General features: G+C 38.2%; 1 protein-coding gene across 1 annotated transcript; it reads left to right on the plus strand.

Annotated features, from left to right (window-relative positions):
• Positions 1-20,346: 20,346 nt before the first annotated feature.
• Positions 20,347-110,180, plus strand: RSPO3 (R-spondin 3). The gene is made up of 5 exons (XM_059399148.1): positions 20,347-20,952; positions 54,421-54,612; positions 56,144-56,290; positions 61,900-62,097; positions 108,178-110,180. Exons 1-5 carry the CDS (start codon positions 20,856-20,858, stop codon positions 108,369-108,371), a joined length of 828 nt encoding a protein of 275 aa, XP_059255131.1. The 5' UTR covers positions 20,347-20,855; the 3' UTR covers positions 108,372-110,180.
• Positions 110,181-144,179: the final 33,999 nt, after the last annotated feature.

Consider the following 144,179-nt stretch of genomic DNA (forward strand, 5'->3'; position numbering starts at 1 on the left):
AAAATTTTTGTTTTCTGTCCCATCAGGAGCTTAATTTCATATGGAAACATCTTCATTCTACAATGAAGATTTAGAAATTAAGCTGGGAAATTTTTTCAAATTGTCTACAGTCTATGTTTCTGTTAGATTTCACATTCCATACTACTCAGTTCAATGCAACTCAAAAAAAAAGCCGTTGAATGGAACATGGATCCAAGGGACAGAGCTAAAATCCAGGCTGCCATAAACTCCTTCCAGAGCTCATCTTTGCAATGACATCTATTCCCTCTCTAACACTGTATTTCTCTTTGACCTTTAACATCAATCTGTTTGACACTTCTCACTCTGTGACTGGTCAATGACCCTACTTTGCTATGCAACCTCTAACAATAAGATTCTATTTTCAGGTATATATTTTGGATAAGGATAAAGACATCTTAGCCCAATCACAGCAGTCCAGAAAGGCATGAAGGGTTAAGGGAAGGAAAAATGAAGCAACCTGGCAAGAGCTCTGTCCCCAGGCCTGAGCTGAGCTGAGAGGTAAGGAAGCCACAACTAAACCAAAAAGATTCAACATCACTGGAAGGAAGAACTCTCTGCCCACACCTGCTGGTAAAACCATATATGTTCATGGCATGATGATATGAAAGACATGATGATGCACAAGGAGTTTCGGCTCAAAAATCTCAACCCTGCTCCTCGGCATTGTATCATCAGGGATTTATGCCTTTGCAATTACCCAAGCTAACACCCAAAAGTACTAGAATGCCAGCCACTTGAAAAAGAAATACAGAAAAGCTAAATATAGTATGAAAAGTTGGCAATAAAAAAGGCCACAGAGAGTGTAAGTAACTGTAAGTAAAAAAAAAAAAAAAAAAACCAAGACAGGGGCACCTGGTTAGCTCAGTCAGATGACTGAGTGTCTGCCTTCAGCTCAAGGGCCCTGGGATTGAGCCCCACATTGGGCTCCCTGCTCAGTGAAAAGCCTACTTCTCCCTCTCCCTCTGCTTCTTCTCATGCTTTCTCTGTCAAACAAACCAATTAAAAAAAAAAAAAGACAACTATTTCACATATGTCACTTTTTTCCCTGAATTTTCGGTACTTGGTTAGGAAAAAGGAGCAGTGAGAGTCAAAGGAAACAAAGTATGCATTGGGTACCTCGTCTGCAAATGCCTTGTTGTAGCTGTGAGCTACAAGGAAGAAACAAAATGTAGAAATGCAAGTAGGAAGATAGAAAAAAGGAATAAAAACAAAAATCAAAGTTACTACAATAACTAAGAAAGCATGAGCAAAATCCTAAAACACATCTTGGACTAAATATAAGAATTTTTAATTTCATGTTGACTCTATTTGGAAATTTGATCCTAATGAAATATAGAAATAAATTTGTACCTGATGAGAAAAATGCTGGCTATTACTCATCTCCAAGGGTTATACCTACAGAAGATGATTTGTATAAAAATGTTATGCAAATCTTAAAGACATTCACTCAAAATCTGCTTTGAGTAAATACCAGCTTATCATTGCCACAGACCAGAATCTGAAGTTGTATGATTTCTTAAAATATGTAAAGTACTAAAAATATATATATATATAATATTTTTTCCTCCCTCAATTCCTAAAGAGCAAATGTCCTAAAACTAATTTCCTCATAAACACAGGAGCTGTCTCACCGTTCAAGTATGAAGCAGTTAGTGGCACTAAAATAGAGTCCATGTCTCCTTCAATTAGTTTTTCTTTTATTATTTCTAGTTATTCTTTTCCAATAGCTTTCTTTTATATATTCTGTCAGCACATTTTTGTTGAGCATCTCCTATGGGCAAGCCATATTGCTTAAAATAAAAAATGTAAAGCTTAGAGCACTTGATCCCTACACTTAAGGATCTTGAAGATTTGCTGAAGAGGTAAGATGCATCCAGAAAAACAACTATAATGCAAAACAGAAGATATCAGAAGAAAAATTAAATATTAAGGCAAAATCCACGGATAGTTTAGAGGAACACAGAAAACATTTGCACAGTGTTGGGAGAGGCAAGGTGTTTTTCATGGAGCACACACCAGCAGAGCAGAGCCCTGAAGAACATGGAGGATTTCTAGAATTATAGCTAAAAACTGAAGAAATTCCAAATGAAATAATGCAATACTAGGAGCAAACACGAGAAAGCCCAAAATTTGGGGGAAGAGCATGTAGTCTAGCTATGTATGTTTAGTGTATATGTTCAGTATATTAAGAACAAAATGCTAGAATTCCATGATTTTAGGAGCTACTGGCTCATACTCAGATTTACAAGGCATGCTTGTATACAAACCATAAGCTATCTTCTGTTGGAATAATGCCATTACATTTACATCTGATACCTTCTAGATCAACCCTTCATTTTAACTGAATTTTAATTGAATTGAAAACTGAATTTCAAAGAGGATAAATGGTATTTGCAAGTTCACACAGCTAATTAATGGTGGCTTGTAGTGTGGAGTTTATCATTCTGGTCCAGAAGGAAGGATTTATCCCAGGCCATAAATGTTCTTTTGCTCCACACCCTATCTCCCACTCTCTCCTTATTCTTGCCAAAATATGCGTTGGTTCACAGGCTTACCCATGCAGTTTATGACCAGGGGAGAGAATATTTTCTCTGTAAGATACTAACTGGTTCATATAGTGAGTCCATCTCCCCCTTGGCCTTGTTAGCTCCCAGGTTCTAACTAACTCCTAGACTACACCTTAACCAAGAAGGTCAAGACAACATTGTCACCAAGAAAATTTCTGAAAGAACCAATAGCAGTTGAAATGCATTAAACATAACTTTCTTAGATTTGACTCCCTCTAGAGTATGTTGGAGGAAAAGACTTGATCCAGTGAATTCTTTTTCAATACACATTTTAAAACATGGAAAGTTCTTGATGCAATACTCCCTCCTCTCCTATGAAATCTATAAGTTTTCTTTAAAATAAAAAAAAAATAGGAGAAACAATTCAGTTTTTCTTAATAGATTGAGCTAAAATGCTTCTGCTGAATAAACTACTGATTTATATCTCTAACTCATTCACTTACTGGCACCAGGACCAGAGATCTCTAAAGTACATCATTAAATACTGGCTCTGTGATTTAAAGTATTAAAATTCCAAATTCACCGTAATACCTTTAGTATGGGGCAGGTTGTGTTCTTTTTAATGAGGTAGAATTTAATAACTGCTTATCAAATCAAATAAACTTATTGTGAAAACTTTTTTCTTCCTACAATTTCAACAGAAGTTCATTAACCCAATTCAGTGAGATTAGCTTTTTCACATATATAAAAAACACATATTCATTTGTAAATGTGAAAATGTCATAAGTTCTTTTATGGCATGGCAGGATATGAATGTATTAGTTTCATATTGCAAAAAAGAAACTCAAGAACTTGCTTAATTCTCCTAAAATCTTAATCCTTGAATACATTTAAGAGACTTCTTTCACATGTTTTGCATTCTCTGTTTGAGGTAAACTTATTCAACATAAAAATTTTCTCAATGTCACTGAAGCATTAAGTATGATACATCAATAATAATGGAAGTATTTATGAAATCCTTCGCAGGGATAACAGTCAAATTACCTCCAGTCTTTCTTGTCCTTTCCCATTCTAGCAAGAAACATACATAAAGCATATACATATACATGCATATACTTTATACATATATATATATATATATATATATATATACACAGATGCAGTAGTTATGGACATATATGTATATTAGTGAGCTGCTGCTAGCCTATGTTGGTAGACCCAATTACAGTGTTGTTTTACTACCTACCACCTCCAAATTTAAATAGTGTACTTAGAAACTTGAATATAACATGAAGAGACCATAAAATCTTCATTTGCAAATACCTTAACATTCATCTGAATTTGTGCAGCAATTCCACTCTGCTGGAAAACACATTCCATTTTAGGCAGCGCTCATGGTCCAAAATTACCCCTTATGTCATTCTTTCACAGTAATGTTCCCTCCAATACAGAAAGCTCTCATTAGGCCTTGGGTCCCCAGCTATTAGTTGATTAGTAAAGTGCTTTTGCTTGTCTACTAATATTAATTATTAACTTGATTGATTAATATACATTAAAGAGGCAGAGGAAAGTCATGCTGGTGGGAACCTGTAACAGATTGGTTATTTATTTGGACACTATGGGGCATTAAGTGTTCATTATGACTTCCTTAAATACTGCAAAGCAGATAACTGCTCACTTTCTGTAGGACTGAGAAAAAAATTCCAGTTTTTCACAAGTTGCAAAATGTAGTGACTAATCCTTATTATGTTGTTTTACACAGTTGTATGATGACTTCTGATGTCAATAGACCATTTCCCATCCCACAGACTAGACTCACTTGACTTTCTGTTTATTTAAGTGACACTCTTGTTTGAAATTCTGGGGGCTTCTTATCCCTTTGAGTCACACACTGTGTCTGGGAGCCTCTGCTCTGGCACTTTTAGCACCTCATTAATTACTAACTGTAGCAAAGTCCTGCTGTTTTGCAACTCCTCTGCCTTTGTTGGGAAATCACAACGGCTTGCTAGAATGAGAAGGCCGGACAATAGTTATCTGCCAAATGTCCAGTTGTAAGCATATTACAAAGGCTAATTATCTTAGGGTCTTGTAATTTCCCTAGATATTCAAACTCGATAAGATAACTCAAAGTGTCCCTGAAGTACCTTTAAGTTTAGCACCAGGGGAAATCCAGGAAGCATTTGCATTCAGCTAACTAACATTCAGAGATTTTAAATAATTGTTACAGTTGTAAGTGAGGATAGGTGATGAAACAGAATATAGTCTCCTAGTTAACATGGGCATCTTAGAGGGAGAGTCCAAGGCACAATACCCACAGGCAAGCCAAAAGCCCTCTCAACTTCTTTTGCACAGATGATCTGAATCTCGCATTTGACTTTCAGTCTGTGCTCTGCTACACTGTTGTTTTTTGAGCATACTAGTTCTGACACCAATCCCCACTACCCACGCCAGTAAATTTTAAGTCCTTCAGAGGCAAGGGCTATCTCCTAATGTTTTTTTTAAAGATTGATTTATTTGACAGAGAGCAAGAGAGACAGTGAGAGAAGGAATACAAGCCAGGGGGAGTGGGAGAGGGAGAAGCAGACTTCCCGCCAAGCAGGGAAACTGACGTGGGACTCGATCCCAGGACTCTGGGATCGTGACCTGAGTGGAAGGCAGCCACTTAACGACTGAGCCACCCAGGGGCCCCTCTTCTAATATATTTCATCTGTAACACCTAGAAGAATGCTCTACACATTTCTCTATATAGATACTTAAAATACAGGGTATTTTCCTATTGGAAAATATAACAAGTAAAAATATAAATAATTCTATAAATCAATGAAAGATCTTGGATGACAACTGACAATTTTTCTGCAGAAGAAACCCATCAAACCAACCTGGTGTTTTACGTCAAGATGGCAGATATACTGAATATAAGCGTTGTCCACGCCAGTATTAGAAATGGTGTCTTTCCCTTTGTGTCACATTGATCAAAATCACATTGATCTTGAAGTCAGTATTCTTCCACCTGGGGTGTAAATAAGAGTGAAAGGAATCCAAAGGATAGCTTTTCAGTACTGAAGAGTCCTTACCCCTTCCCTTTAGAGTGAATGAATGCTACAACTCAGAGTCAGTTTAACCATTCTGATTTGCTCTCCCTCTTCCGGTAGAAACTGTGGTTATCTTGTCTGCAATGTTCCCAGACAAAGAGACTTAGAGGTGTTGAGAATCGTTTACTAACGAGAGCAAAGGCTCTTGATAAGGATAAAGGATGCCTCATTTGAGTCCTACCTGCACCTCTGTTCCCGCCCTATCAGATATTCTGGAATCTCATCCCACATTCTCTCCTTTAAATGCTGATGTCCCCACTTTGTGAGTCCATTCCCTCTTGTCACCTAGAACAAGGATAGAGGGCCTCTGAGACAAAAATTATCTCGCCCAAGGCTACCAGATAAAAGGAATGGAACGTCTTAAGATTACCAATGTTTTCCAGGCCTTCTTGTTAATGTCGCCTGGGTTGCTTATTCAATACACTGAAAATAGACTCTAGACTCTATTTTGTTAACAGGGTCTCTAGGTGATTCCTATCTTTAGGCATATTTGGGAAAGAGAAGGGAATGTATTTTACCCTGTTAGCATGCTAACATGGTAAAGTATTCAAATTATACAGATGCCCCAATCACCAGAGATTGTAATTTAATTGTGTTGAAACAGAGCCCATTCATCGGTATATCTAAAAATACTACAGTATTTCTAAAAATCCCAAATGATTATCTCATGAAGCACTTCTCAAGCTTCAATGTGCATATAAATCACCTGGGAAATGGTTAAAATGATTCAGTAGATTGTTACTCAACACATCTAGGATGGGCCCTAAGAGTCTGGGTTTCTAACAAGGTGATGTCTGTGTCACTGGTCTGTGGACCACATGTGAGTAGCCAGGACTATTCATGGCGATCTTTGGGACTGGAGCCAGAGCTAGAGCGGGTGCTTGCTCACTCACCATCCCTTTCCCTCTCCCTCTCCCACACACATTATTCCTACTTACTTACTTATATTAACATATAATGTATTATTTGCTTCTGGGGTACAGGTCAGTGAATCATCAGTCTTAAAAAAATTCACAGCACTCACCACAGCACATACTTTGCCCAGTGTCCATAACCCAGCCACCCTATCCCTCCCCTCCACTCCCAGGAACCCTCAGTTTGTTTCCTGAGATTGAGTCTCTTTCCAGTAGTGAGTGAAGTGAATGTCATGGAAGAAAAGATTGAGAGTAACCCACCACTCTGCCTCCAGGGGAGAATTAGGTGAATGAATGTGACAACATGCCCTAGAACCTGACGTAGGGCCTGGAATGGGAGCTCTCAGAAATGGCCTCTGAATAGGAATCTGAAGATTGTGAGGGGGCATATGCACAGAGTGGATCATTCAACTGGTCTCAAGAAAGAGGGAGAAATTTTGAGCCTTAATCTTTCCTTTGAACAGTAATAACTTTAACATCTAAACTTCCCTTTCCCTAGAACCCCCTCAGATTTGCTTCAAAATATGGCTCTCACTCAAGTCTTCAAAGTCTGGTATCCTGACCGAACTGTTCATTTATCTGTAAGCTACAGAGTAATCTTTTTCTGGGGATAATAAAGATACACAACATAAAATCTTCATTTTTAATTTATTTCTCTGTATCTTCTCTTGACTAAATTATGAGCTCCTGGAGACCTATGCCCTTCATTTCTTCAGTGTTACTCTCACAACATTTAATAAATTTGCACTTATTGCCCACACAGTAGACACTCAACACTTTCACTAACTAGCAGTGTGGAAGTGGAGTTCAGGTGATTTTGCACATTGCAGTAACCTGAAAATAAATGAATAAATGTCAACACTGTAAATTAGTTTAATACATGGAATAAACACAGCGCCTTATTTATTTGAGCAGGTTATAACTTTTTCTTCCTTAAATAGGACTGAAAAAATAAAAAACAGGAACACTCGTACAGCAAATTCATGTTGGAGTGCTCTATTGTAAAAACAAATATGGGGGGCGCCTGGGTGGCTCAGTGGGTTAAGCCGCTGCCTTCGGCTCAGGTCATGATCTCAGGGTCCTGGGATCGAGTCCCGCATCGGGCTCTCTGCTCAGCAGGGAGCCTGCTTCCCTCTCTCTCTCTCTGCCTGCCTCTCCGACTACTTGTGATTTCTCTCTGTCAAATAAATAAATAAAATCTTTAAAAAAAAAATATGGGTTTCAGTTCCAAAAGTAAATGCAGAAATATTAGAACTTCCTTGTATTATATCCAGAATTCACCTGACCCTAGACCTTACAAATACAAGTATATCGATATCAATGAAGAATTATTAAAAGAAGAAAAACTAAAGAGTTTAACCCAAGGATATGAATCAATTCATAATTATTTTAAACTCTGTGAAGAATTCTTCATTTGAAAATGGTAGTGATGGACCAGGTCAATGCCCAGAGACAGTACAAAAGGAATACTGAGTAAATGTGAGGGCGCAAATGAATGAACTAGGGAATGAATGAGCTGTTCTGAAACTCCATTGATATGAAACAAAAGGATATGAATTTTTGAAATAGCATAGCATGAGTGATGAAATGGCATTCAGAATCCTGGTGTGGGCAAAAGTATCCTCCTAATGAAAAGGAGAGGGTTTTGGTCTCAGCTCAGCCAGGATGGCCTTGGGCAAGCCACTTAAGTTTTCAGGCCTCAGTTTCCTCATATACAAAATAAAATAATATATACTAGACGATCTCGAAGAGTCCTTACAGTTCTATAATTTGATGAAGTTCACAAGCCAAGTTAAACTGAAACTTCCATTAACAATCGAAGTTTTACCAGCTTCCAGGCAAAGATTCTAGTTTGATTTTGAAATTTCAATTCAGGGGGTGCCTGGTTGGCTCGGCTGAGTGTCAGACTGAGACTTCAGCCCCTCTCAGGGTCATGAGATGAGCCCCTCCTCAGCCTCCAGGCTCAGCAGTCGACTTGAGATTTTTGCCTCTCTCCCTCTGACCCTACCCCCAACTCTGGTGCATACACTCACTCTCTCTCTCTCTCTCTCTCTCTCTCAAATATAAATCTTTTTAAAAAGAGAAATTTCAATTCAGTACAGAAACTTTATGCTGGCATAGCTTGTATTAGTGGGAAATAAAATTTGTTCTGGAACTTTAAAAGCCTGGAAAGAACATTGAAAATTCCCTCCCCCGAGGTCTTTAAAAACAGTAGACAATTTCCTCTCTCAAAGATGTTTAAACTTCTGCTACCTCAAGTTTAAGTAGCAAACAGGTTTATAAAGGATCCTAAAGCCCCTTAGCCCTTTGTGATTCAGAGTACCGTGATCACATCAATGTTGTGCCCTTCACAGGGAAGGTTCATGGTACCAGAATAAAACATTTGCCAAGCAGGAATGATTAAATTAACTCCCAAATCCTTTGAATTCTCTAAAATACATGTATTTCAACTTAGTACTAAAGGTAATCATTCTTCAACAATGTACATAAAACAAAAGAAGCCATTCTTGTATTTAACTTTTAAATACCAATTAATTCAACAACAGAAAATATATTTTATTCCAGGGGATTCGGATGTTCCATCTTTCAGTCAATCTTGTCCATTATCAGTACAGACTTACTGACTCTTACCCTGTAAATTATCCATTACTTCCCTCTTTGTTACCTTAATGCAAATTGTCTACTTTAATTCCCTCATTTACTCACCTTCTGCCTACTCATTTGGTTTACTTACTCTAGTCACATGCGGATGGAAAGAATCAGAATCTGACTTAAGGGTAACCTCAGAAGCCCAATAGCTACAAAGTGTGTTTCTCATTCATGAAATATATCCAGCATAGTCAGGAGGGGCTAGTGAGTGAAAGGGCTGTACACCATAGTTCCACAGTGACCTAATCTGATGAAAACTTAATTTTCTCAGTGCTTCCAGGATTGTCACAGCATTAAAAAGAGAATGTGGTAAACCTGACCCTGACTCTTAAAACTTTTTTTTAAAGCATTTATGTATTTATTTATTTATTTATAGGAAGCCTGGGATCATGAACTGAGCTGAAAACAGATGCTTAACCCACTAAGCCACTCAGGCATCCCTGACTCTTAAAAACTTTTCTTCAAGTGACTTAGGATCACTTCTGCTCTCATTCTTTCCATGTATACATTCTAAACCTAACTTTGCTGAATGGCCCCCATGGCTACCACACTAGACTATGTTAGGACCAGCATTATAGAAAAGCTCTTTTGGTCACTTTTCACCGATACTTGAATGCTGTATGAAATGTCTTTGGCTCCCATGTAAACCTGTTCTTGAACTATTATACTAGGTCCCACCAGCACGGAGAGGAATTTTGTTCCTGCTCTGACCTTTGATTATAAGTTCCTTATGGACATTGTGCACAAGATCCTAGGTATCCACAATAGTTCTGCCCCTACTATACGAAAAGGAACATGAATGATTGTGTCAGAGACTGGACTGTGATTTCTTTGTCCTACTCTCCCTTCCTCTCTCCTTCAGTTCCAGAAAGGTTCTACACGTCCACTTCCTTCTGATAAGGAAACCTTTAAAGTACTGACTTCTTACTATGAATTTCAGTGAAACTCTATATTTAGACCTCCATACAAAGTTATTACAATATTATTGGCTATATTCCCTATGCTATACTTTTCATTTCTGTGACTTACTTATTTTATAACTGAAAGTTTGTACCTCTTCATCCCCTTGGCCTCTTTCACCCATCCCTCCCCCACCTCCCCTTTAGTGACCACCAGTTTGTTCTCTCTATTTAAGAGTATGGCTTTTTGTCTGTTCATTTGTTTTGTTTTTTAGATTTCACATATAAATGAAATCGTGCAGTATTTATCTTTCTTTGTATGATTTATTTCAATTAACATAATACCCTCTAGGTCGACCCATGTTTTCACAAACATTAAGATTTCATTCTTTTCTTATGGTTGTGTATCTATTTTATATATATGTAACATATATAAATATCTCATAATCTTCTTTATCCATTCAACTATCAATGGACATATTTGTGTTGCTCCTATATCTTGGCTATTGTAAATAATACTGCAGTAAACATAAGGGTACATATATATTTTTAAATTAGTATTTTCATTTCCTTTGGTTAAATACCCAGAAGTAGAATTATTGGATCATAGGGTATTTTAATTTTTAACTTTTTGAGGAACCTTCTATTTTTCATAGTACACTAATTTACATTCCCACTAAAGTACACAAGGGTTCTCTCTTCGCCATATCCTTGCAAACACTTGTTACTGATCCTAGTCATTCTGACTGTTGCGAGGTGATAATTCATTATGGTTCTGATGTGCATCCGTACTCACCTACTTCTAGATCTGCACTACTTTAGTATACATTCTGGATAACCTTCCTGTGTCCCTGGATATCCCTACGCAGGTGAATCTGCATCAGGGAATTTAAATTTTTTTTTATAGAAGTGCATTTTATATACTAACAGAATCTCCTCCTACATTAAGGAGACTGCAGTGAAGTGTCTAATCCAAATTTTTATTAATGCTTTACTGGGCCATTCATAGAAAAAACAAGTTCATACTTGAACTCCACCTCCCTTCTACTGTAGCTTTTTCTTGCAGTTTCTGCACTCACTTTTCACCTCCCATAATCATTAAGCATCCTTATTAGATACAAATCTCCCAAATACTCACATTTCATAATGCCCTGCACAGATTGAACCTTCTCCCCTTACCAAATGTTAGAGATCTGTTACAAGGAAAACAATCTAATTAAAATAATTCACTAGTTCTGAACTTCCTTGAGAATATTTGTACTTAAAATAAATTTCTAATTGTGATAACTGCAAGTAGTATACATAAGGATGTGCATATTTTTATCAATGAGAACCAATAGATGAATAAAAGATATACACATTCATATACACAGAGGAAAGCAAGCAATATGTATAAGTATCATTATTTGGGGGAACTATCCTCAAGCTCTTACTTACCTATTAGAAGTTAGGCTATGCATTCTTAACAAAAATGTGAAAGACCATATTTCATGTAATTTATAATATTACTCAAAAAAGCAATGATTCTTATGATTACAAATAGGAAAATTCACCTTAGAGTCATGCAAAATCAATGTATCATTCCTAAGAAAGTTAGAGAATTAAATAGCAGTGAAGGAGTAAATCCATTAACTTACTTGCCTCTTTTCCTAAACCCTGAAGGTTTATCTATTTTGTAGTGCGCCTATTTCTTTGTATCTAAGAATTATGGAATGTAATGATAGTAACTTCATGTTCATATGCACGAAAATGGTAAGTCTTTCAGTCAATTTTAGTAGACAAAAGAAAGGCCTCCCAGCAAGAAAGCATTTACACAGTGGCTCTTTTTAATGAGTAGACTTCTATGTTGTATTCACAAATCTTAAGTAATGCTATCTTAGCTCTTGAGACAAGAGAGAAAGGAAGGAAAATAAAAGGATAAAGTTACCACTACATGAAGGAAGCCCTTATGACTTCCCCTACTATCAGAATGCCCCAGTATTTTTTTTTCCTCTGAGTTCCAAATCATAACAGCTTTCTATTAATGGACTCAAGGCCAAAATTTTATCATGAAAGTAGTCTCAAACTTTGTACTAACTTGATAGTCTGAGGTCTCCAGGCTAGAATTTAAACTTAATCCAGAGAAAGAACTAATCTAGAACCAGAACAATCTTTACAGATAGAATATATGGTAAACTTCATTTTGTTTTATTTCAATTCAGTGTCCGTTTTCTGACCTGCCAATGGGGTTTGAAAGCTTGGCTTTATACAAAGATCAGTAACCTATTCACTAGCTCTTTGATGGGTTAAAAACAAGCCAATAATTCTCATATTAAAGAGGGAGTCTATTGGGTAAACTGTGGAATCTTGGCTAGCCCTGTAACTTGCTTTAACCAACAAAATATATTGGAAATGAGAGTGGAGGACTTTCAAAGGGCCTTGCAGCTTCCCCTTTTTATCCATCTAGAATCCAAAGGGCTCCATGCGCAGAGGATGAAAAAACCACGGGAGGAGAGCTACCTACCTTCCCAAGCATCTCAGATGAGCCCATGTTCAGTGACCAACAGTTAAATTCAGCACAGAAATGGAAGTGTCTGAGCATAGGTAGGGAGACCAGCAGGAAAACCAATCAACTAACAAAATTGTGAGAAGCAATGAATAGTCAATAATTTCAGGCACTAAGTTTTAGGGATCATTACAGCAATATGTAACAGAATACAATCTGCCTGGGAGGAAAGTCCTTTGTTTTCCCTCATTTTCTGGCAGAATACTTCTCACTGAGATAATTGGAAAGCATGGCAAGCCAGTTAGCATGCAAATGTCAGAAGCACCACCCAATGACAACCCTTTCTATTCCACATAATGGTTATAACTCCCTCCCTACATCTGTGTCATATCCCCAGGTCAAGGTGAAATCAAAGTATGTTTCTAGAAAGAAAGAATTATATGGAAGAGAAGAAGAAAGAGAGGAGGGCAGAGCTAGGCCAACCCTTTATCAGTACTACGTGAGTTAAGGCTAAGTTTCAGAGCTGGGATCTCCTAATATGCAGAGGGCTAGAGACCCAAATGGATGAGTCTTCCCGGTAAGGTTGGGGCCATAAAGAACTGGGGAGAACAAGTTGCAAAGGAATTGTAGAATGTGCGGCGGGGGTGGGGGGGTGGGGGTAATGGTGATGCATAAGGCTGGGGTTGGAGAACAAAAGCACCTAGAAGACTGACCCTCATTTCTTTGTTACTCTAAATACATTCAAACACTTATAGGAAATAGGAGAAATGTCATTTTTCTCACATGAGAAGAATCTACCCACAGAGTATCTACAAATAAACTAGTCAAATCATTAACCTACATAGACCCCCGCACAGGTATCAGCCATTAACAGCACTCCCACATGGTCAATACTGAGCCACATTGAATTGCTGGGGGAGGAGGAGGCTTGATACCACTCCAGGAGCATGGTTGCCTCCCTAGCAAGCAGGCAGCCAACTGTGACCACTGACCTCCAGAAAACAAGACAGAAGAAGAGCTTCTACCTCCACCTCTGAATCAGTAGCACCCTAGAGCAGAGGAAGGAATCCTTCCTTATCCACATTAAGACTTACCATCAAGTCCTTCAAATGCTGTACAACTTAGATACAGAGTTTATCTCCACCCCACCCCACCCCCGCCCCACCTTTGTTTCTCTTTCCTCTTCCCACAAATACCCACACATCCTTTATTGCGCAGCATTTATTTTATCTAAGTGTCAGTGGTTTCTGTGCCTGCCTCCCTCCCTGAGAGTATTTTGCTTGAGGGCAAGGCCCTGGTCTTCATGGCTTTGTATCTCTAGAAGTCAGCATGGTGCTTGCCACATGGTCAGTGAATTTTGAAGGAAGAGTAATCAGCTGACAAAAGTGGCAACTCATGTAGCTGTTACTATGTCAGTAGTAACACATATAAACCATAAATGATAGGTAGTTATGTGGATGGAAAAAAGCATTTTATTTTTTAATATAGATGCTTTAAAGAGATATTTCCTAAATATAAAAAGCCTGTTCTTGAGCATACCCATGATGCCTCTACATGTCATTTTATTTGTCATAGACTGTAACACTGCTTTTCACCAGAACACCAACACAAATGATCACGCCATCTCTTCAATATTCTTAAGTACCATAAATAGTACTCTGCTTCTTTGTCTAGCCTGGAGTCCCCCACAGCTGGCAGCATCAACAAACATTTGTGGGATGAATGCACAACTGACTTACCTTAGCCGCTACCCTTTACTATGTCCTTTCCAATAAGGTACCCTGTGGATTGCTCAAGACTGGTTTTAGATTTAACAGGAATAAATAAATAAATAAATAAATAAGAATGACTGTCGCGGCCAGTGCAATAAATCAACCAGGAAATGTGAGGGTAAGAGGATGGTGAAAAGAAATTAAGAAACAAAGAGATGGAGGCAGGAGGAGCACTGAGGATGATGTCCAACAGTGCCGATTTTATTCCACATCTTACAAGCATTTATAAGGCAGACCACAATAGGAGTAATACATCAGTACCTAGTCAGATAACCGCAAGTTTCTGTAACAAGTTTACATTAACTACAAGCAAACCTCGTGATGCCAGGTAGTCTTGGCTAATGCCATTAGCAAGACAATCAACCAAGCAGTGGGTCATGGGAAGTACAGGAACAACAAGGACCAACTAAGAATTCATGACCCCGACCACATTGTTCCCTTCTGTAGGGAGAGCGTGTGGAAGTCACGTAGGCGAGCGCACGACACGTAGCACAGACCCTTTCTCAGTGTTACTCAACTTTCCTGTCCTTGACTCCTTATCAAGATGTCGGGACTTGAAACACAAGTTACACAAGTCAGGACCTGGTTTGATCCACGACTCCAACCATGCCGTAGCCTCCAACAAGTGACTTAGTCAAAACAGCCTTACAATTAATGTCATGCATCTTTTATTGATACTGTGTCCTGCCTTACTCCTTCTTTTTCCTGTTTCTCACCTTATTTCTAATGCCTGGTTACAATTTTGAACATGAACTTTGCTCATTGCCATTCTGATTCTAGTTACTCATTCTGGTTTAGGGCATGACCTTAATCTGGTGGCTGTTGTATGCCATCTTCCTTACTTGAAAAGCATTCCTGGCTTGTAACCTTCCAGCCTCCCCTGATCATCCTTCCCTTCACCCAACTCAGTTTTAATCGCAGTGCATTCTCTGGAAAGGCCAGAGAAACATGGCCTAAATCACTGGCTTTAAACCAGACAACCCGGTTGCAAGCCCCAGCTCTGATATTTATGTGTCACTTAAAGACCCAGCAAAAAGTCCTGGAAGGTACTTTTATAAAAGGACTACTTACAATAGTGCGGAGTTAAGGGTTCTAACAGGAGATGCTGAGGAACCCAAGGACTAGGAATAGTGGGAAACCATTTGTACTCCTAGGCCTAAAGAGGTAGGGCGGGTAGATGGTGTTATTGAAAACTGGTTAAGAGCTAGAGCCAGGGAATAGGGCTTGTCAAAGCTACAGTCACCCTGAGTGATACATCAGTCTCCAGAATGATGCCAAAGCAGGGAGCAGAACCTCTCTTCCTTGCATGCTCCCACTGCTGTCCCCATTGACTGAACCTAACCAGAAAGCAGGACAAAATCTCTGATGACTGGTCCACAGAAGTCAACATCCTAGGGTCAGGGAGGACAGAGAAAACAGATGTTGAGGTAATATAAAATAACAAGAATAGCTTCTATATAAGTTTAGGTTAAGTGACTTTACCTTGCTGGCTTGTCTCCTCTGTGAAACAAGTGTTTTGAGGCTCTACTGAGATAACATGGGCAAAAACAACTATAAAAAAAAAATGCTCATTAAAACTATCCCTCACCTAGCCTTGCACACCCAATCTTCCAGTACTTTATATCTTTGATAGTAACCCCTCAACCTAAAGCTGAGGCCTGGATATAAACCCTCAACCCAAAGATGTGGATAGAAAAAAGAATGGAATAACACAAAAGAAAAGGGAAAGTCCTATTCAATGAAATGCTTATTCCTTCCTCACCTAGAATTCCTGAAAACAGGAAATGAGACTGAGTGGGATCTGTAGGAGGTTCAAAAGTCTTTTTCCCTATCCACTCCACGCATCTGCCGGCAATCTGAGGTTTAAAATCTGTTCTTCCTTGTCCCAAAGTCTAGAGACATCTAGAGAGATTAAATCAGCTCTGGACATACTGTACTAGGCCAGAGTCATCTAGGATTTTAATGGATTAGGCATTTCCAGAAAATCAACAAGTTTGTGAGAAGATTTCTAAATCTGGGCCTATTCAATTAATCACAATCCTGTAAGTGAAAGCTGTTGTTGTCACATAACTAGAAATAGCATTGACATTTGCAATTACAAGTCTGCCTTTCTTTCTTGGATATGTTGCCATTATTTTCAGAGCTAAAAGGCACTTTGGAGATCATTCAGTTGAATTTTCTCATTTTTCAGACGAAGGAATCTAAAACACAATGATAAATACAGATCAAGAACTTAACCTTGATCCCTAGATTGCCAGTCAATCTTCTTACCACAACACATAGCCTCTTAATACTAAAGCTCTATAATCAAAAATTTCTGAGGTATTAAATTCTTTACATTAAATACTAGCAGAAACTCAGTTTTAAATGAGCCCAGAAATTAGCTTATTTGTGAAAAAAAGAAGTTTTTAAAAACAGGCACACCAGACAGTGCTCACCACAATTTTCTAAGTGTCCCATAACTTCATCTGGGAGGAAGAACATTCCTTCTTGTTGACAGAAAGTAATCCATCATGGGTCTTGACTTTCTCATTTTCTTAATGCTATATAACCATTTTTTCAATTGCTGTAATAATTCTATCTCCTATATTTCTCACTCTAAAAATAGTAGCTGTCCTTCATCTGCTAATTTCAATGGCTTTTAAATACTGCTGTCTGCTCTATGTTTCAAGGATGACTTCTAGCTGCGTCAGTTGCACAGACCCAGCCAGCAATACCCTGTTTGACTTACTCAGATGCCTCCACATCTGAGTAACTAGAGAGTTGAGCATTTTCAGGATCTGCATGTTAGCTCTGTGGTATAATGACTGATGTCAGCCTGAACTTTGCCAAAGATCTCTCATCACTGCTAGTTATATCCCATTCCAAACGACTGGGCTTGCTCTCTCTTTCTGGAGCACACCCCCTTTCACATATTTGAGTATGGATTCAACAATATGACAATCATTTTCTTTCCTTAAAGTGCCAGTCCTGCAATGGACAAAAATAACTTGTTGTCACTGCCTGCTGGGGGAGGCGGTAAAGGGGAGATGAGAAGTTGTAGTAACTAGTCTGGATGTGTTTAAGCCCCCATCTTTATCCAAAAGTATTCTATTCTCCAGGCCTGACTTTAAGTTCCTGGTTATTCAAACTCCCTGGGATTTTCACGTTTTCTGGGGAAAAACAACAAGCAAATGTTGACTTCTATGCTGAGCCTATGGTTTTTAACTTGCTTTAGGCTTGGGCCCCGTAATCCTCTGGCAGGCACAGGCTTCTATAAGTGTTGTTTTATTGATTAAAAATTTAAAAAGGTCCTATGTTGCACAAAAGTAGGCCATGGCATGCTTTTCTTAAGCTGCTAGAACAGTTGAGGGGATGGGCAATTCAGCCAAGCAAGTAAACACACATTTAATAGTATGGTTACATGGATCAGGAAAAAGTTATTCTAAAGCATAGCGTTAAGAGAGAAAGAATACACTCTTCATTTGTTTAATGTTTTCCTTATGTTTCCTCAGAACCGTGCTTATTCCTTGACAAGCTTTTCCTGCATATTGCATCTAGTACTTCTTTCCTGGGGTGGATCAAGACCTGCAGCTTCTGGCTCTGCTTGTTTATTTATTTACACTGTCATTTCTATTCTCATCCAAACTTACGTATGTCTGCACAATACAGAGTGAAAAGTAAATGTCTTTCTTCATGTTTATTTCCCTGAAGTTGTTCACTAAATTGCTTTTTTTTTTACATCCCTTTTGCAATCTCATCCCATCCGGCTCAAGTATCCTGGATTAGAAAGGCAGTCTCTGGAGTCCTTTTCAAAGGGAGCCTCCCACAGCCTTTAAATCCCCCACATTTTATGGTGCAGATATTCAGGATCTGAGGTATTAAGTAAGAAGGAAAGCAAAGCTGACTGGGACAGACACAGAAAAATAGAGTAGCTTCTTTTTTGGGTAATCATTATTGGAATTGTCCTGTTATCTGAAATTTTTCTGGTTCAAAGTGCTAAACTCAGTCATTTGCAACTGGACATTATGCAACAGATAAAGACGGGGAGTGTGTTTATGTGTGTGTGTTGTGTGTATGTGCACGTGTGTGCGCGCGTGTCTGTGCCTGCAACGTACAGAAAATACCATTCTACCACAGAAAAATAATTGCAAATAAAAATTATTAAAAATAAGCCAAAAAATCATATCCTTGATGGGATTGTTGTCTTTCCCATAATATAAACTCTAAGGAAAACTACTCCTACCTTCAAAATTCCAACACAGGTATGCAAAGTAATTAATAATATTTAATTAAAGAATTAGCATGGAAAGGCCAGGTTCTCAGATTCTAATTTTTAGCACTTTAACAAGAAGGTGTATTCATCTTCCTTTTCTTTTGCTTCCAGGCCATTTCATCTCCTCAGTCCTCTCTTCTGGACTGTATAACCACACCACTGAAGACTTCAGAGAAATACAATCTGAAGCATTGCAAGTTTGCAAAATGGGATGGGTAGGAGCGGTGACCTTCTTATTCCAGTTATTAATAAAAATAAATAGAAGTTTAGGGATTATAAATGGAGGAGAAAGAGAGAAATACAATCTTACTTGCTTTCCAGCAGGGCTTTGGCTGTCTTCTAAACCTAAATTATTTGAGCATAAGAATTAGCAAGGTGTTTATGAATCAGGGACTTTTTCAAAGTGACTTCTCAGGGGCTGTGTAAAACTGTAATGCTATAAAGTATAGTCCTTCGGATATTGTTAAATACAGCTACCTATTAGTTCATATTAAAATCACTTCGGGGGCTTGTGACTTTCAAATAATACTTTTTCAGTAACGTCTGGAAGCTCATCGACTTCTGCTACTGGAGAAAATTGGTGGGAAGCCTACCACTGCCTAGTCACAGCCAGAGTGTACACCACTCAGAAATGCCGGCCCTCCGTTCTCCCATCCCTGGGTGGACCAGAGGCCTTTATTTCCCACTGCCATGGGGCCCTTACCTGCGCTGGGAACAGAGGAAGTAGTGGACCTCCCCCATCTCCCCTTAGACTGGGAAAAATCTTTCCGAGTATCATTCTCTGCTCCCTAGACGACAAACGAAATTGCACAACAGATCTTTTCAAGACTGGGAGACAGCGGGTGAGAGGGAACGCGCGCGCCGAGCGAGGGCAGTCAGTCTAGGGAGAGCATTGCCTTCGGAGTGGAGGGATCTTCCAGAGCCGCACGCAGCAAAGGCTCAGTTTGGACGAAAGCCGCAGCACAACCGAATTTCCAAAGGGATGGTCCTGAACGCACACACGGCGGGGTCCTTCCCACTCGGGGCAGGTAACCCGCCCGCGAAGTGACCGTCAGCGCCCACTGAGCTCCTCCGGATCAGTCGCCCGGGAACCAACTGCAGCTACCTTTATTGAAAGGAAGAAAGCAAAGGAGTGGGTGCTCAAGAAAACCGGAAAGAAGCCCGCACACAGAAACCCTCCAGCAATCTGCCTAGGTGGCGAGGGGCGAGCTGCCCTGGGGCCGGCCAGTCGTGGCGCGCCGGTGCTGGGGGTGGAGGCGCGAGGTAGCAGGGGCGCTCCGTGGGGAGAGCCTGGTGCGCCCAGCCTGAGGCGGTGGAGACCAGCCGGGCTCAGAAGTGGGGGGCGGGCGTCTCGCGCCCGCGGGACCTTCGGCCTCAACACTCCTGGCACTAGGGCGCCCACCTCTCCCCGCGAAAGCTGCCTTCTGAGGGGCTCTTCTCGCCACGCTCTGCCTCCCCCGCTCCCCCCCGCTCGCGTTCTCCGCCTTCTTTGCAGTGTCCAGAGATGCTCCGTCGCAGACCCGGGACCCCTTAGGCGCCTCTTCCCGTCCGTCTGCCAAATCGCAACGCCTGTACTTTTCCAGCTCCCTCTTTCCCTCTTGAAATTGAAAGTTATTGAGGTCGCTCAGGGTTGTTGCTCCAGCAGTTTCCTTCCCCGCCCCCCGGCCCCCCCCCCCCCCCGCCGCCCTCCCCCCCCCTTCCCCCTCCCTCGTCCCGTCCTTCCCTCCCTCCCTCCCTCCTTCCACCACTGGAGCGGCTCCTGCTCGCGAACAGCAGAAGCAGCTCGGGGTCTCTCCGCCAACCCCTTGGCCATGGCCGCGGTGCCGACGGCGCCCGCTCCCCTACGATCCCCGGGCCCCCGCCGTGGTCGCCGAAGCCGCCGCAACCTCTGAATCCCAGGGGCCGCCGCCGCCAGTACCCGCCCGCCCGGATCCCGCCCGCCGCCGCCCCTCACCATGCTACCTGCGGCCGCCCCTGCGAGGCCGCTCGCTGCTCGTGGAACCCTCGCTCGCGGTGTTGACAGCCACCCCTGCGGAACGGCCGCGCTTGAGGGCAATTTGAAAATACAGTAGTTGGTTTCCCTGCACCCGACCCGCTTCTTCGTTTGCCATCCCGGCACGCCTATCGGATCTGAGTGGAGAAGTTGTCCGCTGCTTGGGGTCTCCCTCTCTATACGCCTAACACTTACCTATATTTCTAGAACATTTAATATAATTAACAAAAGAAAAGGAAGAAAGGAAAGGAAACATTACTGGGTTACTATGCACTTGCGACTGATTTCTTGGTTTTTTATCATTCTGAACTTTATGGAATACATCGGCAGCCAAAACGCCTCCAGGGGAAGGCGCCAGCGAAGAAGTAAGTGCAGGGTTTTTTCTACACGTTTGCTCCCTCCCGCCGCGTTCACCTGTAGGGTCTCTCTGCCGGTCCTGCGTCGGCTCCCGGCGTCAGCGGTCCTCCCTCCCTGCACCCCACGCCTCCGAGATCCAACGCGTCTTTCACGCCTGCCTCTGCGCGCCCTTCTCTTCCTCCGCATCCTCGCGGGTGCCAAAGCGGGCGGACCGGCCGTTAACGTGGCTCCCGCCCCCTCGTTACTTAAGGTTCGAGAAAGCGTTCCGGTTTTCGTTAGACTAGCTCTAGCTATTTGTGCTTTCCTTCCGTGACTGGGACGGGAGGCTGGAGCCCCTGGCATCCTAGACACCCGGCCCGCGAGATGTCCCCGAGCGCTGAGGAAGAGCCGGGGGGAGGAGCGGCCGCGGCGCCGGTTCACCTCGCGTGGCTGCCTCGCTCAGGAACACCTCGCTCGGGTTGCGAACTGCCCCCGGGCCGGCCGGGGAACCAGCGAGCGAGCGCCTGCGCGGCTGCTACTCGCAACCACGCACGGATGGAGCAGGAGGGCACGCAGGGCGCTCAGGGTTCGCGTGTCTACGCGCTTGCAGAGCCGCTCGCGATCCCACTGCGGGGAGGGTCAAAGGACGGCCGAACCCTCCACTGGGAGCCGGAGATGCCCGGTTTCCAGTTAACGATCTTGCCTGTCACGCGTGAGCGCTTGCACCGTCTCAGGCTCTTTCAAGGGTCTCCTGGGGCAGACACAGAGTGAGGGTGGGGTTCCCCCGTAAGCGCTCAGGCTCGCCTCCTCACTGCTTCGTGTCTCCTGTTACTTGGAAGGTTGGCTTGCGAAGTCGCCCTGAAAACAGTGCCCTAGCTGGGATTAAATGGGTGGGTACCCCAGGGCACCCTCAACCCCGGGTTGGTCTCTCTGAAAGGTGGTGTCCTCTAGAGATTCGGAGACAGACGGGACGAGAATGGCACCTTTCCCTGCTCCCGGGGTGCCTGGCGCGCTGGGGTCTGTGCCAGCGTGGGCAGCCTTGTTCGCCAGTAGCAGGGCTGGGGGCGACCCTGGCTCCGATTCGGGGGGCGCTGGTGGGGTCAGGGAGGGAGAACTCTTCCCGGAGTTTGCGGGGCACAGAGAACGAGGCTACTCCCATAGCCCCCCAGACCTCCGCCGCGGGGAAGCCAGTGACGCTTGGAAGCCACGGGTCCCGCGCGCGAACCCAGTCTTGGAGCGCCGGCGGGCTAAGCCCCTCCGGGCTGGCGCGGGTGCAGCTGCGGGGACACAGCCCAGGCTTGAGTGAGATGGAGATTTAGCAATCGCTTCTCCGCCGCTGTTTGTCTCTGCCCTGTCCCTGGACGTGAGGGTCTCCGAAAGCTCCCCTTGTGTCATTAGCCTCTGGCACACAAAGTCTGGTTCACCTGAAAACTGCCTTTAAAAAAACGTAGCTGGGCCCAAGTGCCAGGGGCTCCTGCTGGGTCTCACCACCCCTGGGACCGCGTAGCAGGGGGCAGGAGGGCCCAGGCTAAACATGTCAGGGCATCCGATTTATTATTCTTGGCTTCTGAATGGTTTGTGTTCTTCGTAACTCCTCCATCCACCCTTTCACTCAAGGCGAGAGGCCGCCTCACCGAAGGGGCGGCCTGGGGCTTAAGCCTTGCCCTTGCGCCTTGGTGGTCCCTGCCTCCTCACCTCGCGGGCCCGCGGACACTTCATCTCACGTCGGTGGGGAGAAGGATGCCGAGTGAGTCCAAGGGCAATCTCCTGCTTTGCATTGCTCTGACACACTACTTCTTCACCCCACTGAGGACCCCAGGGCCAGTAGCTACAGAATTCAGGGGAGGGGGGCAGGATCCTGAGCAACAGTGTAGAGGTGCCCCCCGATTGTAGTTGGGGGCCCCTGTTTTTGAAGGAAGACACGCGAAAGAAACCTGGCCATCCCTTCGTTCCCACCAGCCCCAGCTGCCCGGTGATGCTGCCCCAAGGCTGCGGGGACCAGCGGGATGGCCCACCTCTAGTTTCATACTCCAGAGAAATCGCAGTCAAAAGGCGAACTGCTTTTCCACCTGTCTCAAGGCCAAGACAGAGGCGCCCTCTGATTGTATAGTGGGGGTGAGGGAGGGAGTGCGTGGCGCTGGGTTGAAATTCCAATTATTCTGTGGGAGTGGGGCTGGGAGAGAGCTCCCTTAGCAAGGGATGGACGCTCCTTGCTGCTTCGCCCTTGAGTCGCCTTTGCGGCTGGGTTTGCTGGTACAATCCTGGGAGAGGGGCGACCCCTTGCGTCCTTCGAGGAGACAGACTAGGCTCTTGGCAGGTGCAGTTTGGTTTTTGGAGAATGGGAAAGAGAGATCTTTGTTAAATGTCCAGAAACTCAAGGCCAAATTGCATGTGCACATACTTGTCTTTTGGAAATTTCTGAAAGAAACGTATAAGAACTTTGTCCTCCAATGAGGTCTAGGAAAAAAAAATTAATGAAAGGTAAAGTAGTAGTCAAGGTATTTCAGAAAATAGTTGTCTTTACTTTTTCCTAAAAGAGACAACTAAAGTGAACATTTAAGAGTACCTCCCTTTGGCCTGTAGTTAAATAGCTTCACTTTCCTAAACTTCTAAAATACAAGAGGTAGAAAATTAAGGTGTAAGAACTGTTTTTTCAAAATTTTTTAAAGTGGTCTCTTGAATGTTTTAGTAGAAATGTTTCTTGCAAAAAAAAAAAAAAGTAATTTGTTTGTGGTGTTCAGTATTGTCAAGTCTAGGGAATCATGGCTAATCCTCAGATGTGGCAAAAGCCACATTACTATTGTCCTGTTTTCCTGAAACAACTTCTATACCATTTGTCTATACTTTGTGAAAACTAGTGATCTTAGAGCATTTTAAAGATTATTTATTTATTTATTTGACAGATAGAGATCACAAGTAGGCAGAGAGGCAGGTAGAGAGAGAGGAGGAAGCAGACTCCCTGCTGAGCAGAGAGCCCGATGCGGGGCTCGATCCCAGAACCCTGAGATCATGACCTGAGCCGAAGGCAGAGGTTTAACCAACTGAGCCACCAAGGTGCCCCTCTTAGAGCATTTTAAACATAAATGTTGCACCTTAAAAATTATCTGTGGAGTTATGGGTGAGTAAATACACAATAACTTTTTACCTATTTGGATTCAAATACAGCTCCTAGAAATGACTAATTTGAACTTATTTAAGATAAAAATGAAATGCAACCCTTATTCAAAATTCCCCAACCAGCAGTATTTTCAGAAGCAAAGTTTGGCTTTAAGTACAGTGTTGAATCAAGAACCCCCAAATCCAGTTTTTAACTCTCTTCCAGGTCAGTCTTTGCAACTTAGTAGTCAGGTTCTGAATTCCAGGCTATCTGCTAATAAAAGTAAATGTCATACTTGCCATAATGATAATAACCACAGTACCTTACCATTGCACTGAATTTCCCTTGAGTTATACCTTCAGACCCCTAAATAGTAACTTGAAGAGCGGGTATTTATATTCCCATTTTGCAGAGGAAGAATCCGAATAACAGAGGCTAAGTAACTTAATTAAAGCCATACAGCTAGTAGGTAGAACTTGTCTCCTGCTGCTTACACTACCTGCTGATCCATCAGAGAGAAGATGTCGGGAATGTTAAATAATAATAATAAGTCTGATGTCTTCAGACCATCATTTATCCACTTTGTTTGAAAAATAAGCTGTTGTGGTTGACTGGAAATTTTTGAAGTGATACTTATATTATTATATATTAGTGACCAATGTCAAAAAATTAAATATCTGGTAATAACAGCAATAATGAATAGTAATAGTGCAGCTTGCTAAATATAATGATATTATTCAGTTATTCTGAAGACATTGTAGGATCATATTATTCCAGAAGATTATTGTTAGAAACATCAGATGTCTTTGTAGTATCCTTTTTATCTGATGCCATCTATTAATTGGGTTTTAATTATCTGGGTTCTAGATACATGCAAGTTTTAAAAAGCCATTGTGTGCATTGCAATTACAAAGCTGTCATTGCACAATCTGTGAAACTTCTAAAAATCCTTCATAAAAATGACTGAAATAAAGGAGTAAGAAAATAAGGGAAATAATTTTAATGGTAATAAAATAAAACCATCCTTTTGGAATATATTGTCATTGCTGGACATTGTTTCAGACATTGAGCCATTCTTTGAGGTTCTGATACACTCTTGGTAATTGCACTGCCAATTATGGTAAATATCAAGTTAACTATAGGATAAAAAATCTTTCGTTCTCCTTCACATTTTGTAATATTTAATTTTGAATGGAAGTATGGTTTGGAAATTGGCTACAGTGCATTTTCTCACCTGTCTACTTCAGTTACCAGTGTATTTTGTTTTTGAAAGAAACATTAATAGATAGAAGATAGGAGTAAAATTTGCTGGAAAAAGAATATTCTGCAACATATCATGTGATGTTTGTATGAATCACATATCATGTAATGTTTGTACTGCATTTACACTCTTAGGCAGTAATGGCAATATCTAAATATAAACAATTGTAAATTCTAATATATTTACTATTACACCTCAATTTTTTTTAACATATCCTGTTATACTATTTTAATTCCTTATTACTTCAATAGAAAGATTTTACTTAGAACATTAAGGATGATAATTTTTAAATATTGTCTTTTTAATCCTCAATTACTCTACGTAAAGTAACTAAGAATATAAGAATGAGTGTGAAACTGACTTAATGTCATCATTTCATTGTTCCTCTAAACATGAAAAATGAACAGTATTTCAACTTACAGGTAGATAGCTTTTGATAAAATCACTCCTTCATTAAATATTTACCCAGAATTTAATATTCCACAAATTAGGTCCCCAGAAAGCAATGACTAGAAATTACATGTAGTTAGATTTGATTTTCAAGTTATGGGGAAACCATACATACCACCATACTACAAAACAAATTTATTAGTCGCTGGATCATTTTAAAATATTTAAATCTGGACAGAGATCTCTGGATTACTATTAAATATCTAAAGAATATTTTCCAATTACATGGTTAATCTTTTTTTTTTTTTTAATGCAGTTGTTCTTTTAAAGTCTATGTAATGTTGGTGGAATATCGTGTGGGATTGTCAGAACCATAAATAGAGTTAAGACCAAATGGTCTTCCTGCAATTTTAAGAATGAGGTATCAAAAAATAAGACTGTTTTACGTATAGTGATTTCTTAAATCATCTTTCCCCGCTTTATCTAAATGTTTCATTCTCGATGTTGTCCTAACCCTTTTTCCTACTTCCCCGCTATCCACTCATCCCACCCCCCAAAAATCCTTTTCCAAGTAGTGAATTCTTGAAATGCCATCAGAGTGGGTATTATATTTCATGAAATGTAAGAAGCAACTTTGGTTACCATTAGGAAAACATCATTCAGTTCTGAGAGCATGGAAAGGATCATGCAAGACAGTGTGTTGAAATTACGTGTTTTACTTGGTTAGAACTATTTCTTCTCTGAACAGTGCATGGTACATTGGCATGCTTTGGAGAATGAGCATTTGAGAAGTGTTGCATCATAAATTATATAGGTTTCTTTTTTCACCTTCCTTTTAATTTTGAGGAAAAATGTGGGTTACTTTCTTAATTGTGAATGTTTTCTTCAGGTTTAAAATGATTGGATTATCTTAAATTTACCATCTGTTGGATAACCTAGTAAGTTTGAAATGCTTTGCAGTTACACCTTAACAAAATATGTAAAGCATAAAATACACATCTGCAAGAATTTACTGACCATTTTTTTTCTATTTAATCCTGTCCACCAGATCTTTCCATTCAGGAGTATTACTAGCATTCTGCTTAAAGTACTTATCCAGCAATACTGAAAAGAGTGGAATGTTCCATTCTCAAGGATTGTGGGGGTGCTGAGGATGCTTACTGTCTAAATGCCATTGAATGCTATGAAATCCCATTTTCTGCTCTAGAGAGTTTTCAACAAGATGAAATTTTAAGCAAATTACCTACTTTTTTTTCACATTTGAATAATTTCAAAAATTCATTTTTAAAAATATGGTTACAGGTGCCTCTTATCTGATAAAAGCTTTTCTGCCTTATTTGTAATCTTGGCGAGGGACCTAGTTACCATCTGCTGCCACTAAAATTCTTCTGGAAGTTTTATAGAGAAAATTCAATGGTACTAAAGAATATGATTGCCCAATTACATATATATTTAATAGCTTTTAACTGTTGTCATACCTCATGCAAGAATCTAATCCAGTCTTCAAAACACTACCTTATTTTAGGGCTTCATCTGACCTTTAAGAATTTGATGAGTATCAAAAGTTCATGGTAGAAACTGAGACTTAAGGTGCCATTGAGGGAGAATCCCCAGTGTCTGTTGGGAAAAAGTAGATTCCTGTCTCTTCAACTTACCGTCTTTTGATCTGAGAACATATGTCACAACTGTGACTTAGTCATAGTTAAACAGTTCTTCTAAATTTAATTTTCTTTTTCAACTAAGTTTAGTGGATAAAGATTGAGAATGCAAGAAAATACAAATATTCCTTTATTATAAGGAAATATATATAAAGATTAATTAATAAGAGCTTTATCAAAGTAAAGATGGAATTAATTATGATATTTCTCATTTTTCACAATATCTAGTGCCCCAAAACCATAGCCATTGCACAATGAGCATACTCAGTCTTTAAGCAGGTGCATCTTGTCCTTGGGCTTGGAGTCTCAGGAAGCTGGTTTGGAATCCAGCTAGAGAGAAGCTGTAAGACCCCTCCACATACACCTGACAGGCTGTCAGAAGTGGCCTGTACTAGGGTGGAAGCAGCAACTGTGATGACCCAGGTTTAAGATAATAAGGACCTGTGTGATAATAACAGAGATTGATTGAGCAAGGGAGTATATAGAGCAAGTGATTTATATGGATTCAAGTATTTATATGGATCAAGTGTCTAGGTCTTGGCAACTAATTGGATATGAAGGGAAAAGAGACGGAGTCATATTTAGCACCTGATTTTTTAGTGTAAGGACTCAGATCTGGGTGAATGCAAAAACAATGGAAATAAAAAGATGGGAAGTTAGGGAAGCAGACTTGGTAGAAACTTATTTTTCTTTTGAGCTATCTTTACTTTGAGGGCCAGCATCTAGTAAGTCAGATTCAAAATCTCATAGTATCGGGGCTGAAGATAAGTATTTAGGAGTCATATAAGGGAGATAGTTGAATGCATGAGATAAAATCTAGTGGTGCCATATTTATTATTATTAAAAGTGTTTTCATAGCTGACATTGAGACTCTTACTGGTAGTACCAAAATAAGATTAATTACATTAAGTTACTTTGTCTATTTTAAAGAGTCTAATGTACCAATCTCAACTGAAGCCTCTCATTTTTGTAGTACTCTTTGTATTATATGAGACTGGCCCCTAATCATTCCATTTGGATCTAGCATGTACTCATAACAGTGGCATTCTCCTTTCAAGCAGATTTCTCTACAAAGTGTGCTCTCTTACAATGAGAGGTTCTGAGGATGGGATGGCACTTGAAGGAATCCAGTCCATCTGTACAGTGTATATATTCTGTACAGTGTATATACTGTACAGAGGTAATCCGTATTACCTCTGCAACATCCCCACTGAGTAATTATCCAGCCCTAGTAACACCGAGGCCCCACGTCCTCTTTCTTCTCCAATTCAATTTTGGCCTTCCTCATCAGAAGCAGGTAATATTTTCTAGTGTGTTTATCCTCCTAGTTGTCTTCTGAGCACTTTGCACTGGCATGGGATTAGATTCAGTTACCTTAAAACATCTTTCTAGGATGAATGCACAATAATCCAGTACACTATATTCATTCCTAAAATCTGGCCTCAGAAAACTAGCTAGTAAGCATATTTATAATTATACCCCAATACAAAGCACATTCCTGAGAGTAAGTGGTAAAGCAGCCCCCATTTTATAACCACATAATACAAACCACCACCACACAATATAAAATAACAGAATTTGTGAGATGCTTATTTTAGAACACTGTTTTTTTAACATATGCTTGATAAGTTGGTAAGAAAAAAGAAAGAACGTAGTTTCTCATCATTATGTTCTTTTTTCTATACAAAGGGACCGCACAGGTATGAACATAGTAATCATGACAAAGGGTGTCATAAAAGGAAAGGCAGTAGAAGTCACAGGGTGGGATTATGGACATTGGGGAGGGTATGTGCTTTGGTGAGTGCTGTGAAGTGTGTAAACCTGGTGATTCACAGACCTGTACCCCTGGGGATAAAAATATATGTTTACAAAAAATAAAAAATTTTAAAAAAAGAATATAACAAAATTTATATTCATGATTTCAAAAAACAGAAAAAAAAAAAAAGAAGTCACATTTCACTGATAAGAAAGAGAAAAAACTTCTATGCCAAAGTGTGTGTAAGTGCCTCCCGGCAAACTGTAGTTTCATGGTTCTCAGAGCCACTGTTATATTCATATATATGTTATTTTACTCCTCATTTATATTTATTTGTCAAAGTGAATGTTGAGATACTGGTTATTATTTAAATAGCTGCCATGTTTTAAATCACCTGTGAGGGCTAGATCCTGTACTTGATGTTTTCGCAGAAGTTTATCTCATCTAGTCCTCAGACTTACCCTGTAAGGATGGTGTCAGTAGCCCCATGTTAGTCACCTGAGGTCACTCAACAAAGACGTGCTGGGCCTGGGATTTCAGCCCAGGTTAGGCTTCCAAGCCTGTGTCCTTCTCTGATTTCTTCACATCTCCTCAACTACTGGGATTAGTACTTAGGGCAGTCGTAAGTTCATTTTCTCAAACCCCACCTCACCTTTTCTTTCCCTTACTCTCTCTTTGCTCATTCTTTCTTCCTCCTCATTTAATCAACCACAAGTGTTTCCCAAACATTTACTACAGAGGTTACTTCTGGTATTCTAGTACATTCTCCCATTTCTCTTTCTTTTTTTTCTACCCCTTTGCTCTCTTTCCTTAAACTTACCCTATTGATGGTTTTTAAACATAAGAAGTTGCTGATTTTCTTCCTTAGGAGCAATAGAATAGCACATTTTATATGAAATACTGCAAGACTATTCTTCTCATCTGCCTTGTGCATATCCAAGAGAAGATTAACTTAGGCATGAGGATGTGGCAAAGTCTATAATTTCACAGTTAAATATCAAAATCCTTCTATGTAATTTACAACCACAATAGATATTTCACTGGCTAGTTTTTTGTTTTCCAGAAAAGTCATCTTTATGGTGCTTCATAGAATCTGCTATTTATATTACTTTTACCATGAGTATTAAAAGTAACCTCCACTCCAAATTCTTTATTTATAGGCCTTGGTACAGTAATTTTCAAACCTGATTTCAAATTAGAATCACCTGGGGATCTTTAAAACAAAAAATATAAACACACACACACACACACACACCAACCAAAAAGACAGACTCCACCCTTGACCAAATGAAACAATCTCTGGGGATGTGGCCTGCACATTTGTGTTTTCCTAGGCAGTCCTGATGATTTTGCACCCAAGACTGAGAACTACTATTGGACCCTTAATTCAAGAATAACTATTACAGCTGGGCAACTGTTAAAAACAATTCCAGTTTCATGGGGGTTAGACAAACAAAATGGACTTGTGTGGGGTGTGGTAAGAGATGAGATATAACATCATCTGAGCAGATAGTGGTTTAAAATATAAAGTAGTCTGATAACCTCCTATTGTTTATCAGTAGAGTATTGTTAAACTTGTGGCACTGACCAGTGCAGACAAGATTGTCTGATAGGGAATTGTCTCAGCCAGAGAGTCTAAGAAAAGAGAGCAAACAAAGTGCACACAGTAAGACATGATACTGAGTTTAACAGACACTGACTTCCTAGGACAAGAACAGTGCGACTGGGCGAGGGGCAACCAGAGGGGGATGTGCTTGCTGCTGAATCCTCCCGTGGCTGAGTGAGGCACTAAATGGATAAAAGATGGGGTATCAGCCATACCAAAATTTTTTTCAAAGCTACTTAATGATAAACAACTGTTCTCAGGTCTTACCAGATGATTGGTAATGTGCCCCAGAGTACTCTTTGTCTTCAGAAAACACGTCATGGTTAGAAAACTGCCTAACAAGAAATAAACATTCTTTTCTTTTATAGTTTCTACGATTCCTGACTAACTCCAGATTGACTACTGTTGATCGGTAAAACTACTATAAATAACGTAGTTTTAACTCCATCTCAGTGGGTTAAGTTTTGTGGTGGGTTGTTTATTTGTGAACTTACTGCTTTTACTCCTCTCCTAATATGCTCTCCTTTGGGTGGTTATCTTCATCACGTCTCATTTATTATTCTTTCCTAGTCCATGAAGGATTTCCAAACCTTGTCATAAACCAGGGAAGTCTCCATGTAAAAGCAAAGTGGAAGTCTGGGCTTCCTGTCAGACTTAATTCTGCTTGTTAAGGGGGCTCCTTGGGAGAATTCGGGTTCTAGTGAGTCACTAGGCCAAATCCCAATAACCACAATTGCCAAAAGTAATTAGACTGAGGAAAGCCAGGCTCCTGGGGAGGAGGGTCATCACAGCACACTTGAGCCACTGCCCCGTGGTCAGACCTAGTTACTTGTCCCTAAGGATTGGGAGCAATCATGAGTTATGGAGAGCAGGAAATCCACCAGAAAACAATGCTTTTCCACCAATTTTTTTCTTCAATAGATTATTCACCTTAAGCAGGCAAGAGATCAAAATATGCCCCTATACATGCACAGATCATGTCACCATCATCTTAACAACCACTTTGTCTGCCTGCAGGGGGGCAAATGCACACGTGCAAAATTCCTGCTGTCTCCAGTTGCAAGTTCTCTCCTCCCTCCCTCAGTAGATAAAAAGAACCTCAGGAGTTTAGTCTAAGGCTTTGTAAAAGAAGTGTCTGATTAGGATGGGAAGGGAAGAGATCCCCTGTAAACATCCTAAAGTCAGTTCAGATGAAGTAACATTTGGAAATAAGAAAATTGTAGTACATTTCCAGGACAGGGGTTCTAAAACCTCCAGAGCTCAGAAAGGGCCAAGAGTGCACTTAGGATTTCTTGTACTGAAAAGAATACCATTTAGAAACATGATGCTGTAAGTAGCTAAGGAGAAGTTATCAGTAAGTGGTGCTCTAATTTTAAACTTTGAATATGTTAGAAATTAGAAGATTGTTAAACCTTTTTATAGGAATATATTCATACAGCACAAATGCCATCTGTGCTTAATAACCTAAGTGCAAGTCCGCCTTGGAAACTACTGGCATTGCCTCAGACATCCAGAAAAGATACGCTGTCTACCTCATGTGATGGATCCCACTGTTCACTGCCCTTAAATGTGGTAGGTTAACATTCCTTTATAATGCAGAATAATTTCAGTATATTTCAATATTCCTATGACTTTGGGTCAGTGGCTCTTTTTGTTTAAACATATGGCTGGGTGATATTGTTTATCTTAAGTCCACAGAGAGGCAGGCAGGCAGGTTTTTTTTTTCTGACCAGCCTTCTGGGGCAACTAGCAATCTCCAGGTAACATTTGGCTAACAAACCCTGACCTCCTGCGCTGTGCACACTGAAGAGTTACAATGACCAGCAGTCGATATGGTATCACCAGTTTAGTGGCACTATATTTTTGATTTTCTTTGGTCTTGAATTTGACCATGAGACAGACTAAGAAAAGAAGATTCTATTTTTTAAAGACTTAGCAGCAAGACTATAACCTTTAGGGGTGCCTGGGTGGCTCCGTCAGTTAAGCAATTAAGCATCTGCTGCGCGGGTCAGGATTGGAATCAATCTGTACTCATTGTACTCACTGCTCAGTGGGGAGCCTACTTCTCCCTCTGCCCCTGCCCCCTGCTCATGCTCTCTCTCTCTCTCTCTCTCAAATAAATAAGTAAAATCTTAAAAAAAAAAAAAAAAGACTGTAGCCTATATTTACTTGTGTCACTACTTTTTGGTGGCATGTCGTTTCTGCCAGGAAATACAAAAGATACAGACAAATGCTGCTTGGCCACAAACTATGTGAGCACATACTGAGCTGCTGAAGATTTGTTTCTTACAGAATTCAGTCATGCTTTTCCAATTTATGACATATTTGTTGATCTAAGTCCAAATGGACCTTCATTACTGTTTGGTAACAAGAGAAAAAGCCCACAGGTGGCATCTCCAGCTCCTCTGCCCTTCATTTACCCGGTCACTTCATGTCATCCTCATAACTCTTAAGCCCCTTCTACAAAGAAAGGGCAATCTCTCTTTCCTATAGCACATTTCCAAGACATCCACCCAGCTTTCCAGTTCTGTTCAGAGCTTGATGCAGATCCAAGCTGTAAACATAAATCAATGGGATTCCCTTGGAAGCCATTTACACTTGCAGGATCATGTCGATGCATACTTGACCCTAGTATCAATAATCAGTAGCATGTGCCATTCCACCCAGCATGCGCTTCCCGGACCCAGCCCTGATTCATGTGTGTTTTCAGACTTGTGAGCATTCTGTGTGCATACCTCAAAGTTTAATTTCTCATAGACTAAAGGAGAGTTCTAGAAGAAGGAGCTCCCAGCCATTTCAGGCTACCACGGCCATTTTCAGCACCCATGTGGACATCTCACTGACATTTCAGAAATTCATTAAAACTGCCTCCGACTTTAATATATTGCCCATACTATAATGGAGAGCTTTTTAATCCCAGAAAGCTTTATGTAATAGTTTTTAACCAAACCTCTTAACAGGCTGAGGGGCACAAGTGCTACCGTTCATCAGGTAAGAACACGTTTCAGATGATACTTGCCAAGATTTTCCAGTGCAGGATGTTTTCTCTACCCTTCCTAGCCCCAAATCACTTCTTCAAATACTCTCCAAATTCCAAACCAATACGAAGATGAGTTGAACAGTCTTAATTTTAGAATCTTCCAAAGAAAAAAATAAATAGACAGCTGAGTTAATTTATAAAACTGCAGCATTTATCTTGGCAGATTTCAGTTCTCTCTTGTCTAAGTCTTGCATGTTAACTCTTACTCAGCAGCTCATGGGAGCAACAAGTCATTTCTATATATTAAGCACCTTGGGAGCCATTGAACAAAACAACTTTGGTGTTTCTTCACACTTCGTGTACACATTTCTTTTCTCATATACAATTTATTTGCTGGGTCGCTGAAACCTAAATAATCCCTTTAAATCTGAAGCAAATGGAGAGTCATTTTTACAAGAAGAATAAACAACAGTGGCTGTTGAAATACTTGAATTGAGCTACACACTGAAGTACCTTTTTGTTAATACAAACCCTTCATATTCTATCAGTGGCTCCCTGAAATTCTAGGACTGCTTAAAATTATAGGACCAGGGACCAGGAATCTCCCTTCCCCCGTGCCAGTTCCCTGCTCCTGGGAGTATGCCAGCAAGTTTGCAGGATTCATTCTGACAACTGTTCTGGTGTAAATATTTAGAGAAATCCTTTCCATTAGAAACTAAACAAAGTGTAAGTAGCTGCTCCTAAATGATAGATCTTATTAATGTTTGCAACAGCAGGCTTTATGCTGTCTGATGTACAGATTCCAATATACTGGAAAAGACTAAGGGTAAAAGAATCAAGACAGGAATTACATTAACTGTACCAAATGTGAATTGCAAAATTTTATTTTAACTTATCACTATAGAGATGTGGTTTCATTTGCACAGAATATAGGGGAAATGAGTTAATTTAAGCTAAAAATAATAAGAATTTGCTACTGGTATTCTCATGGTTTAAAAAGATGGGGGATCAGTGATTACAGCTCTCTTTATCAACATGTTCAAAAGCTGTTCTTACCTATTTCTCCATGTCCCCTCCCAAATAAAGTAATACATCTGAGATCCTGTCTTATATACGCTCTAGTTTCTCTATTATTATTTAAAGACTATGAAGAGGAGTAATGGCTAGGCTCTGGTGCTTACATCAAATATCACTTGTTAAAATAGGTTGCTACCCTAGGCTCAAGGGGTCAGAGCCCCCCCCCCCCCCCGCCTCATGTTCCACTCTGCCCTTTCCTGTTTGCATAGTATTTTCAGGTATTTCTATGTACTAGGGGATAACATAGCTAAGTAATTGAAAGCTTCAGAGGCTTCATTGACTGAATTTTACGTTATTTATATACTATTAATGAATACTATGATACTGACTAGAAAAGGTGCATATTCTTTTGACTAGTTATTATTTCTCCCTACTTTTGATGATTTAGAGCCTACACTAAAATCTAAAAAGCTTTGAATTTTAATTCACTTCCTTTATTTATTGTTGTCACTATCTCAGATTTCTCATTAGTATATGCTGTTTCCTTTCTTCATAGAAATAGGATTTTTTTTTTTTACATGGGATTTTTCCCCCCTGTGGAAAAGCACTCTAGAAAAAAGATGCTATGTAAATAATGCTACTAAAATATCTACAATGAGATTTTACTTTTCCTGTTTTGCTTCAAATGTGTAATGACAATCACTCACTGCTGAGTCTTCACCTGAATCCCATTTGAATCCCAAATTTATCCACAATTTAGCAAAGAAAATAATGAAAGAAATTAATGGGAGAAGAAATGGAAATTTCATAAACTTAATTGCAGAAGAATAACATCTTTCTGATTGCCTTTTTCGGATCCAGATCTTCTGAAGTTTGGACTATAGTTCAAAAAATCACATCTTAGGGGGCAGATGGTTTGATTTCTAATAACATTCTGCTGTATATTTCTAATAACATTCTGCTGTGTACTAAATAAATACCATTTATTTAGTCTATGATTGCATTGCTCCCACTATAAAATGAGAGTCCTGATCTTTTACTTATCCGAAACCAAGAGACTGATCTCAGAGTCACCCCCAGCCCCCCCACCCCCCGCCACCAGGAAAATCAAAGAGCTCTTCCTTTTCCTTCTTGTAGCATGCTGTATCCTTAGATAGTTGTCAGTCAGAACTTCAAGAATGTGGAGTTAGGGCTTCAATTCAGAAGTGTGAGTTTTTCTTTATACTTTCAGGGAGTTTTTTACATGATTATTTTTTTAAAGCCAACAAGTGAAAACAAAATTCTTTTGGGAGAAAAATATGAGGAAAAATTGAAATTAAACTTGGTCCTAATTAAAACAGCATAAATTCATTCAGCAGTGATTTACTGAACATTTAGTATGTGCTAAGATTAAGTCAGCACAACACACATCAAACCTACCTTTGTGGCATGTCACAATGCTTAAAGAAAGAGAATTAAACATTAATTTAAAGAAAAATTTAAAATTTAAAGAAAGAATTAAACATTATTCGGCTGAAGATTAATCAGAGCTGTTAGATATTCTTTCTAAGTTGTATAACATTTCTTTTTAAGGCTTGTTTAAACAGAATTGGAAATTAATGAGAAGGTTTACAAATGAGCCAATGCACACCCAGATTTTTCTCTGGAAAACAAGGATACCAGACAGCACGTGAGGATGAGGCAGGAAGGTGGAAGGAAGATCAACAGAAAACACTGGAATTTATTGGGCCTCCCAGTATTATCTTGTCTGAAAATTTATGACCAATGGATAAGAGTCATCGTTCAGCATGACGTCTGTGACAATCATAGGAAGTATGCTATGCATACTATAAACGTAGTTGGCATTGTTAGGTAAAGCTTGTAAGGGAATGACATAGTTTGGCTGAGCAAATTTCCCTTTTCAGCACATTGACTAATTTCTATAGTTGAACTTTCCATGCTAGTTCATTAACTGGAATTACTTTTACCAAACAAATACTAAAATATTGTGTGTTTAAAAATAGTGCATTTTTGTCCATCTCACGGAGGCATTTTTCAAACCTCTCATGGTCACCCCTTGACATAGGACATGGGACATAGCTTCCAGACTGCTTAAGGCACCACTTTGGCCAACACATATCAACATGTTTTTGGATTTCTTATGTAAGTTTGTTGATGACCTTTCCTAACATCAACTGATAGCTTTAAAGAGGTCAGTTGCCAGAATTCAGAGCCTTGGAAATAGCACGTTCTAGTTCTTTTCTGTATGTTAGTACTAACTTGTGAAAGCCAGGTGCTTTTATGGGTATTATCTCTTGTAAACCTCACAACATATTTTAACTGTTTTAAAAATGAAGAAACTGAGGCCCCAAACCATTAAGCAACTGACCAAAGTGGCAGCAGCCAGCAATGGTAGACATAAGAGTATACCCAGATCTTCTGACTCAAAGGACAGCTTTCTCATTAAGCTCTGCTTTTCATCAAGAAGACAGTGCGGGAGGATTAAATGAGGGGGAGTTCTCTCTGCACCTGAGAGGGTACTACAAATGGCTCCTTAGACAAGAAATGAGGTTGAGAGAGAGTAAACTGAGCTGGCAGAAGTGGTTACTTGGGAAGAGCAGTGAGAAGCCTTTAAGCCATTTTTAAAGCAGGGGCCTGATAAAATCTTAACGATTGTTCCTAAAAGATCGCTCTAATTGCTAAACGGTAGCAGTAGTCCTGGTGGGAAGTGGAAAGATGGGAGCTCTCTGAGCTAAAGATGTAGACTCCATAGGGAGGAGTGGTTGGAGTTGAGGGTGAGTGGGGCTTCTAGAATCTTAGCTTTGGGAATGGTTTGATGCCATTTGTGTCAATAGAAAATATTAGAGAAAGAGCACGTGTTTAGTAGGTAAGTAAAACAACATGTTTTAGTAGGTAGGAAGATTTTGGTGAGTAGTGTATGCAGCATAATCCCCTCAAATTACTTAAGGAAAAAAGAGTCCAGGGAAGTAGGTAGCTGACTGTAGTCTTTTTGTAGTGGACCCGAGAGTAGAAACAACTCCCTTGGCCATTCTGTAACACCAAAGGCCACAGAGCAGATAGGTTCGCAGGATGGCCTTCCAGAGATGCGTTCTGTGGCTCTTCTGGCAATCTGATTCTTATTTGTTTAATTAATGGTCATTTCAAAGAGAATTATCTGCTCACTGGATCAACACTTACTTCACAGACTCCTTATTTCCTTACTCCATGAGATCCAAATCTAAAAAGTTAACTACAACCTGTTACCCTAGTCTAACATGACTCATATCAGGGCACAGTTTAAAACAACAAACCAGTTACACATATTCTCGTCAAATACACTTGTCAGTTTTCTCATCAAATGTATTCCTAGTCTGTTCTTGGGAATGATTAGATTCCAGTCTGGCCCTAGTTGGTCAAGTATCACTTACGCCCACTGTTAACTATAACATATCAATATAATTTTGCACAGTTTATGAACATTGTCTCATTTGAGTTTTTCAATACCCCCCTGAAATGGGTGAGCAGGTTTTACCATTCTCGTTTTATAGGTCAAGCTTAAAGATGTTAAGTGATTTGTATAGTGTCACAAAGCTAGTAAATTTGAGCAGAACTCAATCTCAAATTTCTGAAAGGGGCATATTTGTTCTGTTTTACTACAGTCCATGGCCTTTCCTTTGTGACCACGATCCCTATTTATCTCCTGTGAAGTTCCTCCTATTAGTATAATTTCCTTGGTGTGTGACAATAAAAGCATGTAAATTAGGGAAATCTCTATTATGGATTTCAGTATTCTTACTGGCTGATAAGGTGAATTGGTGGATCATTAAGGTCCTTTCCTTTAAATATCCATGTGTGAGCCCATCCACGGGAAAATAGATGCTGAGGGAAAAGGCTGCTAAATTAGCCATTTTAAAGACTGAACAAAAATGCTATCAAATCTAAAAATAAAATCTAAGCTCATGGCTCCTCTAATGGTCCTTATAAACTAAAAGAAACTAAAAATAGAGACTTGTAGTAATATACATTTGTCCCTCCTTATCTTCAGGGAACACATTCCAAAACCCCCCAAGTGGATGCCTGAAACCAGGGATGGTACCAAACCCTATATGTACTGTTTTTTTTTCTACACATACCTACCTATGTTAAAATTTGTAAATTAGGCACAGTAAGAAGTTGAACAGCAATAACTAATAATAAAATAGAACAATTATAACGACATACTGTAATAAAAGTAATGTAAATGTGCTCTCCCTCAAAATATTTTATTTTACTCTATGCTCCTGCCTTCTTCTCGTGATGATGTAAGATGACAAAATGTCTACATGATGAGATAAAGTGAGGCGAATAACATAAACATTAGGCTACAATAGACCTTCTGTCACTATGTTAGGAGGCTCGTTTGCTCCCAAAATATGGTTTCCACAGATAACTGAAACTGAAAAGCAAAACTTTGGAGAAGGGAGAGGACTGCCAAAACATTCTGTTAAATGATTTTAAAAAGACCATTCCTATTTTGCTATTTCACCATCTATAATTAGTATTTTTGTTAGATATAGAATAATGAGGGGCACCTGGATGGTTCAGTGGGTTAAAGCCTCTGCCTTCGGCTCGGGTCATGATCTCAGGGTCCAGGGATAGAGCCCCACATCGGGCTCTCTGTTCTGTGGGGAGCCTGCTTCATTTTCTCTCTCTGCCTACTTGTAATCTCTCTCTCTCTCTCTCTCTCTCTCTCTCTCTCTGTTAAATAAATAAATAAAGTCTTTAAAAAAAAAAAAAAGAATAACGAATTAGGTTCCTGAAATCAGCTCCCTAATAAAAATTGATCAGTGCACTTTCTGGTGGTACGGTGTCCAAACCAGCATGCCTGTCGGGGATATGAAGCAAAATGAGCTATGTTGTGTCTCTTTTGTAACAAAAGGTTTTGGTTCTGTAGTCTCAATGTAGAGTGATTGTTTTTATTTAAGAATTTATTTGAGAAAGAGAGAGAGAGAGAGCATGATATGGGAGAGATCAGAGGAAGAAGCAGCCTCCCGGTGATCAGGGAGCCCAATGTGGGACTGAATCCAGGGGCTCCAGAATCATGACCTAAGCCAAAGGCAGTTTCAGTTGCTTAACCAACTGAGCCACCCAGGCATCTCAAGAGTGATTATTTATAATGGACCATAGGAAAATATGTTTTATCTAGTGAGGTAGGCAGAAAGCCAGAGGAATATTTGGCAGGTGTCTTTGCTCCTACCCTGGGCAGTTTTCCTGACTGACTTCACAGGTCCTGTCTCCCCAGTGACTGTCACCAGAATTGAACATCAGGGATCTCAAACTCTGGAAAATGTAATTGGATATTGATGCCGTAAGAAACTAAGCTTAGCTCCAGCATTTGGCTCTCTGGCTTTGGAAAGCACTCAGATTCCACACCTAAATTCATGCATACTCAGGTGCGATGGCTGAAATGCTGGGTTAGAAGAATCCCCCCAACTTTGTTTTCTGAATTCCTATAATGTATGAACATTCCCTAAAATTCCATCTTTCAAAACCGTAATGTTTCCTTGTTATCTTCACAGTAAACTCCATAGCCTACTATTCATGATCCTGATGTTTGGTCTTAACTTTTGCTCCCCTTTATTTCTGTCCATAAATTTTATGTTTTAGTGAAATCAAAAAACCTCTGAAGAGTGCCACCAAGGCTAGGTGATCCTTTCTTGTGAGGGCACCAAATTTCTATAAGTCTCAGTTCTTGATTTTGGATGGGTTTATTTTTTATAAAACTAAGGGATTTATTTGTTCTATATGATTTATTATGAACGCATCAATATGCATAGTCCTGGGCTATCTCTTTGGGATAAAAAAGGAGAAAAGACAAGTCCAGCCCTTAGGACCTCAATATAGTCATTTTTACCTGCTTTTTTTCCCTCCTTCAGGCCCCTGCCCTTCTAATTGGATATTTCTGAATCCCTGTATCTCAGTCAATTACATCATTTTGTTCCTCATCTCCCCACTTAGAAACACAGTCAACATTTGTTATTCCTTTGTTTATCCATTTATTAGTTTTCTTTTCATTTGTCTGTTTAAAATTGATTGTCAAATCCTGTCAACCTTGCCCATTCTTCTTTGGAGATAACTTTAAAATCCATCCCCTCTTCTCACATTACTCCCATTAGTGCTGTTCTAATTCAGCCAACAGCAGTGCCAGTTATCAAACATAACATAACATCCCATTAACTTTTTTTTAAATTTATTTTTTATTTATTTTCAGCATAACAGTATTCATTATTTTTGCACTACACCCAGTGCTCCATGCAATCTGTGCCCTCTCTAATACCCACCACCTGATACTGCAACCTCCCACCCGCCCCCCGCCAATTCAAACCCCTCAGATTGTTTTTCAGAGTCCATAGTCTCTCATGGGTCACTCCCCCTCCAATTTCCCCCAACTCCCTTCTCATTTCCATCTCCCCTTGTCCTCAATGCTATTTGTTATGCTCCACAAATAAGTGAAACCATATGATAATTGACTCACTCTGCTTGAATTATTTCACTCAGCATCATCTCTTCCAGTCCCATCCATGTTGCTACAAAAGTTGGGTATTCATCCTTTCTGATGGAGGCATAAATCTCCATAATGTATATGGACCACATCTTCCTTATCCATTCATCCATTGAAGGGCATCTTGGTTCTTTCCACAGTTTGGCGACCGTGGCCATTGCTGCTATAAACATTGGGGTACAGATAGCCCTTCTTTTCACTACATCTGTATCTTTGGGGTAAATACCCAGTAGTGCAATTGCAGGGTCATAGGGAAGTTCTATTTTTAATTTCTTGCGGAATCTCCACACTGTTCTCCAAAGAGGCTGCAGCAACTTGCATTCCCACCAACAGTGTAAGAGCGTTCCCCTTTCTCCACATCCCTTCCAACACATGTTTCCTGTCTTGCTAATTTTGGCCATTCTAACTGGTGTAAGGTGATATCTCAATATGGTTTTAATTTGAATCTCCCTGATGGCTAGTGACGATGAACATTTTTTCATATGTCTGATATCCATTTGTATGTCTTCATTGGAGAAGTGTCCGTTCATATCTTCTGCCCTTTTTTTGATATGATTGTCTGTTTTGTGTGTGTTGAGTTTGAGTTTTCCCCTCCCCAGAAATTCTTCTATTTGTCATCAGAGTATTTGCTTAACACCAAATTAAGTCGTGTTGCTGATTTGTCTATAAACAGTTCCTTCAAGTTCTATGAAAGATTAAATTCAAGCCCCCATCCAGTGTCCCCATATTTCTCAAAATCCAGCTCAAACGTCAGGATTCCCATGTAGGTGGTTCCAGATGGTTAGTTGTCTCCTTTCTGCTGAGGCCTTGTATGTAATATTTGCCACCCTGGCTTTACTCTGTTTATGGTCTCTCACCATACTTCAGACTCAGGTTTTATCCACCTTTCCATCCAAAGCACCAAGCACTATTTAACAAACTCTCTTAAAGAAAAAGGAGAAAATGTATTGGGTGTGCTCTATGGTACTAGAACTTCCTGAAAGACAGGCAGGTTTATGTTCAAAATAGGGAGATGTTTTAAGATGTTCAGTATATAGAGATGCTATAAAATAATTATACTGGATGCCCCCAAAACACAAGATTTGTTTTACTAGACATGATTAAATGGACTCTTCTGGGGAGGCTGTTTGAACTAAATCCCTCTAAACTTCCAAAGTTTTACTATTCTATCACTAGAAGCTAATAAACTATGTGGTCCACAGTGTTCTCATCTGAAACTAGAAAAGGAAGAGATCTAAAATCCTTTTAAATTCCACAGTTATATTCACCGTTCTCCCAAATCTTCTTTATGTATCCATGCATAACACTCTTGCTCCTAACACTCTCTTCTTCCCTTTCTATTTGTCAAAGTTCTTTTCCTTCAAGTCCCATCACTGTTCCTGACTGCTGCCTGGCATCTTCACATACCTTAGCCATCCGCAACTGCCCGTGCCTTGGAATTTCTGCTGTGCTACAATTTCTAGTCTATATATTGATGGGCCTTAAAAAATAAAAAAGACTGTTTTACCAACTGTATTGTAGGCTTCTTGGAGACTATGTTTTGTTTCTGAGTCCCTGTAAGAGTTATCGCTGAATAAATACTTATTCATGAAAATGGCAAGGATGTGATAACTAAAAGTAAGGTATCTGTATCACCTGTGTCACATTCACATGAAGAGCTTCTTATAGGTGCCCCTGGGCCCACCACTTCACTCCTGAATCAGAATTTTTTAGAATGAAACCTATGCATTCACATTAATAAAACGTACTCTGGCTCAGTTTTACACACAGTAAAATTTTAAAACCTCACTGGCAAAGACTGTCAGGTTCTTTATACCATTCTGGTATCATTTCCATGGCACACTGTACCTCTTTCGGTATGTTTGAGCACGTCCTTGTCTTCAGTGGGTTGCTAGAGTCCCAGAGGACTTCTTGCCCAGAATGTGGGGTGAGAGCACCATATCTGATACTCACTAAAAGCTGCATCTGTGATCCTTAAAAAGTAGTCTCTTATTATGACTGTTAGTGAGTCCTTGGCTCTCCAAATTTCCCCAAATCTGTGTTAGAAGCAGCATCAACATCTGCCCTCTCTCCAGTCTCCTTGCTTGAAGGTTTTTGAGTCCTTATTGACTGAAGCTTCACAGCTGCCTTGAAGAAGAGTGGAACTAGTACAAGGTTATACTTAGTACTTCCTGGGTAAAACAAAATGCCTTGCGCATACTGACTTGTTACAAGTGCTTGCAAGAGTGCTAGGTGCTTACATGTGATCCCATTTAATCCCTCCAGTACCTATCAAGTAGATATTCCCACATTACAGATAAGAAAGCTTAGGTTCAAAAAGCTACTTGTGTCTAACCAGACTGTGAACTTCTTGATACAGATGATTGGTTTTATTCCTGTTCAGGTGTTCATTCACTGTGTGTGGATGTTGGAGAGTTTAATTGTCTAAATGAGTAGCTGAATAAAGAGATAAATTTTGGCTATTCAGCTAGTAAATCTCAAAACTCTGTTTGAGTCCAAAGCCAGCCCACCACCTCCCAGTCCCTGTGCTCCTCTGGGAAGTGTGTAGGACTCATGAAGTACAAAAATGAATCAAATTCACAAAGGTGTGTATCAGCACCTTCTGCTCTGTCAGCAATTTTGTGACTCTAGGAGAAACATCCACTTATTTTTCCTGCTCAGGATTTTAGATGGGTCGCATAAAGCTGGATTTATTTAATGGTATACCCACTATTTTCACATCTCCTTGTGCCTGTTAAAATACCGCAGGTCTTTCGCCTGCTGTCTGCTTATGCTAAGACCTCAGCCATCAATATGCTACTTCAGCATGCTATGTGGCAAGAATATCCAAGTTGATTCATCATATAACAAAGTCGAGTTTGTTTTTAGCACAAACTGAAGTTTGTTTTGTTCAAGAATACAAACTTAGTAGTTATGGAATAACACGCATGCAGGTTCATTACCATTAAACTATCACATTTTCTGTTTATGTTGATTTCTAATTAATTCTCTCCTTTAAAAAAAAAAAAAAAAGGTGGGGGGGAATGGCTCACTCAGCCAGACCAGAGCACATAATGATTCCCACTGTTGGATGAACACTGTTGGATCTGTCTCCTGAAAAATGCTGTTATTACCACCCACTAACTCATCAACAGGTCCTGGCTCTCTATGGAATCTGGGTCTTCATTACCCCTATCCACTCCCTCTTGTCCTCTCTTCACCTCCACTTGGGAACATGGCCACTTGGAAAAAGGGAAGCTTTCCCTCCCTTAGCTACAGCTGGAGATGCTGATTTAGTACCTTACATTTTACACCCATAGCAAGGGTGCATTAACCTTGTGATAAATTTCGACTTGTGGTTAGGAAAAAAAAAAACACTATTTTTTGGTTGTACAAAATGCTTTCTGTTGCAGTGTCAACAGCAGAATCAACTATAGCTATCTGGTAGGTCACAGGAAAACTAATATGGTTTTCACTACTTTTGAAGAATCAGCTTTGGAATTAGCCCACAAGCTATTAATCTATTTAATGGAAAAAAGAAATAACATAGACATTTTAAAAGGAAGATTAGAAATAAAAACAGTAATGCTGTTCCTCTCAATTACCTAGACTTTGTCAATGTTCATCACTAATGGCAAGAATTCAGGAAAATACAGAAACGATTATATGTAAGATTGCAAAATGTTTTATTTTTATTCTCCTTATTTGTTCTTATAACCTCTTATATATTTCATAATTTTCCTGTGTGTCTTTTCCACCACCACTATCCCCCCCCACACACACACTCCAGGAAAAGAGAACAAAAATGTAAAACTCCGAAGCAAACTAAAATTACTGCTTGAGAAAGGAGAAATGAACTATTTCCAAGAGCAAAGAACATGTAGATTGATGCACAGTCTCCTCAAAGATTAGAATCTGACTATAAATCTCTATGTTGTCAGGCCAGTCAGAACATTCTCCTCTAATATAAAATTTGATAAAACAACATGTTTTCAAGGAATACAAGATGCTATTTCCATTTCACGATCCATAAAATTAACAAAAATCAAAGTGAATGATTATGTTGGGCAAAATGTGTTCTTTCCTTTCGTTCTGATATTCACTTAGCAATGCAGAATCTATACAGAGTTGGCACGCAATCCCAGCTATTTACCTAGGTCCGCAAGGTTCTGCAGGACCTGGCTCTACCCTCCTTCTCTAAACTCATCTCTTACCATTCACAGTGCTGCAGCTTCATGGGTTCCCCTAGTGCTGTTGCTTTTGCCTGGTTCTTTCCCAAAGGCTTTAAATCCTTTCCCTTGCTGATGCTCCACCTGGAATACTCTCCCTCCCTTAGCTTTTCATAGCTGACTCCTCCTCATTTTCCCAATCTCAGCTAAAGGGTGACATTCTAAAAGGTGCCTTCCCTGACCACTGTATTTAAACTAGCTCCCCACAGTTCTTCCCTGTCTTATTCACCTGTTTATTTCGCTCAATATCCATCACAATCTTTAAGCATTTAAATATTTACTTGCTTATTACTGATTGACATCATGAGATCAGGAACTAGATGTCTTATTCACTCCTACATTTACTACATCTTGTGTAGGGTTAGGGTACATGGTGAGTTACTAGAAATTTTTGCTGAAAACCTTAATCATGGTTTTCACAATGTGTATACGGTGCAGCCCACTTTCATCTGTCTTTCATTTCTAGTCCTACTTCTGTAGCCTGTGGAGAGACAGAACACAGCCCTTGGCCACCAAGCTGGCATCTAGCTACCAAATATTCATCATAGCTTAGATTTCAGGAATTCTATATCTGCCATCATTTGCTAGCCATTTTTATAATATTTTGAGCTGGCTTGATTTTAGTGGAAAGTCTAACTAATTGCTATTTAATGTTAGGTCTGTTTTATTGCTGTGGTTTTATTTTAAAATATTTATAGAATATAAATATTAGACTCCCTTCAGGAAATTATTATTCAGTAAGAGAAAGAGAAAGATTTTCCAAGTTCTCAAAGAAATAGTTTCCATTAAAAACAGTATGTTTCCCCACATAATAATGGTGGAGCCCTAACGGGGCTGTATTCAGCAGCTGGTGAATACATTCCTCTCTGAGACTTTAGGAATTTGGTGAAGCCATTGGTGTGGGCAAAAACTTGCAGAATATTCAAGGTTGATTCAGTGGGACAAAAGATGTGGCAGATGCTATTATCCTAATGCTTCAGGTCAGTTAATGTCTGTGCTACTAACTTTGATAAAAGACCAAGTAGAGTGTGTGTATCATGTGTCTAGTTATGTATGTGGGCATTTTGTGTACACCCACATGTACAATAAACATGTACACACCATCAGATGCTACACTGCAAAAATAGCAAAATCTGTGTATGTTTGTTTATATAAACATGGCTCTCTCAACAAATTACTAGTCAGAAATAATAGTGAAGGACTATGATAGGCCTCTATTCATCCAGCTATCATCATTTGAGAATGTAAAGGGGCATTGCATGCCAATAGGTAATTATATTCATTCAAACAGCTTTTGATAATTTGCTGTCTGTGCCTAACAAATGGTTGTGGAGATCTGGCCACTGTTTGATCTGCCTTGGCTGCTTTAACTTATAAATAAATAAGAAACAGTGACTCTCAATACTTTCTGGGGTTGACCCAATAGAATTTGAAAGAGATTGCCAAGTAATTCAAATTTTTAACATTAGGTTTTTCTTAAAGTGAATAATTCCAGACACTCCAGAGGACCCATGAAACATCTCTTTCCATGACCATAACACTATATTAAACTTAAAAATTATTCTCTAACAATCAAGACCCAAGGTATGATAGAAATATGTTGTCCTTTCTTAGGCAGTGATAAGTCCACATTTCCTTTAGGTTAACAAAGAACTGTAGTAGATGGTACCTAGAAAAACTTCTTTTTTAAATTTCAAATTATTTATTTCATAATTAAGCATCTCACTGTGTATATGATTTGAAACTTTATTCCTTTGCCAGATATTTATAGGAACGGCCAACTTAAAAATCAGTTATGCTTTCTATTAAGTATTTACCTATCTGGCATCTTTATTACTTTTAATACCCCTGGGGATAAAAATATATGTTTATAAAAAATAAAAAATTAAAAAAAAAACAAATAAGTAGCTTATCTTTCATATTTAGTGCCTTCTGTTCAATAATCAAAACTCTTCATTGATAACCCATTTAATCCGTAGCTGCCCTATGTAGAAGCTGGGAATTATCAAGAAGATTATGAAGACATTATCAAGACCAACTTTCAAGAAGCTTCCAATCAATGTGAACATCCTCATAAAAGGAGGACATGGAAGAAAGGACAGATGCAGAACTAGCTCTGATTACAGAATTCCACTGGCCTCTTATCCCTGCCCTATCACTTACGGTCACTACAGGGAGAAGAGCAGGAAGTTAATGTTGTGAAGACAAGTACGCATTAGGAAGAATCTGGTCTTTAAAATAATATTATTTAAAAAAAAACTTTTATCAAATGTGTCAATTTATCTTTTATTCTTTGAATTATAAAATCACTACATTACTTTGATGTATTTATCACTTACTAGAAACTTAAGTTAAACCTTTTATAAACCTAAAGCATACCAAATTTTGTACTTCTGGGAACTCTCTAGCCACAAATAAATGACCACCAGAGGTAATTGGCAACATGCAATATTGGATTTCTTCCACACAGCAATTTACAGTAGATGTGAGTACATTTGCAGTTGGGTTTTAGAAGAGAATTAAACTAAGGCAAATCCTTGAAGCCTACACTAAAATTGTTAACAGGAACGGAGTTTAGATGTCAGTGCTGCAGTTGGTTCAGTATATCATAAGCATTGAAGGGCATAGACAAAGATTGTGTATTTACCAAATGCTCTACCATTTAAAACTCTATGTTCTGGATGTTTTATCAAAGAAGTTAGTTGAGGGGCACCTAAGTAGCTCAGTCGGTTAATTGTCCAACTTTTGATTTTTTTTTTTAAAGATTTTATTTATTTGACAGACAAAGACCACAAGTAGGCAGAGAGGCAGGCAGAGAGAGAGAGGAGGAGGAAGCAGGCTCCCCACCGAGCAGAGAGCCCAAGGGGCTCGATCCCAGGACCCTGGGATCATGACCTAAGCCAAAAGCAGAGGCTTTAACCCACTGCCCAGGCAACCCCCAACTCTTGATTTTGGCTCAGGTCATAATCTCAGGGTCATGAGATCAAGCCCCGAGTGGAGCAAGGCCGAACCCTCTTCCCCCTTTAGCTCTGAACTCAGCAGGGAGTGTCCTTGAGGTTCTCTCTCTCCCCCTCTCTTCGCTGTCCCTTCCCCTGACACTGCTCTTTCTCTCTCTATACTAAATAAATAAATATTTTTTAAAAATGGATCCACTCTTATGACTATAGCCTTTATGTTGCATCAGTTATGCATTACAAGATTATCAAATAGAGAAATAGTAGGAAGGCTCAACAGCTAGAGAAATTGAAGTCACTCAGGGAGTATCGACAGTTCTGACACTGAAAATTGGTTTAAATTATGCATTAATATATACTCTTTTCATACTTAACCTTTGTATACTAGTTAGGAAAAGATGCTTTCCTATTTCCCAATTTTAGGGAAAGGTACACTAATTTTACCATGTATTTGACACATTTGTAGAAAAGAAAGTCCTAACTTAACGTTTCCAAGAATTTTGCTCATTGTTCCACTCATATTTATCCTTGTTACACATCTAAAGTTTGCTTATGTCTAAAGAAATTGTTACCCGATAACAAAGATCTAGATTCTAACCTTTGATGTAAACTTACTATTTGCCTTAAAGTTCTAGCATTTTTTTGAGTCCTAGTTTCAGGTTTTGAAATAAATAATTGTGATGGCTTCTATGTTTACTAACAATAGTTACTATAGTTAATTTAGCTTCTTGTGAGATGTATGCTTTGAAAGCAAAAGTAGTGTAGAAATAGAAAGTATTGTTAAAAATCAGCTGAAAATATGTCTTTTTCTCTGACCAAATGTCCCTTATTTTGGACTATGTTTCCTTCTTCTGGCATTCTTCATGTCCTCTTTCAAGGTGTCTTCTCTAATTAAGTAGCTATAGCCAGAGACTTTCATTTACATCTCTGGCAACCATTATAATATTAAGTTCTATATATTAAGCATCACTTCCGGATATTTAATAAAATCTGTAAAAGCAGTGATCCCAAGCCATGTTTATATTTTTAGACTTTTTTATTCTACGCACTGGCCCTACCACTCTAACCATAGGCTTTCACTCCCCCGCTGTCCCTCACCTTTTCTGTTCACTGACAGGAGCTCAAAACACACCTTCTCAAATCCACTTTCTTGTTCAGTCCACATTTTGTTACTCACCATTTTGATTGAGTCTACCTCCTAAATGTCCTTGGGAGTGTTCATAACTTCCGCAACACATTACACTACCTTTACTATATTTTAAGCTATCATTGGTCTTTTACCTTGATCGCTACATGATTCTTCCAGTTTCTGTGCCTTTCATGCTGCCAGAGAAACTACCATTCTAATACAAATGTGATCACGTCACTCACCAGATTGAAATCCCCCATATGAACAGAATAATTTCCTTGGCACAGCCCACAAAGTGTTCCGTAATCTAAATCTGTCCTGCGCCTCCGATCTTTTTATAGTCCTCATTTTTCCATTCACCACTATTTAGGCATCAGTTGCACTGAACTCATGCCAGTGTCCTTCCTGATGTGGATAATTGGTGTGTCCCCTCCTCTAGCCCCACCATGGCCACTTACATACTGATAACTTCAACTCATTTTCTTATTTTTATTTAAATTCAGTTAGCCAACATATCGTTCATCGTTAGTTTCAGACGTAGAGTTCAGCAGTTCATCATTTGCATATAACACCCAGGGCTCATCACATCACCTGCCCTCCTTAATGCCCATCACCCAGTTACCCCATCCCGTCTACCCCTCCCCTCCAGCAACCCTCAGTATGTTTCCTATAGTTAAGAGTACCTTGTGGTTTCTCTCACTCTCTGATGACCTTCCATTCAGTTTCCCTCTCTTCCCCCTATGGTCCTGTGTACTGTCTCTTACATTCCACATATGTGTGAAACCAAATGATAATTGTCTTTCTCTGATCGACTTATTTCACTTAGCACAAACCCTCCAGTTCCATCCATGTCAATGTAAATGGTAAGTATAGCTGAGTAATATTCCATTGTATATATACACACCACATCCTCTTTATCCATTCATCTCTCTATGGACATCTCAGCGCTTTCCACACTTTGGCTATTGTGGACATTGCTGCCATAAATATTAGGGGTGCAGGTGCCCTTTCAGATCAATACATTTGTATCCTTGGAGTAAATACCTAGTAATGCAATTGCTGGGTCACAGGGCAGCTCTAGTTTTAACTTCTTGAGGAATCTCCATACTGTTTTCCAGAGCAACTGTACCAGGTCGCATTTCCACCAATAGTGTAAGGGGGTTCCCCTTTCTCCACATCCTTGCCAACATTTGTTGTTTCCTGAGTTGTTTGTTTTAGCCATTTTGACTGGTGTGAGGTGGTGTCTCATTATGGTTTTGATTTGTAGTTCCCTGATGCCAAGTGATGCGGAGCATTTTTTTCATGTGTCTGTTGGCCATCTGGATGTCTGGAGAAATATCTGTTCAAGTCTTCTGCCCATTTCTTGACTGGATTATTTGTTTTGGGGGTGTTAAGTTTGATAAGTTCTTTTTTTTTTTTTAAGGATTTTATTTATTTATTTGACAGATCACAAGTAGGCAGAAAGGTGGGGGGGTTGCGGGGGAAGCAGGCTCCTTGCTGAGCAGAGAGCCAGATGTGAAGCTCAATCCCAGGACCCTGGGATCATGACCTGAGCGGAAGGCAGAGGCTTTAAGCCACTGAGCCACCCAGGCGCCCCTAATAAGTTCTTTATAGATCTTGGATACTAGCCCCTTATCTGATAGATCACTTGCAAATATCTTCTCCCAGTCTGTAGGTTGCCTTTTAGTTTTGTTCAACTTGTTTTCTAAGATTGGGTTTAAACCTTAAGTATTCTATGAAACCTCATCACTACTAACACCTCCATTGCTCATATGAAATAATAGTCCAAATGCTGTTTGAAAAAAAGGTGATTCAGAAATACAAAATGAAGTTATTATTAGAATGGAAAAGAAGAAGTATGAAAAAAACAGAATTTAAGGGGCACCTGGGTGTCTCAGTCAGTTAAGCATCTGCCTCTGGCTCAGGTCCTGCATCGGGCTCCTTGCTCAGTGGGGAGTCGGCTTCTCTCTCTGCCCCTGCCCCTGCTCCCCACCACCAAATAAATAAATAAAATCTTTTAAAAAAAATAGAATTTAACTAAGTTTAGAATCACAAGATTTTAAGGCTGAAAGAGTTACAGTCAATCCAGACCAAAGTTTTCTGTGGTTTCCATATAAAAAGTAAAAACTTTCCTTAAGATGAAGTTTGGGAAATTTGTACCTAGTTGTGTAATACTGACTGTATAATTTGAGTGACCCTTATACAGCATTCAAGAAATAGTTACTACTCAACTGTAAAAAAAAAAAAAAACCTAGAATCATAGAATCTGAGCTTCACAGTCTCAATTTTTCCCACTTCACACAGCATAACACTGAAACTTTCCTGAAGAAATAAAGTTTGCCATTATTTGTGCCTGCCCATAACTGGAACTCCCTGATTACACACAAATAGAAATTTTCTTTGCCAATTAGGGCAATTATGTCTTCCTTACTTTTTCAAAAATCGACTTTGCCAAACACTTTTTTCTAAAAAGGCAAAAATTGAAAAAAACAAGCAACAGCCCAACATTATGAGTTGATTATTAGATTTCTTCGGTGAAAGTTTTAAAGAATTGAGCAAAGTACCTTGGCATATCTCATAATTTTGGTGGGAACTGTTACTAACTATGGGTCCTTTTATGGGGCTTTTTCCTGGAGAAGTTTCCAAACACCCAAAACCCCAAATTTATAATGAAATGCATTTTAAGGTACATCCTTTTTGAGGCTTTGCACCTCTAAATCATGTTTCTTTTTGTAACTGATTTAAAGTTATATCATAATTGACAGAAGTTTCGAGGTGCTTGAAATTATAATTTTGTTTCCTTTGCTGCATTTCAGAGTTAAAGATAGGTTGTTGTGGACCAGTCAAACCCATCTGCATTCAAACTCAGAGTCACTGACTGCCCTGGGATTGAAGTGATTTTCTTTCAAAGGGAGGTCCACTTCTCCATAGACAGTTCTTATGAGGTTTTACCTGTATCTCTGGTGTCTTAAAATGGGCCAAACCAGCTTCTGAGCACAGGATGCTTTCTTCATCCCTTTTCTTTTTTAGGGTCTTTCCCTACTTAAAATGTATGTACATTTTCTGTAAGTCTCCAATGCTGACTTACTGGCATGAAAAATGATCCTGTTACTTGGAAAACAGTTTTCACTTACAAGTCCCCCAGGTCCTATAATGTCTAAACCTCCTGTGCCATTTTATATGTCCGTCCCACCCCATAGAGGAGCATGTACAGGAAAAGCAAACTTCCCTTCCCCCACATATTTCCTCAGTCTATTTACAAAACGTCTTGGAATGAGAATGAGCTGCTTGTGGTTCCTGTGGCTGATTCAGGGATGGTTTCCTCTAGGCAGAGGATGCTGGTCAACCAAATGACCTCTCTGCAGCTAACCCTTGCACTCCTGTGGTAAGGCTGATTGGGCTTATGGGTACCCCCTTCTAACTAAGCCTGGTGGGATTTGTTTTTGTGGTAAAGAACTTAGCAAGAACCAAACATCACTCTGAAGTCAGACCTGATAATGGCAAGGCCCATCAGAGCCCAATCCCACTACCAACAACAAAAGAAACCAGAATACATTGGGATACATTTACACTCCTGTGCATCAACCTTTGTTTCTCAGAAAGGTCACAATTTTTCCCTTCCAGATTCCTGGAAGGACAGTGAAGCTACGTAATTGTATTTGAACACAGAGTACATGAGAAGAAAACATCCCAAACACCAGATATGTGAGAGATGTACTTCAGTCAGCCCTTTTCCCACAGCTCATATGTATGTGCTGATGGCCAGTTAATAGTCATAAGAAGGTTTAAAGTTGTGAAGATCTTTAAACATGAATCTTGCACATGTTTGTTTAAATCTGTTCAGACTTGCTAATGAATAATCTCACCGCCACAGGTGTATGTGTAGCTCTAGTCTTTAGTGTCATGTCCTCACTAAATACATATTTCACTTGAGTAGATGGAAGATTAAGACAAAAGAACTATAAGAATTCTCTCCCCTGGGGGTGCCTGGGTGGCTCCGTCATTAAACATCTGCCCCCTGCGTTGGGCTCCCTGCTCAGCAGGGAACCTGCTACTCGCTCTCTCACTCCCTCTGCTTGTGTTCCCTCTCTCGCTGCCTCTCTCTCTGTCAAACAAACAAAATCTTTAAAAAAAAAAAAAAAAGAATTCTCTTCCCAAAGATAAAATGAACATTATAAATGCTATGAATTATAATTAGTAATATAAATAACCACATATGATCATATGGAAATACTGGTAAGATAAATATCACATTTTCTTCATTGTATCAATGTGAACTGATACATGTAAAACTCCTGTGAAAGGAAATTATTTTGAGAAAGCATGGGAGAATGGATTCCAAGGAACTATGTTAGTTTCACAATCAATTTACACGGGAACAAAGGGTAAAACTGTGTTCGCTAACAGACCACAGTTGAAAAAAGATATCCTAAAAGGAAGTATCCTTGCTCAAGTTAAACCTTCATCTATGTTGTCATCCTTGCTTGAAGAGATTAGATGCATGCTTTTCATCCACCACATAAATGACAAGCAAACTAATGTGCATTGCTTTCAGTGCAAAATTACCCAGTCTCCAATCTTCCAGGATCCTGGTTCAATGAGAATATTTTCATTACGTGTGCGTGTGCATGTGTGTGTGTGTGTGTGTGAGAGAGAGAGAGAGAGAGATCTATAAATAGTTTGAGGCAGTATATTCTTAGTTTCCAAATTCCCAAATTCTAAGAACTTTTAATTAAAAACTATGTATGTATTAAAGGGAAATAGTAGATCATAGAAAAGGGAAACAAAAATTCCAACTCATTCACCCATTACCACCAATTGAAACCTAATGAAAAGTGTACCATCTGCCTAGAGAATGTCATCGAACTTCTGTATTTATAATTTAACATTTGTTTTTATCTTTCTGCATTTGTCCTTTCAGCGCATTCTAACGTCAGTCAAGGCTGCCAAGGAGGCTGTGCAACGTGTTCAGATTACAATGGATGTTTGTCATGTAAGCCCAGACTATTTTTTGTTCTGGAAAGAATTGGCATGAAGCAGATTGGAGTGTGTCTCTCTTCATGCCCAAGTGGATATTATGGAACTCGATATCCAGATATAAATAAGTGTACAAGTAAGTGCTACATGGCATTATGTTTTTATCTCATCCTTGGGGACTTCCCAGATTTATTGGCCTCTAGAGTATTTGTGATATTCAGTGTTCAGGAAATAATGATATTTACCTGATAATTAGGCTAAACCATACTTGGACTTAGCCCTCAGAGCAGGAAAATTTTCACCTCTTGCAAAAAGCACTCAAGTTTTGTGTTATTGTTGTTTTACATTATAAAAGCAAAAACTGAGAACCTGATTATTACTCATGGAACGTATAGAAAAGTACAGTAACCGTTAATGCCATCTGAGTTCCCATTATGATCATAACATCCAAGTATTTAATGACTTAAAGAATAAATTCAGCTGTTTTTGCTTCAAGAAGGATTCCAGTATAGCCAGTGAAACACTTATCTATCTGTTGGAAATGAACGCTGAAAACACTGTTATCCCCTCTCCTCTGGACACTGAAAGTCTGCAGACCCACTGCAGACCCAGTAACTTTTTAGAATCTAAATTCAGAAGTATCATTCCTCTGTCATACACCACACGTAGCCCTGCCTTCCTCTCCTACTCCTCTCCTGTGAATGCATCTCAGCCATTTTCCACTGACATCACTGGTCTTCTTGCAAGATCTTGCCACCTCAAGGCTTTGCAGTTACTGTTCTGACAATTTGGAAAGCTCTTTACCTACCTACATCTTTGCTTGGTTGGCTCTCTTCTCTCATTCAAGATTCTGCTCGTATGTCACCTTCTCAGGGAAGCATTCCATGACCTGCTTACTCACAATAATCTCCTTATTGGTCATTTGCCATAGTTCTTGTTTCCAGAGCACTTAATCACTCTGGAACCACTTTGTTCTGTGGTCCTGGGTTAGTTACATAATCTTTCTGAGCCTTGGTTTCCTTATCTATAAAATGGAAATTATAATAGGAGCTGTCTCACTAGATTATTGTCCTCATAATAACTTCCACAACTTAAACCTCTTAAGTGACTTAATATTATAACATACTCGCAGCGATATCTGACTTATAGTAATCACTATATAAGGGTCAGATGTTGTTATTATTTATTGTATCTCCCCTCCTAAAATGTAAACTCTGTGAAGTCTTTATCTCTCTTGTATGCTCTGCTGTCAAGCAATATCTAGAATAGTGCTAGGCACATAGTGGACAATCAAATATTTGTTGAACGAATGAATAGACTGCCAAAACAGCCCAAAAGCAGTATATTTTGTTAAAGCTCTGATCAAACACTTTTTACTGTCATTTAATATAAGTAAATACTTGGTCTTATAAACATTTTTGGCAATAGACACATTGCCAAAAACTTTTCATAGGGCTATCGATACAATAATTTCAAAATCAATGGCTGATGTATATCAACTGAATGACTGTGGAAGAATTCATAATCCAGTCTGGCAAATTAATTTTGAATCCTAAGCGTGTTTGGCACAAGTCTCCTGTGCGTATAATGTAAGCATACAGACCTGGACCAGCAATAGATAAGTGAAGATAATGAAAGCATATTTCTTTCCTTTTTTTCTATTTCAGAATGCAAAGCTGACTGTGATACCTGTTTCAACAAAAATTTCTGCACAAAGTGTAAAAGTGGATTTTACTTACACCTTGGAAAGTGCCTTGATAATTGCCCAGAAGGGTTGGAAGCCAACAACCATACCATGGAGTGCGTCAATATTGGTGAGAAGGAACTCTAAGGTTTATAGGGGAGGAGAAACACCTCAAATGATAATGTCAGTCTCCATGGAAGTGCTGCTTAAAGTCTTATTTCACAACTACCTGAGAGACTATTTCCAAGAGGCTTTCTCATCCTTCCTTACAAAGATACCATCTTAATGTATCTTTGTAAGGTGTCACAGTTGTGACATGTATCACATGCATGTATCACAATATAATTTAACACCCCATGGGTGCCCCATTATTTCTGAGAGACTGTTGGCAACTGTTTCAGCTATTCTGATCATTACATATTTATTTTATATCATTATGATACAGTGAAGTTCTACTTAATTTATTATAGACATACTTGCATATGTCATAATATAATACACACACACACACACACACACATATATTTGGTCTTAAACTAAATTTCCACATTAGGATAAGAGTTTCACAAAACAGGTCTGATGTGAAGCATGAGTAATGTTGTTTTCCAAGAGGGGAAATCACTCTCTGGGTATGGCCTGTTGACACTCAGTAGATGAGCCAAAGATCTACAGAACTGGAGTTGATATAGTTGAAAATATGACTTTTTTCTCTTGCACTGCTTTGCTGAAATGCCCTACTTGCACAGAAACAAGGAGAGGACTTGGGACTCACTCAAACTGACAGGAGGACACAAGTCACAGGGTCTGATTAAATGCATGCTGAATTTCCTGGGAGGGACGTCCCTCAGACCAGTTGTTTGTCTAAATAAATGGATCACTGTCAGGCTCTATTTTCCCTCTTTTGAGTGTTGCACAGCTACTACAGCTATGAGTTTGATGAACAGTTGGGGAACAGATGCTAAGTCAAAAGGGAAAACAGCATACTAAATCTCAAAATCCCCTGGGCAAGAGCTACAAGAACCTTTGATGCTGCAATGATATTGGCGTACGCACGCAAATATTCTCCTGATTCAGTACAAGATAGTCTCCAGGACTCCCCTGCGGTCTGCACAGATAGATCTATTTGAATCAAAAGTGTAGAATAGTAACTCTTAATGTGGTGGTTCACCTGTTTCAGGTCCACAAGAAACACTTAGTTCTAAACAAACTTCGTAGAAGAATGAAATGAATAGATGATATTTTAAAGATAATTTCAGAAGCATCTGGAAAACAGCAAGCATGAAACAGTTCATGGCTCATTTTGGTTTAGTCTCCCCCCCCCCCTAGTCAGTAAAGACACAGAGAAACAACTTCGAAATAGGGTAAAACATACATGAGAAAGCACTTCAAGCCCATCTCTTTGTAAGTCCTGAGGACTGATGATTAAAGGTAATAAGTTCCAAACTGTGGAAGAAATAGGAAACAGTTCTGTGGAGTACTCAAGGGCAGAAATTCAGGATGAGTTGCAGAAATTTTGTGGTCTTTCTCAACCCAGAAAAAAGAGCACATGTTTAGATTCTCTTAGCTGTTGAAAGTGTAGCATTCAGTCCTTGAAAGCCTGTTTATCATAAATGTATTAATGTTTTTCTATCATAAAGAGCATTTAGCACCTGGCATTGTTGGATTAACTAGTAAAGGTGACTGGTAATTTCTCCTACTATTTAGACAAAAACTCTCTCTTTTTTTTCTTTTTCTTTTCTTTTTTTTTTTTTCAAAAACAATCTCTTAACACAGTTAAATTTAAGTAATTTATATGTTTAAGAATAGGAGTTAGCAATCTAAAAGCCATTTCGTGAATCTGGCTCATCGAACAGTTAGGTGTAAATGACCTAGACACGGTAATAGTGCAAATCCATGGCTTTTGTTCAGGGCTCTCTCTTGTCACTTGCCGTAAGGGATGCCTCCTGTCATTTGCTCTCTAACCAACAAGCAGTAGGTGAGCCATGACTGAGCTTGCCCTGGAATTTCATGAAAAATGATGACCTGCTTGCTTGGCACAAAAGAAACATTAAAGCTTATTCCTTTAACAGAGATGCAACTATGACCGAGAGCGAGAAATAATGGTTCCAAGGACACATTGTGAGTTATTGTCAGTTATTAGTATCTTGACTCTAGCTCTCTGGTGCTCACCAAAGATACTGAAGAAGGTGTCCCTCCCTTTGCTGAAATCGATATTGTGTCACTTGTTTCTTACCCAGATTATTATTTAGAGGAAAGGTCATATATGGAGAAAATGCCACCCTGATGTAAAGCTAGGGGGAAAGACTTTAAGTTTCAACATATCCACTCCTTGTGGTTTGTTGTAAATTAGACATAAATGTCCATTGAACCCAATCTTATAGGAGAATATAGTTCTATTCCATGCTCTAGATACTTGTGTCCTTTCTTCACTGTCATCGTGTCATCCTTTTTGCTCCTCTTGGAGAGTTGGCCTTGTTCAAGTATTCACAGAGGAAGATATCCAACTTTGAACAGTGAGTAGCAAGGAACATGCCCTTTGTTATGTTCTTAATGGAACCATGCAATTGGTCAACAAGAATGAGAGCAAACGAGTAATGATGTTATAAGGTCATTACCGGTGAGAGCATCTAGTTCAGCTTTTATCCCAATTCAAGAATCCCTCTTAGAGCATTTAAGACTATAACAAAATGGCCACTTCGAGGGACAGGAAGCTAATTACTTTTTTGAGACCCTTGCTTCATTAGTGAATAGTTAAAGATTTCCATTGTTAATATTGTTTTTAATACAGAAAATAGAAGAAATAGAGAAAATGAGTGATTTGGGTTTTTTCCTTAGTTTTCTCTTAACCAAATGATGCTCCAGTTCTGTATCATTCATTTAATGACCTGAGTGTAACTTAAATCACAATCCTTTTCGTTATCTTTACATGTTTTCCAAAGTTTCCAATTTTCCAGAAATATTTTTAGAAACTAATATTATAGATTCATTCTACAGTATTTCTCTAGGAAAAACTCTCTTCCTCTCTACCTCTCAAGGCTTTATAACTAGCCCCCCCCCTTTTTTTAGATCTTTTTAATATCTGAACTCATAAGTTTTCAGTATTTTCCCTCCTTCTTCCTCAATGGAATTATCTAAGATTGTCATTAGAATTTCATTTTTCGGGCATCTGGGTGGCTCAGTTGGTTAAAGCCTCTGCCTTTGGCTCGGGTCATGATCCCAAGGTCCTGGGATCCAGGTTTGCATCAGGCTCCCTGCTGAGCCTCCTCTCTCTCTGCCTGCCTTTCTGCCTACTTGTGATCTCTGTCTGTCAAATAAATAAATAAAATCTTTTTAAAAAATTTAATTTATCAGAGCACCTATGTGGCTCAGTCAGTTAAGCATCCAACTCTTGATCTTAGCCGAGGGCTTGACCTCAGGGTTTTGAGTTCAAGCCCCATATTGCGCTCCATGCTGGCTATGGAGCCTACTTCAAAAAAAAAAAAAAAAAGAAAGAAAGAAAGAATGAATGAATTTCATTTTTAGAACCAATTGTCATATGACTAAGGACTCCTAGCTGTAATTTTAAAAATCTTTTTTTCTAAAGTCTAAATACACATTTGCCTAGACCACCTTTGCAACTGTGAAAAAGCACCAATGTTCTGGTCATTTTCACATCAGGTAATTTTTTTTCTAATTTAGTCCTCTTGGTTCTGGCAATAAATGAATATTAGATGAAGTGATAGCTTGCAAACTTTAATTTTTATTTTTCCATTTGCTTTCTTAGAGATGGTTTTATTTGTTTGTGCTAAAAATTCACTGCTTTTGTATCATTAATACCAGGTTGGGAGATATGTCTTTAATTGGCAAAAGATACAATATCATTAAGTGACTTTGTGCTCTTTTCTTTAAAAAAAAAAAAAGATTTTACTTATTTCTTTGAGAGAGACTGAGAGAGAGTGTAAGAGCAGGGTGAGAAGAAGACTCCCTGCTGAACAGGGAGCCCACTGTGGGGCTTGATCCCAGGATTTTGGGATCATGCCTTGAGCCGAAGGCAGATGCTTAATTGACTGAGCTACCAAGGCACCCCTGTTACTCTGTTCTTTGACTAACATCATTATGTTAGAACTAAACATGAAAACTAAGAGTGGCTCAGTAAGGTTCATTTAAGTTACAGAAACTTAAATTCACTAATTTAGTCATTAGCATTTAACTCTTGTGTTACATTCAGATACCTGATGGCAACTATAAAAGCATGTAAAAGGATGTGTGGCAAAAGAATTTAAGTTTCTAAAACATTTAGGTTATATTTTTTGAGGTTGCATGAAAGAATTTTGCTCTAAAATAAGGATCCTTTAAATCAGTAGGCAGCAAGAAAGGTTAATGGAAACATGTTTTGTGGAAAGAATCTTATATCATCTAAAGAATTATTGCTGCAAGCTGTTTCAGTTATTGTAAATTAGGAAGTTGTATGAACAAAAATAGAATAATAGCATCTTGCAGATACTTACTTTGGTTAGAAGTGCAGAAATCTGTTACAAGACTCTGGAAAGCCATGATTGAAAAAAAGAGATTAATACATATAAAAAAGGGGGGAAAATCTACAGAAGAAGCTTTAGAAAAATTACATCTGTTCATCTTAGAAATCATTTCTTCACATTGATTCAGCAGTTTCTCAGCTGAAATTGACCCAGAATCCACTTAAAATAGATGCTGCTATGTCTGAACCATTCCTGTTAATAAATAATATTTAAGTATTCAACTGCACATGAAGTGGAAAACAGTGAATCCAGGTCAATGACCTGGATGCTTTTTTTTTTTTCTTTTAAGATTTTATTTATTTGGCACAGAGAGAGAGCAGGGGGAGCAGCAGAGGGAGAAGGAGAAGCCGGCTCCCCACCGAGCAGAGAGCCCAACGCAGGGCTCCATCCCATGACCCTGGGATCATGACCTGAGCCGGAGGCAGAATCAGTTGAGCCACCTTGGTATCCCATGGACACCTTTTTTGCTTAACCATTCTCTAGCACACAAGTTCTCCAAGGGTGTTCTTTGTACATGCAAATCGGCACCGTATCTATTGTTAAAAATAAAAATTCTCGGGGTGCCTGGTGGCTCAGTGGGTTAAAGCCTCTGCCTTCGGCTCAGATCATGGTCCCGGGGTCCTGGAATCGAGCCCCACATCGGGCTCTCTGCTCCACAGGGAGCCTGCTTCTTCCTCTCTCTCTCTCTGCCTGCCTCTCTGCCTACTTGTGATCTCTGTCTGACAAATAAATAAATAAAATATTTAAAAAATAAAAATAAAAATTCTGAGACCTGGTCCCAGACAACTGAATAAGAAACCCCAGGGGTGGAGTCCAATGGTCTGTGCTTCAGCGAGCCCTCCAGGTGATTCTGTTGCACGCTGAATTTCGAGAAGCAGATCTGTAGCACATAATAATGACTAGTCTATCACGTTATGGTCAGGATCAATCAATAAAGCCTTGGCCAATTGCGAGTAATTGTATTAGTGCCCAGGTTTATAAATCTAGAGTGAAAAGTAAACCTAATGCAAGAATGAGTTTACCTGATATTTTATAAGCATGAAAGTATTATATTTCTACCTTTCCCTTTCTCTTTGTTTTCTTTAAGTCATCTTGCCCAAGTTTGTTCTACAGGATTTCTCAGAATTTGAACAAGTATTGATAGAAGCAAATATTTTTGTTTCTTAAAATTTGTGAAAATATCTGTGAGCCCGCTCAGCCTGCTTCTGCTGTTCTGTTTCAGTGCACTGTGAGGCCAGTGAATGGAGTCCTTGGAGTCCATGCATGAAGAAAGGAAAAACGTGTGGTTTCAAAAGAGGGACTGAAACACGGGTCCGAGAAATAACACAGCATCCATCAGCAAAGGGTAACCTGTGTCCCCCCACCAGTGAGACAAGAAAATGTACAGTGCAAAGAAAGAAGTGTCAGAAGGGAGAACGAGGTACAATCATACGAGCAAAATGTGCTTATTTGAATTCTCACAATTTGATACAATTTATTTCACTTATTTCTTAGGAAACATTTAATACTATTGTTGGTATCTAAAATCCTAAAAGGTACACCAACCAAACTGTATGTTGGCTGTAAATCACAGAATATAGATGTGCAGGGTTTTTTTTTTTAACATCTTAATTTTATTTTATTTTTTTTCGTGTTCCAAGATTCATTGTTTATGCACCACGCCCAGTGCTCCATGCGATAAGTGCCCTCCTTAATACCAACCACCAGGCTCAACCATAACCTTCAATTCGTTTCTCAGAATCCACAGTCTCTCATCTTTCATCTCCCCCTCCGATTTACCCCAATTCACTTTTCCTTTTTTTCTCCTAATGTCCTCCATGTTATTTATGATGCTCCGCAAGTGAAACCATATGATAATTGACTTTCTCTGCTTGACTTATTTCACTCAGCATAATCTCCTCCAGTCCCATCCATGTTGATACAAAACCTTGATCCCCAAACCAGGCAAAGACCCCAACAAAAAAGAGAATTTCAGACCAATATCCCTGATAAATACGGATGCCAAGATTCTTTACAACATCCTAGCTAATAGGATCCAACAGTACATTAAAAAGATTATCCACCGTTACCAGGTGGGATTTATCCCTGGGATGCAAGAGTGGTACAACATTTGCAAGTCAATCAATGTGATAGAACAAATCAATAAAAGAAGAGAGAAGAACCACATGGTCTGTCAATTGATGCAGAAAAAGTATTTGACAAAATACAGCATCCGTTCCTGATTAAAACTCAAAGTATAAGGATAGAGGGAGCATTCCTCAACTCCATAAAATCTATCTATGAAAAACACACAGCAAATATTCTCAATAGGGAAAAACTTGACAGCCTTCCCATTGAGATCAGGAACACGACAAGGATGTCCATTCTCACCACTCTTGCTCAACATAGTACTAGCAGTCCTAGCAACAGCAATCAGACAACAAAAAGAAATAAAAGGTATCCAGATAGGCAAAGAGGAAGTCAGACTGTCTCTCTTCACAGACGACATGATACTTTATATGGAAAACCCAAAAGACTCCACCCCCAAACTATTAGAACTCCTACAGCCATTCAGTAATGTGACAGGATACAAAATGAGTGCACAGAAATCAGTTGCTTTCTTATACACTAGCAATGAAAATATAGAAAGGGAAATTAAAGAACCAAGTCCATTTACTATAGATGTGCAGTTTTTAAAAATAGAGTCTGATATCAAAACTATAAACTGCTATAGATGTGTGTTAATTTGATCTTGATGGGAAAATGATGCATTTTTTATTTTAGGCCTATGTTTGTCTTTTGGGTCATTATCTTTCTTATCCTTTCCAGTACCTAAAAAACTTTTGAGAAGCCTCATAAACATGAGATTGCATACTATGTGGTACAAGATCATAGTGAAGCAACGCCAGCCGTAAACTTATTTTTTTTTTTCACTGACTACAAATCAAAGTAGTACAATTAGGTTGTAAGCTTTTGTAGCTAAAGCTATTTTAAAGGTTACATAGCATTTTTAAAAATATTTAAATGGATATGTGTTTCTACAGTATTTTTTTAAAGATGTTTTTTATTTATTTGAGAGAGAGAGAGAGAGAGTGGGAGGGAGAGGGAGAGAGAATCTGAAGCAGACACTGTGCTGAGCACAGAGCCCAGTGCAGAGCTTGATCCTATGACCACAAGATCATGACCTGAGCTGGAGCCAAGAGTCAGACACTTACTTACCTGACTCAGCCACCCAGGCTCCCTAATACATGTTTCTAATGCAATTTCACATTTGAAGTAAACCAATAAGGCTATATTTTATACATATAATTCAAGCATTAATGACATTTGATCCCAAGATTATTTTACTTTTACACTAACTTTATAAACCAGATTATAGAACCTATTAGATCAATAATAAATAACTCTGTTAGAGGGGCACCTAGGTAGCTCAGTTGGTTCAGCATCTGCCTTCGGCTTAGGTCATAATCCTGGGGTCCTGGGATGGAGCCCCATGTTGAGTTCCCTGCTCAGCAGGAAGCCTCCTCCTCCTCCGCTCCCCCTGCTTGTGCTCTCTGTCTCAAATAAATAAATAAAATATTAAAAAATAATAACTCTGTGTTAGAGCTTGTTCTGAAGTCTTATGATTGCCAAGAAATATACCATTTAATATGGTGTTTTAGAGTAATTAAGTTTCCATTTAGGAGACCTGCAATTGTTGTCCTTTAAAATATAATTTTCCATCTTTCTCACTAATGTCCTCTATCCCACTGCCTACAAAGAAAGTTATATAGCTTTGTGTACCTATTGGCAGCTCTGTTGAGCCAATTAATGATCCTCTCAATGAATTGCAGCTTGAAAGGAGTTTGGGTGCCTCTGTAGTTGAACTTCCTATGCTTTATTTAATTCATTCTTTCATTCAGCATTGTTTTATTGAATTTTTACTTTGTGGCCACACACAGTGCTAAGTCTTGGAGATTCACAACTGAATAGGGTACTACCCCTATCCTGAAGGTATAATTAGGATCCAGTAGAAGGTTGAGATATTTATATAGATAATCATAATATCATATAGGAAAGGAAGATTATAGATACTTGAACAAAATTTAGTGGGAATAGAGAGGAGAGTATGCAAACATGAACATTGATCATTTAAGAAACACTGTGGATCACTGGTACTTTGCAAAATGTCTTTCACTATACCAGAAGAATTGGCCATTATCAGAATGTATCAGCCTGCTGTTGCTATTAGTAATCAAGTAGTTAATGTGATAAAATTTTTGAAGACATGGATGATTTTAAAGGGAACTTCAAGCTTTCGTAAATTTGTAAGAGGTTTTCATTAAAATTAGGTTTAAGAAATGAAAATTGGCTAGTGAAAAAGGTCTTTCTGGCATTTGTTACCAATTAATTTAAAACATCTTAAATCTTAAAAGTTGGATTTGGAAATCAAATATTTCATCACTCGGCTTGTTGGTAAACTCCCATAGCTGTATATTTACTTATGTTTGCTACATTTTCTTGAAACTTAATGACTTACAGGTGGTCCTTGCTCATGTTATTTTTCACAAAGATTCTACATTACTAATCAGTATTCAGCATACTTAACTTTTAAAATATAAGTGAAGAAAACCTTATCCAATAGAAAAATTAAATTATGATACTAGTATTTCATTTGCGAATGTGGTCTTCTAGTATATTTTGCTAGGACTTGACTTAAATATTAACATTGAAAATGTCAGTTTTTAAAACTAGCTATAGATAAGATAAATAATGGCACAAGAAGTTTAAAATAATAACCTGTGACATACACTTGGCTTAAAAGTTTCTTCTGGTGTTTTTTCCTCTTCTCTGAGTAGGATATAGTGACATTTACATTTACTAAAAGAACTTCATCCAACTGGAAAAATTTAGGTAGATCACATTTATAATTCCAGATTTAGTTCCACTTTTGTTTAATCTTTATTCATCTTTGTATATGTCTCAAAAAGTTTTTTTCAAGTGGCCCAGAAATTTAACATAGGAAGGAAACCACTTCTCCCTTCATTTCTTACTTCCCTAACTTAATATTTTTCTTAACTTCTCTTGATGATAACTTACCATACATGCTATCTGAACACAAAGAAACCAAAGAGAAAAATAATAATGAACTCTGGACAGGCCACTATATCAAACATCATATCAAAATAATAATGCCTCCTGGAGTCTTCCCATTTAGATTGTGAGATATGTATCATAAATATTCATGGAGATATATCATGATAAATACAATAAAGTGATAAAAGCTTGATTTCTCCTACTGCTGGAATAGCTGTTATACAAGTGGTTCCTAAATGCTTATAGACTTATAAAATAAGATCCTTCAGGCTCATGGTTTCAGCATTTCTAGAAGAATAAGCTAAAAGATTAGGTTCTTAAAATAAAAGTTAGCCTGAAAATCTTGAATTTAAACTTAAGTATATCATCTCTGTCTAAGAAGCTCACGAAAGACAGAGGTAGATAACTCATATTTGGAAAAGGTATGGCACATGTGTTCAGGATTTTTTTTTTCTGCTACATTGTAATTGCCAAAGGCAAGGTCTCCAGGGAAGAATGATAAGATCCAGAAAGGACTTTCCAAAATGTACACAAAGAAGCTGAATTGATGGAAGTAGTTTTTAGTAACAGAATGAGTTCTTCAAGTCGTGAGATGTATTTTAATAAATATGTTGAAAAAATTGGTTGCAAAATCTTACAAACATGCACTTCTTTTTACTAACATCCTTCTCATGTTTAGAATAGAGTAAATGAATATGAGGTTATAAATGTAATTTTTGTAGCCCCTACATTTTTTATTTGATGTACTATTTGTTTGCATATTTTAGAATTTTTCCCTTACCTTTTAATCAGTCTTAATTGCTCCCTCAATTACCAGTTTTAATAAGAAATTAGTACTATTGCAGTATTTTCTAACTTGAGCCTATCTTAGTAAAACTATATATCTGAGATGTCCAACATATAACATATATTTTAAGAGAGTATAAAGGCTAACATATGGAGTAGTCTCACATGGGCATTAAAACAGAATATTGAAATGGAAGAAAACAAGGAGAAAAATGCATGTTCAACAGTTTTCAACTTATATTTATTGACTCTTTTGATATACTGGACATCACTATCTTATAAAAGGGGTGTGAAACAGGACAAGGGAATACATATGTGCCTGTATTTGATGCAAAAAGGTTGATACTATATGTGTAGAGGTACAGGGGGTCAGAGGAAGGAGAACCACTGAATATGTTTCTCATTCATTTGTACATTTCTTTAACTGGAGAGAATTTCTTGTGGCTATTGGGTTTTGAGGAAATTCACAAAGAATGAAAGAAATGATGTTCTTTAGCTAACTGCGTGAAGAACATACTAATTGATTACATGTAGTGCATGATCTTGGGATAGAGAGGAGAAAGCAGAGCAGAGTCATGGAAGAAATGGGGCAGGGTTTACTTCCTTGATTCAAGAAGAAATAGCATCCCTCCAAGCAGAAAGAGAAAAGGATCCATTAGAATATAAATGCAGGTATACCTCAGAGATACTGAGGGTTTTGTTCCAGACCTCCATAACACAGCAAATATTGCAATAAAAATGAGTCAAATTAATTTTTTTTGTTTCCCAGGACATATGAAAGTTATGTTTACACTATACTGTAGACTACGAAGTGTGCAATAGCATTATGTCTGAAAAAAAATGTACATACCTTAATTTTAAAATACTTCATTGCTAAAAAATGCTGGCCATCATCATGAGCTTAGTTCTTGTCTTTGCTGGTGGAGGGTCTTGCCTCGATGTTGATGGGCTGCTGACTGAGTAGGGCAGTAGTTGCTGAAGGCTGGGACAGTTGTGGCAATTTCTTAAACTAAGACACAAATGAAGTTTGCCACATTGATCAGTTCTTCCTTCCACAAATGATTTCTCTGTAGTTTGCAATGTCTTTGATAGCAGTCTACCCACATTAGAATTCCTTCAACGCTGGAGTCAGTCCTCTCAAACTCTGCTGCTGTTTTATCAACTACGTTTATAAACTAACCTAAATCCTTTGCTGTCATATCAACAGTCTTCAGACACCTTCACCAGAAGTAGATTCCATCTCAAAACACCACTTTCTTGGATCATCCGTTAGAAGCAACTCGTCTGTTCAAGTCCGATCATGAGATTGCAGCAATTCAGTCACATTTTCAGGTTTCATTTCTCATCTCTAGCTCTGAAAGCCCTGTGCCATCATCCTCCAGTGTAAGGCTGTTTGGTCTGCATTGCAAGTCTGTTTTCTGTGTGGTCACCTTCCTTGATGATCTTCGCTAGACCTTCTGGAGAACTTGCTGCAGCTTCTGCGTCCGCACTTGCTGCTTCATCTTGCCCTTTAGACGGCAGCTTTCCCTAAACCTCTGAACCAACCTCTGCTAGCTTCAAACTCTTCCTGGGCAGCTTCCCCACCTCTCTCACCTTCACAGAACTGAGTCAAGTTAGGGTCTCACTCTACATTAGGCTTTGGCTTAAAGGAATGTTCTGGCGGATTTGGGCTTTCTGTCCAGACCAATAAAACTTTGTATTGGCAATAAGACTGTTATGCTCTCTTATTATTCATTTGTTCAGTGGAGTAGTACTTTGAGTGTCCTTCAAGAACTTTTCCTTTGCATTCCCAACTTGGCTACCTGGCACGGGAAGCCTGGCTTTCAAAATGCTTTCCTCACTCAGCTTAATCATATCTGGGTTTTGATTTAAAGTGAGAGATGTGTGACTCTTCCTTTCACCTGAATGCTTAGAGGCCATTGTAGGGCTATTAATTGGCCCGATTTCAATACTGTGGTATCTCAGGGTATAAGGAGGCCCAAGAAGAGAGAGAAAGAGGGGGGAACAACCAGTCAGTGGAGCAGTGAGAATACACACATTTATCCATCAAGTTTACCATCTTGTGTGGGTGCCCCAAAACAATTACGATAATAACCTCAAAGGTCACTCACCACAAATCACCATAAAAAAACACAACAATAATGAAAAAAATTTGAAATATCACAGGGATAAATAGGATACAGAGGCACAAAGTGAGTAAATGTTTTTGGGAAAATGGTGCCAGTAGACTTGCTGGATGCGGGGTTAGCACAAACCTTCAATTTTTAAAAAACAAAAAAAAAAAGAGTATCTGTGAAGACAATTAAGAAAAGTGCAATAAAGTGAAGTTTCCTTGTAAATAAAATGTCCAGAAATATTTCTAGGGAAGAGATAAATGTGGAAATTACTGCACTATTGGAATATATTATAGGTCACATTATGTGCTTTCCCCAAATTAAAAGCAAAGTTGTAAAATTTATCTTGGTTTCACATAAGGTAAAGAATTATATGTTAATTAATAATCACTATTAATTATTTTCTCAAATACCGGTATTTGAGAAATAGCTCTCTATTTAAAATTAACAGCATTATCGGTTTTTTAAAAAATCAAGCAACTAAAAAATGATGAGTCTTCTTTGTTCCTAGGCTTGTTTCTCCTTTAGTTCACTTCTTAAAATCTTTATGACAACTATTCCAGTAAAGGATCATCCCGTTTTCTACAGGAAGGATTTATATTAGATATTCATTCAAATTCAAAACAAGGCATTTAGCAAAGATTCCCAGAACAGCTCATCAGAATCCAGAGAGATGGATTCATTAGCTCAAATTTGTCCTATGCCAGTTGGCTAGATGTCCTCTCCACACCTTCACTTCGTGGAGGAAGACCAGCTGGCCTGCAGACGCTCATCCTGTGTGAGCCCTGGAGGATGTGAGCTTTCTGCTCCTTCCCTGCACCCAATTAATAGACTAGCCCCTTGAGATAGGTCAGAGAAAATTTGAGAAAATACAGAGCAGAAATAATAATGGCATTAGAGATGATTGTTCTCCACTAGGTGTGATTTTGTTCCCCAGGGGACATTTCTGAATATCACAACGTGAGGGAGGGAAATACTATAAGCATCTAGGTAGGGGAGGGGTGCTGCTGAATACACGACCTTGCACAGGGCAGCTGCAGACAACAAAAACTATCTGCTAATAGTGCAAGCAGAACTCAACAGTATCTCTCTGTTACCCCTTCTTGGGACCTACCCAGCCCCTACTGAAATGGGTTGTTTGTTCAAATTCTGGGGCGGACCAGTTGCCACCAATGAAAACACTCAAAAGGTATGAATCCTTGGTAAGGACCAGATGGTGGAACAGAGGGGGAAATTTTCCTCCCCAATATAAAGGGAATAATCAACTTTATCAAAAATTAATATTGCTTAATTTAAAATATTGCAGCACAGAAATTTTAGGGTATATTTAAAACTTCCAAGAAAAGTAGTCCATTGCAGCAAATAACATCCTTCACTCTCAGAGAGATGTTTATTAGTATAAATGTATATACCTCCTCTTAAAAGCTAAGGCAAATTTTTCATTTAATGTCCTCAATGGAGAAGCCTGGCAGTTGTTTAACCATGGTTTTCCCATCTTCTCACTTAAACTAAATATGTCGCTATAGCTGTCTCTTGCTTTAAGCCCTCTCCTATCTATCAGGTTGAACTATATGAAACTGCCACTTTTCTAGGTCATAAATGTGGCCAAATATTAGCAGTTTCATATGATTCAACCTAATACTTCAAAATTTTATCTCTCTAAAGAACCAGACCTAGAATGTCATTGTTACTGACTGAAAGATTACAGTCTGTATACACCTCAACCTAATTCAAAGATTAGGCTTTTAAAAATAGTACAGGTGTACTACTGTTTTTGGAGGCTGTCAGCACTGGTGTTCATCTCTCAAGACTCCCATAAATGCACAGTTCATCTTCAGATCTTTCAGTCATGGTCATTCATGGCCTCTTCCCTTAATTTATTTGATCATGTTTTCTTCTCCTTAGCTCTATTACTTCTTTCCCACCAACTCCCATTAAACCCTTGAAGCATCAAATCAGTTTGAAAACTCAGTGGATAAGTGTCCGAATTGGTTATCCATCCAGATAAAAGACAGTTACAGCTGCTGTTACAGGCCGCAACCTTTTTCACTGTTGCTTCTGACATTGACATTACAATGGCAGGACCTTTGTGAGGATCCTCTGCTGCCCAGGTACATGGTTTGAAGACCATGCCACGATCCCCTGTATGCACAGTTTACTCCCTTCGGTAAGTAATGCAGCAGAAAGATCACAGCCAGCACCTAGCTAGAGGTTGAAAAAAAAATGAAATGACAGTTACTAGGTTTCATGCCTCTAACACATTTCGTAATCCCATCGTATGTTCTTAAACTTCTCAGTGTTAAAGGAAAATCTATGCAGAAAATGAGAAGCCTTTTAGTTCATGCCTTGCAATCCTAGGCACTGTACCATTTTTATTCAACCAGGAGTTATGAACTCCTTATAATGCCAAGTTCATATCACTCCATTTTTGCAGGCTGTCTAAGATGTTTGAGACATTATTCATGGGGGTCAAATTCATGTGGACATATTTATGGGGGAAATAGTTAAGTGTTAGCATTATCTGTGTAGTCCCTTCCTTGCTATGGTGATGGCATCATTTTTAGGCTTCTCTGCTGTGTTGGTGTGTACCTCAGCGATCACTGTTCTAAAGAAGTCTTTGTAATAAGTTACCCTTGCAAATGTCTGTATTTTTTGAGATGTTTATAAATAACAAATGCTTTTTAACCCATTGGTACGTGTAACATAACACGTACTGGTCAGTTTATTGAATTGAGTAGTAACTGTGCTATTCAAAGCGCTCCTCAGTCCCTAAGCAAGCAATAGTCTTGCCATTGTTCAGATCCTGTGCACAAGGATGAAGTTGTTTCAGTTAGCTTTTGCTACATAACAAATTAACCCCAAAACATAGAAGCTTAAAACAACAACTGTCTTCTTTAAAAATAAATGTGAGTGGGCAATTGAGGCTGAGATCCACTGTGCAGCTCATGGCTGGTCAGGGAACTAAGGAACTTGTGCTAGGTCTCTATCATCAGTAAGGTGGCTAGGAGGTCAACAGGGTTCCAAGAGGGAGAATAGAAGGAATTGCTTTTGAAGCTAGGCTCGGAAGTGGCACAGTTCCACTTTCACTACATTCTTTTTTTTTTCTTTTTTTTTTCTTTTTTTTTATTTTTTATTTTTTATAAACATAGATTTTTATCCCCAGGGGTACAGGTCTGTGAATCACCAGGTTTACACACTTCACAGCACTCACCAAAGCACACACCCTCCCCAATGTCCATAATCCCACCCCCTTCTCCCAACCCCCCTCCCCCCAGCAACCCTCAGTTTGTTTTGTGAGATTAAGAGTCACTTATGGTTTGTCTCCCTCCCAAATCCATCTTGTTTCATTGATTCTACATTCTTTTAACCTATGCAAGTCATGAGGCCATCCCCAATTCAAGAGTTGGAGAAACAGATTTCACCTTTTGGTGGGAGAAGCCGCAGAATTACTTGGCAAGGTGGTGTGCATACACAGGAGTGTTTGGAGAGCATCAACCATTTTTGCCATTTACCACAAGGTTTTTCTTTTGTTTGCAGTTAGGGGACTGTGATTGTTCATACACCCAATTTTTATTTTTATTTTTATTTTTTACTATCTAAGGTACTGTCTCTTCCCTTATAAAAACACACTCAGTGGTGTCTGCATCTACAATATTTCTATTGTACTTTCCAATTTGTAATGGGAAGAATAGGAAGAATAAATGAAAGTCCAGGCCAAAGTACCTTCATACACTCAACAGATCATTGACTAAAGCGCCAAGTATGTGCTAGGCTGAGGATATAGCAGCAAGCAAGAAAGGCAAAAGCCCCTCCCATCACGGATCTCTTATCCTAGCTGCTGGCATCATAATATGTCATTTCACAAGGTAGTTACGGCCAATGATCAGCCCACTTGTAGCATTTAACTGAGTTGTGTTTTCATCTTCGCGCTTTGCCCCATCAGTAGCTGCAGTCTTAATTGGACTTCACTGAAACAGTCACAAAGACATTTGTTTATGCTGGCAAAAATGAAATACCTCTGTCTACTTTTGGTGTGGTCTCAAGGCAAATATATGTCTTTCTTCCGTGACCACCATACTGATGTGCTAATATGTGTTTGTAAGATGGCTTAGTGGGGTTAAAGGTACAACTTGTGGCTATGGAACAGAGCTGAGTTAACGGGCCCTTTGGAGAAATGACCCCAAGACCTTGGCTTCCTTTGCAGCCTGTTCTAGCCAAAGGAGATCCCTGCCAGTTATGGAGGGTTCCCTAGAGAGAGAACTCGGAGAGCATCAGCATAAATTTAAATTCTGGATACCCCCCCCACCGCCAGGATAGTTTCCAAAAGAGCTTTCTTGTCCTTTGCTAATTACAAAGTAAACATTTTTCCAGCAAAAAGACACTTCTCCTTTCATGCTTCTGTTCTCCTTCCCACCTCCCTAATACAGACACTCCTTGAAACTGCTGTTGTTGCTGAAACCTCTTTGGCAGAGAAGACATCCGACATTTGAAGGCACAAAAGAATGATTCTTTCTGTAGATCATTATCTTGTCCTTTTTTTTTTATCTACTCCAGCAACTTCTTTATGGAAGCATTACAGAATAACTTTGTAGATTGTTGTAGCCTTGCAGAAAGGACTGAGGCCTCCTAAGGGGTGCAATCAGGCAAATAACGACCAGATTACAATTAAATTCTGTGACATCACTGAAACAGAAACATTCTCAAACTTGTTTACCTTAGAACCATATCACGTTTAGCATCATGAATGGAAATGCACCCCTCAAATAGTTTGATTTTTGCTGTCAAATCAGACCCCAAATAGGACGAGGTTTAATTTTTAATGCTGAACAAATCCAAGCCTGAAGCTTCTAGCACAGTGCCTGGCACCAGTGGGCTGTTACTATTAACATGTACAAAATGGCTGTAAATGGCAGAGTCATCGAAACATCTTAATCCTCTATGTTTCTGCTCCCTTCCGTGTATATCTCTCTTGCCATTTAATCTTCAGTGTCTTTTGCTTTTTGTGTAAAGTACCCCATTTCTCACATCCTACATTGAAAACGGTTTTCTATGTTTTTTCTTTCAGTTTCTTCAAAAACATTATTTGCTAATATAGGAATTATTTCTCTAACAGAAAAACAATGTATCAGTATTATATCCCCCATTGATAAATCCTTTTTCACAAAATTCACTGTTATCCCATCTGTATTCATCAGGACATTTTAGTTAAAAATGACAGATTTCAAATTAAGCAAAAAGAAAAACTATTGGCTTTAGGCACAGTTTGCTCTAAGTGCTCAAACAATATCTTTTGGGTCTTTCTCATCATTTCAACTCTTGCTGCTTCTGTTTCCCTCTGCTTATTGGCAACACTTCTCTCCACTCAGGGGGAAAGCTGGCTCTGGGCAGTCCTAATTCTATATCCACTCATTTTGCTCTTAGTCCAAAAGCATAATGTGTTCTCCCTCTTGGTGTTCATTCATGCATTCTCATTAAGGGACTCAGGTAGACCCTGCTTGGGTCACATAGCCCATCCTTGTGAACCAATCACTGGCAAAGGAACTGGAGTCCTGTGATTGGTCTGCCTGAGCTGCATGACCATCCTTGAAATCAAGGGACATGTGGGCCATTTTGAGTGATGGTTCTACCTAGAAATACGGATGCTAGGCTGACAAAACAACAGATAAAAATTACCTCCTTCCGGGGCACCTGGGTGGCTCAGTTGGTTAAGCAGCTGCCTTCGGCTCAGGTCATGATCCCAGCGACCTGGGATCGAGTCCCACATGGGGCTCCTTGCTCGGCAGGGAGCCTGCTTCTCTCGCTGTCTCTGCCTACCACTCTGTCTGCCTATGCTCGCTCTCTCTCCGTCTCTCTCTCTGACAAATAAAAAAAATAATAAAATCTTAAAAAAAATAAATAAATAAATTACCTCCTTCCAAAAAAAAAATTCAAAATTTTAAAAATTGAGTTTATACTCTTGTATAGGGTAATCCCTATCCAATATTATTCATGGGGGGGGGGGGGATTTAAGTGAAGAAGAGTAAGTTCTCCCTTTGTTTTTGTTTCCTTCCTCTATTTTAGACTAGAGAAGCATGATCAGCATAATGCTAATAATATTTTAATTTAACTAATTTTTTTCCTGATTTCTCTGGTTTTCTGGAAACCATTTCTCCAGTTTTATGTGAGTAAAGTGGCTCTGAAATGAATAGAAAATGAACCCACAACTTGTATAAGTAGTTCCTGGGATTGATTTATGCAAGCTTAAGTAAAGACGTGTCCATTTCCATTTCTAGTTGCTGAGTGTTCTGTGTGAAATGTACCAGTATGGGTAATGACCTTTTGCTTGATTATGGACCAGGTCACTGGAACTTTATAATTAACTCAAACCCAATTACTGAACTCTTGTGTTTATACTGTGTATATACCACCCGGTCATAACTCCAGCCTCTGTGAGCCCAGACTGCCATAATGCCTTGTAAATGGTTGTTTTGTTTATTTGTTGTTTCTGCTGGAGAAGCTTGCTTTTCTTATTTTTGAAGAGGATAAGATTTAGGAAAGAGTTTCTGAATAGAGTCCAGTTACATTTTATATCTCCATGCAAAATATGCACACTTTAAAATAAGATATTCTTTTATTTTTGCGTTTCATGACATTTAATGTCTATGGCATAATGCTACTTATTTTTCACTGATATTTTGAATAATATCACATTTTAGGCAACAAAATATTGATATACTAAATCCACACTTGGGAAACATGAATAATTGCAAATAATTTCAAAAATAAGACATAAAATATATGCATACTTAGAATCAATAGCTAATATCTAATTAATTGCAACCTTATTATCCTAATTTATAGAAATAATAACCTAGTTTTCCATAATTAGTAGAATGCTAATTGGATAGCCAATTATTTTATGAAATATATATATATTTGAGAGTGAAATATCTTTTTTATCACTCAGAATAATAAATACACACTGTAAACATCTGATACGATGCATGTTATTTCCAACCAACACCCAAATCGTAAAGGGATTTGTTTTCTTTCAAATCTTGTTTGTTTTAATAGCTTAAAACATAGCTTACTAAAGGATTTCATGGGCAGAACTTTGGTGGATTCACAATTGTCCAATTTGTCAAATTTTGTTTTGAATTGTGTAGGAAAGGGGAGTTTTTATATTTGATTTCTCTCCCTTCACCATGTTTGATTCCCTTAGTGCCCCTCCCCCGCCTTCCCATCCTTTCCTCCCTGCAGACTTCCTCAGTTTTCCAATTGTTTCTTTTCATGTTCATAGAACTCAGAATATAACATTGAATATTTGCAGTGTCAACTTGGTGGAGTCATCAGGAAGGCAGAACCGTCTCGGTTCAACTCTGGACTTGCTGTTTATTTGCGTTTTTGTTTATTTTTCACAAATGCATTTTTTTAATACTAGTAATTGTATATATGCTACATTATGTATACATACAATAATGGCATATATACCAACGTACCATAATGGTGTAATAGTAGAATTTGTTCCTGTTTACCCTTCCTACTATAATAAAGAAAGATCTCTGTAATGATAATGAACTGATTCACTCACTTTCCATCAAAGGTAAAAGAGGCAGGATACATCCTAGTATTTACAATACAGGCTCTGAAACCACAGAAATCGTTTTCAAATCTCAGTGGAGTTTTTAACTAACTCTATAATGTTAAGCTAATTATTTAGACTTTGTAGACCCTATTTTCCATATGAGGAAAATGGGGATGATAACTAACCATATTACAAAGTTATCGTGAGGAGTTAGCGAGTGTGTAAAAAGTTCTTAGACATGTATCTGGCACACAGTAAGCACTCAGTAATTGTGAGGCCCAACATACGATGGAGTTCCAAACACTGAATGGATAAGTCAAAGGATTTCACATTTTAAATATTAATTTATTCTCCCAGGTTATTTTTCAAAAAGGTTTTAACAGTTCACATTTGCAGTACATCAGAAATACCTATTTTTGTTATCCTTGCCATAAGTGGATGTCATTAGTCCTCCAAACTCTTGCCAATCTGGTGGATGAAAAATGAAATCCTGTTGTTTTATTATAGACATTAATTTATTTGGATTTCTGTAGGCACCTATCTGTATATTTTGCCCATTTTTCTAGTAATTTCTGAGTCAGTTGTTGGAACTCTTTGTATAGTAGAGATACTAACCTTTTGTCAGGTGTATAGCAAATATTTTTCTTACCCTATTATTTATTTGAGTGTTTATAGTATGTTTTCTTATATTTTAAATAATTACAACTTTTCCTTCTTGGTTGCTGATGTTTTAAAAACTTGTTAGATACTGTAATCTTAAATGTGTGGGTATTTATTCAATAAACATTTGTTGGGCAGCAGTTGTGTGCGACACATTACTAGAAACACTAGTGTAATGTGTTAGGGTATACATATGGTGAATCATAAATATATATGTAAGCTCTCTCACCCTTTGCCCCTCATAAACTCACTTTTGCCTCTGGCAATTCATTAAACGGATGTGTGTATTAGAACTAGTCTTATTCCCCTTGTTAAGAGCAGTATCATGTGAAACAAGAGAATGAGAGAGCCAAAAGACACCTTAGAGATGAATGGTTCATCAGTCCTTTTTTGGCAATAAATGACACCACGACCTAAAGAGGGTCAGAGGCTTTGCCCAAGTGAAGCCACAAGGCTGGTGATGATAGAAGTGGAATGGGAATCCCAGTACATTGCACTTTTTACTATATCATGCTGCTTTATCCACACAGTATTTTTCTATAGTATTATTTTATTACTTTCCATCAACAACTGTCTTGATGTTATTAACCCCATTTGTAGAACTACATAGATATTTTTTTTGGGGGGATCACTTAACTTTTTTTTTTTTTTTTGAGAACAGTTACAATTTATGTTGGATTCTTTTTTTTTTTTAATTAATTTTTTATTTTTTATAAACATATATTTTTATCCCCAGGGGTACAGGTCTGTGAATCACCAGGTTTACACACTTCACAGCACTCACCAAAGCACATACCCTCCCCAATGTCCATAATCCCACCCCCTTCTCCCAAACACCCTCCCCCCAGCAACCCTCAGTTTGTTTTGTGAGATTAAGAGTCACTTATGGTTTGTCTCCCTCCCAATCCCATCTTCCTTCATTTATTCTTCTCCTACCCACTTAAGCCCCCATGTTGCATCACCACTTCCTCATATCAGGGAGATCATATGATACTACATAGATATTTAATAATGTATCACTGCACTGACTTTACCTGCTTCTTCTTGTTTGAATCACTTCTTATTAGCACTATTTTTAAACAACCAAAGAAGCCACCTACTTAGTTGCTACAGTGGAAAGAGACTCTCTCTAATGAAATACATATTTCTCAGTGAGTTTATTCTCATTGCCTGAGGTAACTGAGGACCAAGATATTCTGGGAAGTAGATTTGAACACTGAACTGAACACTGAACTGAGTTGTCCTTGGAAATGTGGTGTGCGAAGTGTCACCAAAAGGGACCAAAGGGGGGGAAAAATGAGGAGGCTTCTAATAGGTATCTCATAGGGAGAAGACTGGCCTTTTTAATGAGCATTTTACTGAGTCTCGTTTTGCTCCTTGTAATAGATTGCTGGGCTATTTATAGATGCTTCCAAAATGAGAAGATTGGATTAGAAAAGTAGTTTTATTTATTTTTTAAAACATTTTATTTATTTATTTGACAGAGGGAGAACACGACAGGGGGAGGGCAGAGGCAGAGGGAAAAGTAGATTTCCTGGCTGAGCAGAGAGCCCAATGTGGGACTCGATCCCAGGACCCCAACATCATGACCTGAGCCAAAGGCAGACGCCCAACTGACTGAGCCACCCAAGTGCCCCAGAAAAGTAGTTTTAAAATGGAGTTTAGTAACAGAACCCTCTGCTTTAATGAAATCTTATGCACATTCCAGTATATAAAATAGATAAAAATACAAGTGCTTGTTGTTAGTGAAGATACGGAGAAATTGGAAACTTTGTGCCCTGTTGGTAAAAATGTAAATAGGTAGAGCCACTATGGAAAACAGCATCGCGGTTCTGCAGAAATTAAGAATAGAATTACTAAATGATCCACCAGCTCCGCATCTAGGTATACACCCCAAATAATTGAAAGTTGGATCTCAAAGATATATTGGTACACCCATGTTTAGAGCAGCATTATTCATAATAGCCAAAAGGTAGAAGCAACCCAAGTGTCCATCAACAGACGAATGGATAAACAAAATGTGATGCATACATATAGAGTAGAATATTATTCAGCCTTTAAAAGGAAGAAAATTCTCCAGAGAATGAAAGAGTGGTTTAACATCTGCAAATTCATTAATGTGATGTACAGCATTAATGAGATGTGGGATAAAAATCATACGATCATCTTAGTAGATGCAAAAGAAGCATTTGACAAAATTCAATATCCATTTATGATAAAACCTCTCAACAGAGTGGGTATAGAGGGTATACTTAATTAAGGCCATATATGACAAGCCCACAGCTAATACTCAACAGTGAAAATCTGAAAGCTTTTCCTCTAGGGTCAGGAAAAAGACAAGGACGCCCACTGTTCCCACTTTTATTTGTCATAATATTGGAAGTACTTACCAGAGCAGTTAGGCAATAAAAAGAAATAAAAGGCATCTAAATTGGAAAGAAAGAAAGAAAGAAAAAAACTGTCACTATTTGTGGATAGGATCATTTTATATATAGAAAATTTTAATGACTACACCAAAAAAACTGCTAGAACTGATAAATGAATTCAGTAAAGTAGCAGAGTACAAAATCAGTATACAAAATTTGGTTGCATCTCTATACACCAACAACAAGCTATCAGAAAGAGAAATTTTAAAATAACCCATTTACAGTTGCATCAAAAAGAATAAGATGCCTAGGAATAACTTTAACCAAGGAGGTCAAAGACTTACACACTGAAAACTAAGTTATTGATGAAAGAAATTGAAGACAGAGAAATGGAAAGACATTTCATGCTCATGGATTGGAAGAATTAATATTGTTAAAATGTCCACATTACCAAAAGCGATCTATATATTCTCTATAAAAATTCCATTGATGTTTTTCACAAAAATAAACTATTCCTAAAATGTATATGGAACCACAAATGACCCCGACTAGCCAAGGCAATCTTGAGAAAGAACAAATATGTAGGGATCAGGCTCCCTGATTGCAAACGTATTACAAAGCTATAGTAATCAAGAGTATGGTATTGGTATTAAAAACAGACACATAGGTCAATGCAACAGAATAGAGAACCCAGAAATAAATCCACACCCATATGTGGTCAATTCATTTATAACAAAGGATGCAAGAATATAGAGTGGGGTAGGACGGTCTTGTCAATTAAATGGTGTTGGGGAAACTGGATAGCCACATGCAAAAGAATGAAATGAGACAACTGTCCTATACCACACACACAAAAACTAACTCAAAATAGATTAAAGACTTGAATGTAATACCCAACACCCCTAGAAGAAAATATAGTTGGTAAACTGGCTGACATCAGTCAGGGCAATAAATTTTCGTATATGAATTCAAAAGCAAAGACAACAAAAGCAAAAATAAACAAGTGGGATTACACTAAACTAAAAATCTTCTGCACAGCAATGGAAACCATCAATCTAAAAGGCAATCTACTAGATGGGAGAAAATATTTTCAAATCATAGATCTGATAAGGGATTCATATCTAAAATGTGTAAGGATCTCATACAACTCAATGTATAAAAATCTCCTACAGCCTTATTAAGGGGATCTGAATAGACATTCTTCCAAAGAAGATATACAGGTAGTCAAAAGGCACATGAAAAGATGCTGAACATCACTATTAGAATGGCTATCAAGATAACAAGAAATAACAAGTATTGGCAAGGATGTGGAGAAAAGGGGACCCTCATGCACTGTTGATGGGAATGTAAATTGGTATAGCCACTATGGAAAACAGTATAGAGTTTCCTCAAAAAAACTAAAAATAGAACTATCGTGATCCAGCAATTCCACTTCTGGGTATTTATCTTAAGAAAATGAAAACACTAACACGAAAAGATATATGCACCCCCATGTTTATTGCAGCATTATTTACAACACACAAACACCCATACACACACACATAGTGGAATACTACTCAGCCATAAGAAAAGAATGAAATTGTGTCATTTGCAACAACAGGGATGATGGATGGAATGTGAGGGAATTATACTAAGTGAAATAAGTCTGACAGAGAAAGATGAATACCATATGATTTCATTTATATGTGGAATCTAAAAGCAACTAACTACACCAAACAACAAAAATCATAGATAACAGAGAACAGAATGGTGGTTGCCAAAGGGGTGGGGTTTGGGGAGGAGGCAAGACAGGTGAAAAGGATTAATAGGTACAAAATTCCAGGTATAAAATAAATATGTCATGAAGATGTAATGTACAGCATGGTGACTTCATTAATATTTGAGAGCATACTTGAAAGTTGCCAAGAAAGTAAATCCAAGAAGTTCACTTTGTATGGGGACAGATGATAGCTAGGCTTGTTGTGATGATCATTTCACAATGTATACAAATAACAAGTTGTTACGTTGTACACCTGAAACCAATGTAATGTGTCAGTTGTAACTCAATTAAAAAGAAATTTAAAGGAAGGAAATTGTCATATTCTACAACCTGGATGAACCTTGAGGACCCAGTGCCAAGTGAAATAAGCGAGTCACGTATGTATGAGTCTACTTATATGAGGTACCCAGAGTAGTCCGAATCATTGAGATAAGAAGTAGAATGGTTGTTGCCAGGGAGCTGGGGTAATGGAGAATGGAGAATTATTATTTAATGGGTTCAGAATTTCAGTTTTTCAAGACAAAAAGATTTCTGGAAATCGGTGGCGGTGATGGTTACACAAGTGTGAATGTACCCAATGCCACTAATCTATGCACTTAAACATGATTAAGATGGTAAATATTACATTAGTGCATTTTATGGCATTGTAAGATAATTAAAAAATACAGAAGTGCTTGTATTGAAGTAGGACTAACTAACCAATAGCCATGTGCTAGAGTACTCTATAGGAGGTCAGTAACAAGATGGTTTATGAAATCTCTATTATGTTTTCCAATTAGATTTAGGTAAAATCTGAACTTGACATTGCTGTGGACACTTTATTAAGCATAGTATTTATTCTTAGGAAAATCGCTCATCTCTCAGAAGGAAAAGTATGTCAGTGTACCCCCCCAGCATACGTCATGCAGAGGTTATGTCACACATCTTCATATATATTATGCTGTAGCTGTTAAGATGTTGTAGGGTGATAAGAGATAAGTAGCTACAAGCACTAGCTCAGAAAATTTGATATATAAATTTAACATGAGGGGCTTTGAATTTGTCTGTTTTTTGGTTTTTCCTCAAATTCATATTCACTTTTACTAAGTTACAGAGCATAGCTTCCATCTGAAGCAGCAAAACTGTGGAAAAAGAGACATTCCTAATACGTACACTTGAACACATTACCTTTAACTTGTAATAAGTGTATGGCACTAGATCATTTTGGACATCTTTCCTTACTATTGGTCCCACCCAATCCCCTGGCACAATGTTTTTTTCAGGATTTCTGTCATTTATCTCTCTCTTTTTGATTGCTAAATGCATAATCTAAAACACTAGGTTGCATGTCAGCCTAAACTTGGCTACGAGTTTAGGAGCTTAGGAACACTTTTTATATAAACTCTAAGGAGGTCAACTTTAGAAAAATCTCAGCTGCTGTACTTGGATCCCATAAGCCACTGACCATTTATAATTAATATTAATAAATGGCAGATGACAGATGTTTATTGCTTAACTAAAATTGTGTGTGCAATACTGAACTTTTAAAAAATAAGTTAGTTTAAGACCCAAAGGACTTGAATATACATATGCACATACATATATTTGGAATAATGAGAAGAATAAAACTACCAACATGTGATCCAGAATCCTCTAACTACAAACACTCAAGATTTCATAGGAAACATAAAAATATTCTTAGTTCATCAGATTAAGCATTGATTTGCTATGAAACTCTATTCCTTTGCATATAAATGCCTAGTTTCACAAACATTTCTCTGGAAAGGGTGCTTATGAATCATTAATATGTTCTTAACTATCAATCTCGCTACCCAAAACCAAATTGTTTAACGTGTGGTGCTCTTAAATCAGAAATTTTTTAAAAAGTAATATCAAAATTCTGAGTTGGCTTAAATCTTTATATTCCATGAAATCTCATTAAATAATATGACAACTGAAAGAGAATTTATTCACTTCTGGAGGCTAACAAGGCCACAAGAGTTCAGTTGTCTAGTTATGTTATTTGGGAACCTGATAAGATGATTAAAATAGAGATGAGACTTTTAGTTTGAAGAAGAAGTAAAAATGGCTTTCCATGGGAATTAAAATGGACCAGAAATCATATTACAGAAAGGTAAAGACAGGAAAATAATTTGCTTAAATTGTAGTCCTTACTCAAATCCCATAGCCAAATCCATTTACATGGGTTTTTTCCAGTTGGGCTGTACTTAGTAATGATTTGTCTAAACCTCAGCAGTTTTGCATAATTAGCTCATGTAGTCCTTTAAATATTCTAGGCATCTCTGTATTGTTATCGACTCCATTTTTAAAATGAGGAAGTTAGGATCTGAGTATGAGTAATTGACTTAAAATCACACATAGTAAGTGGAGACACAAGACTCAAACCCAGACCTGATGACAAATCTAGTGAGAGTTCAAGTTACTGAGGTAAAAACTGTTGATAACTACCTTCACAGTGTTAGCTAGTAAGTAAGGGAATCAGGATTAGGACATGGATCTTTTTTCTCTTAATCCAACCTACATCCCATGCTGTCCCTTTCTAACACTCCTGCCCACATGTTTAAGAAGATCATATATCTCTATCTGTCCGATCTTTTCTAATTATACCCACCACACATGTGGTTGGCATTAGCCATTATTTCTTATTATTGTCATTTTGTTGCTAATAAAATTAAGAATGTTCTATTTCTACCACCAAATTTTCTAAGTCTTTCTGTTTTACAAACTTTCGGTTGTTCAAAGAACAAGCTTGAACTTGATGAGGAAATTGGCCAATGATTCCCTTTTTGCTTCAAATCACACTAATGTTTTAAAGCCAAATGGCTTTCACAAATTGTAAACATCATACCCAAATGCAGTAAGTGGTTATGTGAGCAGCATCATGTTGTCTAAACAAAGACTCTGTCAGTCAATAGTATCAGTGACATTCAGGCTCTAAGAGCTTTGTGCCATTCACAGGGTTATGTTTAAATATGGATCCTAATAAAGACCCTCATTTGGCTTTTTAAAACGTTATGAATATCAATACCGCATTCAAATACACTAAAAGAGCATTGAAAACATAAAATGAGATTCACTAAAAACTATTTCAAAGGTTCAGATTTTTGACTCAATTTACAAAGTGTGTATGGTCTCCCAAGTGTTGTGTGAATCAGTGGATATGCCAGACATGGAGCAAAGTTCCCACCCCAGGAGGCTTCCAAGCCTGAAGCAAGATCTAAGTAGATAGAGTTCCAAGACAGAACACCATGTGCATGTTTGAATAAAGTAGATGCGGCATGACTTTTGGGTGGTTCCTTGAGAACTCATGACTATATGGGAAAATCACATGCTGTTCTCACTTGCACTAGACATCTGTTGAAAGCACGTGAGAGTAGGCACAGGAAGTGGTGCAAGGTTTTTTCTAGAATATGGTAACTTCATTTTGGACACTCGTTGGCAATAGAATGAGAATTTCATGTTTGCATTATAAATGTATAGCATACTCACCCATGCGGGCCAGCAGAGCACAGTAAGCTATTTGTTTGTAAAATGATGGGAGCACTTATTTCCTCCGGTAGTATTATTAATAGCTATTTATAGCCTTTAGTTTGGGCTGTTAAAGAACAGCCCCTTTCTAGTGGTGTGTTTGTGATACCTTGCTTTTGCAAAGGCTTAAAATTCAGAGAGGCTTTTAAATATTTCTTAGACATGAAATTGAACTCACAAAATAAGCTTAATGGCAATCTAGTCAGAAACACATGAATATGTCTCCTTTAAATTATATACAGATTTTTGGAATTAAGATGTGGTAAAAACCTACTAGTGGTCTATTAAGCCATCTAAAGCACCAGAAACATAATTGGAGATTCTCAAATTCAAGGATGTCCTAACAGAAGTAAGAACAAATTGGTGGTTGCCATTTTGGCCTTGCTTGTGCATTTTTACAAACACTTCATTTAGCGTAGTGTTGGAATAGTGGATATGCTTCCATCAGGAATAGACCAAGAGGTGTGAAGAGGGCAAAAGAAACATGAAATGTTAATAAATGAGAGCAATAGATAAACATGAAACTGCATCTATGCTGGATTTTCTTTTGTTGCTGTTGTCCTTATGGGAAGACGTCCTGTGGCTTTTCCACTTGACTGCACTGCCACCATATTCTCTAGAACCATTAGGATGGAACTAGTCTCCATTTTTCTCAAAGTTTAAATTATGTGTGTGCTGCACAGTGATTTAGAATAGTATGTATGGAGTCAGAGAACTGGAAACATAGTCACCAACACATTGCTTAAACAAAGCCTGTTTTATGATCTATTTGTATTTATTCTCGGACATACAATAGATTTCCATATAAAGTATTCAGTAAAATTGTCTTGGGCCAGTTTGCAAGAAAGTCTGATAGAAATAGTGCTTAGATTTATGGAGAAGCTTTCTTCTTTGGGCAGCTTTATCTTGCTCTTTAAACTAGCCACAACATCATATGAGTAAGGAACTGTTAGACTTCACTCGTTTATATTCCTGACTTGAACCACAGACGCATGAAAATTTATTTAATCTTAAAAACTTTTTAGTGCCCATTTCAACATGAAAAGGAGTGATTTCCCCCAGCTTATTGAAAGCAATCAATGCTCACCTCACTCTCTTTATATTCTATAATTTATTTGTCCTTTAAAATATACATTTTCCAAGTTTTAGACTTATTTCTTGATCTGTGGTCATCTATTGATTTGTGGTGTTAGCCCTCTATTTGTGTTTCTTATCTTCAACTATTCCCATTTGTTTTGTTTATTTTTCTAGCTTCGAAATAAAAATAGACTCCTTTATTGAAGGACCTTTATCAAAGTTCCAAAACACATTATTTAGTTTTTTTCTGGGCAAGGGAGGCTATGTATCTTCCCCGAATATTAAAAACTCCAGAAATTCAAAGAAGTAGGAGCTTTGCTCATGGGAATTAAAGAGTATGTTTGAAAGACATTCAGCTGTATTACTCTCTTGAATTGCATATGGTTAATCTGTTGCTGCCAATTGGAGCTTGGTTAGATGTTTGCTTCAGTTACCAAATAATACTCTTCTGAGAACACTGATTATTTTTGTTAATGAGTACAAAGTGCTGGAAGACTTTATGCTTTCTGATAATGTAAACAACTATTTGGTTCAATATTGAATCATTTAACACACCCTTCTTCTCCCTGACAGTACTGCAAAGGTTAACACCACACACATCACAGTCTAGTCCAAATCATAGTCTCCAAATTCATGAACTTAAACTGATTTTTACATCTCCATATTAGTTTCAGTCTGAAAACCACTAAGAATAGATTTGGTATCAATTCTGGATATTCTTAGATATCTTAAATATCTAAACACTGTGTTCTTTAAGATTGGCTCACCAAATTGGCTAATAATGGTGAGGAAACATCACATTGAATGAGGGTATTGTTAACCATACTCTTTCCAAAATTCATCTTAAATTATTTCCTTATAACTATTGTGTATTTATCATCAAAAATCATCACTGTTATTTTAAAACACTTATAAAGTACCCATCTGAAGACGATATGCTCTTGGATTCTTCATAATGTTAAACAGATGCAGACATAAAGACAAAAGCAAATTCCAGAGTATTTTCGCAGCCATGAAACCACCATTAAAAAAAAAAGTTTTGTGACCCCAGTGTTACCTTGACATTGTCTTGAGCATTTCATATTTAATTATAGTAGATTACTCACCAATATAATAAATACAGATTTATGAGATACTGTAATGTTCTTAAAACAAATGAAAACCACCCAAGAGGAGCCTTACCAACCCTGAGGTTGTCCAGATTGCATTGGCTAAGATTAACTGGAAGATCATTCATCTCTAAGGGTCATGCAATTAATCTCAGAGTGGGAGTTAAAGTGATGACTAAGCAGAAAAGGAAGCTGAGGTACAAGCGTGTAAGTAAAAGGCTGGAAGCTCCAGTATCAAGAAATTTGTTTCCTTTTTTGTGAATAGTCCTAAAATACTTACTCCTTCCTATCAGCTTCTTTGGGTCCGAAATTTAGGATAGCTATTATTCATGACCGTTACTGATATGATCAAACACGTGGAAAAAAACAAGTTTTATTTTAAAGAGCACAGTGTGTTTTACTGTCGAGGAAGAAAAGAAGGCATTTTATCTCAGGAGTCACCAAAAAGTATTTTAGAATAAATTTATAATAACCCAGCGTTTGGACAATGAGAAAGCTCAAGACACAGTATAAGAAGAAATATTCTGCACCAGGGTTTAAATATTTATTTAAAAATAAAAGTAGAAATTCATCTTAAATTAGCTCAGGTGACACCTGTTGCAAAATATGAATTCCTTGTAGCCAAATTACTACACTCTTGATAATCCCTACGATCTTCAAGGACAGCAGTAAACACTACTTGCCACCCCCCACCAATCCACAACTGTTCTCAAACCTTACATTATAAGCCAAGACTTCTTTTGAACTTGGTCTTTCCTTAATGGGAGAACCTTTCTCCAACTGGGGAGAATCCTGACCCAAAATTGGCCTGCTGTTGGGGGTTTTATGAGATTGCCATGGCTGTTAGCTCATGAAAAAGTGACTGCTAAGTCGATTGCTCACTTCAGTATTCCCACTGGATATTTTGCTCATTTCTTGGGAATTTAAAAGAATAACAAATAACCAACAAATCATCAAAAACTATAACATGTTACCCAATTCTTGGGACTAAGCCAATGAGACTAGAATCTTAAAGATCACAAATGTGAATTCTCAGTCTTCCAGCTACCAAATTGTCCTAAGTGCTCACCAGTGGCAGTTCCATATCTCAGCTGTACAGAAGGGGCACATTCATCTCATAGCTGTCAGCTTTAAGGCTCTACCGCCTAAACCCAGCTGGCCATTACAGGTGGGAGCCACATATTGGTCTCAAGACCACAGAGTAGTACCCTGTCAGAAAGAGGATGTGGATACAGATATAATCTAGAATTGATTTGAGGTTGACATCAAATGGTCCATGGCAGTAATAAGTGCTTGTCCCAAGAACTTGACTCTGTATTCCATGAAAATTAGTGATAAGGTGTGAATATAGTACACAACACAACTCTAGAAATGAGTAATAAGAGCAGGTTGAAAAAACTGAAATGATGAAACAAAACCCGAAAGTTTTAGAATTCGAAATTGAAAAGATTTGCATCTACGTTCTTTTTATAGCTTGAAAACAAAGAGAGAACAGACTCACAAGAAGCCAAACTTGTTACAGATGTGTTTGTTTTTTCCTCAAAAGTCAATTATTTAATGGCTGTCCAGGAAAAGAAGTCAGAGAGAGCCAAACAGTGGTCTTTTGGTTTTGTTATTGGGGTTCTGTTGTTGTTTGCTTGTTTCATGGAATAAAATAATAAATTTGATCCCAGTAGTATCAGTCTCATAATCTGTGGGATACAGTCCTTTGACTCATTTCTGAAATAACAATGAAGTGTGACATAAACCTGATATTCATTTAATATTAGTAAATATTTACTTAGCTGCTCTCCCAGGATTGCTCATCCTATGAGAAGATCTTTATAGTTATCTTAAATTCAGATCTCAAACTGCTAAATTCTATTTCACTATGCAGATTTTAAACAATAGCTCATATATTATAGTTGACAAGTGGAGACACTTTATAGAATTTGGACTGAACAACAACTTTAAGAGTTACAGACAAGTCTCCCTGAGATATACACACAAGCCTCTTAATTACTAACCTCATAACAAAATGTATGCCTTAAATCACTTTTAATTTGAGCCCAATTTTTTCACATAGTCATAAAAATAAAAGATAACTCATATGATTAAACTGGGAGCAACTTAGTTTTAGGTATCTCTTCAAAGATTTCCCTAAAATGATTGAAAACCTGCTAAATAAAAACATGCTGTAAATATGTTTGGTTGTAAGTCAGAATTAGTAGTGTAGAATATCAGTTTCTTAGGAATTTTCAAAGAAAAATATGCTGGGCTAAGAGTCAGCATCCACATGATACAATATTTATTGCTTTCTATTGCATATTATATATAACATAATGTTATATTACATTTTATATAATTTTCAGCATTTCCAAAGGATGTTTATACTTTGTGAACTTTTATAAATGAAATCAATAAAATATGTGGATAAACAAAATACATATTGTTCTAGATTTCAACTAGATTTTTTTCACATTATACTTCAAAAGTATGAAAATATTGCTGAGAAAGAAGCATCTGTGTCTTTTCACATATAACTTTTCTTGATTATTTTTTAGGAAGGCAGACTAAACATGCAGTTCTGACATAGTGCAGCATCCCATTTTGATTTCTGAGGAGCTCAGAAACCTTCACCGGCTGAAAAAAGTCTCTGAAAAGGGCAAAACTTTCTGACCTCAGGAGTTTCTGATAGGAAGAACTGAAGCAGCAAACACCAAGAGTACAGAAAAAATTGGAATAAATTCCCCAAAGTTCTGTAACCACATTGGTGTGGGTGCACGGAGGAAGGCATAATTTCATTCTCAAAGAATATCCCTGTTTTCACATGCTTTCATTTCTGTACAAGCTGATCCTGCAGATGATACAGTCCAGATGAATTTCTGCTTAATAGGAACTCTTGTTCACAAATTGACACTGAAAATGCAATCCCTTTTTTTTTTTTAATTTTTTATTTTTTATAAACATATATTTTTATCCCCAGGGGTACAGGTCTGTGAATCACCAGGTTTACACACTTCACAGCACTCACCAAATCACATACCCTCCCCAATGTCCATAATCCCACCCCCTCTCCCAAACCCCCTCCCCCCCGGCAACCCTCAGTTTGTTTTGTGAGATTAAGAGTCACTTATGGGAAAATGCAATCCCTTTATATGTACAAAATAAAATGGTAAGGACCCATCTTGTTTCACAATTTCGTTTGCAATTTATCAAGTAGTTTTTAGGAAAAGTACACTTTTGGTTCTCAGATGGGTTGGATAAAGAGAGGAGGTATGAACTTTAAAAAAATACTGTTTCTTTTTGACACTTGGCCGCCTTTGACTAATTTATTATTTTGTATCTATTATCAGTAAATTTAATTTCTCCAAATCTCCTAGATTAGAGTTTCCAGAAAGGAATTTAAGGTACTTGTGCTTTCTAAGGGTCTGTGTAGACAAGTTAGGTGCTGTTCATAACCAAGACGATCCATTCAGGTGACCTAGAGCATTTGAATAGTAGCCCGGCAGTCTTTAAAAATGTCTTTGGCATATATTTATGGACTAAATATGAGAAAACCATTACAAAGTTTGGGCCTGTATTAGTTTTCTCTTGCTGCCATAAGTTGCCAAATATTTAGAGTTTTAAACAGCACAAGTGTATTATCTTACAGTTCCACAGGTAGAACTATAGTTCTAACACAGGCTTAATCAGGCTAAATCAAGGTGACCACCAGACTGTGTTTCTTTCTGGCACTTCTAGGTAAGAATTTATTTCCTTGTCTTTTTCAGTTTGTAAAGGCTGCCCACATTTCTTCACCCAAGGCTGCTTCCTCCATCTTCAAAGTAAAAAACTAGCAGATTAAGTCCTTCTCACATAGCATTTCTCTGACCCTCCCTTTTGCCTCTTCCTCCCCTTTTAAGGACTGCACCCACCTGGATGGTCCCAGATAAACTCTCTGAAAGTCAGCTGATTAGCAACCTTAATTCCATATGCAATCTTCATTCTCTTTTGCCGTGTAAAGTAACATTTTCACAGCTTCCAGGATTAGGACATGGACATCTGCCTACAGAATGATACCACAAGGCTGTTATGGTAAAACAGGTCATACTTCTGAAGGGCCCCCAATTTACATAATACTCTCTTAATGGACTCTAGGTAAGTGGTCACCAAGCCAAGGACAAACATTAACTGACCTAGCTCATCCGTATGAAGCAAACACTCAACAGTGATGATTTCCTTCATGAGAAATTGTTGACAGATTCAGCTAAGTCTGCCCGGCTCTTTCATTATTCTGTCTGTGTGTCCCCTCTGACTACTTCCACTGATTTAAAGAGGAAGTTACTCCTTCTCGTAAACAGACTGTAGAAACATATGACTAAATCTGTGACCCTCTTGTTCAGCATGCATGTGTTGTGCATATTAATCAGGACAAATTGGAGCCCAGAATTTGGAAGCTGCCTGCAGGGGTACTGTAAGTCTTGTATCCTCACTGCTCCCAGCTGGAGTGATGCAATGATACCATGACTCATATAGGACGATTTTATTTATTAGATCACAGCATCAGCACTAAGAAAAGATTTCTTTACTGAAAATAGCATAAAGAAACTGAAAAAGCAATATAATCATGACAGAGGAAAAGTAAGTCTAATAAAATACCTTGTCCTACTAGAAAATTCGTGTTTGTGAATAAAATGGTCATTAAACTCCTCAGATTAAGCCTTATGGTGTCACCACTCCTCTTGCTTTGCATGATTCTGGCTCTGAACATTCTGTCTATTCATCCTTTTTTTTTTTTTTAACTTTTTAAAATTTCTTTTCAGCATAACAGTATTCATTGTTTTTGTACCACACCCAGTGCTCCATGCAATCTGTGCCCTCTATAATACCCACCACATGGTACCTGGACCTCCCACCCCCGGCCCCTTCAAAACCCTCAGATTGTTTTTCAGAGTCCCTAGTCTCTCATGGTTCACCTCCCCTTCCAATTTCCCTCAACTCCCTTCTCCTCTCCATCTCCCCTTGTCCTCCATGCTATTTGTTATGCTCCACAAATAAGTGAAACCATATGATAGTTGACTCTCTCTGCTTGACTTCTTTCACTCAGCATAATCGCTATTCATCCTTTGACTTGATTTTATATATTAAGTAACTACTGTATGCCAGGACCTGTGCTAGATGCTTGAAGTAAAAATGCTAAGGGAGATATGCAAGTATGTATGAGACTCATTTGAGAGTTCATAATCTAATGGTAAAGTTAATTATAAGCAAACAATGGCATAGATAGATGGACCTGATGTTCTGGGAACAAAGGAGGTAAAATGTTATTGGCTGTTATAGAACAATTAGAATTTTTCCAGCTAGAGAGGCTACCCATTGAAGAGGACCAGCTAAGGCAGAAAAGCAAGAAAGAGCATGATGTGACAAGGTAATCATGAGATGTGTAGTGTGGCTGAAGCAATAGGAAATAGGGAAAGAAATAATGCTCTATAAAATTTTGGAGTACAGGCACTAGGGAGATTTAATAGCAAGAGACTAACAGGAACAACAGACCAGCACCCTGTGGTATAAGAAGATAGCCTGTCAGCACGGTGCAAAATAACTGGGAGCAAAGAAAAGCAATGTCCCTAGTTGTGCAAAAATACATTCTAGAGAGCATAAGAGGCTAGAACTAAATGAGAATGAAAAGAACACATTTGTGAGAGGTAAAATTTTCACAGTTTTACTAAAGCAGATGGATTCAAGTGGGATAAGGACTGCCACGAAAAGTCTTAAAAAAATTCAATTCCGTTAAGGTTTTACCCTAGTCAGATTAAGGCTGTTTTATTTTTGAAGGTGAGTTGATTCACTCAGCTGTTTTGTATTTTCACAGAAATCATCATCATCATCATCATTATTTTAGGAGTTACAACTTCATAAATCTTTTCCACTTTCTAAGTACTTATGTATCATTTATTCCCCATGCCTACCACAAACAGAGTAATAGGAAAGATCCTCTCTAACGTATAAGTTAGAAGCAACTGAAATACCGAAAGTACTTCATTTAATGTCACATAGCTGAAAAGTAACATAGCCAAATCTATCTAAAATGCACATTTTCTGATACCTATTTCAGATTTTTATATTTAATTTATATTTTTTATTTTTATATTTAATTTAATGCTGCACATATTTTTAAGTACACGTTAAAAAAAATGAGAGTTTAAATAACATCAGTCAAGAATAGACAATGGCTCTGTGGTTTGACAGAAAATCAGACTCAGATCCACCTTCGAAGTCCAAGGTCATAGAAGCTATACTTACTGCTTCCCTACTTACCTGCTGGAGAATTATTGGGGAAGACTTCATGGAGAAAGCAGCCTTCAAAATGTATCTTGAAGGATATGTACAAGCAAGGAGGGATTTTCAAAACACTTAACATTGCAAGTACTGTGCAGTGGGTTAATGTATCAATTCATGTATGAATCAAAAATGTTAAATATACAGAAAGAATACAACTGCTTACTATGTGTTGTAAGCAATAGTGAAAATCACCTCTCATCTAAGTGATCTCTGATATTTGATGATTTTTTAAGAAATCACAGGTATCATATTCTGTTTGGACAGAATCACACACCCATACTCAGACATGTTAAAGTCAAGGAAAGCTGTCCAGGAGACATTGTGTGCTGAACTCCTCAAGGCTCTGCTACAGCTAAAAGTACCAACGGAGTTTGCAAGGCCCAAAATGCGTTTGATTAAGGGTGACCCGGGTGTAAGGGAGAAGAGTCTCCTTATCCACAATCCTCCTAACCATCAGAACAGCAGAATGACAAATCTGCTGATCTTTCTTCTGCCTTCCTTCGGTATTTCTACAGCTCAGTATTTTTAGTCACCTCCTGACTACTACCCCTTTTCTTAAAAAGTCCCTGAAGATAGGAGAAGGATTTATATACAGTCAATGATTACATGTTCCCCTTTCTACTTCGGTATGTCTTCTGGCACACAGGAAGACTGTTCACTTTGCTCAGAAAATAAACACCAAAAACATGGGTTATCAAAAAATATCCCTTTAAAACTCTTTTTCTATTTAAGTTGACCTTCTTATTTCAAAGAGCATCTTATTTGGTTAACTGTTCAAATGAGTACTCATTTTCAAGGCGATTGAGTAAGACAGAGCTCATTCCTTCAAGAACTGTCACAATTTCTTTAATTTTTAGCTCATTTGTTTAAGTCTTCCCTAGAACTTTCTCTCTCCATTAACTGCATTACACATACCATTTGCTGTCCCTGCTACACCCTCTTAAATTGAAAGTTTCCTCATACTACCCAAGGGCACTTCATTTGGGTGGAATTCCACTGAAAGCAAAATTCAGTAAATTACAACAAAAGCCACAGTCATTCAAAATCAAGGGGAAAATCAGGCTTCTGAGACTGTGGGGTTCCATTTCAAAAGCCCCAAGATTGGGTCAAGATGAGCCAGGATCATATTTCATTATTTTAAAGGAAGACTACATTCCCAACTCCTCCAAATAAAGCATCATTTATGCCTGCTAGACAAGATAATATAAGGAAGAAAAGGTTATTTTGCCATCTTTCAACTTTTCACAGTCATCCAGAATCCCTTCCTCTCTTCCTCTCTTCTCCTTTCCCTCCCTCTTCCTGACTTCTTATTCTCCATTCTCAGAAACTTTTTATTAGGCCACTGTTTCCCAGTTTGGAGCTGGGAGATGGTCCACATTCCCCACCTCAGGGAAACGTTAGAACCTTCAAATCTCTGAAACTGTCTCAGAGTTTAAATTCCTTCTCAAAATAGAAGGGAGTAGGATACCTCCCTGTTGCAATCTGGGCTTCTAAGGCCCCTTCTTGAGGCAGCCTTAGGGATATTCTAGTTATTCATCATTGGTTTGGTCCTAAAGATGATCTTCTAGAGCATGGTCAGTCAAGATTATTTCCCTGAGAGCGTGGTGTAGCTCTCTGGAGTGGGCTCTTGCCCCTTGAAGCTGATACTGGAACAGAAGTGACTTACTGGCTGAGTACTGCACAGTAATAAGTGGAACCTGTTAACACAAGTTGTTTGAGGGGCACGTGGGTGGCTCAGTTGGTTAAGCATCCAACTCTTAATTTTGACTTGGTTCATGATCTTAGGGCCATGAGATTGAGCCCTGTGTCAGAGTCTGCACTGGGCTTGGAGCTTGCTTAGGATTCTCTCTCTCTCTCTCTCTCCCTCTGTCCCTCTCCCCATCACCACCACTCCCAATCTCTCTCTCTAAGAAAAAAAAAGTTGTTTGACTGAAATAGTGAGTAATCATGGCATATTTGCGTATGAGAATAACATCAGAAGCATCCTCCTCCCCCAACCTTCCCTCAAATAAAATGATGGCCATAAAATCAGAAAAAGAGAGTATTACTTATTTTCCATTTAAGTTTTTCAACAAATACTTACTGAATAGCTACTGCATACAGGTTCTTGCCAAAAAAAAAAAAAAAGTCAAACCTACCACACTCTTTGGAGCAATGGTAGTGACGCTTACCTGTGTGCTGGTGTGTGGGCCTCATACACCTCAAGGTTCTCTGTGTACAGAATTATGCAAATGAATCTGAAGCCCACTGCTAGAAGCCCCAGTATTATCTACCTACCACCAAAAAACCTGTTCTGTGAACTGTGTTTCATCCTGAAATATTTTTATAGGGAATCAAGATTAAGGTTGCATTTCTACAAAAATAACTCATCATTTTTGCAATTATTACTACATATTCTTCCTAATATTACAAAAAATAGTATAGTTCAGCATCATCATGACATATTACAAAAAGGCTAGGAATATAGCTAAAAATTCAGTGATAATATATTATGATACATTTAGGGACCTGGTCAAAAAACAATGGAAGGAATTGAACAAGTTAGTAAATGAACTAGAAGAAAGAGGTGAGAAATGGGGCTTCTAATGATCTTGTCAGTGTTGAGAGAGAAAGTCCACATACAGAAAGAAGATTGTGTATCTGAAGAATGAGAGTAATTCTTTAATTTCTTCTGCATTAATCAGATGCCTATTAGAGGGCCTATATTTCATTTTCCTCACAACATTTTGAAAGTTCGTCAAGAAAAGAAAAGGATGCCAGTGTTAATTTGACATATGGGAAATAACCTTTGATGAGAGAAAGTTAGAAGTCATGCAGCCGGGCAGAGTCTGTTAATTTTAAAGGATCAGTCTTCTAAAGAACATTCCTAAGAAGGTGAGACTTAAGAGGGTGAGACTTAAGGACTCAACTTGTAAGACTGGTTGAAAATTGAATGGCAAAACAAACTTTCTGTCTTTGAGCTTATATTTTAAATCCACCAGAAAAATAGAACTTTTCCATTAATGGTGGGAAGGAACCTATAAAGACATATATGTGTATATATAATTATATATACGCACACAAGCATGCACACACATTTGCTACACATATGGCTACCCTCCTGACTCTCCTCTCCCACCCTAATGCACATGAGTGCAATGACTAAAGGACAGTGAAAGCCATTAAATGAGACATGGTCAGATCTCACTAACCTCACTTAATTATACAACCAGTATTTTTAGGTTAGCAAACATTCCATTCACAATATATTTTAGAGAAATTAAACTTGTTGTATTCCACTCAAGTATATGTAACCAGTATGGATGACATAATTATACGACGCTATCTTGCTGGGTTTGGAAAATGCATGTAGAAAGTATTTCTAATAAAAGAACAGATATTTGCACCAAGAGAGCAGGATAAAAAGTACCTAAAACATTTTGCATCATCTGCCACAAGTGAAATATGCCACTTATGATCTTATTATCATTATGAATGAAATGTATTTATTGCAAATTTTAATATAGTAGAAGCTAAATGAGATTTTTCTGTTTTCCATCCTTGTTTAAGAAATCAACAGTTTGAGATAGCATGTGTAACTCAAAAAATTTTTTAAATACTGAAGCAAGGTGAAAACATTTGAGAATGTACTGAAGGTCCATTAAAAAGGTGAACTTTACATAGATAATCAATAAATAGCTGAAAATATTAAATTACAGCTATAAATGTTTGTGACATCTCTACTAAAAATATCCTGGAGTAGCACATGCTAAATAGACTTGGTAGTTGTTTTTCCCTCTGTGATATAATTCCAGATTAGAGTTTCATTTTTCCCCCCACAGAACAATAAAAAGCTTCAAAGGAAGGAAGAGTGGGCTGTGATAGAATGAGAATTAGACATCAAGATCAGCTAGTGCATGAAATGATAAAAGAGATTAGAATAATATCAACATTTCTGGTATAATCCATCACTGCAGATGTGTCAGCAAGTATATGAGGCCATCCCCTTCTGTCAATAAAACCGAGTAGACAATTTGAGTAAGGGAGGAAGTAGAGCCCAGTCAAACATGGCTATCAACACTTCTCTTTCTGTCTCAGCAGAACAAAATTCTGAGGCAAGTTCTTGGAACAAACAGAAGTTTATCCAAATGAAAATCACATGATAAATGCCAAGAGAATATTCCTCCTCTGGAATTCTTTCAGTTCTTCGACTTAACCAGCTGGAATGAATTTTCAAGTAGCATTTTGTTCAGCCTTTTGAAATGAAGGACTTTCCTGTTAATTGGAAAGCTATATTTCATCAAAGATAAAGATAGTGCTCTTGGCTTAGTGATTCTCTTTTAAAAAGAAAAAAAAAAAAAGACATTTGGTGGATATTTAACCTAAACAAATTCCAGAACACTCATTTTAAGTGAGAAGGACTGAACTGTGAGCCTATATACCTAACTAAAGAAAAATGGGGAAAATTCAAATGCCAATGTTATTCTAAGCTCTGCATGAAAACTTGCTATTATACTGTGCTCCCTCCTGAGAGGAATATGTAAGGACGGAAAAAAAAAATTAAAAAACACTAACTTTCAGAATCAAATATTGATACAACTGAGGTTTATGGTTTTCTAAGGTAAATTAATTGGGTAAGCCACAGATTTAAGCATTCTTTATTGTGTTACTTTAAAATGTGTTTTGAGGACAAGGATAACATGATTATCAACTCACAAAGAACAAGAAAATAAAGTTAACCAGGAAAAAAAATATTTAAGACTCAGATTTTCAAACCAACCTAAACTTTAGGCAGTACTTTGAACTTAATTGCTGGTTAGTGATATGTTAAATACACATTTGATATTTAAATTGATGCAGAATTAGGCAACCTGATTTATCACAAGAACATGAAAAGTTTTAAAAAGGAATTAATTATAATGTAATACTAAAGAAATACTGTTCCCAGACTTCTTAAGGGAATCACTCAATAGGTAGTCTGGGGGTACCTGGGTGGCTCAGTGGGTTAAAGCCTCTGCCTTCAGCTCAGGTCATAATCCCAGGGTCCTGGGATCTGCTCAGCAGGGAGCCTGTTTCACCATCTCTCTCTGCTTCCCCATCTCTCTCTCCTTGCCTCTCGGCCTACTTGTGATCTCTGTCTGTCAAATAAATAAATAAAATCTTGAAAAAAAAAATAGGTAGTCTGAATGACAGTTATGTATTCTGCTTTAAAATAATGTTATAAGAAAACCTCTTTATGATACTATTTATGTACTTTGAATCCAGCAATATGTGTAGGATAGCAATTTTCTTTTTTTTTTTCTTAATTAACATACAATGTATTATTTGTCCCAGGGGTACAGGTCTGTCAGTCATCAGTCTTACACAATTCACAGCACTCACCATAGCACATGCCCTCCCCAGTAACCATCACCCAGACACCGCATCCCTTTGACAGCCCCCCTCTACTCCAGCAACTCTCAAATTGTTTCCTGAGATTAAGAGTCTCTTATGTAGGTTTGTCTCCCTCTCTGTTTTCGTCTTTATTTTTCCTTCTCTTCCCTTATGTTCATCTGTTTCCTTAAATTACACATATGAGTGAAATCGGGTGGTTTTTGTCTTTCTCAGACTGACATAAGTTTTGCTTAGCATAATACCCTCTATTTCCTTACACATCATTGCAGAGGGCAAGATTTCATTCTTTTTTATGGCTGAGTAATATTCCATTGTATATCTACACCACATCTTTTTTGTCCACACATCCGTCAATGGACATCTTAGCTCTTTCCATATTTTAGCTATTATGGACTGCAATAGATTTTTTTTAAGGATAATGTCAAAGAAATATTTGACATAAACATTCCATAGACTCACACATACACATATATTTTGTACCTTGAGATATAAGCTGATGGTCTATAGCAGCAGCCAGCATGAGCCTGAGATGGGCAATAAAAAGATTATGGTGTTATAAAAAAAGATAAACACATCAGTTCGTTTTTTAAATAGTCTTTAATACTTTGAGGAGATTGGTCTAAACTGAAAACTTCAGGGAAGACAAGTAGCAGGGCAACTAGGCAGGCTTCGGTGATTTTTTAAATAATGGAGCCAGCCACATCATTATCTAAATTTCTAAAGAAAAACAATATACATATTAATCCCCCATTATAAGTTCATAAATAGTATATAAAGCAATCAGAATATCATATGCCAAGTTATTTTTTCTTGAGAGAGCAGTTAATACTCATTTCACAAACTAGCTACAAATTTCATGGCTGAATTTGACTGGATTTAATAGTTGAAATTTACCAGCATACCCACTGACAAGTGAAAATCAGAACAAGTTTACAAGCTAATCCAGTAGATACAATTGTATAACACCCAAGGTCTAGCTCAAAACACATTATGCAAATGTGCTTAGACCAAGAAATTTTCCACATATAAATGAATGTGCGTGATTAAGTTTCCAAGGGTTTTGTAATCTAACCTAATGTGGTAGATAGAACTTCAAAGTCAAGAGATTTTGCATTCAAACAAAACACGGAAATTACTAATTTCAAATGAACTTCTATCAAATTGTATTTGATTCAAGAGAAATAAGTTTACATTAAAGAATACTAAACTTAAAATGGTTACCTAAATAAAATAGGTATCTAAATTGTAATGCCCTGCTGTGTTTTTAAAATATTATAAAATACAGGATACTCTTTACTTTTATAATGAGTAGGTTGTAAATATTGCAAATAGTAAAAAAATCTTTGGGCACTTTCTCCTTTGTGCTTTTAACTATTCTTTTAACACTGATGATTTATAACAGGAAGGCATGTTAGTATGCCTAGTATGCAATATCCAGCATCTTTAACAGTTTCTTCTGGACTCTAAAGTCCCTCTTGAGTGCAGAGTCCAGGCTAAGATTCTGGGCAGCAGAAGCAGTGAGATGGAATAGGGTTACCTTGGGTGAAAGGGCCATGGAAATTTCTGTCAGCACAGAGCTAAAATTCAGAATTTCAGGTCCTGAATCTTCAGTGAATGATGAAATTATTTAAACAACAGAGGAAAACATCTGTCAAGGCGAACTGAAAGTAATCCATAAGGAAAGTATGACCTAACAAAAGAAAATTTATTATGCAAAAGCAGATTATGAAAATAGAAGTTCTAAAAATTGGTCATTGTTAATGTTTATGATGTTTGCTATAAAATGAAGTGATTTATAATAGGACTGCATTCATGACTCACTGGGATTTTTAAATCTAAATCAGTACAGTTTTTTTCTCTCTTTGGGTGTAAAGTGTAACAAAATATAAAAATCTCTGATAATTTTATGAGGATTTCAGAAATGTAGCAGTGGTAGTTTAAAGTAAAACAAAGTTTCTAAATTTTATATAAATGACACAATAGGTAAATAATTTCCAAAATCACGTATACTACATTCTTCCTCTTTACAACTGGGAAGGGAATGGAAATACTGAAGAATACATGGACTGTAGCAATAAGAAAGAAGAAAGAATGAAGTGACCAGGCTGGTCCTGGCACAAAACATCTCTTGCAAAGTGCTGTTAGGATCTGAGGAGACACTTGCTGCTCAGAATTCAAATTCCAGAGGCGCCTGCGTGGCTCAGTGGGTTAAGCCTCTGCCTTCAACTCAGATCATGATCCAGGGTCCTGGGGTCAAGGACCTGGGATCCAACCCCACATCAGGCTCTTGACCTGCTTCCCTCTGCCTCTCTGCCTACTTGAGATCTCTCTCTCTCTCTCTCTATCACATAAATAAATAAAATCTTTAAAAAGTAAAATAAAATAAAAATTCAAATTCCAAGAGGTTAAGAAAGTATATTCTAAACCATAATTTTTAGAAAACTCTCTGTGCTATTAGGTTAGTCCGTGCACTTTCCTTGCCCCCCTCTTTTGACTCAGTAGCTCCAACGTGAACTCAAAGAAGGATGCCTTACCACAGTGCACTCTATTGAGATGTGACACAGAGGCAGAAGGGCATAATGTGGTTAAGAGCCTCATTTCCCCAGTGTTAGGTGTAGGGTATAGTAGAGCTTGTAGACATGGCGCTCTCACTTGGCAGCATACCTGTTACAGGGGTGCCTGTCTGGTGCAGTCATTTGAGCGGGCGACTCTCCGTTCATCTCAGGTCATGATTTCCAGGTTGTGGGATCCAGCCCCTCATTGGACTCTGTGCTCAGCCAGGGGTGGGCTTGAGATTCTTTCATTCTCCCTCTGTCCCTACCCATCTCCACACTTGGTCGCTCAAGCACTCTCTCTCTCAGATAAATAAATCTTTAAAAAAAAAAAAAAAGTAGTAGTATGACTGGTATACCTAAGTGTCCATTAACCTTTAATTACCATTAGTCTTACTATTTTTAGAAGCAGACCACCCTTGTCATCTTCACCAGGATTACCGCAACAGGCTACTAACTGCGAACTTACTGAGCAAAGAGGATAGAAATATAAGTAACCTAATCTAGGAAAAGGTGAGCAAGTGAGGAAGGTCACCCTGAAGGAGTGACACGTGGCAGAGAATTAAACACAAAGGCTGAATTAGAGCAAGGGATGTGAGAGAATGCATTCTAGTGAATGTATCAAACACATGGACTCAGTAAATGTGGTGGGTTGTGGTGAATGAAGTGCAGGGGTGACTAGAAAGAAAAGTATGTGGCCATTGAAGGGAATGACAAAGTGAGTAGGGGCTGGACAGAGGACCAGGACCCTGAGTGCCATGTTAAGACACTTGGGTTTATCTGCTTTCACCTTCTAAAATTTACACTCAGTGTCTTAGAGTCAGGACAGTCTTGTTTCTGAATTCCCAAAGAATGTAACACAAGTAGATTGCATCTCTTCTATTAGTCCTTTTCAACTGGTAGGAAAATGCTATTTTGATCTTAATATGTTTTTTTTTTTAACAGTAAATCATTTTATTAAGAGCTGCTTTTAGGTACACTATCTGTACATCTTTCAGAACTGAGGAACCATTATATTCTGGTACAATTCAAAATATTGTATTTTCAGACACTTACCATAGAGCAGAGCATTTTTATTCCCATAACAGATTATTTTAATACATTTTGTTTTAAGGATCAAAGCTATCTTTGCAAAAATGGTTCAAGGTACTTTCCCAAATTATGAGCATTTGGTATAGAGTGTGTAATTTTATGCCAAATTATTTTTCTGCAAATAATTAATCAGAAGCATCTTGGAAGTTAAATAGGAATACAATTAAATCAATTCAGGTATTAAACTACAGAATAAATAATTCAAATAGTTTTAAACTTTAGTTTGGAGAAATTAAATGTCTATTTACAAATCCATTTCTTCATATTTTCACTACATTTATTATAAATTCCTAGGACAGAGTAATATCATGGAAATAAGTATTTTTATTTTTTTAACAATTTTATTTATTCATTTGACAGAGAAAGAGAGAGAGTGAGAAAGAGAGCACAAGCAGAGGGAGAGGGAGAAGAAGCAGGCTTCCCCCTGAGCAGAGAGCCTGACGGAGGGCTCAGTCACAAGACCCCCAGATCATGACCTGAGTGGAAGGCAGACACTTAATCAACTGAGCCACTCAAGCAGCTCTATTTCTATTTTATTTTTTAAAAAACACAAAAGGTTTGAATGCATTCCTGATTCTACATGGTAATAATACAGCTGAAAAGAAATTTGGCCTTTCCGACTATCAGCTGTGTTCTTTACCACTGGGTCAGGCTGTTCTGTGTTTGTATAGCCCACAATTCAAAAGCCTTTATATATGATATGTATCTATGTACCAGATCATAATTGCTGAAGAAGTTAGACTGTAGCAATTTCCCCTCCTCTGAAAAATTTCCCAAGTGATATATTAACTAAAAGGAATAAAATTTGGAATTTTCATCCTCTATACATTAAAGTCAGGTCAGTTCTAGGTTTAAAAATCATTAGATTAACCCCATTTTCTCATGATTTGTGCTTTTTTGAAGGTATAAAGCGTTTCCAATTGAACTTCATTCCACAACCAATAAAGAGAAAACACCTAGCCATACATTTTGCATTTTAATGGAATATTTATTTAATTGGTCTTAGTTATAGATTCAATAATATTTAGTCCTCCATCTAGAGTGTGGGATACATTTTAGCTTTTTGAGAAAAATTCAGCTTGTCTTGGAAGTGGACCTACTGAAAGCTCAATGGCTCCTCTTAGTGGTGGCATGAAAGAAATTCACCAGGAAGTCCTTCATAAAGACCTCTGCACGGACATTGCTAAGCATTGACCAAATTGTGACCTGATATTCACAATTTGAGTAATTCGCAACAAATAAATCCTGTCTGTGATTCTATGGAAGCAACTTTTTTTTTATAACCCTCTTACTTTTTAAAATCTAATTTCTATAGTTTTCATTTTTCGCTTGGAACTTAAATACATAATTTAGGAAAAAGAAATTCAGGACTGCTTCCTTCTCTCTTTGTTCATTTTTACATGTTTATTCCTTTCAGTTCATATTTCTATTTGAACCGGTTTTAAAAAGACCCAGGCTGAAACTGATTTTCATTTTGTATCTAGCTGTCTGTTTCAAATGCACCTAGTCAGAAAACTTGCCTTAAACATTAGTAGCTATGGTACCTCAAAAAACATACTTTGTAAATATAAAGAAATTGAATAAGAAACCATATGATGTGAAATAAACTTTGAGAGTATACATTTAAAGAAGTTGGATCTTCTATCGATCTACAGCTATGGTTCTTATTCTTTGATAGAACTCGGGGTGAACTTGTTAACTACAGGTTCCTGGGCCACTCATAAGACCTACTGAATCATAAGCTCCAGGGGTGGGGCCTAAGAATATGTATTTCTCAAAGTCATCTATGTTTGGAAACCTGCCTGCAGAAGGCTCTAGGGGGTGCTTAGATAAATGACCATGTTTCTGTATTAATAGGAAATAATTTCAGTATCTCAAAAATACCACCTATTCAATTATGTGATTCTGGTTTGCAATGAAATCTTAAATAATGTGGCACAAAAATTTTAGCTACCCTTTTAAAAGTTAAGGCTCAACACTGGGCATTATATAAGACAGATGAATCCCTGACCTCTACCTCTGAAACCAACAATACAGTATATGTTCATTGAATTTAAGTTTTTTAAAAAGTTAAGGCTCAAAAATAAGTACCTATCACTGCATACACTCCCTTTATGGATTCTAATTACAAAAGTGCTCCTGAATCAGAAATAAGATCACATGTCAGCATATCCTATTGGCCTTTTCTAAACTAGTCACAGAAACTGTTACCAGATTCTGTCTGTCCCCTGTTATCAGATTCTGATACTTGCCCTTTTCCGGTTTTCAATATCACTGATCCTCAGGACAAATGCCCAACATGGCAATTGAGTCCTGCACATGGTTCCAGCTTCTCTGAGTAATGTCCTATATTTAGACTCTGATCAAACCAAGGAAGTCTACTTTTCAGTTCCCCAGATTGACCATGTCCTTGCATTCCTTCATTGACATAACTGTTCACTGCCTGACATCCCCTTTTGCCCTCTTTGGCCTGGCAAAAGCTCGTTCGTTCTTTAAGGCTCAAAAATATCACCCCATCTGGGGAGTCCTTTTCCATTTCCATTGGCGGAGGTCAATGCTTTCCTTGCTGTGCTCCCATTAGGAGCTTGCACATGCCTCTCTCCATTTTAGCATTTGCTTGTAACTGTAATTATTGCGCCTGTCTCCGTGTCTCATTTGTATCCCCAAGTTTTAGCACACTTTCTGGCATAGAGTAGAAGCTGAATTCATGTTTTTGTAATGAGTTAATAACATTAACTTTAATTTCTTCCATGATTAATGTGTGCCAGGCACTATGCTAAGTGCTTTACAAGCATCTCGTGTAATCTTTACAACATTTAGCAAATAGTAATGATTATCCACATGTTAAATGCCAGCTAATCCTGAGAGATGCCAACAAATTGCCAAAAGTTACACAACTAGTTGTTGGCAGACCTAGAATTTGAGCACTATGTTTTTCTGACTCTAAAAACAGCAATCTTAAACAAATGTTGCACCATAAAGGCTTAGGTCATACTTGATTGCTAATAGTAATTTCTCTTGGATGGTCTCTATCCAACATCAATCTTATACCTGGAACATCGAGGTTTGACAACTATTAGAACACTCTACAACTCAATTCTGGTGCACATATACACATGCATAATCAGTGAATGTTGAAACACAAACATGTATGTAAGATTGTGGTAAGTTTGCTTAGTTTGCAAACTTACCAAAGTATAAAACAACTATTGACCACATCCATAAAAAGTCATCAGAATAGAAAAAAGAAGTCCCCTTTAATGAAAACCTTACAGGATTTCCCAAATTGCACGTGATTTTTAGTGGACTGCAGCCACTCTCCTGCATTTCTATTTTATTTCTTGGACGAGAGGAAAATACATTATTTATACAAAAGGGTAGTTAGTGTTTCCAACCACTAACACATGGTGTGTAAAAGATAATAATCCCATTTTTCTATTGTGCAATAGCCCTCTATTGGGCAACAATCATGTACAATGTGCTAGTTTCCTGTTACTTTACTAGAGCCTCCCCTTACCCTCACCGCCCAGACTAAATAGTTACTCCTTGGATAATAAAACTATAATACTGAAGTCCATGCTACTTCCAAAAATGTTTCTGCCTGTCTTAAGAAATAATTGTATCAGTTTGCTAATAAACAGAAATGCACTATAAGTTGAATATGTTGTCACTTGTGGCTAAAAAACATATAAATCAATCTGTGGCCAAGAAAGAAACAGTATATTTCTTATGTGTTCAGAATATTATGGTTAAGATCACAGCTGTAAGATGTTGGACCATCATCAAAAGAACAATGTCAAACACTGAATTTTTGGATAATTTCCATAAAAATGACATTTTGTGCAGGGTCAGTAGTTTTTGTGGAACTTTGGAATAATTTTCACTGATAGTTTTTTTAGAATTGAACTTGAACACCTCCAAAATGCTCCTCAAAATGGAAATACTATGTAATCTAACATTTACAGCCAGGTCCTTCTGAAAACCAAGCACATATCATGAAAACCAGCATTTCTCTCTTTTGCTTTGTACAGTTTCATGAAAATTAAATTGTGCTGCATATTCAGAAAGGTAAATATACTCTTCGGTTTTCTCTGTTTAATTATCAAATTCAAGTCAACACTTCAAATGTGTAATAATTAAAGCCAGAATGAGGAAAAAAACAAAACCTGGATTCCTTCCTCAGAAATTTTATCTATCCAGCAAATTCTTTCAAGTACAAAGAGTTATGGAATCAGTCAGTCAGTGTACAAGTAGTTCAGCTCTACATGTAACAGTCAATCCTAACATTTTTTTGTTCATCACTGCATATCCAAAACAATTTGACTGATATTTGTCTTACAGTGGCCTGAATTCTTATTTTTATTAACTGTCTTTTTAGAGTCCAGATTTTGGAGGTGCATTATGTTTAGCCCAAAAAGGCAAGTTTTCAAAAGTAGTTGGAAGATTTTATAAATATAGTCTCAGACAAGCTAGCTGTGGCATAAAATCATTAATCCAAGGAGACTTTGTTGGCCCAGGATACATATGCAGTATTAATAATACTGCTCCCTAGGATTCTGTAACCAGAGCTCAAGAAGAAGAAAGCCAAACCACTGAATTCAATATTTGCAGCCTATTTCAAGACATAAAATATTTTGGTTCTCTCATACCAATAAATTCTCCAAAATACTTTGTCTAAAATGATTTTTTTGTAGACAGATACTAATTTCAAATTTTACATGGCTTAGTTTCTGGGGATGCACATTATCAGAATTTGTCCCACACCAAGAAGTAATAAGTCCTAGTTTTCATTTCCTATGATACTGATTTAATCAGTAATTTCTCATTGAGATATATATAATCATGGATGTTACTAAAACCATACCCTCAGAAATTATTTCACACTGTAGACTACATATATACATAATATATGTATATATATATATATATGACATGATAATAAAATACCTAGTTAATTCATTGTATAGAAATAAAAGAACTAACTAACTAACTAAATAAATAAATAAAAATAGCCCATCCAGTTTGGTGCAAGCCTCATGCACTTTGCTACTTTGCTCAAATTACCCTCTTCCACTAAAACTCTTAGCAATTTTCCAATTTCAGCAGAAGGAAACTCAGTTCATCTCCCTGGCTCTAGTCTACCTTGCAGAATGCCTTTCCACATCAAAACCTTTAAGGTTGGGGCACCTGGGTGGCTCAGTGGGTTAAAGCCTCTGCCTTCAGCTCAGGTCATAATCCCAGGGTCCTGGGATCGAGCCCCACATCAGGCTCTCTGCTCAGAGGGGAGCCTGCTTTCCTCTCTCTCTCTGCCTGCCTCTCTGTCTGCTTGTGATCTCCATCTGTCAAATAAAAAAATAATAATAATTTAAAAATTTAAAAAAAAAACCTTTAAGGTCCTATTGATTCCACTTTTTAAAATGCCCCATACTCTATCTGAACTAAATCTGTGCTTCAAACCCAGTTCAAGATCAGGGACCTCCATGGAATCCAGTGTATATCCAATAAATATTTGCTCATTTGAGTGAGAGAGACACAATGTTCCTGCCTGCGTAGCTGATACCATAGGGTTATTGATAAGTTATAGTTAGCACCTGGCTGGTGATCGCAAAGAAAATCGATTTCAACATACAAACATTTGTGTTGAAATAGAGTACATTTCTCCTGGTATTTGCATATTTGTTATGTAAATCAAGTCTCTTTTAGTATATGACATGCAGTTATAGCAGGACACTGCAAATATCTAACTGTTACTTGGAAAAATTTGAATGCGAAGGAGTGCCTTCAGTAGGAGTTAGATAACATATATACATTAGAAATGTCTTATATGGCACAAAATCTATTCAAAACTTTGTATTAAATATTCTCAAGTAACTATGATGTAAATTTGTAAATTAATTCTCAAACTTATAACTATAGAACCCTCTACTGTCCAAAACTATCATATGTTAATTTCTTCATTATATTTTATGTTCCATGTTCACATTTCTTGAAATGTGGTACAGATCTAATCAAAAGTATCTGAGTGAATGATTTAACAAGTAGATACTTGGTATCTATGGTCTGATATGCAACCTAAGAGAAATTTAACTCGTCGTTTAAAACTTAGAATAACCAAATAGAACATGATTGAATGTATTTTTAAAAGGTGTTCTTTCATTTCAGGAAAAAAAGGAAGGGAGAGGAAAAGAAAAAAACCTAATAAAGAAGAAAGTAAGGATGCCATACCTGATAACAAAGGTCTGGAACCCAGCAGAGAAACTCCAGAACAACGAGAAAACAAAGACAAACAGCAGCAGAAGAAGCGAAAGGTCCAAGATAAACAACAGAAATCGGTATCGGTCAGCACTGTACATTAGAGGGTCCCATGAGATCGTTGTAAACTCATGATGCTGCTATCTCAACCAGATGCCCAGGACAGGTGCTCTAGCCATTAGGACCACAAATGGACAACGTGTCAGTTACTGCTCTGTCTCAACAACATTCCAGATAGTTGCTATATTCTTTGTACAAGCATAGCTAACAACAAAGAGCCAAAAGTTCAAAGAAGGGATGTTTTCAAATGGTTATCTAACACGCTTCTGTGCATTTCTAAGAGACAAGAAATTTTGTATATAATTATCAATAGGCTATAAGATGTAACAGCATAATGATGACATCTGGAGAGCGACATCTTTTTCCCTATAAAAATAGTTTTTCAAGCTATTGCTTTAAGAAGCGAAAGATAGTTCTGCAAATTCCAAGAGGCAATATCCCTTCAAAGTCAATAAGAGATCAGAGAAGAGAAACATCTTTCAAAGAACAGTGTTGTTTTGTCCAGGAGATCTAGAGAGTGCTCAGACATTAGGGCCCGGCATTTGGAATCGTAGGAATTACTACCACCGAAACGACCGTTTTCAGATTGGTTCTATTGCCTTCACCCTGTCCTTCGGCAAGAAACATGAGAGTGTACACCAGAGTTAAGCATACTATGTGGGATTGGAAAAAGGCAAAATGTGGAAGAAACCATAGCGTTGGAGATGACTTCTGTGCTTTACAAAACTGTGAAGGGTTGTGATTACCTGGAACAGGTCTCTAATCGATGTCAGCACTGTGTGGTTCAGCCTCTGCTACCCCTTGGGTTATATAAGTCTGTAAACATGTACTTGTAAGTTCCAAAAGCAAAATCATACTTATTAGAAGAAAATTCTGATTTCACAGAAAAACAAAAACTAGAGCAAGGAGATTAGAACATATTTGCAAAATCATGTGGTTTCTGCAGGAAAAACCATTTTATTACCACCTGGAACTAACAGGGGATACTACTTTCTAACAAGGTGTATCTAGTAGGGGGGAAAGCCACCACAATAAATATATTTGTTGATAGTTTTAAAGTTTTTGTTCATTTTGTTTTATTGGAAAATTGTTACTCTTACAGACTCATGAACTAGGAAATGGGATTCTGTATCCTATGTAATCTGAACATACTACGTTTCTCGATGTTTGCTTTTGGAATCCACCTTTTGTAAGTAGATAGAGATTTACTTATAGCATAGTAGGAGGTATTTATTCAGCTTTTCCCTTAACCAACAAAATTCTAATTCTAGATGCATAGGCCTCCCGAGATGATTTCACAGCTCCCCCTTCACTGCTTAGAAACTAGCATCTTTCCTTGTGTGTCAGCTCCTTCTGCATTTTGAACATTTGGCCTTTTCTTCTCCATGTTTTCTCAGTCTGTGGATCTCTTTTGGGGATTGAAGTCAACCTAGCTGAAGGCCTTCCCAGTGTTTCACAGAGGACACAGCCAGCCCAGGACAGGAGGAGGCATCTTTGAGCAAGCCCACAGAATCTCGCAGCCCACCTTAGCCTTTCTGTCGTAATGGCAAGATGCAGGGCTGCTCTGCCCACCCCCACTTCCTGGCCCTCTAAAGATCAGTGCTTTCAGAAGAATTGGCAGTTGAGTCTGGCTTCTGGCTGCCTATCTCTGGTCACTTTTTTTCCTCCAACTGTACTGTTCATATGGACTGCTTGGCTTAATTCGTTTTTCACTTCTCTTGTTGTCTTCCAAGATATGAAATTTTTGAATGATGCATTTCTGTTTCTTACTTTGGTGTTTTCTTTCCTACTCTGCATGAGATAAGTGTTTCAACTAACTAGATCTATTCCCCATGTACGAAAATAATTCTATTTTCAACTACAGCTTATATCATCAAGGAGAAATAAACCTTTTCCTACAAAACTATATTAAGTGGAAGTATATTCCCATGTTCTAGGACTTTTGGATGTTTTCAGACTTCATCTTTGTCCTCAATCTTATCTAGTCAAGCAGTAGCAGCCAAATTATTTGTCTCTTTCTGTGATGGTCATTGTCTCTATTCTTTCAAAAAGCCAGTTATTGGGAGGGTCATTGCAAATGCAATGCTGAAAAATGGTTAAATCAGCCAAGACACAACAGCTGTGGCAATGACTGTCATGTCTTCCCAGGTGTTTTGACTCAAGACTTTTACCCTGAGATCTTCCAGAAAACAGCAGATAATCTAAATCCTTGATGCAGCACTTAAATAAAAGTAGAATTATTACAAAGGGAAAAAATGACAAGTAGCATTAATATTTATACTTTGGGTGAAACATAAGTGAAGACACAGATAACATCAATTTTAAATGTTCCTGTAATAGATCTTGAGGCATGTGGAAACATTATGATGTTGAAACTGGCAGCCTACTCAACTTTGAGCAAAATCTCATGATCAACTCTGGTAAATTTCCCACACTAGGCACAGAAGGCATTAACTCTCTGCTGTGATTATGTCTCTAAGATCTGGTGAACTATTGTCGGTAATGAGTGGCTGGTAAATTCTTGATTCAAAGAGAATCAAAAGACTGCAGCAACAGAAATCTATGTCTAATCCACACTCCTCATCTTCAAATTCTGCTTTATAACTAAGGAAAGGTCTGTCTTCCATAGTCAAAGTAAGGTTCTAGTCCCAGATATTAATCATTAGCAGATCACCCGGCTTCTCTATGTTCCCTTTTTTTTCCTTTAATTTTGTTTATTTATTCGAAAGCGTAAGTAAGAGGGAGGGAGGGAGAGAGAGCAAGCGTGAGCTCACGCACAAGCAGGGGGAAGAAGCAGAGGAAGAGGGAGAGGCAGACTCCCCAGTGAGCAAGGAGCCCTGTGCAAGACTGGAGACTCTAGACTCGAGCCCAGGATCCTGCGATCATGACCTGAGCCCTGAGCGGAAGACAAACGCTTAACCGACTGAGCCACCCAAGTGCCCCATGGCTTCCCAATTTCTTAAGTACAACATGAGAAAGGTGGGATGAAGATGATTACTGGCAGGGGAGCATGTGACCTCTATGTTGGTTCAGGGTGATGCCCCTACGGAGTTCTCATCAACGGCAGTGTCCTCTGGGCTCCTCAACCCTGCTTTTACCCAAACGTGAAAATGTATTAGTTCATAAAGGATACAGATTGAACTCTGATGTTACTGAATTAAAAGTTGTTCACATTAGTGGTTATTAAAATATTGAAACAAATAGCATTGAGAAGGAAAAAAGGAATATATCAATGCATCTAAGGCCAGGAAGGTTTCAGAATATCCTCACAAAAGGGAGACCTCAAAGAAAACCGGAAGTTCTCTATAGCTAAAGTTAGGCAGTCTGGGTTCACATCCCAGTTGTGTTACTTAAATGTCATAACCTGTGTGACCTTGAACCAGTTGTGTGGTCTCTCAGAGCCTCCATTCCTCCCCTGAAAAATGGAAATGGCAACACCTACCTTGGAAAGTTATTAGGAGAATTGAAAGGCTCATCACTCATTATAAGTGATTATTCTGTATACAAATAAGTATCACTAAAAAGTAATGAATCTTTTCATAAGTTACATATATAAATCAATTTTATCTCTTGTAATGATAAGTGAAAATATCCTTATAATTGTACACATGTAATAATTTCAAGGTATATAGTGAGAATCACCAAAATGAAATCAAGAATAGTAACTAAACTGTAAACACTAGTTTTGTCTTAAATCCTCTTACAATTGAGAAATTACTCATTCTTTAAAGTACACCTATGCATTTTACCAATGAACATAAATAAAAATACTCTATCTTTCCCATGGATATATTTTAATAGCAGAGGAACTGACTAGACTCTTTCTCAAAACAATAGCAACTACTGTCTGCAAATTAGGAGGGATAAGTCCTCTTTCTAAGGCTGATTTGTTACTTCGCAGTTCATCTGGAAACCAAATATATCCTCTACTGAAAGAATAAAATTAAATAAAGCTGGTGGTCAGATCAGTTGAGACTTTTCCCATTGCAAGAATAACATTTCATCTCACCAATTTTCTAAATTGGGGGAAAAAAGGAAAAATTTTAAGAGAAAATTGTCCCTCCTTTCTGCTAGCCACTCACAATTTGGCTAAGTTATATTGTGGAATTCTCCTAAAAGCAGTCTGAGAGAATTACAGATCTCCTCATTTTAAAAATGAGGAAATTGGGGCACAGGGAAGTATCCGATGTTACACAAGTGGCAACCAGTAGGGCTGAAGGTCCCTCTCACCTCTGGCTGCCTCCAAAGCCCATGCTCCCTCCCCTGCATCATAGCCCTTTAAAATCAAATTTATTACTAATTCCAAGAATGTCCATGACAAACCTTATGGAAGTATTCTCCTGTGATCCGAATTAGCACCACATGAAAACAAAGCTAGGAAGTCCAATCACAGAGGCCTTAACCCAGGATAAGACTCAAATCTGAATGTGTGTGCAAATGTGTGTGCGTACCTGCATCTGTTCTCCATAGCTGTGTGTGAGCTCCAGTCCTGTGGACTGACTGGTGGGACAGTGGATAGGAGGAGGCAAGTGTGTTCAGAGAGTAAAGGAGAAATGAGAATTATGTGCCATCAGCAGAAAACCGAAGTTGAAACAGAAGAGGAACAGCAGGTATGGCTCCTTGGGAAAGTCCTGGATTGCTACTGTGGACTGGTGCTCAGTTTAGCTCTTCCTCAGTGTAAGCAAGGTATTTACCAACAGGACCACCTTGCCCTTGTGTCCTTGGTCAGAATTAAAACGATATAGGAAGAAACATCAACAAGTCATCCCTCTGGTTGGGACAGCCAAAACAAAATCCTTCAGATAATGCTTCATTTTCTCCCAGCTACTTCAAACATTCCGTATCCGTATTTTAATTGTCACAAACCTTTTCTTGCCCATCCTGTCTCTTAAGCATTTCAGAGATCCACATATCTATCATATAAACAGGTTAAAAAAAGAAGAAGAAGAAAGGGAAAGAAGAGACAGGAGGGAGGAAGGCAAAGAAAAAAGCAAAAAATAGTAACCACTTTTATTCACAGTCATTAAAATACAGTTGTAAGAAAACCTCAACTAGTAAAAATATTTCATTAGCTGGAAAATTGGTACATGATAATTTTAGAAGACAGAATTAATTACCTGACCATAAAATAATCTGATATATCGACAGCTTAAAAAATGATCTTGTGCTTTTATAGCTACAGCTGTATGCAATGAAAAATATTATTGAAAACCATGTTGAGGCAATCCAAGATACTGAATCATCTACAAAAGATTATGTTTTACTTTTAAAAATAAAGAACTGGCAGATACATAGTAGAAAAAAGTGTAAGCAAAGATGAATAATTAGTTTAATTACCAAAGTCTTCTTGCTAATTAAGGTTTCATTGATATGCTATATTCTATACTGTTAATATCAGTTGCTATTTTAGTTATCCCTATCACATTTCCATCACAAATAAATTTTAAGCGAGAGATAGATTTTTTTCAGCCAGTTTAATAACTCCGCAAAAATTATACAGGAGCATCTACCTCTATAATAAAATCAAAATAATAAATACATTTATAAGTGCCTTGAAATTGTAAACACAATACATATTATAAGCCACTATTGTTTTTGCCCAATGAAGAGCAGATGGCCTTTCCTCATTTCTCACACTGTTGACTTCAATGGGACTTTATTCTTAGAGAAAATTATACATACCTTTCCAAAGAAGGAGTTAATAAAAGCACTAATGCTTGAGGTGACTATATATAAGAATGCAGCATGCAGCGTTTCCTTCCGTCATAATTTTCTTTGTCTGCTGTCATTGGAGCTACATCAAAAATAAGGCAGGAGACACCACTTCACTTTGTAAATTTTGTCTTGCCCAGACATAATACCATAAGCTACTACTAAATTTTTAATCTACACCAGGGACATTTTTGAATCAGTTGATGCTACTACGCATGCTCTCTCTGCCCAGATCATGCATACCCTTGGTGGTCCCAAGCTCCCAAGAGAGAGGAAGCTCTGTAACAGCCCAGTCAACCATCTGGCCATGACAGTCTCAAGATTTGGGGGAAAAAAAATAAAATAAGAAGAAGAGAAAAATTTCTGATCCTGAGAAGAATGGGGGCCCTTACTTTTATCCTTTTAGCTACCCTATATTACCATTCACTGCCTCTCCCCTAGAATGCTCTGCCAAAAGAGGGGAGGAAAAAAAAAGCCATACTCCTAGCCTTTAGGGTGGGCAGGGGCTGGGTTTTCCCTGATGGCAATGTCAACCTAGCCTTTGGCCTCTCTCCCTGCTTCGGCCCTGTACTTTGCTTATTTGTGTTTTTTGGTTGACTAGTTTGAAAAGAAAAAATAATACCTAATGATTTAAAAATTAATCTAAGAATAAGTTTGAAGGGAAATAATTTAGTAAATTCCTCGACTCTTAATATCAAACTAAGGAAACAATATTATTTACACTTCTTAAAGCAGTAGTTTAGTAAAAAAAAAAAAAAAAACATATGGACATGGGGGAGGGTATGTGCTATGATGAGTGCGTGAGTAAGCCTAATGATTCACAGATCTGTACACCTGGGACAAATAATACATTATATGTTAATAAAAATAATTTTAAAAAATGAAACAAAAGGAAACTAAGAAAACAAACAAAAATATAAAAGCACTTGCTATTTAACATCCAAGGACATTTCCTTGTATGTTAACTTTTTAGAAGCAGTTCACCGAGTTTGCTCCTACTGATCTTTCTCCCATAATAGAAAAAATGGTTATCACTCACACCAAATATTATGGGAAAATAGATTTTAGTTTTATCCAAACCAGCAATGATAATAATTTATGATTCCAAAAATACATAGACAAGGAGAATCCACTTAAGAAAGGGAGTCATTTTGGGGCACCTGGGTGGCTCAGTGGGTTAAAGCCTCTGCCTTCGGCTCAGGTCATGGTCTCGGGGTTCTGGGATCGAGCCCTACATAGGGCTCTCGCAGAGAGCCTGCTTCTTCCCTTCTCTCTCTGCCTGCCTATCTGCCTGCTTGTGATCTCTGTCTGTCAAATAAATAAATAAAATCTTTAAAAAAAAAAAAAAAAGAAAGGGAGTCATTTTCATGCACATGAATTCTAGCTTTCTTGGTTGCCATCCTAGAACCCTTTTAAATGTTGGAGTTTTTAGAATGGGAGAGGGGAAAATGAAGTATTGGAGTAAACCAGGATTCCACTTGTTGATTATGGAATATTTAAAGCAGAGCTTTAATATGCAACTTGGGAAAGGGCCAGCTTAATTTGTATATCCATATGACCCAATCAAATTTAGAACAGTATTATTTATAGAAAAGAGAGATCATTAGAAAGTGCTGTTCTAGGTCTTCAGATTTCTAAATTTATTATGAAAATTGTCCTTTCTGCAATCATGAAAATAGATTGTTTGGTCATAGGTAGCCTTGCAATCCACAGCAATTTGCAATTCTGGCCCAGTATGAGCTTCCTTGCCTCTACTGTTCCACTCTCCAAAGCAACCAGTCAATTAGATCATAAGTAAAGACCAAATTGACAAAGAATAATGAAAAATTAATAAACCTAAAGAGAAATTACTATAGAAGATCAGTATTTGTTTCAGTTTAATGTTTTGGGGACTACATCACTTTGGGAAATGAATATAAAACCAGTCAGGAGAGGTATTTCCTCCCTATCTTAATCTGTTTAAGCTCCTACATCAAAATACCAGAGACTGGCTAGTTTGTAGAGAGCACTTATGGGGTCTGGAAGTCCAAGATCAAGGTGCTGGCAGAGCTGGTATCTCATGAGGACTCACTTTCTGGCTCACAGATGGGACCTGTCTGTGTCCTTGCATGGTGCAAGGAGCTGGGGAGCTTTCTGGAACCTCTTTTATAAAGGCACTCGTCCCATTCATGAGGGCTCCAACCTCGTGATCTACACACCTCCCAAAGGCCCCATTTCCTAATATTCCTCAATGGCCATTAGGATTTCAACATACAAATTTTGAGGGGACACATTTAGACCATAGCACCATCCATTAGTGAGCTATCATCTAAATAAATAAATAATCAAAGTATAGATTCTGCCATCCTTCTTGTATAGCTAAATAGCAACAGAGCTACCCAATTAGACTTAGTATTTTCATATGTATACACTCCACAAACACTTTCCTAAAATCCTCTATCAGCTTTCTAGGTAGAGGTTAAAGGCCTTTGTGTTGTTTTGTAACAATCGCTTTGCCAACTCTTGCATCCACAGTAAATATTAATGTTTTCCAGTCTGTACAAATTATGAGAAAACAATAGTATTACATTTGTAATTATGTAACTTTATTAGTTTTGAGGTCAGAAATAATGAGAAAATGTGAAATTACAGAAGTCTAACTTTGCAGAAATAAAGTGATTTAACTATCAGTTTGAAGAAAAACATCTTTATCTGTAAAGGCAATCATGACTGAACCATGGAACTAGCCAGCAAAACTATACAAAACTCAATCACAAAGTTCAAAATGAATTGAGGAGAACGCTTCAGAAAACAAATTCATTCCCAAATCACTTCTTAAAATGTAAAAAGAAAAATAATACTAAAGGAGAAGAAAATAATTAAAAGTGGAATCCCCTGTTTAGTTTTGTTTTTTTAAAGATTTTATTTATTTGTTTGAGAGAGAGAGCATGAGGAGGGGGATAGAGCAGAGGAAGAAGGAGAAGCAGGTCCCTCACTGAGCAGGGCTTCCCACAGCAGGGCTGGATCCCAGGACCCTGGAATCAGGGCCTGAGCCAAAAGCAGATGCTTAACCAACTGAGCCACCCAGGAACCCCCACTTAAAGGTTTCAATTTGTAAGAGAGGCTTCAATCTCTCAGCAAAGTGCTGCACATACGGTTCTAAAGACGCCACCTCAGCCCTAATCCCAAACTGTCCTCAGTGCTTGCCCAGCCTTCACTGGATACCACTATCCCAGCTTCTGTTTTGCAAGGTCCCCAGTCTGGACTACCACAGACTCAGTGCTGGATTTCCCAGCAGGAAGACTAAGCACGCTCTAAGGGACTCCACAAAGCAGAGGTAAGGAAAACAATTTGGTGGTGGGTGGGGAGCATTGCTGTTTTTCTACTACAAAACAATTTTTGAAAAAAAAAAAATGCTAGTCAATATTACCAAAGTGGTATTGAATTAGTCACAACAGGAAAAACAAGAACATTGTTGAACTTTCTCATACTGGTGTTACAGTTTAATGTTGTTTTATTTTGCAACACATAAAGGAAAAGGATAACAGAATCTTTCATTGGTGGGGAGGGGGCTCCAAGACCTTGACAAACACCTAATACCCCGCCCTCCCCTTGCCCAACAGTCAGTACTCAGCCTAGTTTAAGATACCCCAGTGATTCTATCAAAACTCAACTAACTTCTCGGTATCCTGGGAGCCTTGGGAAAATCTCCTTTCACCTTTAACAGGAGGCTGGTTTGTAAGGAGACATATGAGATGCCCAGCCACCCATTCCTCCTTGTGTTTCCTTCATTCCTGTGTAGGGTAATAGCTCCAGGAACTCAACTCTCTCTCACAGGGTAAGTCATGTAAAACCCTGTAAGCGTAAAGGAAAAAGGAAAGGGAAAAGGGTCCTCATAATGAAGGAAATAAAAGGAATCCTGGAGAACACACTAGAAAAACCCAGACACACACATTCTTCCTAGTGTTATGTAGCCTCACCCACACTCAAAGGGAAAAAAATTGTTTTTGCTTCAAGAAGCTGTGCCTCTCGAAAACATAAAAGTCTTGGACTATCACAATAAACATTGCAAAATAAATAATAAAATGACATATGGACCCCAAGCTTTGGATGGGGTAGAATGAGACAGAATGCTAATTTTTCTTCATTCTAGTAATAAAGTATAGATTTCATTTTTTCTTTAAGTTAAGAGATGCTTTCCGTTATTAACCAAACACAAACCAAGGACATGCTGATTTCAATCTGAAATCCCAAAAAATGTAATACTTTCTGTCCATAACATCTTTTCACAAGTTGGGCTAATCTTCACAATATTTAATTCTTTTTTTTTTTTCTATTTGAAACTAAGATGATAAGTACTCAGTTACCAAGCCAGTACATTTAATATGAAAATGGTTCACTTTTAGCCCTAATTATTATTGGTAATGGTAAACAAGAAAACTACCATCTTTTTGCATTGGAAAACCTCCCATGTAATATAGTAGGAAAATGAAACACTTCTATTGTAGAAGAATATTATTGTAATGATTATGTTTAATTGCTATTCATTCCAATGACAAGGAAAAAGACAATGTTTCCTGTGCTTCTAATATAAATCCAACTTGATGTGGTGATCCCATTCAATTATTTACGGAGACTTTAGAGCAACTGATCAGGCTCTCTTCCTGTGTAAAATAATTACATGGAATGCTTGAATTTCTCCTAATAAATTTAAGGATTTTTAGATAGGTACTTGCCTAGGAGTCACTTTGCTTATCTCCTGTAATGCTCTGATAAAATGTTTGTAGGTGACATAGTAAGTGTTGCATGCCCAATGCCAAAAAAAAAAAAAAAAAAGCATTAACTCAGTTAAGCGTCTGCCTTCGCCTCAGGTCATGATCCCGGAGTCCTGGGATCAAGCCCCTGTGTCCCTGCTGAGCAGGGAGCCTGCTTCTCCGCTTCCCTTTACCTCTTTCCTCTGCTTGTGCTCCTTTGCTCTCTCTCTCAAATAAATAAAATCTTAAAAAAAAAAAAAAAAGCATTAGAAACCTATGTCTTTGTGAGTTAATTGTAATGCCTCCTAAAAAGTCTTTATGCCTGATTTATAGTAACTAATAATAATAATCAGCTAAATTATTTCAAACTTACATACTCCATTATTTCTTGTTCCCAGCTTATACGTAGTGATTTTTAACAAATGAAACAAACCTGGTAATAACTAGTGGGACAATAAATATTCCTCATTTAGTCAAGTAATTATGTAAGAATATTTAATCTCATATAAGCAGTTTTAAAAAGTGTTCTTACTTCTCTTTCCATAAGCAGTAGTGTTTGGCAGAGGAAAATGATGAGACATGGTCCGAGATACAACAGCATCTGCCAACAGTCTGCTCCAGATGACACATATTCATTGTATTTCTTACATGTGACCTACAATATACCAGCAAAATGGGGAACTTTTCCTTTTAAAAATTTATCTTTTGAAAATTAACAGGCTGGGGCGCCTGGGTGGCTCAGTTGGTTAAGCCTCTGGTTTCGGCTCAGGTCATGGTTTCAGGGTCCTGTGATAGAACCCCCATCAGGCTCTCTGCTCAGCAGGGAGCCTGCTTCTCCCTCTCTCTGCCTGCCTCTCTTGACTACTTGTGATCTCTGTCTGTCAAATAAATAAATAAAATCTTTTAAAAAAAGAAAAGAAAAGAAAAAAACAAGCATTTCATTATGGATTTTTTCTTTCTTTTTCTGATTAACCCAGATTCCACTTGTTAAAGGTTTTTCTAAATTCTATTCTGTCTTTTATCAGATACAGTTTTGCAAAGGTTGGAGGTAGGTCAAATTTACCGAGGCTACAAGTTGTAACAAGTTGAATAAATGGAAACATCGAGAACACTAGGAAATGTATCTGGGGTTGACTTACTTTTTAAAAAGATTTTATTTATTTATTTGACACAGATTGAGCAAGAGCAAGAGAGAGAGCAAGCACAAGCAGGGGGAATGGCCGGCAGGGAAGAAGCAGGATCCCTGCTGAGCAAGGAACGCAATGTGGGACTCAATCCCAGGACTCTGGGATCATGACCAAAGCTGAAGGCAAACACTTAACTGACTGAGCCACCCAGGCACCACTGGGTTTGCCTTATTGAATGAAAGGTAGTGAAAAGAGCCCAGGCTTTGGAGATAGGAAGACTTAATTATTTATTTGAGAGTGAGAACAAGCAGGGGGAGGGGCAGAAGGAGAAGGAGAAGCAGGCTCCTGCTGAGCCCAACAGGGGCTCCATCCCAGGGATCTGGGATCATGACCTGAGCCAAAAGCAGATGGTCAACCAACTGAGCTACCCAGGCACCCTGGAAGACTCATAAGTCCTTCCACCACAGATGGGTGGGGAGGCAGGTCAGCATTGGCTCTCTGCTGGGGTCCCGAAAGGTTGGTCGGGAGGGTCTTATAGCCAGCTGGCCACTCTAGCCTCTTGGCGGAGGAAAGGGCCCTGTTGCATCTGGGACCACGGAAGTTGCTCTTCTGCCAGCCTCTCAGAGCAAGACCACCAAAGGACTGGAGCCACAATGAGCTTCCTGGAGGGTAAGTAGGATCCCTGAGGCTTGGTGCCTGAAGCCCCTTCCTCACTGTTCCCCCATGGGCCTGTCTGCTGGGGGACACCTCCCTGGTTCCTCACAGTGACCAAACAAGAAGGGATGTCACTCTTTAAAATGGGGTAACAAGGTCGCACCCCTTGCATGTGTCCCCTCCAGGTGGTCCCGATGATGATGTGATGAGAAGCATGTGGCTCATTTGCTGTGCTATATGCAGTGAGCTCTGTATTCTCCCCTCCCTGCAACCCACCAAGTGCTCCCATTTTCCAGAGGAGACAGTTGAGGCCCAAAATTGTGGCTGGAGAAGCTAACCGAAGACTACACTCAGCTTCATGTGCAGAGTCAGGATTTGAACACTGAACCGACCCATGTGCCCTAGCTTGGCTTTCTGGGTTTGGACAACCGATGGAATCTAGTAGGGATTCTTCCCATCTTCCAAACCTGGGGAGTACAGCCCGGTCCTAGCACCCTCCAGAGGGGGGTAAGGACATTTGTTGTTCCTTCCTGCCTCACCATCCTCTCCCTCCTAGATGATGGTTGGTATTTCCCTGCTTCCATGTCTGCCCCATGATACCAGTATGTGTCCAGTAGTCAGGGTTTGGATGGGGGAAACCATTAAAACGCAAAACCTTATTTCAGAAAATTCTGAACATATAGAAATAAAAGCACAGTACCACCAGATCCCCCCAAAATAAAAATAAACCCTTCCACCATACACTAACTGTACAATGACCTTAGAAAAAAATTTAAGTTCTTTGAATCTTGGTATCCTCTTATATAAAATGAATATTATTACAGGCTATATAACCCAATTCCTCAAATACGAGTAGTTCTTTGCCAGCGAAACAAAGTCGGAGAGGATTCGTGGCATCACAGGCCATGAGAAGAGTCTGGTGTGGAAAGAGCATACGCTGTCTGGGGAACTCTAAGTAGCTTTTGTGTTCTCTGGCAAGAGATTTGGGAGGTGTGTGGGTTGGACACAGATGTCAAATGGCCTCCTATGCTACGCACAAGACTTGGCACTTTATCTTGAAAACAGTGATGAGTGGTAATGAAAGGACGGAATTTTTTAAAGAATAAGGAAAAGATTCAGATGAGCAGCACTTTTAAGTATACTGGGTATAAAATTATATTATTCAATTTCAAAATAGAGCATAAATTAGCTCAGAGAAAGAGGCAAAGGAGAGGTGGGGACCGACGTCATCTGGGACAGACGTCATTTGTAGCCACAAAATGTGGTGACCAGTAGGAGAAAGCAGGTGAGTGACGAGAATCCCATGTTCGGTGGGTCTGAGAAGGCCAGGGTCACTACCCAGAGACTCCACTGCTGGCAAGAGGATGGCCTGTAGCTTTGTTCTTTTTGAGACATGTGAGACTTTCAGTGGAGATGAACCCAAGGGAGTCTGAAATATAGCTTTGTTCTTGATTAAAATGTATGCATTGTGGAGATACCAACTGAAGAATAATCATCTAATAAATAAATCTGAGGACACGAATGAGAGGGCCTGGGGAGAATGCAGCTAAGGAGAGGAGACTGAACACAACTGACAACATTTAACCAGAGAGCGGAGGACAAGGAAGTGAGGAAGGAAACAGAGACAAGACTGGGACATAAATAAAGGAGAGAGAAGGTGACAACACCTAAAGGCAACCCTTGGAAATTGAAATGAGTGATTATACCCAATGCCACAACGAAATCAATCAATCTAAAAACCCTGTGTTCCCGCGATTTGCCAATCTGGTCCTCTTTCAGAGCTTGTTTCAAAAAAGCTGTGAGAACAACGTTCAACCCACCACGCGGAGAACAGAATGGCAGAGAGAGGGAGCTGCGCAGGCAGAACAGGCCGCACACAGCAGAGGAGCGCGCCCTTCTGGCAGGTGCAAGGGGAGGGGCGCCCAGAGCCCAGAGCCGCCCACAATCAATGCGTGATTGACGTGGGTCTGCTTTATGAAGAAAGAAATTAAACGAGAGCATGTTAACCCACAAAGGAGAAAAAGGAATTTCCCAGCTTGTCAGGCGTACAATCATGTAAACTGGTAATAAACTCAAAATATAACTAAAAAAAAAAAAAAAAAAAAAACCGTATTAAGCACAGTGGACAAATATCGATTTAAACAATTGCCATTCTAACCTGTTTCTCCCAACACATCTTCCAGTTCTCTCTCAAATGCCTGTATCACTTCATAATTCCCAACAAGATCATTTGTTTTTACCTTCTCCTTTACTTTGCTGTCTCTTTTTCTATTAAAATGAATTCACTAATGCGAATTCACCGTAATTGGCCTTTCTATCTGAAATCAATATACCTTACGGCACTCCTTAACACCTAGATTAACCTTCTCAATTTTTCGGCAATATTGCCTACTCAACTTTTTGCCCAGAACATACCGATACTTAATGAATCTCCACTTTTGTGTATGTTACTTTAGAAATAAATTACAGATAAAATGAAAATGGGCATAATAGTCCTTTTAAAAATGTACAATACAAAGTACCATAATAAAATACATCAAAGACATATTTAATATAAAGTATAAAAATATAAAGTATAATAATATTACTAATATCAATGTGAGGATGCCTTCTCTCCTCCTCAATCAAGTTGTAAGCCAATGTTTGAATCATGTATACAAATCATTGACAAGAGGGAAAACCGTTTATGGCAATTTACGATGAACTAGGAGAAAAAAAAAATGTTTTCCTAAGAAAGATTAAGGTCTATGAACTATTATTTCATATTAAGCATAATTGTTTTTCTTTTTTCTTTTTTTTTTTATATTTGCTTTTCTGTTTTCAAACACATGCAGTGGCACACCCTTATATGCAGTCCTATTAAATGAAACCAGTTAGGTTTTGTTACGGTTTATAACTGCATCTTCTACCTATTGGCACACGTTCAGCTCTGCTATTAAAAATTAGATGTTTTATTAATGTATTTAGTTGCTGACGGGAAGCATCTCGTGCTTAGCATATTCAGCAAAAATAGGACTAAATTGTCTCCGTTAACTTATTTAATGTCTACAAACAGAAACTTGGTGTAATGCATATAGTATAGATCCAGTGATCAATATAGAAGTTTTCTGCCCAATAGAAGCTCAGATAACCAGTAAAAAAAAATCTTCTATCTTCCCATTTCCTCCTAAATAAAAAAGAAAGAAGTATTTGCTCTCAGGTCAGATCCCAAATTGTAAAATCAGGTATACAAGGATCAGAAAATCAAGCAATTTTCCCATATTTATTGTACATTTTTAAAGCAATGAGTTACTTTTTATCACTATCTCAAAACTGCTCTTTTTTTAAATTCCCTTAGTTTCAAAACTTTTTTTTTTTTTGTCTGCATAACAGGGCCTACCCTAATAAAGAAAGGGAGATTATGAAGACTTCTCTAAAGATGTACGTTTATATCTGACAAAATTCTAAAGCTAGTATTAAGCTATCTTGATAGAGTTGCAAGGCCAGACTTTATAGTCAAAGGAGACTCTACAGGCCACCTGGAATGTCCACAGGTCTCAGACATCAGGCTCTGCCTTCAAAATTGCACTTTTCCTATCATGTTTATTCATTTGTTTGGTTGGTTGGTTTAGAAGATTTTTGTTTTTTCTTTTAAGAGTTTTTGAAGTAATAAATTAGGGGAAATTTCATAGACCACATCTTGAAATTAATAAGGGATTTGACAGAGTTTCTCTGAATATTTTTTATTTAGATTCATTTATTTGTTTGACAGACAGAGACCACAAGTAGGCAGAGAGGCAGGCAGAGAGAGAGGAAGGGAAGCAGGCTCCCCGCTGAGCAGAGAGCCTGATGTGAGGCTCCATCCATCCCAGGACCCTGGGATCATGACCTGAGCAGAAACCAGAGGCTTAAGCCACTGAGCCACCCACGCGCCCCTGACTATTTTTATGAATAAGATTTACAAAAGAAGCTACAATGAGCTGTCTCTGTATCTGGCTGAGCAACTGTGTAAGGAACAGTGATCAAATTTTCTATGTCACCCACAAGTTCTATAAAGGGGCACCAAAGTCTCTGTCCTTTATTCTTCACTGTTACTTCATCTCGGTAGTTTAGATGAAGCTAAGGAAAGCGCACTTACCTAAATTTGAAAAAAAATAACAGTGATGCGCGCCTCAGTGGCTCAGACGGTTAAGTGTCTGCCTTGGGCTCAGGTCATGGTCTCCAGGTCCTGCCATCCAGCCCCACGGGGCTCTGCACAGTTGGCAGCGAGTCTGCTTGTCCTTCTGTTCCACACCGCCCCCATCTTATGCAAACTCTCTTTCTCTCTGTCTCTGTCTCAAATGAATAAAAAAATCTTAAAAAAAAAAAATACAAGACAGTACTAGGAGAATAAAGCTGATACTTTGGATGAGAAAATTAAAAAATGGAAAACAGCCAAACAGTCTAGAATGATAGACTGGGACCAAAATGATAGAATCAATAAGAAAAGAAAGCATCCACCCACATTAAAGTTTTAGGAACTAACCAGAAACTATGGAAATAATGGCTATTGGCATGGGGGGTAAAATACAAGCCCCTGAAGGTTTCACTTGATCACAAGCTGAACGGGAGCTGAGTATCTGATAAGGAGCTTAAAGGAGCTCGTGAAGCCAGGTCCTGTGGACAGCTTGCCAGTCCCTCAAGGCTGCTCTTTTCACCTTGGGCTCAGGTCCTGGGTACAAGCTAATGTGAGTGTCTGGGCATTTTCTCATAAGCCCATGATAACATCCCTTTAACAGTTAGTTTGGAATCTTGAAAAGCAACAATTTACTTATATCCTCAGGCCACCGCCTGCTCAAGTTTAACCCTGAGCTTTACTGGGAAATGTGAGGCCAGGGAATCCCAGCACATGAGGTGGGATTTTTCACAGGAAGGGAGAGGATTCAGGTTTGCCTAATTACTCACCAGCTCCCCTCTCCTGTCCACCTCCTTCTTGAAAGAATCATTCAAACTTCAGCTAGAGCAAGGAGATGGAGGGCTAACTGACAAGGAGTTTGATAATGTGTTGGCATCTAGTTATGGGGTTGGGAGGGATGAAAGAGTGGAGGAAATTCATACTTGAAGCAACACAGACTAAAGAGGGAAAGGAACACATTTTGGTGGGTGACTGGAGATGGGGAGGACATGTGCATGGAGATGTGCGTGCACGAGAAGAACGAAATTTCTTGTTGTTGTTTTTAAACTTCAATTCTCATTGAAACTCAGGACATCCAGCAGAATCCTTCATTACACTTAAGAGCAACTGCCATTTTCTGACTCCCTACTCACTGGCTATGGGTCTATCAAAGCCTTGAGCAGAGCACTCATCAGCTCAGCTTTTCACCCCTCTTTCTACTGCATCTTGGGTGACTGTCTCCCCTATGCCCATAACATCTCCAGCACTCCAACCTCGTTGTCTAGATCCCTCTATATGGACACCCTGGACCATACCACATTCAAAACTCCACCAGCTTTGGATTTATAATTTCTGGATTGCCACTCTCTATCCACAATGTCCTAAATTTTCTACTTCTGCAACGTGTTGGTTCACAGTGGATATTCTTCAATCTCATTAAGAACTATCATCCTTGGTTCTTTATCTTAATTTCTCATCCTCCTTCTGATTTCCTCCAATTATTCAGCTCAGCTTCATTTTTCTCCTTCATAAATGACAGTAGTCATACTCATGTCATGTAGGGGATGTGAGGTTAAGAAATAAATTACACAAAACACACAACATTTCTCCTTGCTAAGAGTAGGTATTAAATGATCACTAACAATGCTGGTCCCCCTAGAGCTTAAGATTTATTACTAAAGAAACTCTCTTGCCATTACTGTCAATGTTGTTGCCCTTTACTCTTCTTCTGCATCTATTTAGTAAAACTCTGGCCCTGGATCAACCAGTTACTCCTTTTACAGTTTCATATTTGGCTGCCAAGCACTAGTGAAAACAAATGCTGAAATCACAAAGCCTGATACCACTACAAACTGAAGGTCTGCCCCATCAACTGAACTATGAACACTGCACAGTATAACATTTGGTCCACTTCCCTCATTCCCCGCAATAATATTTTCAAACATTCAATCTGATTTTCTCCACGCTCAGCAAATGAACTTTACTTTAGTAAGAAAATGGAGACCATCATGTAAGAACATTCTCCACTCACTATCTCCCCATACAACACAAACAAATGTAAATATAGTTAAAACTAGACTTATGCCTTCTCTTTCTGTGTTGGCCAAATGGTAGTCCTGCATTTTGAATGTCAATCCTTCCATCTGCTATTTGAATCACATCCGTCCATTTCTTTGGGAACCACACTTAAATCAAGTGTATTTCCTCTCTTCTGTACCTTTAATGTCTTTTTTTCTTTTGGCATCTCCCATCTTGTCTCTTTATCTTCTAGTGATAGCCTTATTTTTCCTTTTCTAAGAGCTATGTTGTTCTAAAGACCAATATGTACTTACCTCCACTTTCCTATTTCCCAAGTCTGTCTCAATCACTGTATCTGTGCTCCTTCATCTCCATTAAATCCAAGCCTACAAACATCTTTCTAGTTGCTAAAAACAACAGACATGTTTCAGCTCTTACCTGACAGGACCTCCTTACTACTCATGCTATTTATCATCTTTATTCTTGAAATTCTTTCCTCATGTGATTGCTATGACATCAACTACTCTTAATTTTCCTCCTTTATCCCCCATAGAGAATATCTCATTCATTTACAGGATTTTAACTACAATTTAATGTTAATACTCCAACATCTAAATCTCCAACTCTGGTCCACTGTAGATCCAAGTAGGTAATAAAGAGTTCAAGAAAAATGAACATTCTTGATTTGGATGTCCTATAAAATGTCAAACTATCATGTCCCAAAATAAACTCATCATCTTCCTCCTATTCTTTCTTGAAATTTATTTATCTTTCTTTTATTCTTATCTTGGCAGACTGCCACATCCCATCCATTTTGTCAAGTCATAGATTGCATCCAACTTTTGCATTTATTCAGTGATTAAATTGTCAATTTTTCCCATAATATTCCTTAAATCCATAATTTGGTTATTATTATCCTATGATCACTGTTGTACACTTAGCCTTCCATGTGGTGTTCTACATGACATTCCTTGTTGAGTCTGCTAGATGTCACTGGAGCCGTACTCATACATGGCTGGCCAGGTATCCTCCCAATAGGAATAGCCCCCCAAAACTCTCCATTGCCTTTTAAAAAAAATAGTAAAACTACCATTTATTAAAAACTTACTCTATAAGTACTTATGGGCTTCTTAGCTTAGAAGCCTCTGGACAGTCTCATTCTGTAAGCAATTTCCCCTCTCATGCAGCCCTGTCTAAAAACTGCCCAATAAAGCTTGCTGTGTGTTACTGCTTCTCATGGGCAGATTTTTTTTTTTCCTTGATGAGCCTCAAGGATAAAATCCAAACTTTTTAGCAGATCATATTAGAGAATTTATCATCTGGTCTCTGTTTCTCCACCCTCATTTCTTGTGAACACGTATATACAAATCATACCCAAATATCCATAGAAAAGTTTGAATCAACCAAGGTTAATAGAAGGTCTGATTACTGGGCAAACTGTATTCCTCAGAGAGGGCTCAAGTCAAAAATCATTCATTTATTCCCTAAACAAATATTCAGTACATACTGACTACTCTGTAGCTGGTATTCTTCTCAGTCCTTGAACTACATCATGAATAAAATAAATAAATGCCAAAAAAAAAAAAAAAACCAACAACAACAAAAAAATCCCCCATGCTGTGAAGCTTCATTCTGGAGGGGAATGGGGTGACATTTGAGTTTGGGGAATTTATTCTGAGGTAAATGGGGAGCCACTGGCAGCTTTGAGCAGAGAAGTACTCTGATATGACTAAGATTTCAATAGCATCAACCTGGTTTTTAGGCTGAGAATGGATATTAAGGAAAAAGAAAGAAAGGAAGTACTGAGAAAAAATGTGTCTTCGAATAGAGTGGTAGCAGCAGACATGGTGTAGAAGGTCAGATCCTGGAATTATTTTGAAAACAGAGCTACTAGATTTGCTCCTAAGTTATAGGTTGTTAGTGGTGTGTGGAGGAAAAAAGGAGTTAAGGATGACTCCAGTATTTTTTGATGAGAGCAACTGAAAGAATTGAATGGCTATTGACTGTGGTGGGGAGCACTATGGGTAAGGTCTTAGCATTTATTCTCTCTCCAAGTGAAACCTTTCTCCTCAGTGAACTGTAAGTGTTATTGTACATCGAAGCTTTGAAAAAAATCTTGATTCCTGGAAAAATATAATTTGAACCAAGCAATCCCATCAATAAATGTGCAATAAAATAATGACAACTTGGGGCGCCTGGGTGGCTCAGGGGGTTAAGCCGCTGCCTTCGGCTCAGGTCATGATCTCAGGGTCCTGGGATCGAGTCCCGCATCGGGCTCTCTGCTCAGCAGGGAGCCTGCTTCCCTCTCTCTCTCTCTCTCTGCCTGCCTCTCCATCTACTTGTGATCTCTCTCTGTCAAATAAATAAATAAAATCTTTAAAAAAAAAATAATGACAACTTGGATGGATCAGTGTGTTCTAGATACTCTGATAGCCCATATGGTCTAAAGGATAGTACAAATCAAACTGCATCCATGATAAATGAGTCACAAACAGGAACTGTTTAGGACTTGCAAAAATACAGTATAAATACAAACGGATCTTAAGATTTACTGTGGAAAAAAAAACCCTGTTTTTCTTTACTTTGTTTTATAACCTTCCTTCTCTCTTCTATTACCTTCTAATTTGTTGTTCTTTTCTCCTTTCTAAAATTGTTTTTTTCTTGACATTAATTTTATCCTGAAGTTAAAATGTGATTCCCAGAGCATATGGGATTAAAATTCATCCAAATCCATCATGTTTTATCTTAATTGGCCTCTTATTAGCAAAGCAAAAAGAGCCAAACCTACTACAAAGCCTAATTGGTAACAGGGGTGCGGGTGACTCTTTCACTGAGAGTAGGTGGAATAGGTACTTGACTGGTGATTTGCCCAAGGAAAGTATACACGCTGCTTTAAAAATAGAAAAGTCCCTAGGACTAGGAGAATACAATATTTATGTCAGTCTGAAAAGAACAATGCATGAATTTTAAAGCTGGGAAACTTAGAAACTCTGCATTCTGTCTTGGAAACTGACTTTAAGCAAGTCATTTAACCACTCTGAGTCAGTTTCCCCGGTTGCAAGGCATAATTCTGTACTTTCTTTTTTTCTTCCTGCTTATCTTACTCCTTCTTCCTCTCATCTATACTTTCTTTTCATCTGTCTTTTCACCTCACCTTCACTTTCTCTTTTTCTTCCTTCCTCCCTTTCCTTCCTTCCTCTTTTTTTTTTTTTAAGATTTTATTTACTTATTATTTGGGAGAGGGGAGGGTTGGGGAGGAGCAGAGGGGGAGGGAGAGGGAGAGCTGACTCCACACTGAGCAGGGAGCCCAGTGCAGGGCTGGTCCATCCACCAGAGACCCTCAAATGACTGAGACACCCAGGAGCCCCTCCTTCCTTCCTTTTTGCCCTCCTCTCTTCCTTGTCTCCTTCCATTCTGCCTGTTAACTCTCATGCTGTACAGGACTGGGAGAGATTTCAAAAAAACAAAAAACAAACAAACAAAAAAAAACCTCTTCCAATAAAATAAGGGGAAAATGAGAATAGGAATAGAAATACAAAAGTACAAATAAATACTAATCTGTCAGACTAAAAAGCACAGACAGAGCTGTGATGGTCGATCTCCACACAATTAAAATTTAAAAAGATTTAGCTTAGGTTACTCTACTTTGATTGGAAAGAGAAAATTCAATTGCCACTGTCATTTGGCTGGGAGCAAACATATCCCCTTGTAGCAGGGTCTGCACTTCTCAGCACCCGCCAGCTCTGTCAATTGTACGCACAAGACAGGTATTTTCATTCCACTCCCATTATGGCCTTTTTCAAACTCTTCCTATTCTATGCAGTTCCTCGGCGGATAAACACTGGCAGGGTGTTTAAACTCTCTGAAATGAGTTTCATTATCTGCAGACACTGAGATAAACATAAATCTGTGTATTGCTCTAAGAATAAAATAATATATGTGAAAGTGTTTGTATTCATCTTCCATTGCTGTTTGACAATATTGACACAGCCTTAGAGGAAACAAATTTATGATCTCAAATTCGCCCTGGCCAGGAGTCTAGGCTTGGCTTAGCTGGAGCCTCTGCTTAGGGTCTCATGAATTTGTATTCAAGGAGCTGACCAAGAGGCCATTATCATTTGAAGCTCAGCATTCTCTTCCCAGCTTGTTTAGATCGTTGGAAGAAGTCTGCTCCTTGCAGTTGTAAGACTGGGGTGCCCACTGTTTTTCTGCCTGATGGTGAGTGACCAGAGGCCACCTAAAGTTCTTCGCCATGTGGCTCCCATAGATGTCCACAACATAGATGTTCACTTTCTTCTGGGCCAGCTGGAGTGAATCTGATTTTTTTTTTTTTTTAATCTCAAGAGTTCATTCCATTACGTCAAGCTCACTGAGAATAATTTCCCTTTTGAGATTTATCAGTCATCTAAACATAAAAGTGAAATTCCGGTATAGTCATGGTTTTACCCACTCATAGTGTGTAGGTTATACATGGTTATAGGTCATTCGGGGGTCTCTTAAAATTCTGCCTGTTGAAGGTAAAATATCATGACCCCCACTCCTACAAAAAGGACACTTAAAAGAAGATTTTATCAAAAATGCTGGCTGGTTTAATATTTTTGACACACCTGAATCTTGACTATGTTGAATCATCAGTTCAGTCCACGTGCCATTACAGGAAAATGTTACCCCAAGGATTTCTCAAATTCGCAAACTTTTACCTCCTTCATCAGTCTCTGTAACTCACTTAGAACTTCATTAACTGGGGTGCCTGGGTGGCTCAGTGGGTTAAAGCCTCTGCCTTCAGCTCAGGTCATGATCCCAGGGCCCTGGGATGGAGCCCCACATTGGGTTCTCTGCTTAGCGGGGAGCCTGCTTTGCTTCCTCTCTCTCTCTCTGCCTGCCTCTCTGCCTACTTGTGATTGTTATCTCTGTCTGTCAAATAGATAAATAAAAATCTTTAAAAATAAAATTTTTTTTAATTAAAAAAAAAAACATTTCATTAACTGTCGGCTGCACACTGTGAGGTGCAAGGCTCTGCTGACAATGAACTCAGAGTGGTTTCAGCCTTCACAGGGCTTGTGGTTAGTACTGGAAGAACAAAACAAACAAAAACCTCGAACAAGTAAAGAAACAAATGGATGCGATCTTTGCTAAATACGGCTAGCACGGTCCGTCATTGGGGGCATTTGGCAGATCGGTGGTAGTATTCAGATGGCAATTTTAGAAAAAGATCCTGAACATTACTAAAAAATTAATGTTTGTGGAGAATGACTAGACCCATTTATGAAATTGCATCGTTGGGACTCTTTAGTACACATAAACATAAATATACTGGATTTAGGGAGAACTGAAGCATCTTTCATCAGCCTACCTTAAATTCTGCTTACAGTGAAGAAGAATCCTAGTTTAATTTTGTTCAAGGCTTGGAGTACTGTATTGGGCCACGGTCCTACTGGTGCAATTAAGATGTATCTGTGACAGTCTGATCACTGGGGTCCCTTCTCTTTAGGGGACCCTCTTGCCTGTAGATGTGATCTTACTGGAATTTTCTCCAACTGGAATGGTTCATCACTTAGAATTAGTTTGTCTGTGTATAAAAAAGTAATCGTGACTTAAAACAAGAGAGTTTATTTCTATGTCATGTTAAAAAAATAATAATAAAATAAAAGGCATAAAGATACATGTTCTAGGTATGGTAGGGGCTCCATAATGCCATAAACCCAGGTTCCATGAACCTCAGCTTGTGCCTTCTACCTCATGGTCTGAAGGACCTGGTCAGATTCCAGCTGGACTAGATAACAACAAACCGAAATCCCAGCTGCCCCTTAAGAAGAGTCTTCAGAATCTGTAAAAGCAAAACAAACAAACTCAAAATACCTTCTGCTGACTTTTTAGTCACCTTGATTGCATGACACACCTAGCTGTAAGGAAAATTAGAAAATGAAGACTTTTTTTTTTTTTCCAGGCAGCTTATTTCCAACTGAAATTTAGAGTTTCCATTATAAGGAAGAAAAGGAAAATGGAAACTGGAGTAGGCAACCAGCAGTCTCTGCTGTGTGGTATAAGCCAGGAAACGAATTTGAGTGGAGTAGGCAAAGTCCACAACTTTGGGCCGGTTTTGCTCTAGGCTGCTCAGGCTAACCCAGTCTAGACAAAAGAGGTCCCTCATGTGTGCCATCCTCATCAACTAGAGTTCCCAGTATAGAATCTGAAATTGGAGCCCCAGTTAGAACTGGTATAGCAGCTTTTTATGCAAAAAAAAAAAAAAAAAAAAAAAAAAGAAGAAGAAGAAGAAATGAAAGTCTTGGTGTATCGGATATATGTGACAGAAACCCACATTGCCCTAGGTTAAGCAAAAGGGGATATTTTATTGGAAATTCATTTGATGGACAGAACTTAGAAAAATATCAAACAACGAAAACTTTAGAAGAACGGGTGTTGAACTAGCCTCAGGGATAGACCAGACACTGACAGGATCTTCTAGTTCTAGTAATATTCTCAGAACATTCTCCCTACTTCGCACCTCTACTCCGGGGTTGGGGGGGAGCGGGGAGGGGGAAATGAGCTTTATTTTCCTGGATTTCTCATTATGGCGAATCTGTGGAATGCATCCCAGCTATTCAATCATGCCTAATAGTTCCTGACCAAAGAGATAGAAAGAGATTCAATTTTTGGAAAGGGACTCTGATTTGCCCAGTTTGTGGACTATTTCTGTGCATGGACCAATCACCGTCAGTCCGCTCTTGAGCCTGGTGGCTGAAAACAAAAACGCATAGGCGCTGTACATGAAAAGGAGGAAAGCTACTGAGTGAGTAAACTCAACAGTGGTCTGCTAGACTTGGAGCTGACATACTTAAGTTTTGGAAGTTCTGAACAGAATAAGAGGCAAAAAGAGAATAGAGGTGTCTGTGTATATTTTAGAATTCTAATATTTCTTCAGGAATAATTTGAGAGTGAGAGCCACCTAAGGAATTTTTCATTTCTTTGTAGGAACTAAGGATGTTCTTGATTAAGAGAAGATATTCAATTTGTTTGGTTTTATGGAAAGAAAACAGTTTGCAGAGACATTATATTTCTGGCCTCATATAATGGAACTGGGCTTTTATCTGATGTTGCATAACCCTGGCTAGTTCTTCCACCCAGCTGTGTAAGAATGGCCAGCGGAGCTCCCTTGAGTTCCTCTCCCAGCCAACCCAAAAAACACAGAGGATGGGAATCCAACCAGTTCTGCCCTACGCCTTGGGCCAAACACTTTCTTGGTTTTCTCAGCTTCCTTCCATTGTTTGTTGCTAGACGGTGTGATTTCCTTGTCTCAAAGAGTGCTGACATTCTGAATGCAGATTTAAACTTTGAAGCAGAAGCAAAGAAAGCAAGTAAGCCTTCCACAGGAGTTTGATCCTAGGCTCCTTAGGCCCAATTAACCAAATCGAAAGAATCAGTGTACAGTCAAGCCTAGCCCACCCACTGGAGTCCTCCAAAGGAGTTTAAAGCTGACACCCCATAGCAATAAGTGTTCTTTGCTTTTGTTTTTGCTGCATGGTTTTCATTTTTGCTTTATTTGTGGGTTTGGATATCTGTTAAGAATAAAATTAAGGTGCTTATGATGCTGTGTCCTGGCTAGCCATATCTCTTTCCATAAAAATCTTTTGCATTTCACGCATACGTAATACACACATTCACACACTCATATACTTTACTACAACTAAATACGTATATATGAGGGGTTCTGATATCCTAGTATAGTGGAGTTCAAAAATTGATTTCTAATTCCTTTCTTACTAAGGCATTTATAAGACCCCCTTAGTCCGTGTAAATGAGGATGTATAGTATTTGTACTGCTTCAGTCCAGAATCCTCTTATATTCTCTTTTATGACTGTGATAGCTTTTAGCAGGCCACCTACATTGGGATTTATGTCTTATTTAAAAGCCCTCATTACTATTTTCAGAGAGTCTTTTTCTTTTATATCTACATGCTCAAATTTCAGTATCAGTTGATTTCTATAGAGAATTGACTTCTCTAATTTGTTCTATAAAATACGTTCAGCCTGCTTTACTTCTTAACCTTGACATGATCTCTCCTCTCCCTCTTCCTCTCTCTCTCTCCCTGTTTCTTTCTTGGATAGAAGGTAGATGGACAGGAAGGAAAGAAGGGAAGGAGGCATGGGAAGGGAGGGAAAAAAAGAAAGAAGGGAAAGGAAAAAGGAAGAAAAAAACAAAAAAAAAGGAAAAGAAAAAAGAAAAGAAAGTTCTCAGAGAGCCTTGGTATTATATTCCATAAACATGAGCAAAAGGGGCTATCTCTACCCGAGTTGATAACTTTCATATTGACTAAATCATGACTATCCAGCATGACATGGCCTGGGTGAACATTGACTACAACACTTGAGAAAGTATCTATTTAACAGTTTCATCCACAATACTGTAGAGGTTAAATCTAGTTAAAATTCAGTTTCCTTCTCTCTTGGCAGGAGCCTAACCACAAAGGCAGTATATTCACAAGTGTCCCAGAGGGGCCAAAAAGAGGATCAGAAGACAGAGACTCAAGCTGCCAGATACAAACCTCTCACTACCCCCTGCTCAGCCTCTTCTGTGCCTTGGGAATGAGTCAGGGAGGGGCTTTGAAAAGCTGGGAATGCGTTTCATAGCCCATGGGGCACTTCTAAAGTCAAGGAATTGGAAAGAGTGGGCCCTCTCTTAACTCCTCTTCTTTCTTGGTGGACTCGATCATGCCAGAGAGCTCAACACAGTCAGAAGTTAGTTCTTGCCATCTCACGTAGGTCTTCTTGAACTGAAAATGTTAATGAGCCTGTGATACGTGTTAACCTTGGAATGACTCCTCTTCTCTTTCTTATATCATTATTACTTGTGCCAGCTTGTATGTACGATTACAATTTAAGGAAAATAAGTTTGAGTTAAGGCACAGAGAGATTGTAGTTATTAATCTAAAAAAAATGGAATTAATGTCTAATTCAGTTACACATAAGCTGTGTTGTCGTGACTCAGGACTATGGCAACCAGATGCGGAGGATCCCATCTGCTATGTGTTAAAGCACCAATACCTATGAGTAACTAAAATTTAAGAGTAAATTTGAACTGATTCAGATTTTATTCCTAAAATATTGGCATTCTCGTTTTTGCATTTTCATTTTGTGTAGGGCTGGAGAGACTCAGCATTCCATTTAAACCTCTTTGGATCCCCTTGAGCATCCCCAAGTGGCCCTCAGCCAGTTTCTAGCCAGTGCCTGGGACAATTCTGTAAACCTGCTTGAGGGCAGCAGGAACTGTTTTGCCTACAGACTTGGAGCCAAAGATCTGAAGGTGTCTCTGTACCTCCCATTTCACCAGCCCTTGGCCAACTACTTACTGACACAAAAACAGGAATGCCCAGCTCTCTCCTCTCCAATCAGGACAAATGCTGAGGTGAATTTTACTTGTCAGAGGATTTGACATTCTCTGGAAGGCAGGCTGAGCCTCCTCCCTGGCTTCCTGTGCTTCCCTCTTCTGCTAGCCCTACTCCCTTCCTGGTGTCTCCCATGAGAACTTCCTTTACAATTCACATGTCTGTGGGTTGGTTTGTTTCTAAGAAGCCTGGCCTAAGACAATATGCTGTCTTGAATAGAAGAGAAAATGATAAACTTGGACATGGTCTATCACAAATGGCACAGGACTCCAAGTCCACCCACAGAACTGTTCCTCAAAGGAATGTCATCTGTCAGATGTCACCACAAAAACACAATGTTGAAATCCTTCCCAAACTAAGCCTGGATGAAGAATCTTTTTATATAGTCAGTCTTTGTACCAGAGGAGAGAGAGATAAAAAAAAAAATAAGTGAGTGTTCATGTAAGTTTAAAGATTCTTGTATCTAACTGTGGAATTTTTATTTATTATTGAAGTATAGTTGACCAGTGGTGGAATTTTTTAAAAGAGAGAAATGAATTGGAATCAATTCATTTTTAAAATATTAATGGGAATGTTGAATTTTATTGACTTATTCCAAAAAAATTATAAAATTTCCATTTCAGTTACTTTCTAGAGAAAAAAAAAAAAAAACAACAGAAGGAAAAGAGGGAATGGAGACAAGGAGACACATTGAAAATAAATTTGCAATCATATCTAATGTTTAGAGAGTGCTTATTTTCAGCCAAATATCATCTGAATACACATATACATGCATATGTACATATACATGTGTACATATAGACATACATGTGTCTGGAGGTGTGTATTTTCCCAACCACCACTCCATGAGTTGGGCACTATTATTTTCATACTTCAGATGGGTTTAAACTATGTGGGTCCACTTACAAGCAAACTTTTTTATAATACACTACTATAAATGTATTTTCCTTATGATTTTCTTAATAACATTTTCTTTTTTCTAGCTTTATTGTTTAGTGTACAGTATATAATACATATACAGAATACATACATGTTAGTCAGCCATTTATGTTATTAGTAAGGCTTCCAGTCAACAGCAGGCTATTAGAAGTTAGGTTTGGGTGGAGTCAAAACTTCTGTGTGGATTATCAACTCCATTGGGTTGAGGGGGTAGTTCCCCCAACTCCTTTGTTATTCAAGGGTTAAATGTACACACATCCACATACAGATATACGTGTGTGTAGGTAGGTATCTACCTACAGTTCTTTGAGTCATGGTCTCCCCAGCAGGGCAGTATGACTTCTAATTTTGTGTCTTGGGACTTTAGGAGCCCAAAGCAGAAGCTGCTACTCTCATAAAAACAAGGTCTAGAACTGTCGTAGTCTCTTTCACATAGTCTCTCTCTACTAGTCAAAATCGCCTCATGCCAGTCCAGATTCAAGAAGAGGAGAAATAGAGCCTGTCTCCTGATAAAAGGAGTATCAAAGAATTTGTGGCTATCCTTCATCTGCCATACCCTTCAAACAGAAACAGGCCAGTAATGCACAAATGTCTGAGAAGCCAGCAAGGATTCAAACAATTGAACACTTTCCACAAGGAAGGGCCATGGGAAGCTAACTTAAAGAGCAGGAAATGTCTCTGAGTAACTAGTGATATCTGAGGGTTGGATTATTATGGAAAAGGAAAGAAATAAGAGGACATACTGTGTGGCCAGAGCCCCAAACACTTTGTTTGGAACTAACTAAACATACTACAATTACTTGGCCCAAAAGGTTTTCTGCATGTTCTTACGTAACATTGTACCTATTGTCTTCACTGCCCACGGGACTTTCTTGTTCAGACTCTACAGCCTTGTTTCTAAGAACCTAAGTTCTAATAATTTTCATTGTTCTTCATGTTCTTGAAGTATCTTCCATCTGTGAATATATTGAGGTTTATATGATTCGTTCATAGTATATAACCCCAGTCAGGAAGACTTTCCTATTTGTTAATCAAGAATCATGCACAAAGGTAGGAGTGGAGACATGAATAGTAATAGTACTGACAATTACATAAATATATTAGCAGGATTTTCTTTTTGTCCCCAGGTCAAAATAGAATAGTTCAAGGCAAAATAGGTGATGTTCACAAAAGCTCCAGAGTCAGGTAGAAATCCACCATACCATTTGCAAAATAAATGACTTGTTTAAGCCATATTTAATGTGAATTTAGCACTACTTATTTTCTAGGATTGTCGGGATTATTCAAAAAAATGTATATTGTATGGATAGCACAGAATAGTCATTCAACAAACAGTAGCAATCATTATGAATATTATGTCAACTCTAATATCATAGTGCCGTAGAGAACTAGAATAAAAGAATAAAACCCAGAGGAGCAGCCCATAGATCTGGTTAAACCTCTGTGCCTCTAGCACTTTAATTTCTGAATATTTTAATTATCTTGCATGTGCAGCTTACATAATTACACATATATTATGCATTTATAGTTTACCAGTGTAACTCATATTTATTTACGTATTGTCATTCAATCAGAAAATACATGCTATGTTATGGGTTTTACCAGTATTTATTTTCAGAATTCATTCTATTTTAAATTTGATTTGACCAGTGTCTGATTTCTGAAATGTTTTTACTTATCCATTCTTTATGAGCATAAAAATTGAGAAGCTATTGTTGTTAATGGAAAGTAGTAAATTAAAAGTGACGTTATTTATGGCCATAATGGCTGTTCTTGGCATATTCTTTCAGGAACAATTATTTCTTGATTATTGTAAATGTACTTAAAAGTAATACACTTGAAAAATGTATACAGTACCTCAAAAGAAAGTTCCCCATAGTCTAGTTGTCTTTGAATATAAAAGACTATTTAAAATAGATCATCGCATTCCTTCGTCTGGCCTTTTCTGTTTACTCCCAGTCTGGTCTCCAAGTCATCACATACTATTTGTTTCCTCTTCTCTGTAACCTCCAATGAGAATTAATCTCTCCCTCATACACCTTTGTTTTTAAGGGGCATACATTGTACTTTTTAAAAAGTAATTTTAACATTTTGATTTGATGTTTTATTTAAGAATTGTTTGGGTTTATGCCTGTCTGTCCCACTTGACTGTGAGCTCCTGAAGGCAGAAGACGTTAAATCTATGTTAAAAATACAAACCAAAATGCAAATCAAAAAGACTGTGTATGTAAGATACTCAGTGAGAGGGCTTAAATCTGCTAACGCACATACAAGAACCAATTGTGTACTTCATTAACCCACCCAAAACAGACGGTAATATAAAATAAATACTAGCTTTTTACAGCAACATAAGTATTTTTTATGATGGGCTATTTAAAACATACAGTCTTACTGAAGTATTTTTGTGGCTAATTTTATGCCAAGAACACATCATTTTGGGTCTTGAGACAGAACTGCAACAAGGGTAATCTCCAGATGGGTGACATTGGGCTCCTCAGTGTAGCCTGAGGGACCGCAGCAGCAGCCAGACCTTGGAACTTTTCAGAAATGCAAATGATCTGGCTGCACCTACATCTGCTGATTCAGAACCTGTGGATGCAGAAACCAGAAATCTGTGTTTTCACAAACGGTCTGTGGGACTCTGATGCACGCTAATGTTTGAGAGATATTATTATAGACATTTTTTAAAATTCCAAGCTAGAAGAGAATTGAGGGAGAATTGAGAAATCTTTCCATCTAGTTCTTGAGGCCAAGAAGGGATACGGTCCTTGCTTAAATGGCAGAACCAGGATCACAACCAGAATCTTTAATTCCAGATCAATGTTCTTTTCAATGTTCTTTAACCCCCTCCCCAAAAAAGTCATTTTCTCTTGAAACAAAACAAAATGGTTTTGTGTTAATAGTAGGTGGAGTTTGAATTAATGCTGAGTGGAATTTGGGATCCAAACTATAGTCACTTGTTACAAATAGCTAACTTAGTCTGAAGTTATTAAATAAAAAGAAGCATGGAATCTTGCCATTTGCGACAACATGGATGGAACTAGAGCGTATCATGCTTAGCGAAATAAGTCAAGCAGAGAAAGACAACTATCATATGGTCTCCCTGATATGAGGAAGTGGTGATGCAACATGGGGGCTTAAGTGGGTAGAAGAAGAATCAATGAAATAAGGTGACTCTTAATCTCACAAAACAAACTGAGGGTTGCTGGGGGGAGGGGGGTGGGAGTAGGGGGGTGGGGTTATGGACATTGGGGAGGGTATGTGCTTTGGTGAGTGCTGTGAAGTGTGTAAACCTAGTGATTCACAGACCTGTACCCCTGAGGATAAAAATATATGTTTATAAAAAATAAAAAATTTAAAAAAAAAATAAATAAAAATTAAAAAAAAAAAGAAGCATGGAAACATTGCATTATTTTTGGCTGCTGGGCAGGAATTGTGCAGACCCTTTATTCGTCCTCTCACTGAGCAATAACCACACAGGCTCTTGCATGTGTACACACAATTATACACAGGAAATTTCACTCCAGATATGCTACTCCATCACAATGAAGCCATTCCTCCTCCAATGACGCATTTAGGAAGATCAGACATCTATGTCTTGTTCCTGACATAGTTAGAGGGCAAATATTTGTTCTTTTACCATTAAGTATTATGTTAGCGGTGGGTTTTTATAGATTTCCTTTTTCAAGTTGACGGAGTATTCTTGTGTTCTTTCTTTGCTGAGTATTTTATGAGGAATAGATGTAGAATTTTTTTAAGTGTTTTTTTCTGTGTTTGTGGAGATAAGTTTTCAATATGACTTTTCCTTTTCAGCTTCCGATATAGGGAACACATTGATATATTTTCTGTTAAACCAGCCTTATATTCCTATAATATATTCCTATAATATATTTCTTATATTCCTATAACCAAAGCCTATTTGGTTATGATGAATTATCCATTTTATATATTTTGGGACTCAATTTGCTGAAATTTTGTTTGGAACATTTATAAAGATATTTATGAAGAATATTGATCAGTAATTTTTCTTATTTGTTTTGCTATGTTTCTTGGAATGCCTTTGTCTGGTTTTGGAATGCATTTAATAGTAGCTTCATAGAACAAGTAGGGAAGTATTCCTTATTTGTTAATTTTTAAAACAGTATGAGTGGAATTAATATTGTTTTTCCATTAGATATTTGTTAGAGTTCACTAGGTAAGCAATCTGAGCCTGAAGTTGTCTTTGTGGGAAGTTTTATAACTACAATTTCATTCTCTTTAGCAGATATAGGAGTAGTTAGATTATTTATTTGTTCATGAATGAGCTTTGGTAATTAATGTCTTTGAAGGAATCTGACAATTTCCTCCCCCCTTGACCTGGAAACTCTCTCAAAGCACTCTGATAAGGATAGCATAGCACTCACCTTATTTGTTTCCCATCCGTCAGAAATCACTTTCCTTGTAACTGTATGTGCAATGTTTTAAAATTATTGTTGCATATTATTTTTTATTTGTTTCTTAAGTGTAAGTAAACTCTATCCCTGTTTCTTCACCATGGTCAGAAATGAAAGTCCTCTGTCATTCTTTTGATTAGCCTTCACGTGGTATTTATTTTTCCATGCATGGTTTATCTTTTGACATGCTTTTCCTTTTAACTTACGTGCTCTTTTCTTTTCTTTTTTTTTTTTTTTAAGATTTTGTTTATTTATTTGAGAGAGAGTTGGAGAGAGCACAAGCAGGAGAGGGAGAAGTGGGGAAGGGAAGCCGACTCCCTGCTGAGCAGGGAGCCTGATATGGGGACTCCCAGGGGCTCCATCCCAGGACCTGGAGATCAAGACCTAAGCCAAAGGCAGACACTTAACCATCTGAGCCACCCAGGCATCCCCATCTGCTCTTTTCTATTTAAATTCCATGTCTTGTAAATAGCACATAGCTGGCTCTTTCTTAAAAAAAAAAAAAAAAAAAAAAATTCCAATCTATCTGCATTTTAATTGGTATATTAGGCCATTTACATTAAATACAGTTATCAGTACTAATGGGTTTAAATCTATTATCTTACTCTTTGTGATCTTAGTTTCCTATCTGCAAATTGATCCTGATTCCTGCCTTCTCTTAGATTGTGTATTATTTTTTATTCTATTTTATTCCTACTACTAATTTATTACCTCCTCCTTTTTATCTGTTTTGTGATTACTTTAGGCTTTACATTATACATCAACATTATAGTCCACCTTCAAATAACTTTTTAAAAACTGATGTATAGCCTAAGAACCATAAAACTATCTACTTCCATTTCCCTGTCATCCTTTGTACTATTTTGTCATACATTTTATTCTATGAATGCTTTAAACTGCATAGCACATTGTTATTATTTTTGCTTTAAACAGTCATTATATATTAAGAAGATTAAGAAACGAGTTAAGAATAAAATATTCATCTTTCATTTATTTATTATTTCAGGTGCTTTTTAATCCTTTAACTGAAATCCAAATTTGCTTCTGGTATCATTTTCCATCTGCCCAAAGAGGTTTGTTCTGTTTTGTTTAACATTTTTTGTTGTACATACCTGGTGGTATGAATTCTTTCAACTTTTGTTGGTCTGAAATAAACTTTTATTTTGTTTTTGGGTTTGATTTTTTGTGGGTTTTTTTGAGATTTTATTTATCTGGGCGGGCACAATTGGTGGGAGTGGAGGGGAGGAAGAGAGGAAGCAGACTCCCTGCTGAGCAGGGAGCTCAATGCAAGGCTCCATCCCAAGACCTCAAGGTCATGAGCTGAGCTGAAGGCAGACATACTGAACCACCCAAGTGCCCCTATTTTGCTTTCATATTTTGAACATATTTTCACTTGCTAAAGAATCCTAGCTTGACCATATTGTCTTTCAGTGCTTTGAAGATGGTATTCCCACTACTGTTTCTGGCTTCCATTGTTTCTTTTGCTATTCTTAGATATTTTTCATTGTAATGTGAATTCTTCTCTAGCTGCTATTAAGATGTTCTCATTTTTTCCGATTTTACATAATTTGATTATGATGTGATTTTATGTGGTTTTCAGAGTAATTTTTATTGACCTACCTGGATCAGTGGGTTTATAGTTTTCATCAAATTTGGGAAATGTTTACCCATTATGTCTTCAAATGTTTTTCTGACACTCTCACCCACCCCATCCCTTTCCTCTGGGATTTCAATTACACACATATTAGAATGCTAGATATTGTCCTACTGGACACTGATTCCTTGTTTTTTCAATCTATTCCCCTACCCCCTCTACCCCAGTACTTCATTAGGGCTAGTTTCTATTGCCATGTCTTCAAGTTCACTGATCTTTTCTTCTACTGTATTTAGACTGGTTGTTGTTTTTTTTTTTAAGATTTAATTTATTTATTTGACAGAGAGAGAGAGATCACAAGTAGGCAGAGAGGCAGGCAGAGAGAGAGGAGGAAGCAGGCTCCCCGCTGAGCAGAGAGCCTGATGCAGGGCTCTATCCCAGAACCCTGGGATCACGACCTGAGCTGAAGGCAGAGGCTTTAACCCACTGAGCCACCCAGGCACCCCTATTTAGACTGATCTTAATTGCATACAGTGCATATTGTATTTTTCTACTCTAGAAGTTCCCTGTCAGCCATTTTTATAGATTCTATATGAAAGATTTTCTCCTCATCATTTCATGTTTTGCTTTGCCTTCTTGAATATGTGGGTCATATTTACAAGAGCTGTTTATATAACATTGCTAATTTCAACATCTCTGTTATTTCTGGATCAATTTCTAGTGATTGATTTTTCTAATAGTTATGGGTCATAATTTTTTTACTCATTTGCAGAAAATTTTTAATTTTGATTTTGATTGTGGATTTTATAGTATCAGTTGTTCTATTTTGTTATGTTACTTTAAATTGTGTTAAATTTTGTTCTGGCAAGTTACTTGTAACATGTAAGCTATAGGTAGGTTACATAACAGGAAAGTTACTTATAATAAGATCACTCTTGAGTTTTCTTTAAACTTTGGTATAGTGTGATTGTAGTGTAAAAACTAAAATTTCAAATGCTGCCTTGTTGCCTTTGAGGCTCACAGGTCCCCACAGGCCCACCTGTGTGCTCTCCTGTTCCTCTCATCAGATATGCCCTTTACACATTGGGAAAGGCTCTCCATCTGGTTAATTCCCCTATCAGCTGGA

Source organism: Mustela nigripes, chromosome 5 (assembly GCF_022355385.1).
Source record: "Mustela nigripes isolate SB6536 chromosome 5, MUSNIG.SB6536, whole genome shotgun sequence".
NCBI lineage: Eukaryota > Metazoa > Chordata > Mammalia > Carnivora > Mustelidae > Mustela > Mustela nigripes.

Coding starts and splice junctions, on each gene's coding strand:
- RSPO3 (XM_059399148.1), top strand. CDS start 20,856: ATGCACTTGCGACTGATTTCTTGGTTTTTTATCATTCTGAACTTTATG. Junction 20,953..54,420: donor GGGAAGGCGCCAGCGAAGAA/GTAAGTGCAGGG, acceptor TTGTCCTTTCAG/CGCATTCTAACGTCAGTCAA. Junction 56,291..61,899: donor CATGGAGTGCGTCAATATTG/GTGAGAAGGAAC, acceptor GTTCTGTTTCAG/TGCACTGTGAGGCCAGTGAA.